General features: G+C 41.8%; 1 protein-coding gene across 1 annotated transcript; it reads right to left on the bottom strand.

Moving 5' to 3' along the window:
- Nucleotides 1–39709: 39709 nt before the first annotated feature.
- On the bottom strand, nt 39710–116913 carry SDHAF3 (succinate dehydrogenase complex assembly factor 3). Its single transcript, XM_005299865.4, has 2 exons — nt 116595–116913; nt 39710–40687 (listed from the first exon to the last, which is right to left on the bottom strand). Exons 1-2 carry the CDS (start codon nt 116775–116777, stop codon nt 40484–40486), a joined length of 387 nt encoding a protein of 128 aa, XP_005299922.1. The 5' UTR covers nt 116778–116913; the 3' UTR covers nt 39710–40483.
- Between the last annotated feature and the right edge of the window lie 27266 nt (nt 116914–144179).

Genomic DNA, 144179 nt, shown 5'->3' with positions numbered 1-144179 from the left:
GTATCCTGTCTTCCAATGCCAGGTGCGCCAGAGGAAATGAACAGAACAGGCAATCATCAAGCGATCCATCCCCTGTTGCCCATTCCCAGCTTCTGGCAAACAGAGGCTAGGTACACCATCCCTGCCCATCTTGTCTAAGAGCCATTGATGGACCAATCCTCCATGAACTTCAGGTATTTTTTTAACACTGTTATAGTCTTGGCCTTCACAAAATTCTCTGGCAAAGTGTTCCGCAGGTTGACTGTGTGTTGTGTGAAGAAATACTTCCTTTTGTTTGTTTTAAATCTGCTGCCTATTAATTTCATTTGGTGGCCCCTCGTTCTTGTGTTATGAGAAGGAGTAAATAACACTTCCTTATTTACATTCTCCACACCTGTCATGATTGTATAGACATCTATCATATCCCCCCTTAGTGGTCTCTTTTCCAAGATGAAAAGTCCCAGTCTTATTAATCTTTCCTCATATGGAAGCTGTTCCATACTCCTAATAATTTTTGTTGCCCTTTTTGTACCTTTTCCAATACAGTATATTTTTTTGAGATGGGGCAACCACATCTGCATGCAATATTCAAGGTGCGGGCGTATCATGGATTTATATAGAGGCAGTATGATATTTTCTGTCTTATTATCTAGTATCAGGGGGTAGCCGTGTTAGTCTGTATCCACAAAAACAACAAGGAGTCCGGTGGCACCTTAAAGACTAGACAGTATTTGGTCCTGCCATGAGGGGACTGGACTGGACTCGATGATCTCTCGAGGTCCCTTGCAGTCCTAGAATCTATGAATCTATGAATTTGGACATAAGTTTTTGTGGGTAAAAAAACCTCACTTCTTCAGATGTCTTATTATCTATACCTTACCTAATGATTCCCAACATTCTGTTTTCTTTTTTGACTGCCGCTGCACATTTTTTTATATCCCCTCACCAAGCACACACCCCTGGACATCATTAATGGCAGCAGACAGCTTTTTGTAATTCTAACTTTAAAACAGTGGTGGGCAAACTTTTTGGCCCAAGGGCCACATCTGGATATGGAAATTGTATGATGGGCCATGAATGCTCACAAAATTGGAGTGAAGGGGGGGGGGGGTGAGGGCTCTGGGGTGGGGCCAGAAATGAGGAGTTCAGGGTGCAGGAGGGGGCTCCAGGCTGGGGATGAAGAGTTTGGAGTGCAGGAGGGTGCTCTGGGCTGGGATCGAGAGGTTCAGAGAGCAATCAGGGCTGGGGTAGGGGGGGTGAGGTGCAGGAAGGGGTCAGGGGTGCAGGCTCCGGGTGGCACTTACCTCAAGCAGCTCCCAGAAGCAGCAGCATGTCCCTGCTCCAGATCCTATTAGGAGGCATGGCCAGGCAGCTCTGTGTGCTGCCCCATCAGCAGGCGCTGCCCCTGCAGCGCCCATTGGCCACAATTCCCGGTCAATGGAATCTGTGGGGGTAGGGGCAGCGTGCGGAGCCCCCTGGCTGCCCCTAACTGTAGGAGCCTGAGGGGGGACATGCCGCTGCTTCCAGAAGCAATGCGGAGCCGCTGCATGCGCGTGCGGAGCAGCCGCCGACCACGCTCTGCTGCTGGAGTGCGGGTGTGGGGCAAGTTCCAGACCTCGCTCCCCAGTAGAAGCTTGAGGGTTGGATTAAATTGGCTGGTGGGCCAGATGTGGCCCGCAGGCTGTAGTTTGCCCAGCTCTACTTTAAAATGTATTTTGTCTCAGTATTGGCTGTTTGCCCCAAGGTCCTCCTCTCCTTACTGCAAGCCTCACTCTCCCTGCCTTCCATGTTCCCCTCTCTCTCCTTCCCTCCCCAGCAATGTCCCCCTTCCCCTCTTTTCCTTTTTCTAACTCCCTGGCTCCTATTCATCCAATCTCTACCTTTCCTCCCTTACCCCACTCTTGCCTCCTGGAAGGCAGAAGATAGGAAGCTAACAATCCATGCATCCATTCTCACTCTCAGCACTTCATTTGCATCCCTTCCCCACACCTCTTGTCTGCTGTTTCTCTTTCCAGTATGTAAGCTCTCCAGCTCCTGTGTGTTTGTACAGTGTCTTGGACAATGGAGCCTGATTCTGATTAGGGCCTTTGGGCATGACCCCAATATAAATAAATAAATAGCAATAATGCCCAGATGAACTAGAATGTCAGATTTTTCTACACAGTACAAGCCACAAGAATATGAATGAACTGAGCTAGTGAGATAAAGTGTTGTGGTAGCTGATTTGGTCCCAAGGTATTAGAGAGACAAGGTGGGTGAGGTAATATTTTTATTGGCCCAACTTCTTCTGGTGAAAGAAGTTTCAAGCTTACACAGAGCTCCTCTTCAGGTGACCTGTAACTCTGTGTAGCTTGAAATCTTGTCTCTTTCATCAGCAGAAGTTGGGCCAATAAAAGATATTACCTCACCTACCTTGTCCCTTCAGTGAGATAAAGGCAATCAGTAATTCAGTAAGAATGAAGTTACCTTCCCATTTCTAAAGCACCTTGTGTAAAGCTCAAGAGCAGGTTTGATTTTGCAAAGCTAGGGTTGTGTTACCCTAGTGCATCCTCCCATTAAACTGTAACAAAGACAGACATGATTATCATGTCCTAACGGAAAGGAATTGCATGCAGCTGTGTTCAGGTCTTTAGCAAAAAGCAAAGCCAGTCGGAAATGCAAGAGGTGAAACTGGGACTATGTAATGGCAGAACCCCACAGCAGTAATGAATACTACAGCTCTGAGAGTTTCTGCCAGAGGGGATGGATTGCTATTTTCAGTGTGCTTCCCAGGATCATTACTACACAAGTTGTTTGATTAAACCGCCAGCTGCAGGTTGAGTGCAAAAGGTCAGATGTATCTGCAGACAACCCAACCAGATGAATAGCTGTAAATCCCCAGTGCAGACGATCAGAGTGGGCAGTGATGAGTACTATTGATGGGAATTTCTGGCTGGCCAAACAGAAGATGCATCCTGCCTGATAATAACTGCCATCAAAGCAGAAGCCCCTTTCCTTTTAAATATCTTCAGAAAGGGCTCTGGGTTGCTTCCTTATTTGTGTTTGTTTTCATCCAGTTGGTGATTGGTCACACTCTAAGATGATGAATTTTATATTACTAATGCAATTACCTCTTCTCATTAATACCAAATGAGTTCATAATGGGAGTAGCTAATGTAAGTACAATGAATAGTAAACGCTAATATTAATGATGAGCCATTCGGTGCCATGTATGCAGAGGGTACTATGCACGTAATATAACGATATTGTAAACTGTTCATGAAGCTTTTTCATTCTGACCTGCATAACTGCTGATTCAATAAAAGAATAAACCGTATCTGACTGCGATGCTATGGATAATGCACCCACCACTGTAGCATTGAGGTGAAGGATACAAAAGTTAGATTCACCAAACTTTATGGCTGACATAGGACCTAGACTCTACAACCTGCCTTTGTTTTAGTCATCAGTGTTCCTATCCAGGAGGATGCTGTCAGGCTCTCAACCGCACCAGCCCTGCTGTGCCGTTGCCCATCACCTATGCCTCACCACCATCAGCCAGAGCTCCATACTAAGTTGTGTGCTCCTGAAAGCTAGCATCTTTCTCCTTATCACTGCCCCCAAAACTCCCACCAAGAGGGATAGCCATAAATGGAATCATCACTCCCCGAAAATTGAGATGTTCTATTTGCATGGGCTAACCTAGATGAATTCAAATACAGGGAAATTCCACCGGGTGTTTCTCCCCCCAATTTCAGAGTCAACTCAGTTTGTATAAAAATGGCTTTAAAAACAAACATTGTAGTTAGTTCTGTTAGTGGAAACAGCAGTTGAAAATGTCCTGCTGATTCCAGTTGGCCAACTAGGTTTTGGAACCAATAAATGGGTGAAAAGATCTGTTGGCTCCAGGGGAGAGGGGTTTAAAAGAAGTTCCAAACTCTAGTGATGAACTGCAGGATACCTAATGGAAGCCACTGGAATTTCTGCTACAGAAAGGCAAGTTTTTGCCTAATTCCTAACAGCTGCCATCTTGCAGATCAGACCACAAAATGGCTATAACTTATCTGTCCCACCCTTGTCAGGTTATGTTCTATACCCTTCACAACACCAGAGAGTTACTGGCAGTCTGCAGGGGAAGAAGCAGGAGCTATGAAACGTTACCTGTTTATAACATGGTCAGAACAGTGAATGGTGACACCTGTGTGGTGATGTGACCAGAACAGTGAGGGGTGGAGAAGATGACGACCCATCCCCACTTTGCTCTCTCCCCCCAGGTGGGAGCTGTCAGCTATTCAGTGAGATGTACCAATAGCCATAGGAAAGCATTACTTACATGGGTTGTTTTCTCTATAAACAGAGAGCAAAACATGTAGTGTCAGTCTGGATGACTTATTTTAGATTAAGGGGGGGAAAAACTAACAAAGAAAGGACAAATATAAATCTCCATGAGAGCGAAAGAAGAGTCTTGAATCCCTGACAGCCCTGGCTTCTAGCTGTCACAGAAAACAGAATCATAGCTATGTCCGCCACAATTTCTTAGCTAAAACTTGCTATTGTTGAGTGTTCATTATTTATTCTTTTACATCCCTATTTATCTGTGTATACAGAAAATGAGACTGTTTCCTTTAAATAAAGTAAACATTGTACATATTCCTACACAAATATTTCAGTCACTTGTGATTTAGGTTTTCCTACAGAAAAGGCAGGGGGAAGCGGAAGAGAAGGTTTGTACTAAACCTTGGCCTGGGTAATTAATACTGCTCCTTAAAAACATAGCAGCAGCAAATGTGCTGCTACATTGATTGGAATTCAGGGTTCATTCCCAGGGCTGTGCTCTGGCCCATTTCCATTTCCATTCTGTCTCCCTGTCAAAAACAATTTGAGCCTGGGCCTGTGTGCGTGCTGGGAATTAAATTAGGTGAACTTTGCCATCTCTCTCTCTCTCTCTTTTTTTTTTTTAATGATTGTGGTTTGTTGGTTGATAGGTGCTTTTCAAATTCTCATATAGTCACTGGCAATGCAGAATTGAAAATCTTATTTCTGGAGCTCTAGATTAGCTCCTTTTCTGCAAATTACTTAGCTCATTTTTATCGTATGACTCACACAAACTAGCAACATAATTAGTGACAACATCTTAATTATATGGATACTCTATAAACAGAGCACAAGTGCTACTATAAAACTCCCTTACATATAATACAAGGTTCTCTAAGCACATTACAAACCAAAGATTATGATATCGTAAACCCTGTGGCCTGAAGCTCTAGAAGGTAAGAAGCTCTCTGCTCCCATCAGGGGAAAGCAGATGATGTGATATAGCTGGACTTTACTAAGGCTTTGGACACAGTCTCACATAACTAGGGCCTTCCCAAATTTACGGTCCATTTTGGTAAATTTCACAATCATAGGATTTTAAATATCATAAATTTTATGATTTCAGCTATTTAAATCTGACATTTTATGGTGCTGTAATTGTAAGGGCCTGACCCAAAAAGGAGTTGTGGGCTGGTCAGAAGGTTATTGTGGGGGAGGGAGGTTGCGGTACCACCACCCTTACTTCTGTACTGCTGCTGTTGGTGGCGCTGCCTTCAGAGCTCAGCCGATGGAAAGCAGTGGCTGCTGGCCGGGAGCCCAGCTCTGAAGGTACAGCTGCTGCCAGCAGCAGCGCAGAAGTAAGGATGGCATGGTATGGTATTGCCACCCTTACTTCTGCACTGCTGCTGCTGGCAGGGCACTGCCTTCAGAGCTGAGCGCCTGGCCAACAGTCGCCACTTTCCGGCCACCCAGCTCTGAAAGCAGCGCAGAAGTAAGGGTGGCAATACCGTGACGCCCCTAAAATAACCTTGTGACCTCCCTGCAACTCCCTTTTGTGTCAGGACTCCCAGTTTAAGAAATGCTGGTTTCTCCCAGATTTCACAGGAAGGGGAGACCAGATTTCATGGTCTGTGGTGCGTTTTTCATGGCCGTGAATTTGGTAAGGCCCTACATATAACATTCTCATAAGCAAACTAGGGATATATGATATTAGCCAATATATATGATAGATATAGTGTGCACTACATTACATCCAGAATGTGGACAGTTATGGTAATTGAATTATACTATGTCTTTCCCACAATGCTGTCCACTCATGTCAAGATATATAACCCACAATACAATTCAGCATTTGGCATGCCATAGGCAGATAGGAAACCTGTCAAAGTCAAAAAGATACATGAATGTTCTGCCCTGGTACAAGTTTGGGAGGTGCCTTCACACCTATTGGTACCTGGAACGTAATGTCCAAAACAAAAGATAAAGAAAGGTACAAACCTGGTACAGACTGATGAGTTAGAACTCAATGATGTATGGAAAGCTCTCTAACTTGTAAACGGGATTGGTAGAAATAGAGGTAGTTTGAGGGAGCGTATTCATAGCATACTTTCTGTGTATGGTTAACTGTATGCTGCGTGAAATAGCTTCCCAAATGGAATAGTATGTATATCTCCTTTTCATTTGTCTTTAGACAATAGCTTGGTCATTTGGTCTCTTGAATATTTTTAATATTGAACCACAAGTGTAGTCAAAGCAATTGGCTATACCTTTTAGCAATAATGATCTAGATAGACTAGGTGGATGCATAACTGATTGAAAGACCATTCTCAAAGAGTAATTATCAATGGCTCCCTGTCAGACTGGGAGGACATATCAAATGGGGTCCCACAAGGCTAAGTGGGGATAAGTGATAAGTCTTCAGATATGTAAAAGGTAAAGAGAACAGTGATCTGCTGTTGAATGTAAAGCAAGAAGTAATCAGCTTAGTTTGCAGCAAAGGAAATTCAGGCTGGATATGAGGAAAATCTTGCTAACTATAAGGATAGTTAAGCACTGGAATAGGTTACTTACAGAAGTTGTAGAATCTGCATCACTTGAAGTTTTTAAGAACAGGTTAGACAAACATCTGTCAGGTATGGGCTAGGTATATTAATCCTGCCTCAGCACAAGCAGATGAAATAAATGACATCTGGAGGTCCCTACATTTCTATTATTATAGATAGGGAACAGGGGGGAGAACAGCCACAGAACTGCTTGATTTGCATTAGCTATTTACCCAGAACTCCAAATGGACAGAAGCTATAGAGGCGGAGGAGCTCTCTGTCCCCACCTATTGGTGAACAGGGAGAAATATGGTTACAGAGCGAGCTTCATTTGCATAAGCTTCCTATCCAGAATTCCTTCAATGATGCTTTGGGAGTCAACTGTAAACAAACTCAGAATCTGTTGGGAAGTGAAACTGATCTGCAAGAGGCTGAAAAAGCTCTTATCTTATGGCAAGGAGTGCATTCCCTGGTTGTAAGAACTCTGCTCAATGGTTCTATATGTTCCTGGCTCCTTTCTACTGAGGACACTGTGCTCTTTGGCTGATTAACAGCAAATGATGCAGAGAGGGCTCTTTGCTGAAGCTGCAGAAAACAACAGAGCTGAGTGAACTCTAGTAAAGCCCTCAAACCCGGCCACTAAATAAAGCTGAAATCACTCCAGCTGGGTTAGGTAGTAGAGCCATAGGACAGGACCAGACAGCACTTCCCTAGGGATTGGAGACAAGCAAGAGCCAGGTGGGAATCCCTTCTCTAGAGCAGCAACATGAAACCCAGTTTTCCCCTATTGCAGATGAGTGCCATTACCACCAGGCAACAAGCTATTGTGGAGTGGGTCTCTCTCAGGCTGGCCTGTTGAAGCTATTGCACTCTGTTGCATCATAAAATAAGAATGACTATAGCTGAGAGATTAAAGCACTCACCTGAGATGTAGGACTTCCAGTCCCTACTCCAATTACTATTTAATTCTATTTACAAGGTGGATAAGATTCAGAAAGATCAAGAGAGGCCATCCCATAATACACTATAGCCTGGTGGTTAGGGCACTCAACAAGGGGGCACAGGTACCAGTATTCAGTATCCCTGCTCAACAGCAAGGATTCAAAACTGGGTCTCTCACATCCCAGCTGAGTGTCCTAACCTCTGGGCTATTGGGTATAAAGGGTGGGGGAGGAGGTACCACCATCACCACTTGCTGTGAACCTAGTGCTTCATTTCCTTTGCTTCTGGTAAAAACATCTAAAACAAAACATTCTGGGTCAAACAAAACATTTTTCACTCGACCTGAAATGAATTTTTTCCAACTTCTTATTCACCAAAACTTCAGAAAATTTTCATTTGGTTTGACCTGAATTTTTTTCTTTTGGAACTGCCAGAGAACTGAAAAGTCAGTTTTTCATACTGCTCTCTTTTATCTCTATTCTTCTTCCATTAGTCCCTTCAAAATCTCTCTGTCTTATAAGAACGGCCATACTGCATCAGAGCAATGGTCCATCTAGTCCAGTATTCTTTCTCTGATAGTGGCCAGTGCCAGGTGCTTCAGAGGGATTGAACAGACCAGGGAAATTTCAAGTGATCCAGCATGTCGTCCAGTCCCAGCTTCCGACAGTTGGAGATTTAGGGACACTGCAGACCAATCAGCCTCACTTCAATCCCCATGCAGCAGGTCCTCGAGGAATCCATTTTGAAGCACTTGGAGGAAAGGAATAGTCAACATGGATTCACCAAGGGCAAGTCATGCCTGACCAACCTGATTGCCTTCTATGATGAGATAACTAGCTCTTTGGATTTGGGAAAGTGGTGGATGTGATATATCTTGACTTTAGCAAAGCTTTTGATACGGTCCCCCACAGTATTCTTGCCAACAAGTTAAAAAAGTATGGATTGGATGAATGGACTATAAGGTGGATAGAAAGCTGGCTAGCTTGTTGGGCTCAATGGATAACAGATCATCGGCTTGATGTCTAGTTGGCAGCCGGTATCAAACGGAGTGCCCCAGGGGTCGGTCCTGGGGCCAGTTTTGTTCAACATCTTTATCAATTATCTGGATGATGGGATTAATTGCACCCTCAGCAAGTTCACAGATGACACTAAGCTGCGGGGAGAGGTAGATATGCTGGAGGGTAGGGATAGGGTCCAGAGTGACCTAGACAAATTGGAGGATTGGGCAAAAAGAAATCTGATGACGTTCAACAAGGACAAGTGCAGAGTTCTGCACTTAGGAAAGAAGAATCCTATGCACCGCTAGGGGCTGGGGACCGACTGGCTAAGCAGCAGTTCTGCAGAAAAGGACCTGGGGATTACAGTGGACAAGAAGCTGGATATGTGTCAGCAGTGTGCCCTCGTTGCCAAGAAGGCCAATGGCATATTGGGCTGTATTAGTAGGAGCATTGCCAGCAGATCGAGGGAAGTGATTATTCCCCTCTATTTGGCACTGGTGAGGCCACACCTGGAGTATTGAGTCCAGTTTTGGTCCCCCCACTACAGAAGGGATGTGTACAAATTGGAAAGAGTCCAGCGAAGGGCAACGAAAATGATTAGGGGGCTGGGTCACATGACTTACGAGGAGACACTGAGGGAACTGGTGTTATTTAGTCTGCAGAAGAGAAGAGTGAGGGGGGATTTAATAGCAGCCTTCAACTACCTGAAGGGGGGTTCCAAAGAGGATGGAGCTCGACTTTTCTCAGTGGTGGCAGATGACAGAACAAGGAGCAATGGTCTCAAGTTGCAGTGGGAGAGGTCTAGGTGGATATTAGAACACTATTTCACTAGGAGGGTGATGAAGCACTGGAATGGGTTACCTAGGGAGGTGGTGGAATCTCCATCCTTAGAGGTTTTTAAGGCTCGCCTTGACAAAGCCTTGGCTGGGATGATTTAGCTGGTGTTGGTCCTGCTTTGAGCAGGGAATTGGACTAGATGACCTCCTGAGGTCTCATCCAAAACTAATATTCTATGATTCTATATTAGTGGGTTGCACCCCTGACCAACTTGTCTAATAGTCATTGATGGACCTATCCTCCATGAACTTATCTAATTCTTTTTATAATCCAGTTATATTTTTCTCAATACCATATATTTCTGATGTGCAGATGTTACACATTTTAGAAAGCAGACATCAGTGCTGACATTATTAACCAATGATTCTTTTGTCACACATGGGGAGGTAGTTATTCAACTTTTTATTTAAGAAAGTTGTTTGGATATTGCCACAGTAGTTCATATAAAAATACATTTTTGTATTGAGAGCCTTCATTTTAAAATACATTCCTGGAATAAATGATAGAGCAGGCATAAAATGGTGCACTGGGACTTTAAAACCACAAGCAGGAAACATTTTGACCCTTATAATATGTAAATGACTATGGAGAGGCAGTAACGTGCATTGTGTCCACCAACAATAGGAATATGAAATAGACATCCACAGGTAATTAAAATCTGAATAGAGCATCTGAGCTGCATAATGTTTCAATAAGTAATTTCATAGCCTCACTCAAATATAGAGGTTAGATGTGAAGAAAACCTTCCTTTCCACGATCCCTTTTGCCATGTATTCCAAGAACCTCAGTATAGACACACAAGTAAGCTCACTCAAAGCTATCAGCTGACTTCCCACTGGGAGCTCAAGGGCAGGTCATTTACTTAGAAACTGCATGCAGAGAGAGCTTACCCTTTGGGATAGCGACCATCTTTGTATCTGTCTAGCACAATGGGGCGCTAAGCAGGCTGAAGTCTCTAGGTACTACTGTAATATGAATAAATATTAATAATAAAAATAAGTGTGTGCGGTTCAGCTCCTCTCCCCGGGGAAATAGGCAGAAGGGATCAGATGGCTCTGGTAGTGCTCCCTCATTCTCTCACTGAGAGCTCTCTGGGTCCGGGGAGGGGGCAAGGTGGCCAAAAGGATTGGGGGAAGATTCAGTTCCTAGCAGAGATCAAAGAGGAAAGCTAATCTAGCCAAAGGGACTTCCCATAAGCAGGCACCAGCTGAAGAGTTCTTGGCAATGCAATTCCAATAGACCTGTACTGTCAGAGAGCACAGTTAGAGTGGCAGGGATTCTAGAGCCAATGCAGAGACACTAGACTTCCATGCAGATGTCCCTTTTCTCCCTGTGGATGCAAGGGAGCCTTGGAGTTTGTGGGTCTGACCTTACTTCTTCCACAGGGGCAAGTTTCATCCCCACATAGACGAATGAAAAGAAAACTGACAATTTCTTGGCCCCAACAAAGGAATTACCATATATGGATACCAGTGGATGTCAGATTATGGTACTGTTATGAAAACAATTATCTGCTGGAAAAGCAGTCTGGGTACTTGTATACAAATAAGCCCACATTCAATCTCGTTGAAGTCAATGGGAAAACTTCCACTGACTTCATTTAGAGCAGAAGCAAGCCCCAAGTGTCACACCTGACTTCATAATTTCTGTATCTATTCATGTCATGTTATAATAACTAGCTTTAACCTAAATCATTGATTTTCCGAGGCCTGACTAGAGTGACTTCCAACTCTCACATGTGCTCAATCATGCAAGAAGCAAGGAAGAGAAGACAAAGCTAGACAAGCTCTAGAGGTTACTCAGCAGATTGTATTGTTTGACTCACATGACCTCTATTGTTTTCTACATAGAGCTTCATTAGTTAAACTGAAAATTGAATACATGCTTTGGTAATTGATTTACCCTCTGGTTAATTTGAACTAACCCTGGGCTGAACTTTATGTGAGGTCACACCTCATAAGAGTAATTTGTTTACTTCTAGAAGATTCCCCCATTCCTTAACCAAGCTCAAGTGCTGCACAACATTAAAACAAAAAATAAAAACACTATTAAAATATTATATAAAAGAAATGGAGTGGATCACGATCAGTGGAACTGGAGTCAGAGACCCAAGTTTCCTGGAGGGACTGCTATTGACAGGGAACCAGGAAAACAGGGAATACAATGACTTAGGCTTGAAGCAACTCAGCCTGATGGCCAAAGAAGTTCACAGGATTTAATAAAGTTCCACTTGTTCAACTTAACCTGCATTCAGCTTTTCTCTTTGTGAATGAAACATGGTGGCAGTTTCTGAACGACGTGTCCATAAAGTACCATGTCTGGCAGTGTGAGCCATGAAACTTGAAGAATTTTGCAGTCACAAACCTAGCCACAGATGGGTCTAGTGGAAGGAGTTTGAGCTTCTGACGTGACCATGCAGGAGGATGACAACAGCTGAAAAATGAAACTGTTATTTTACTTTACTGGGGAATATGGCCAAGATGTCTGCAGCACTCTGAAGCTCACCACTGCCTCAAGCATTACAACATCCTAGGAGCCCTGGAGAGCTATTTTTCCCTGACGCAGAACAAAACTATGCAACGACACAGGTTTTTATCTAGAGACCAATCCAAAGGGGAAGGGATGGAGCCCTATGTTACTGCCTTAAGCATACTAGCTGCTACATGCAATTTTGGGGACTTGACAGATTCTCTGATTCAGGACAGGATAGTCTACAACACTTGGGATCACCACCTGAGGGAGGAGCTGCTCTGGGAAGGCAATCTCACATTAGACAGGCGTGCAGCAGAAGCCTCAAGAGAAATAATGAAAGCTGTAGGAGGCACAACACCCCCAGAGGTACATGCATTGAGATAACAGTAAAGGAGAGCAGCTGGCCAGGGTTCCATACCCATAATGAGGCATTTACTGTGGGAGACATTATGAGTGGGTAAAAGAGGTGTGCCCTGCACCAGGACAGCATTGCAAGGAAGCCAGCTTGTTGGACCATTTTAGCAGTGTATGCAAGAGCAGAGGAAGCTCTCAGAAAGATTCAGTCAGAGTTGTTCAAGATGGGAATGGCACATCAGACAGTGGTGATGATATCATGGCTCTCTCTGAGTATGAGAGCATAACAGGATCAAGCTGTTGGGGCAGAAAAGCAACAAGGGATAATAACAACCACTGTGCATGCAACAAGGTTAGCAGGGAAATGTCATATGTGATTTCAGCTGTATAGTGGGGCCTCCTGCAATGTGACATTGTGATGTTGAACAGCTGCTACTAAAGTCAGACATTTTTAAGTCAGCAGGTCCAGATAACTTGTAAACAAGAGTTTTAAAAGAGCTGACTGAGGAGCTCACTGGACCATTAGTGATGATTTTCAATAAGTCTTGGGACACCACAGAACACTGGAAGGAGGTTAACATTGTGCAAATATTTCAAATGCGATGATCTGGGTAATTATAGGCCTGTCACTCTGACATCAATCCTGGGCAAGATAGAGCAACTGATATGGACTCAATTAATAAAGAATTAAAGTAGGGTAATATAATTAATGCCAATCAACATGAGTTTACAGAAAATAGATCCTGTCAAATTAACTTGATTTTTTAAAACAAGGTTTCAGGTTTGGCTAATAAAGGTAATAGTGTTGATGTAATATGCCTAGACTTCTTTGAGTTGGTATAGCATGACATTGTGACACAAAAAAACAGAAAGATAAGAAATGAACAAGATAACTATTAAATGGATTTAAAAGTTGGCTAACTGATAGGTCTCAAAATGTAATTGTAAATGGGTAAACATGACTAAGTTGGTGTGTTTTTAGTGGGGTCCCAACAATGATGTTCTTGTCCCTATGCTATTTAACATTTTTATCAATGACCTGGAAGAAAACATAAAATCATCAATAATAAAAATTTGTAGATGACACAAAAATTGGAGGAGTGATAAATAATGAAGAGGACAGATCACTAATACAGAGCAATCTCAATCAGTTGGTAAATAGCGTGCAAGCAAACAATATGCATTTTAACATGGCTAAATGGAAATGCATATCTAGGAACAAAGAACGTAGGGAAGCAGTGACTCAGGAAAAGATTTTGGGATCATGGTGGATAAGTTCTGATGCCCACAATTCAACAAGAGTGTTGAAAAATTGAAGAGGGCTCAGAGAAGAGCCACGAGAATGATCAAACGTTTAGAAACATGCCTTATAGCAATAGACTCAAGGAGCTCAATCTATTTAGCTTAACAAAGAGATGGTTAAGGGGTGAGTTGATTGTATTATGAAAAACTGCTGTATCATGAATGCCTAAATGTATGTGGACCCACCATTACTGGCAGTCCTGTGACAGATACACAGCTGACAAATACACTAAGGGGTGCTTAGGACTCAGTAACCCTATTCAGATGCAAACACCAGGTATAATGGGCAACCTGCATCATTAGAAAATTAGTCAGTTGACTCCTCTGAAGGGAGGGGGAAAAAGAAAGAAGCAGTGGAACATTATCCAAAAGACAAAACAAAGGAAGTCAGACAGGAAGAGGACATGTGGGGCTGGAGAGAGCAAGCTCACAGAAGCTGGGTAAGTGGCTCCAGGAGGGGGAGACCACCCATCACATAACAGCCTGCATGAGTCAGGGGACTGCCTGTCTGCCTTCCTGGACACCAATGGTCCCTAACGACTCACAAGGGAAGGGTAAGCTGGTGAGAGACATTACAGTAAGTTTACAACATGGATTGTATTGTATGGTCTGTGCTTTTTATGATTAACTAAAAGAGCATTCATGTGTTAGACTCTGTGCAAAGCTAGACACACTGAATGTGTTAACAGCGTCACAAGCACTGCACCCCTGAGAGAGTTAAATTGTAAACCAGGAGCTTCACACCTTTGGGATGGAGCTTTGGGATAGGGCATTTTTAAATACAAGGGAGTCTGAAGTGTCAGCGTTGCACTCAGAGGGTCTAGGCAGCTGGTCAGCAGGTGCCATCTCTCAGGTCTAGTGCTCCAAGAATGTACCTATGGACCCCAGGATGGGGGCAGTGGTTGATCTCCATTCAGGCATCAGGGGCCCAAAACACCATGGGAATCCAAAGCACCACAGGTTTGGATTCCCCTCATATAGGGTGACCAGACAGCAAATGTGAAAAATCAGGACAGGTGGTGGGGGTAATAGGAGCCTATCTAAGAAAAAGACCCCAAAATCAGGACTGTCCCTATAAAATCAGGACATCTGGTTACCCTACCCTCATAGCAATCCTAGTGGGTGGCCAGCAGAGGGGTGTTCACTAAGATCAGTGACAGGATGGTGTGGGTAGATAATAAATACAAAGCCAACAATTACCATACTAAAAATAGCTTTTAAAAGTGTTTCTTAAAAGACGATCGACAGCTCAGCTGTTGAACTAATATGCCATGGTGAGTCATTATGAATAGCCATTGGGACAGGGCAAGAGAGAGAGAGAATGACTCTTTAGCCTGGTGGTTAGGGCATTTGTCAAGAACGTGTAGGAGCATCTTTAACTCCTTGTTCCAGTCATTAATTATTTATAAAAAAGTTGAACAGCTTCAACAGGAGAGATTGAGAAAGTGCCACGCCACAATATCCCATAGAGCAGCTGTAACTAGGGCACTCTTGTGCAACGTGGAAGACGTAAGTCCAAATCCCTTCTCCACCCCACAGGGGAATAGAACGTGGGACTCCCACCTCCCAGGTGAGTAATCACTGAGCTAAAGGTTATAAGAGAAGGCCGCTCTCCTCCCTTTCCCCCTCCCCATAGTGGTTTGTTAATGTAGTCCTCCTTTGCTTTTGTCAAAATGCCCAAAATCCAAAAGGAAAAACTGCAAGCTGGGTAGAAATGAAACATTTCATTTCAACATCCCTGAAACATTTTGATTTTTTGGTTCCATTGAAACTATTCAGCAAAGTCAACACAAATTCATGAATCGTTTCGGGTTGATCCAAACCGCATTTTTTTTTTTTGGCTGAATAAACTATTTGCTCAAAAAAAAAATTGCTCAGTTCTATTGCTCACCAGAACAGCCGCACTGGCAGAACTTAAGGATAGAACAGAACTAATTTTGCAGTTTATACTCATGCAAAACTTCCTTTGTAGTTTTGCATAAGAGACAAATGGATGATTTGGAGTTTGATTCTATACCCACTGAAATCAATGAGAGTTTTGCCATTGACTTCAGTCGGAGCAGGCCCTTGAGTTTTTTCCAAGTGATAGGGAAAAGTCCCCAGTTTTCAGATGTAGGACAACATTGCTATTAATTAAATCAACATAACTGATATGAAAACATACTCAGACATCACCATTTCCCCCCTTGAAGTCAACGTGTGCAGGCTATGGGATTTCACCCTTCTTTAAAACAGTGCATGGTGCTTGCCATTTCAGCAGAGAAAAGCAACATTTCATAAGGCTGTCATGTTAATTCAGGACATTTAAAACCAAAGAAAGTTCCATGGCACTTGGAGTAGCTGTGACTGAACTGTGAATATGAGACAGAGCCCTGGGTTAGGAAATGCTTGAAATGTTATGTTCGAAATAGTCTGTGCTATTCTGCTGCCTTATCTGGAACTTTTTACTTAAGACAAAAAATAAAAGGCCTGGAGGAGGCTTCCAGAAAATGCTAGAGACGATGTTTATCATGACTGAGGCAGCCTGAGTAAGATTTTCTCAAAAGGGCTTTAATAAAATAAGATTAATTGGATGGCGTATTACAATTTCACCTTAACCACTATCAAGCAATGCTTGTGGAGAATGCCAGCACACTGGTCCAGACAACACCGCAAATGGCGATTTTCATTATGGTCAATTTGTAAATGCAGTAACTGATGTCTTTGGAAAATAAAGGCAGTCATTTTATTAATCGATTTTGTATGTTGGGGAAGCATTCTACAAACTGAATAATCAATGAGATAAGGTAAATGAGACAAACCCCAAGGATGAGAACTTTACAGCTGCAGCTTTGTATTTAAACCCTCTGAAAAGCAGTTGTTGAGAGCCAAAATAAGGGTGCTAACCTGGAGACTTACACAACATATTAATACAAATACACAAACCCTGAGAACAGGAGGGGATTTGCCTGAAGAGCAAGCATCTTGTTTACCTGTCTATAGCAACTTAACTGAAGTCCAAATGAAAAAATTTCAGGATCAAAATTGAGGTCCAATTATGTTAGGTGCTCCAAACACACAAGAAGATATGGTCAGCGCCCCCAAAGAAGTTTACAGTCTATTTTAAGAGTGAGTGAATATTAAACAATAGAAAGGAAGAGCAAGGACAGACAAAGATAACAGTAATAAGATCACACAGTTGCAGTCTAACAATGTGCATAATTTGATTATTCCAGATCATTTGGGGAACTTTTTTTTTATACCAGTGTCAGATTTTGTTTCTTGTTTCTGAAACCTCTGCATACATCAATGTTCCGCCTTCCTTCTTATTAAATCTCTGCCTAGTTATATTTTTCAAACAATCTATTTCTATACCTTTCTTTTTAAATTACTGCTAATCTGTATTTCCCTCCTACCCATCCCTCCCTGTTCCTTTCAAACCTTTATTTCTATTATTGTGTTCTCTCGTACTTGTGAAACTGCCTTCCATATGTATATATGGGTCCAAGAGATAAGGATGTACAGCAAGTAATGCAGTTCAGAAAATAGGGGGGGAAATTTCAGTTGAAAATAGTTTATTTTTTAATTTGGAAATGCTGCTATGAGATCCCATGGGAGTTGTAGTTTGAGTGCTTCATGCTCCATTCTCCTCTATAGGCAGGGTTACCTACTACACCTCTTACCATGGTCTCCTCATGGTGAGGCAGGTGCATCATGGGAGTCCCTGGCTTTGGTGTATTAGGCAAGATGTAGTCTGGCTGGGGAGACCAGCCCATGGGGGATAATGGAGATGTGAGGAAACTGAACTACAACTTCCATGAGGCACCATGACAGGATAATTTAATCAAAACATTTGCGGTTTTGGCTGAAACATTTGAATATTTGTTTTTTCAACAAAAAAATCAAAATTTTCCCTGGAAAGCAGACACTTCATGAAAAAATTCATTTTGTAGATCATTCAATTTTGTGTCCAAAAACAGTTTTAAAAGAAAATTATCAGTCATCCCTAGCAGCAAGTTATCAGTGTGATCACCCAAAGGTCTTTGTTTATATGATTGTTTCTCCCCAGTGGATGAAAAGAGGATAAGAACCAATTACTAGCAGTAGCTAAAGAAGTTCTCTCTCAGCTCAAGTATTAGAAGTCTTTGTTTTGAAAGTTAATAGGGGATAGAACTTGGAATCACCCTGGTGTCTATACATCTGTCAAATTTTTTCTTTTTTTAACATAATGGTTAGGGCCCTACCAAATTCACATCCGTGAAATCTGGTCTCCCCCTGTGAAATCTGGTCTTTTGTGTGCTTTTACCCTATACTATACTGATTTCATGGGGGAGACCAATGTTTCTCAAATTGGGGGTCCAAAAGAACGTTGACGGAGGATCGCAAGGTTGTTTTAGGGGGGTTGCGGTATTGCTACCCTTATTTTTGTGCTGCCTTCAGAACTAGGCGGCAGGAGAGCGGTGGCTATTGGCCAGACGCCAAGCTCTGAAGGCAGAGCCACCGCCAACAGCAGCACAGAAGTAAGGGTGGCAATACCATACTATGTCACCTTTACTTCTGCGCGGCTGCCTTCCGAACTGGGCGGCCAGAGAGTGGCAGCTGCTGACTGAGGGCTCAGCTCTGCAGGCAGCAGCACAGAAGTAAAGGTGGCAAATACCATACCGTGCCATCCTTACTTCTGTGCTGCTGCTGGCAGTGGCTCTGCCTTCAGAGCTGGACTCCCTGCCAGCAGCCACCGCTCTCCAGCTGTCCAGCTCTGAAGGCAGCACCACCACCACCAGCAGTGCAGAAGTAAGGGTAGCAATACTGCAACTCCCCCTACAATAAACTTGCAACCTGGCCAACCCCTCCCCCCCCCAACAACTTTTTGGGTCCGGATCCATACAATTACACCACCATGAAATTTCAGATCTAAATAGCTGAAATTATTACATTTACAATATTTAAAATCCTCTGACCGTGAAATTGACCAAAGTGGACAGTGAATTTGGTAGGGCCCTAATAATGGTACCCCCAGCTGGGATTCGCACTCCTGTGTGGACTTCAGGGACTTGGTAAGCTTATTAAGCAAGATAATTATGTGACACACTGGCCTAATGCTTGTGACCAAAAGTCTACAAAATTCTCACTGTTGAAGGACTAAAAGGCTTCACTTTTGGTGCTGTAGACCTAAATTTTAGTGCCCACTGAACACCACGGTACCTACGCCTGGGCAGTAGGAGACCACAGTTTGTTACATCAGCATCAAGATCATAATCATGGATACACTATTTCTTACAACATGAGACATAAATATTTCCTGACTCTTAGGTGGCTGCAGTCTGTGCTAATAAATGTAGTGTAACATTATTCAATTACTGCCTTCCCGTCAAAAAAGGGGACTCTGGGGACTCAAGGTGTAGATTTGAAGTGAACGTACCACCATTCACATTGTATGCAAGGCCATGTCTCAGGAGATCTTTTTGAGATTAGCCTTAGACTTGGACTGTGTAGAGAAATTACTTAAGAATGAAGATTCCATTTGAGTAAGTGAAATATTGATGACTATATAGTACTGGGAAGGAAAAATTCACATGAGAAGAGGCTGTGAATAAAAGCTGAAACATTTTAAAAACTCAATAAATAAAGAGAAAACTAAAACAGAAGACTGAATGAAAGGGTCATGAGAAACAAGCAGCTAAGAGCTGTTGTATAAAAGAATAAAAAGTGGAAATGTGAATCTAGAGTGGGACTTAATAGTTAGATAGCCCAGCAGAAATAGACAACACTTTCCTTAAAAGCACTTCTGAAATAGACAACACTTTCCCATCTTAGAAGTACTGACAAGAAATGATTGATGTGGGGAAGATCTTTTCATTTCATCATACACAATTCCACAATAACTGAGCAGTTTCCAAGGCCAGGGAAATTCAAGAAGGGTGGATTAAGTACATCTCATTAGAATGTATCACTTATCAATTCAGATTTGAGTCAGACACACACACACACACACACACACACACACGAGACCCACCCATTTTTAAACTTAAAATTGATATAATTTCTTTGAAAATGTTACATGGTTTTTCTATTATGCTTATTGTTTGCCATGGGGTTCTAAAACGTGAATTTTATTTTGTTGGGTGTACTTTCAGTGTTATTTAATACAATATTTTCTACATCAGATATTCACTTAACCTCCATAGAAAACTACTTGTTGCCAGATTGAAGGCCTGATTCTGTGAAGCACTGAACACTTTTAATTCCCAGGAGTTGAGGATGCTCTTCACAAAATAAGATTAAATTATTGATGTTTATGTTCCTTTTAAGAAGTGGTCTTTTTCTCTTGATTCCTTAACACTGAAGATCATTTCTGAGGGCAATTGCCTTGGAAAGGGGTTGGAAAGTAACTTTATAGTTACGGTGTTTATTTTGCTAGAAGAGAAAGAGATTACAATATAGCAGTTGCGCAAACTCAGCTAATCCACCACTTCCATGGCAGCAATAAAGCACAGCTCAATGACTAAGAACCTTTCACAAGGAGGGATGATATTCTCACAGTGTAATGCAACATGGCACAGTGGGTGAGTTGTAGGGGGAAATTCTGCCGATCCCCTTACCCTCTCTGTGGGTATAGGAGGCCCTAAACAGGGAGGTCCTGTGGGTTTGCTATGCAGGAGTGGCAAGAGCAGGATTTGGACGGCCAATGCAGCCTTCATAAGGTAGAGGTACAGCAGTCTCCGGGATTAGTACAGCCCAAGATTACTGTAAACAGTATCAGATCAGCCCTGTGACCTGGGCAAAGGACGTCTTTGTCCCTCAGAACACAGCATGTTTTGAGACCCCAAACTGCCCAACTAAATCTCTGTTTACGGGAGGGAGCTACTATAAAATGAAAGCCAAGAAACAATGTGGTTTTGCTTTTAATCATTGCTAAGGATTACACCTGGTATTCATGAAACATCCACATTGGAGAACAATGGTGAGGAATGTGCTATTAATCATAGTATCTGGTTTAAAACACCAGTTTGAAACAGCTACCACAATAGCACCCATATTCCATCTTACAAGATGTACACAAGTTTCTTAAGGCAGAAAGGGAAGTAAAAACCCTTACAAATTACTACACCTTAACTAACTACCTGGTAATTCATTTGCTTTAATGAAAGTGTATTATGTACAGCATGTTGCAGCAACAATTAAAATCATCACAGTGATTATAGCTCTCAGATGGAGTCTTTTGATGTGTATATAAAACTACAAGTATGTCCTGGACCAGGTATTGCATTTTACATCAAACGATAATCTCATTAATTTTTTTAGCAGCCTAAGTATATCTATCAGGCATTTTTAGATTTCTAATGTCTCAGGTTTTCATACCTATTTGTCTTAAGAACCTGTACCATTGTTGTTCCTAATTATTCTTTGACTTGAAAAAATTAGCCACTATATTTAAACTTCAAGTGGTTCCTATGGTAATAAAAAGATGCAACATGAAGGGCAAAATATCATGAACAGACAAACTGATGGTTTGAGAGTTCTATGTGACAAGTGCAAATTGCAATTGGTGACTCAACTGAATCATAAGATACATTCAGTGTGAAGGGAATAACTAACATGATGACCTGGGATGAGGACAAAGTTGCTTATATCAAAAGTTCAGGCCACAGCACAAAACTTTAGCACAATTCCGGGGAGGGAAAAGCTAGCAAAGTTGTCATCACCTTTTGACCCCACAAGTCACACTTTCAAAGACCCATTTGTCCCATTAAGTGAATGAAAGCTCCGACTCGCGAGTCTTACGTGAACCATTAGCATACCTACCAGGCTTCAGCAAACCACTCGTCTCGTTGAGCTTCTTTGACAGTACACAGACACGTCTGTTATTCCAAGAGCATTAGACAAGCTTAAATAGGGGGAAAGAAAAAAACAACACTACACTTCAGCACATCACTGTATGTGAAAAGGTTGGTGGCATTCAGAGAGGTGAGAACAAATAACTCCTTTAGCGCCCTAAGCTTTTTTTTTCCTCATCCGCAAATAGCCAAAATTATAATTCAGCCAAAAGCATCCTCAGAAACAGCAGTTGCAGCTTCATTTTATTCAAAAGTGTTTTGAGAACTAGGTATGAAAGGGTCAGATTAGATTCAATGAAGTAAACAAGTGCTTTAGAAAAGTTTATATTTCCTTTTTCTCAAATGGAACACTTCATAGAAAATGGTTTGCTTTTGAGATAAACCAGTCTTCCCTCTTCTGTTGTTTACCTACATATTAACTGGGTGTATTTCTATATAAAGACAAGAACCAAAGTTATATTTAATGACTAGATCCAGCTATATAACAGCAAATATAACAAAAGTTAAGGGCTTGGATTGTGCCCAGACTGGTACAGATATAGAGAGGCCAGACAGCACTTAAAAAGGTTCCTTCCCTCACCATCTTCTTTCCTTGGACACTTGCTATCCAAAAGGAAGCAGGAAGGGGGCAGGCCATAACAGCACCTCTGTTTCTGCAGCAGACAGCAGACTTTTGACCCTTTTGAAAGGGCAACATAATTTCCACCATTGCAATGGACACTTCCAAGGAGCTCTGAGGAAGAATTTTGTCTGAGGGCAGCAGACAAACCCATCTGTATCTCCTCCAGCATGGGCTGTGGATTATTTTAGTAAACTCAAGACACCAGAATCCTCTACAAGGCTAAAGCGAACTTTATCATCTCCTCATATTATAAGCCACAAAATCAGATTAAGAATTAGAAACTTAATATCCTCTGAGGTTCATCTCTTATTTTCATTTCCCATCATTTTGTTTTTGATTAACCCTCAGGAAATAAAACATCATTCTACCTTCCAGTTGTAGATCAACCAACAAGCAGGGATTGCTCCAAGAGCAATTGTTGCTGGTTCTGGTTTATCCACATCCCCCCGCTACCCCCATCAAACATGTCATTTCTGACATAGATCAGGTAGGAGGAGCAAGATGTCCAAAACAGTATCCAAAAACTGTGAAGAGTCCTGTTCTATCACATTTGAAATACTGGTGATATTGACAATTCCATAACATATTTTTTTAGGTTGGTGTTGACTGTCCATCCTTAAATTAACACATACTACAGTGGTGGGCAACCTGCGGCCCATCAGGGTAATCCGCTGGCAGGCCGCGAGACTGATTGTTTACATTGACCATCTGCAGGCACAGCTGCCCGCAGCTCCCAGTGGCCATGGTTTGCTGTTCCCAGCTAATGGGAGCTGGGGAAAGCGGTGCGGGCCACAGGGACATGCTAGCCGCCATCGCTTCCTGCAGCTCCCATCGGCCAGGAATGGCAAACCGCGGCCACCGGGAGCTGCGGATGGCCGTGCCTGCGGATGGTCAATGTAAACAAACAGTCTAGCAGCCTGCCAGTGGATTACCCTAACTGGCCGCAGGTTGCCCAACACTGTTAGATAATGTTTTCACCCCTCAGCTCACAGAGAGCCAAGAATGACATAGAACAGTAACTGCCTCTCCCACTTGGGAGAAGCTCCCAGTAAACGTCCACAAACCTCCCTCAAACCCCACCTTAAAACTCTCCTTTGTTGTGATGCCTACAAAAAAAGCTTGACACCAGTTAGGCTGCTGGTGGGTGGAGACCACTGCTATTAATGCTAATCAATATCATCTCATTGTTTTCTTGTTCTCCCTTGTCTGTATCCACCTGTTGTCTCCTCTTATAGTTCGAGTGTAAGCAATTTGGGGCAGGGACCCACTTTTTGTTGTGTTTGTGCAGTGCCTAGCACAACAGGGTCCTGGTCCATGACTAGGGCTCCTCCACGGCACTACAATAACAGGAGCAACAAAACAACTGGTAACCTAATCTTCTAAGTCCATTATAATACAAAGAGCCTGAAAACCCAAAGCATCATGGCAAAACTCATGGAATTCTGCTAGCTACAATAAGTGGTCAGGTCATCCCCTGAAGATCTGGAGTACTTCTGAATTGTAAGCACATTGCAACCGACAGGCAGTCTGTATAGTTTATTCTAAGTACCTCTACTTACCCCCTGAAGCAACATCCTGCACATGTTGCTGAGCTGTCACTCCCAGAAACCAACTTTGTGGAAATGTTTTAGTGCCTAGAATATCTGGGTACCTGTAGATGAAATGGCACATGCAGAAGTGTGGCTCACTCTGGGCATGCACCGTTATACTAAAGCCCAGACACAGTACATGCAGCAAGCAGGTACTTTCTTTGCTTAGCAACCCCAAAGCCTATTCATGGCATGGAGTGCTTGCACAGAGGTGTGCAAAGTCATCAGCTCAGCTCTGTACACTGTCACATGGAGAAATGAGATTTTTTTTTAAATGCTTTTCATGAAAATCTCAAATTGTTTAAGGGTGACGTTTCATGGCTTCCATCTGCAGAGTTATCCGCTGGGGAAATGGCAATATTTTTTTTTCTGGAATTCGTCCAGATAAATCTTTAATGCTTAACTTGAAAAATACCTGTACAACAAGCCCTGACAGTCTCAACCCCAGAAGGTTAGTACCCTATCTATCTAACTATATAACTATATAAGAGACTATATAAGCAGAAAAGGCACTCCAACGCTCTGTGCATGCAACCCTATCCACTTTATTGACCTTGTCTCCTGTATCAATTTCTTCACTCTCACTTAGGCGGGTGAGCTCAGAGGTTCTGCCATCTCCCTCCACATTTCTTGCCACATCTCTAAAAGGTGACTTTGAATCTACATTACACCTCCCTTCACTTGTCCTTGCTTTTCATATAGACTTTAACAAATGGAAATACCTCAACACGCTTCAACATATCTTTTCCCATTCTCAACGCTTTGGATGAGATCCAGCAGCCCTTACGTATGCTAGCAGCTTCACTAACCCTTATTTATGTGAGTAGCTTCAGTGACCCTATTAAATCAGTGAAACTATTCATGTGAGAGTAACCCTTCTGCCAGGTGGCACCAGCCACCAGGGCCGGATTCAATATCTAAGGGGTCCTTTCCATAGATCCAACACAGAACCAGCTCGAGCCCCCATCCAGTAACCTGGGAAACTTACACACCACCCCATGGTGCCTCTGAAAGGCAATACTTCCTCTCTCGCAAGCACAGAGTCTGAGTGTAGAAAAGGAGGAAAGTAACTGGGCGTTAATTTTGGAAAACACTGCAAACAGGGTGCATAAACAAACCATGAGTAAAAGACCCACTCCCAAGTAGGATAGGCAGTGTCCTTTTCTCCTCAGGTTCTTAAGTCCAGCAACCCAAAAGTCCCTTTCACGTGCCCAACCCTTCTCTGCACCCCACTCACAGGTGCTGTCCTTGGTCAGTGCAGACCCAGAGTTCAGAGGTGCATCTGCAGAGTTCACCTCCCCTCTGGGTGGGGTAAAGAGGTACCTTACTCACTTTGCTGCTTGGGCACTCGCTCGCCGCCCCTCTCTGCCAGCCACTCTGCTGGCCACTCACCGCCTGCTCCTGCCAGCTGCCTGCTCGCTGCTTCCACTGGCCACCTGCCTGCTCATCGCTCTTGCTGTGCCTCTACACCAGCCACCCTGCTGGCCGCTCGTCGTGCATCTCCGCTGCCACCCTACTGGCCGCCTGCTCACCATTCTCACCGCGCCTCTACACCAGCTGCCCTGTTGGCCACTCATCGCACCTCTTCGCCGCACCAGCTGACTGTCAGTCACCTGCTGCTGCTACCTGTCTTTCTGCGTAACCTCTGCACATCAGTCTCCCAGTGATTTTTAGGTCTTAGCAGGCAGGGCAGAAACACAGTCCTATCATAACTGATTTCAGCTCTTATTGGGCATTGAACATAACAAAGAGGCTCCTAATGAAGCCTATTTAGCTCTATTCTTTGAACAGTGGAGAGGAACAGGTTAAACCAGTCTAGGGAGGCCCCTTGAGGGTGTGCAGCCTCATGGCTGGGGATACCTGTCCCCACCCCTCTTACTTTTACAGGGCTCTGACATTCGACTTTCTAGCTTAACGAGGTTCTTTCCACTGAGGGTGGCCCCCTCATTTGGGACAGGGTAAGCACAGTCCTGCTTTCTGATATTCCTACAATAATTACAACATTGGTAACCATATTTCATGACCCCTGCATTCAGTACTAAGGTGATTTGTACCCAACACCAGCCAAAGTTGATCACTTTGACATGGCTGTATCTGATGAATATATAAACAGAGCCCAGGAGCAAACTGTATTTACATAAACACACCCAAAGTCTCTTCCTCTCCCAGCTAGCTGTCAGGGAAGCATTTATTCAGACCCTGCTTACATTAGAAAAGACAGGTATGACCCTAACACTGACGAGAACTACTGGTATTTTGTCACAATCAGGTCTGAGCCATTCTTGAACCACCTGGCATCTTGTAACTACAAATGCGGTATTATAACATTTCAATTTTATGCACAAAAGCAAACTCTCAAACAAACTCTCTGTGGGACTTTGAAAAGCGGGATATTGATGTATTCTGGAATACTATACTCAGTGCTCTCTCAAAAACCTTTAGTTTAACTCTTTTCCCTTCTCTAAGCTAGTGTAGTTTAGAGGTGCTAGATAAGTTGGACTTACCGTTTATCATTAAGAAATGGATTCCAATAATTATTCTAGTGGCCAAACAAGTTGTTTGGAGAAAATAGAAATCAACAACTCCTCCCTCATTCACAGACTGGCTGAGTTAGCTCTCTACTGTTGCATTAATTGGGAAAAATGCCTCAGAAATGCTTGGAAAAAATACAAAAATGTCTGGTCACACATGAAGCTATTGCATACCTTTGCAATTTGGTATATATTAGTCCCCAACTATGTTCGCACTTATTATCTATTTTGTTACTTTAATAATCAATGCCCTGCATGACCTTTATGGGTTCAGGTTTTGTTAGTTTTGCTTTCAGGTTTTGCAAAAAATGAACATTGAACTGTGTTATTTATATGCTATTTCCATCTTGTGTATGTATTTATGTATGTTTTGTTCTATTATGTGCTTATATTTCATATAAAAACAATACAAATGTTTAAAACAAAGAAAAGCACAGCAGGATATTTCCCCAAGTTTTTGATAGATTCATTTAAACACATTAGGCTGTATCCAAACAAAGAGCCACTGAAGGTGCTCTTGCTGCAGCTAAGCTGGGTGACTTACCACAATGGATGGCTTCTCCAGTAGGAGAATATGGGATGTGGGAAGCTGAATTAGTTTGCAGCCAGGGCTTAATAGGAGGCCTGTTGGCGAGGTTGCTGGAAGGCTCTACTGAATTATTGCATCACCCAGCCTGGCCACAATCCCTTCCCAGTTAGCAGCACCCTTTTTTTTTGGACAGAACCAGCACAGGGCAGATTGCGGTTACTTTCTGCCACTGCAAACTCTTTCTAGGTGGACTTTCTGCACTGTGGACTTTGCGTCTCAGTTCCACCAGTGTAAACCAAATAAAATCTGGCCTTTGATGTAACTCCAGCGGAGTTACACATGAGTTCAATTTGGTCCATTTCATTTTATATGCTAAAATATTCTTTCAAAGAAACCACTTCGTAACAAGCTAAAATTTTGCTATTTCACCAGTCAAAACAGAGCTGAAAGCCAGTAAATGGAGTAGTTAGCTTTCTTAACAGCATTTGGAGATTTCAGTTCATTTTGTTAAGGTCAACATATCAAAAGACATGAAAGAGAAGGCTCACCTTTGCCAGGAGTTGTATGTTTCAAATGGAATTTTCCAATTGACCATACACCTTAAAGTCATTACAGATAAGAACACAGACTTGTTCCTGTGTTTTACAGTGTTTCCATAACAAACTGACAAATGCTGAACAACGAAGGTCATTTTGTGAAATAAAGGATTCCTTTTTAAGGCCATGAGTGCTAATTTCTGAATTGCAGAAGTGGAAATTCACTGTGGTAAATCATCACTAATATGCAAAAGTAAATACAGTAAAAACTGTTATCCAGCTCTGTGTCAACTGGATAGCTCTATAAACCAGCATCTCTAATCTTCATAGAAAGTCCGATTTATAGTCCAGTTAGTGTGGGGCCGGCAGACTCCCTACCTGGCTCCGCATGGCTTCCCGGAAGTGGCGACATGTCCCCTGCTGCTCCTAGGCAGAGGAACGGCCATAAAGGGTTTGGAGTGCGGGAGGGGGTGCAGGGCTGGGGGCTGGGCCGCAGGAGGGGTGCGAGGCACGGGCTCTAGGGAGAGTTTGGGTGCAGGAGGGGGCTCGGGGTTCCGGAACCGGGGGGCACTCACCTCAGACAGCTCCCTGCAAGCGACAACCTGTCTGTGCTATTCTTAGGTGGAGGCGTGGCTAAGGGGCTCTGCGTGCTGCCTCTGCCTGCAGGCACCACCCCTGCAGCTCCCAATGACCAGAATCCGTGGAGCCATCCTCCATGAACTTATCTAATTCTTCTTTGAACCCAATTATACTTGTGGTCATCACAACATCCTGGGGCAATGAGTTACACAGATTAATTGTGCATTGTGTGAAAAAGTAATTCCTCTTGTTTGTATTAAACCTTCAATCTATTAATTTCATTGGGTGACCCCTGTTTTTTGTATTATGAGTAGGACTGTCAAACAGTTAAAAAAATTAATCGCGTGGTTAAAAAAAATAATTGCACTGTTAAACAGTAATAGAATACCATTTATTTAAATATTTTTGGATATTTTCTACATTTTCAAATATTTTGACTTTACTTACAACACAGAATTCAAAGTGTACAGTGCTCACTTTATTTTATTTTTTATTACAAATATTTGCACTGTAAAAAACAAAATTTTTCAATTCACCTAATACAAGTACTGTAGTTTACTCTTTTTATCGTGAAAGTGCAACTTACAAATGTAGAATTTTTTTTGTTACATAACTGCACTCAAAACCAAAACTATGTAAAACTTTAGAGCCTACAAGTCCACTCAATCCTACTTCTTGTTCAGCCAATCGCTCAGACAAACAAGTTTGTTAACATTTGCAGGAGATAATGCTGCCCGCTTCTTGTTTACAATGTCACCTGAAAGCGAGAATAGGTGTTCGCATGGCACTGTTGTAGCCGGTGTTGCAAGATATTTATGTGCCAGATTTAGTAAAGACTCATATGTCCCTTCATTCTTCAACCACCATTCCAGAGGACATGCATCCATGCTGATAACGGGCTGTGCTTGATAACCATCCAAAGCAGTGTGGACTGACGCATGTGCATTCTCATCATCTGAGTCAGATGCCAGCAGCAGAAGATTGATTTTCTTTTTTGGTAGTTCGGGTTCTGTAGTTTCTGCATCAGAGTGTTGCTCTTTTAAGACTTCTGAAAGCATGCTCCACACCTCGTTAGTAGTTCTGCAATTTCATATTTGAGATCCTTCAGAACTCTTGGGTGAATACCATCTGGTCTGGGTGACTTATTACTGTTTAATTTATCAGTTTGTTCAAAAACCTCTTCTTTTGACACATCGTGGGACAGTATTTCAAATTTGTCACCTGAAAAGAATAGCTCTGATGTGGGTATCTCCTCCACATCCTCTGCATTTCAATGGACTTGTTAAAATGCCTGACATTCACCAGCAACCTGTACTATTGAAGGCTAGAAAATTAAACTATAATTCTCAGTTGCTTAGCAGCTGAATTATAGGTTCTCCAATACCAGTTTCAGTGCACACCTGCATACTGGAACAGTGCACACCTGCATATGGTTTTATAAATGGCTTTTCACATGACACTTGTGGTGGTGACAGAAACACTCAAATAAAATTAAGTTCCGCTGATGATGGGGAAAAAAAACAGTACCATTTTAACTGTATAAAATAGCCATATTCAGTCCCAATGACAAAGACTTGAAACTAAAACAAAGGTATTAGTAGCTTTCTAAGTCCTGATCCAAAGCCCACTGAACTCAATGGGATCTTTTCCATCAACTCCAGTGTTTTTTGGATCGAGCCCATAATGCCTTCTTTTAACTACTGTAGATGGATACATAGGTGATGCATGGGGGCGGGCATGTTGCGTCATGTGCCTCCCCAAGATTTGTTGCTTGACTTGTACTGAGCATGCTCAATAACACTGCTGAAGCCAGCTGCCTCACTCTGCACCCCCACTCTGGATGGATACATTTAATTGTAGAAATATTTTCACTTTCCGACCCAGAAAAACCTTTATACGAAAACACCTAAGCAACACCGCAGTGGAACTTCAATTTGAAAATGTTCAAATAATTGATAATACAGCGGGTTAAAAATGTTTTATATTTTCTGTGGAAAAAATCAAGACACTTCCTAATTTTTGTTTGAAACTTTTTGCAGAACTTTTTGGACTTTAAAGTCAATGAAAAAGAGGTTACTTTCCTTACAGTCTCTGGAGTTGGAAATGCATTTGTCCCCACAGATCTCACCATAGATGAGTGTAACCCATGTGTGCGTGCCTGGGATCTTTTAACCAGCAGCATCCATTGGGGCTCCACAAATGCCCTTAGCCACCCCAACCTGGCACTTAGTTCCTTCATTCACACAGACATCCAGATATAAAGGGGTGGCTCCTCCCCATATCCATGTGGAAGGAGGATGGGTTGTGGAATCTGTGTGGACAAAGGCATCTTGAACTCCAGTTACTGTAAGGTAAAGATCCGGTCTCTCTTCTTGGAGCATTTTTCCACATCGATCCCACTGTAGGTGACTGACTAACAGTTACCTCTCAAGGAGGTGAGGGATAGGAGTCCTATCTAAATAACTGTAAGACATCCCTGCCAAATAGGGCATCTGATCTAGAATGGAGCAGTGATTGGTAAATGTCAGAGCAGAACTCAAAGTGGCTGCCCTACAAACCTCAGAAACAGGGATTCGCCTAAAACAAGGTACAGACGTTGCCTGAGTCCTAGAAGAGTATGCCTTAACTTGAGAGGGGCAGAGTGGTTTGTTCAATACATTAGAGACCTTAATAGAATCTGAAACCTACTTCAAGAGCCTTTCCCTCGGATTTTTCACCAGCTACGATAAACTTGGGAGACTTTTCGGAAATGTTTTGGCCTAGAAAGGTAAAAGGGCAGGACTCGAAGAACTTCAAGTCTATGAAGCTGAGTCTCCATCGGAGAGCCTTGAAGTTTGGGAGCAGAAAAATACCCTGGGAAATATATGAATTAATTTAAATTAAAATCCAAAAAATTCAAAATTTCAGGTGCAGCCCGAGAGTAACTCTGTCCTTATGTAAAAAGCAACAAAGAGTCCTGTGGTACTTTATAGACTAACAGATGTATTGGAGCATAAGCTTTCGTGGGTGAATACCCACTTCGTGACATGCTTCTGACGAAGTGGGTATTCACCCACGAAAGCTTATGCTCCAATACATCTGTTAGTCTATAAGGTGCCACAGGACTCTTTGTTGCTTTTTACAGATCCAGACTAACACGGCTACCCCTCTGATACTTCTGTCCTTATGGAATACAGTTATGGAGGGCCCGCCATCAAAACCTGTATCTCACTCTGCAAGTTGAAATGATAGCCACTAAAAAGGCTGTTTTGATAGAGAGAGGATATAATTAACAGGTTCTAGGGCTGGTGTAACTACTAGGCGAACTAGGCGGCCACATAGGGTGCCAAGATTTGGGGGTGCCAAAAAGCAGTGTCTGGCGTCACGGGAGTCAGCTGAGCGGGTCAGGGCGGGGAGCGAGGCCTCCATAACAAACCCGCCCCCGCAGTGAGAGGCGCCGTGCAGGACGGTCAGTGGGAGCCTTCTGCGAAGCAAGGAGGAGACAGCCGGCTGGGCACGGCGACCAGCGCGGCCGAGAGACAGAGCCGTTGGGGGAGGCAGGACGCGGTCCTCAGCTCAGGTGAGCTTCGCCCTCTAATACGCAGCACCTGGGGAGGGGAAAGGGCTGGCGCAGGTGCCGCTTCCAAACACTGACACCCCCCCGGTGGCACTGTGCCAATGCGGGAGCTGGTCCTGATCCCAGGGAGATCCTCACCTGCTCCCTGGGAGAGCCCAGCTCTGCCCTCCTTGTCCCTGGGTCCCCCCCAGAGGGCGAAGTACTCAGAGCCTGGGAACGTTTAGAGACCCTGTGAGCTAGGGGCATTCTCAGCCTCCTCCTTGCTCATAGGTTTCCCCAGGCCAGAAGGGACCGTTGTGATCATCTCTTCTGACCCCCTTGTATTAATTCTAATGAACAATGCCATATTATGCAGTATTCATTTTTGAAAGCTTATAATAAGCGATGCTCCAGGAGGAGGGGAGGAGGAGGAGGGCGAAAGGTGGAAGTTACACCTAGGGCGCAAAATATCCTTGCACTGGCCCTGACAGGTTCAAAAGGATAACATAAGAACATGAGAATGGCCGTACCGGGTCAGACCAAAGATCCATCTAGCCCAGTATCCTGTCTACCGACAGTGGCCAATGCCAGGTGCCCCAGAGGGAGTGTACCAACAGGCAATGATCAAGTGATCTCTCTCCTGCCATCCATCTCCATCCTCTGACAAACAGAGGCTAGGGACACCATTCCTTACCCATCCTGGCTAATAGCCATTAATGGACTTAACCACCATGAATTTATCCAGTTCTCTTTTAAAAGAGATGGACCATTAAGGACAGGAGCATTGTAGTCAACTCACTGGTAGGAAAGGCTTTAACTGATGGAAATATATGAGTCATCCTTTTGAAATCTGGATACAATAGAGTGGGGAACAAATGACCCTTCACCTACAGATGATGCACAAGAAATAGCAACCAAATGCACTCTAATAGAACTGATTGAGTGTGTCACAGACAATACGTAGTCCAAGAAAACTTGAGATAGAAGGCTCTAAGGGTTGAAGTACTTCCATTTAGTTTTGTGTGTCAGTCCTTTAGAGGCATTTCTGCTTTGAATCCAAACTTCTTGAACTGCTGCCGAACAGCTTCTGTCAACAAAGATTAATCAGCTGATTGCCACATTCTCAGATGTGGAAACATTGGGTTTGGATGAAGCACCAGACCTTGGATCTGTGAAATGTTGTTTGGAAAGTCTGAAGTGGAAGAGGTGGGCAGATTGATAAATGAATCAGAACCAAAACTGATGTGCCCAGGCTGGAGCTATTGTTATTACCCAGATCTTGTCATATAGCAGCTTTCCCCACCCCCCCTACCCCGTGAATCAGAAACATATCCACTAGAGTCTGGATTCACTACTCCCTGGGACCAAAATATGGAACACCTTTTGTTAATAGTGGTAGCAAATAGTCTGCAGAGGGAACCCCAGCCCCACATCTCTGGAATACTTGACCTAGAACCAAGTTATTTACTTCCCATCCCAAGTTATTTACAGCCCTTCCTGCTGAGGTAATCCACCAAATTGTTCCCTGCCCTAGCAAATGAAGGGTTATCAGGTTGATTTGATGAAGAATGCACCATTCTCAGCTGGGGTGACTGGCCAGGGTTATCAGGGCCGGTAGGCTTCATACTCTGCAGCAGGGAGTTTGGAAGTCTTGGGGTCCCTGGCCTGGGACAATCTTCATGGCAGGCTGCCCTGGAACTGTGGATCCCAGAACCCATGATTGCCAGCAGCCTGCTAGGAAACCAGCCATTTTCTGATGAACCAGTATTTTCCAATGTAACTAAGTACCACTGGAAATGTCCAACCACCTCTATTTATAGCTACACAAACAGTAACACTAACAAATTAACTATCCTAAAACTATCTAATTCAGTTCAGTCTACAGGGGTGTGAATAGCAGCACACATCGACGTACTGTGCTGTAACTTCCCTGTGTGGACACAGTGGGTGCAAACTAAAAGATTCCTGTTGGAAGAGGCCTATGCCTGCAGTGTGCACATCATGGCAGTCACAATGCAGCACTTTGGTGCACACTGCTATTTTCATCCCCATAATCCGAACTTTGGGGCAATACAGAAGAGCCCTAAAAACACTACAGGGAAGCAGCTGGACACTGTAGCTCTGTCTCACTGCCACAGGCAGTAAGAAGGAACTGAGTGGCAGTTGGGGCTGCCCTCAGGAAAGGGGGGCATGAAGGCATACAGGGCTCGTGCCCAGCTCAGCAGTGGGCACTGCTGGCTAAAAGATTCCAAGTTCACACATCTGGGCTGCACACACCTACAGTTGGATCCGTGTGGACAAATGCTCAACATTTGTTAGTTTCACACTGAAAAAATATTCATTCCCTGCCCCTTTCCTCTTTTTTTCCACCTGAAAGGAGAGAAAGGAAAAAAGGGAAGGGAAGCGTGAAGAAAAAACTTCACAAAAATTTTAGTCAAAAAGCCATTTTTAATCAAAAAATGTTTAAATGAAAAAAAAATTGACCATTTCTAATTGATGCTGTTTTCGATCTAGTACTGCACCCATTATTTCTTTTGCAATATTGAATAGCTCTTCCATATAATGTACATAAAAACAAAGCTTTTTTAGCAGCTTGTTCTAGAAGCCAACACTATGAATCTAGCACTGTGGCAAGAAAAGACAGTAAATATTTAACAGAGCTCAGACCTTAAAGTATATTACCCCTGGAAGGGTCCACAAAACAGCCCACTGACCACAACAGATATTATAGTTACTTTAAAGTCTAAATGTCTTAAACTCACCTGCCAAATTCGTATTTTGGGCACACTGAGTGGGAGAGTTTGTCACATCTCTGAGGGATCTGTCATTTCAACACTCATTAGATGAGAACCTTGATCTGTTATTCTGCCTCTGACAGCCTCAATAAATGTGCAGCTAAATACCATTTCTTGTAGAACAAGGGAATTACTCAGATTTATACATAATTCTATTGACTATGGTTTAGTAATCAAGAAAGGAGGGTTTAGAAAGCAACTTGTTTGCAAAGGAAAAACAAGAAAGGTTTGAAGTAAATAATTGTTTTCTAAACAGATAAATAGAAGTATATGCAAGTAAAATCATTGTTTTTGATGTAAATTCCCTGAATTATTTTTATCCAAGAAGAACTCACATTCTAATATTTTAGCTTTTCTTAGGTTTGTATTATTGTACTTGGCAATTATACCATAAAAGCAATTGAAAAACCTCCAAATTATTATACCTAACCATTATGCTTTTATCTGTTGCCTAAACTAGGGAAAAGTTATGTTTTGCTATATACATTCTGCTAGAACATTCAATTACAGCATATATTTTGAGGTTTTAAGCAATCTGCAGGCAGCAATTGTTTGTGAAATTGATTATTATAAATGTGAATTAGAGCCAGCTGATTTGTGCTTCCATTCACAAATAGTATAATGACATACCATGGATTATGTAAATTTAAAATAATCAGTAAAAAGAGGATATTGATAGTGTACAGAGGTGACAGCTTTTATAATTATGAAAGAGACAAAAGAGACAAAAGTCAACATAAATTCTGGCTTCCATAGCACAGAACTTGACATCTTCCTAACTCAAGCCCTCCCCCTTCCAACACACAGTTTTCAAGTCTTTCTCAATGCCTGAAGTAGAAGCATAGTTGTCAGTTTTCTCTTAGCAGTTCAGATACTTTTCTGATTGTTCATTCACTGTCTTGTTTGATCGGTCCTCTACCTCCCATATCCCACTTCCTGTCAGGGTCCCACAGAACTCTGTCTTTGATAAACACACCTTTCCATCTACACCCTCTTTCTAGATGATCTATATGCTTGCACACTCTAACAGCACACACCTACATGGTCTGGCTCCAGGCTTGTTGCTGCCTCAGTTTCCCCCTCACACACATTGGTTCTCTCAGTCCAGAGCGTGGTCAGGTCACAGAGGTGATTTGGCCCTCTCTCTAAGACAGAAGTCCAATCCCTTCCAAGGTGCAAACAAGCACAAAACCAAGAGTCTTCAGCCCCACTTTTAGGCTGGGCACAGCCCTCCCTTCCCAAAGGTCTGTCCTATTCACCCACATATTTGGCCCTGCTCCTGGGCTCCATTCTTTCCCTCCTACCCTCTTTTTAGTATCTCACTTATTATAAGGGGTCACTACTTCACCTTGGGAGGTGGCAGTACAGGGGGAACCCACACTCTTCTGTGGATTCCTAGCCCTGGGACCCTAAAGAGTTGTTCTGCTTGCTCCACATAGCCTCAACCTTCCCTGTTTCTCCTTTCTAGGCCCTATTACCAGCCTTCCCCACTCTTTGTAGAGAACTGATGCCTAAAGTCCCTTTCTTCTTGGCTCCCAGGTCTCTCTAGCTAGAGTCAGTTCCCCTCTGCTGTCAGGTTTGCCCTTCTATCTTCCAGCAGGCCCAGCTCTTAGTCACCTGATTCCTCCTCAAATGATTGCTTATTTCCACCTGGGGAGGTGAGCTGCGTCTGTCACAGGTGCAACTGAGCCCCAGTTCTTAAAGAGCCACCTCACCGTGTGACTGCTCCACCCTTGACCTTTCACCCTGCATCCAATCCCACATCTCAGCCAGTCTTTCTGGCACGTTTGAGGATCTCTTGCTGTTAGCTTAAATATGGCAAAAACTGAACCCCTCAGTTTACCCTCAAGTCCTCCCTTTTCCTGCCAATAATAACTCCACCATCATCATCCTCAGTCACTGGCCTATAACCTAGGGGCCATTTTTCTGACAGAACCCTCACTATATCCCCACACAACCAGGCCATATCAAAATCTTGTTTCTTCCTCTCATTGTTTCTAAGATCATGCCTTTTCTCTGTCCACAGTGTTAAAACTCTCATCCAGGTCCTTTCTGCCATCTGGATGCCTATAACCTTATCCTCTACAGCCTTTCTTGTCCCACCTCACCCAAAAGTTCCATTCTAAACACTCCTGCTGTAATACAAATAATAATGATAGAATACATGTTGCTGTCTTTTAACAGATGACATTACAGGCTTTGTTTAAAAATGGTACAAGAGCCCAATGCTATTGATGCAAGAATCCATGGGAACTGAATACTTGTTCACATCCAATGTGTATTTTATTTTGATAAGAGCCAAGCCATTAAGTTCATTAACTTTCCCAAAGTTTGGGGGTGCTTAGAAACAAAGTTTTGGTTCAGGCTAGTACCATAATAACAAATAGATGTTCTTGTACAATGCTTATTAGACTCTAGCTACTTAACGAATAACTATTTGGATTTAAGTACCAGCCCTGTACAAGGCATAAATATATAGTCTTTGCTCTCAAGAGCTCCATGTTTAATAATAATGAACATAAGCATTTAAAGCTATTGTCTTCATGTGGCATTAAAGTCATAAGTTGACTAACTCCCTCTTTATAACTAAGGGAAATATTTAAAGACAAAAGGAGTGTTCTAGATGTGCTTGGTGCTGCTTATAGCCATAAATGAAATGTACTGTTAGTCAGCATGCTTATATTACTAATTACATTAGGGAAGTTTCCTGAAAGCATATTCTTGGAGCCTCCTGAAAAAGCACAGGAATATATTTTCTCAAAAATAAGAAGGGGAAAATGTAACAGAAATTGAAAGTACTTACCAGTTAGAAAAGAGAGACACACCCAAATGCATTCAATTAAAATGGCTGCTTCTAAGGGAGCAGCAGCTTCTTTCTGGCAAATTTAAAAAGCCAATCTCTCCCAGCCCCCCTTCCCGAAATGCATGTTGGGGAAAAATTCTAATAAAAGGGTAACACTCAATCAGGAAAAGTGACTAAGGGTTAAGTAACTTCCAAGGAAGCTGGGTTATGTACTGCTGTACATCAAGATCAGCTAATAAAAAAAAATCTAGTTACAGATGAGTTGTTAATTGTGGGTCTTATTTGCTTTTATTGCATCTTTCCCCCTATTCCCTGGGTACTTATCTATTTAGACTGTAGTTTAAGCTGGAGCCATGGGCCAGACAGGGCTGAAGGAAGGGGGAGCAGCAAAGGGGGTTTTGGATTATATTTGGGGACTTTTGTTATGGACTATGTCTTGTTAATGGACTAAATGCTAAGCTGATATGGAGTTAGTGGGGACCCATGAGGAAAACTGAGGTGAGGAGCCACTGTAGGGCTGCCCCCGGCGGGCCCTGGAAAGAGGCCATATGTTTACAGACGGTATTCTTGTTTACCTCTCCATGTTCCATTTCTAGTGATTAACACCACAAACTTACTCAGACCTTTGATCAGTTCCTCATGAAGCCACATTTTCTGCTGGTTGATGTATCTTTATTTGTCCCTCCTTTGCTCCAGTGAAAGGGTAGTTTGTGCTCTAATTATGCATCTTTTTGGACTCCCCAACCTCCTTCTATACTAGGGGATTTTAATACTTCCTCAGTTGGACCTTACTCACCAGATTTCTTAATCTTCCAAAATCTGCAGTGTGAAATCTAATATCTGGGCACTGTATGCTCTCTGAGTCCAGTCCTTATTGTGCAGAATTCAAGTAGCTGAGGTAGCTGGTTCCCGAGATTCCCATATACTCTGTTCCTCTCAATAATAGTAGATCCAATATAGCTTTTCTTCTAACAGAGACTTAACATTTTAGATCATTACCTGCTTGCTACATAATTTTGAAGACTTTTGGATGCATGTTTGGCCATATTTGTTACCCAACACAAAGTAGTTTAAAATCCTCCATCAGTAGAGTATCCTGTACTTCCAAGGAACCTGATAGATGCATTCCTTAACACCTTTCTCACTCTTCTTCAGTGCTGGTGGGCTGTAGCAGATGCCCACAGTCCTTTAGTTTTCATTCACTGTATTACAAACCAAAGCATTTCACCACCTCACTGTTTGTTGCTGGATGTGTAGCTAGTTGTTGTTTAAGGACTCAGTAGGACTATTCATGTATGGGAAATTAAGCACCTGCAGTGTTAGTAGGATTGGAGCAAAACTTGTTAGTTATGACCAACAGTCTTATCAAGCTTATAATGTGTTGAGATTTTTCCATCAATACTGGATTTTTGTGAAATGTGTAGGTAAAGAATATTGTTTTACTTACAAGCTGATAATAAAAACTCTGCACTGAAAAAATTGAACTTCAGGGACAAAATTAAACTTGAGTTCTTGCATTTATTAAAAAGAGGTGGTGGTTTTTTGGTTTTTTTTTTTTTAAATACAGATTTATCTTATCTCCAATTTACCTTAAGTTTCAGATCCACTGTCCATTTAAATATTTTAATGTAGATATTTACATACCAAATCACTCTATTACCCAATTTGTCTACGAGACATGTGTGACTAACTCCGCCACCAAATATTTTTATATGACTAAAAACATATTCTACTAGCTATTTAAGAGTCAGATTGGTTTCATTTTATGTGCTGACAAAGGAAGCTGCATTTAACTAGTCTTAGAATAACAGTTTTTCACATTCAAATATTAATTTTCTAGCGGCAGAAATATAAAATGTTGGGTGCTGACTTGGCTTGAAACTATAAAAAAAAGTTTTACAAGTGAGGTTATTTAAAGAGGCTTTCCCATGAAAGCGCACATTGTTCCCCATTAAAACTTCAAGTAGACTTATTACAGGAACTTACCACATTTACTGTAAATCCAATTTAAATTTGATAAGTTTAGGAGCTATATTCAAACGTCTGAACTGGAGTTTGATTTAAAAAAATCTAAAGACTTTTGAATGGACCATGTGGTCCTATGTGTTTACATAATAACACGAGGTCCTGATACTAGCTGGGCTTTTGGGTGGTACTACAATGCAAAATAACAAGAGCAGCAGAGGCATGCTGCCAGAACATGCTCCACAGCAATCAAAAGCACCCCTTGTACAGAATCTAGGGATTGATCCTTGAATGGTGATAAACAGCCTGCAGCTCGTATTGAGGGTTTTAGGAGCTGGGAGATAGAGGGTGCTCCCTAAACCTCTCAGAATTAGCTCCCAGAACTGTAACTTAGGCAAACACAGCATTTTGCTACAACTTGACATATCTGTAAATGCAATTCCTTGTCAAAGCTGCTGTCCCTAAAGAGGAAAGAAATTATCTTCTCTTGAACACTCTACAGGTAGTAGTCAGTGGAAGATCCAAAAGTAGAACAACATGAGCAATAATTATAAATATAGGTTTAAAATACTGAAGAGAAAATTGCCTTTGAGCACATAGGTTGTGCATTTTGAAGCGATGGGAGGCTTTTTTTTATCAGATATAACATTTTTTTCCTGTATAAAAGCAGAATAAGGGACGATACTAAGTCTTTAAGCTTCTTTATATTTTAATTGTATAACAATGACTCAGTGTATGCATTTCTACTAAAGAATTATTTTATTGCTGAATTAATAAGACAATTTATCTGTAAAGTAGCAGGATTTCAGGGATAAGGAAGGGAATCCTACTTAGATAGATTCTAGGGATCTAACTGAAAAACATTATTTTGCTCATAAGACTGGTCTTAAGCAGGGTGAATTTTGGAATAAAAAATGTATTTTGTTTAAAGGAAAATTCCACAATAAAACTTATGAAGAAAACCAGCATTCAAATGAAAGAATGACACATCCTTGTAAGCATGGTTTACTTCTTTGCAATGCAATAAACCCAAATCAGTAGCACACATTCCTTCTTTGTACTGTAGTTGCTGAATCCCCATCAGAAAATTACTGTTGATTGCATCCTTTCCATTATTAGAGGAAGAAGTGGATGATATACAAATAATGACTTGGCTTGAAATCAAAACCTACCAGGTGCTTAAATCCAATTCTAGCATAAAACTTCCCATTTTGAAAACATGACAATTACCAAATTCTTAAAATAAAGCACATTTTCTAAGTTCCACAAAGTGCAAATGTTTGTTATAATTTACATAACCTGGGACCATAAAGTAATTCTAACATCACTGCATAAGGAAACAGATACATCAGGTTAAAACACACAAAATTTACTACATCATCAGCTTTCATTATTCTTCATAATAATGTTCTACTCAAATTGAAAAAGGAAGCGCTATAAAATGCTTTTAAGTGCATTTAAAAATCTAGTTCTTGTATTCAGAATCATCAGAAATATTAAATTGCTTATTAGGTTTAGTGGCTTCTTGCATCAATTCCTGCAGTTGTCCAATCTGTTCATTATGGAAGTCATTAAGTTTCTCCTCTGTGAGGGGGGTTCCAAAGCAAGTCTTTTTTCTTGAGTTTTGTCTGTCTTCGTTAGCTTGCTGCCACAGCATTTCTGCATAAATCTAGTATAGAAAGGAAAAAAAAGTCAAAGAAAGATGACAAAAGCAAGATTTATGTTGATTGACTCTGCTAATATATACAAAGCGTACAGTCCTTTTACCATGCATCCCTCTCTGGATCAGTTACAAAACAAAATGATGAAACGGGCATCTTCACTAAGAATGAAAACCTATTAAAATATATATATCAAAATTCCAATGTCTTTTGGTAATTTTACATTTCTGCTTAAAAAAAAATAATCTGCATCAGCTCTCTACCACTTTATTTGCATGTTTTATCAATTCATGCATCTTCATTGTCCAATAGTATATTTAATTGTAGATGCTATGTTTTTATAGATTTTATTGAGCAAAAGTATCAACAGAATTCACTTTGCACATTGGTGTGATTGGACTGATACTACTTCCCTGCCAATACACACTAGAATACTGCAATACACTCATGGGGCTAGTCTTGAAAATTACTGAACAACTCAACATCTAATCTATAACATTGCTCTCTGATTGCTTAGTAGCATGTTGACAATATTCTGTGCTCCAAAGCCTGAGCTAACTATTGGTTAGTCACATGCTTCCTGGTAAAATCAGATTTTGATCCATAAAACCCTATCTAATTTGGAATACTCTGTCTCTAACCCCAATTTGGAAAAGTGCTTAAGATCACGCCTGAGCCCTATTGACCTAAGACATGTGTAAGTGTTTTACTGAACAAGAATGTTTTCCTGAATTGTGGCTGATGTGTCTTCCTCACCTGGGGGTTCTTATCTATATTGCATTTTTTTAAATGCACCTCTCCAGAGCTCAAAGCATATGTACAAATAATTTAAAAAATGCATACAAGATATCCAGTTGGTCTCATGGTGACATTGGTTATCATTCCCCCCAACCATCTGATGGAAGCTTTTCCATTGACTGCAGTGAGTTTTTGATCAGGTCTCATATGCATTACAATAATTCTGTAAGCATCACAAGCTTTGAAAGTGAAAACTTATAAACAAAGCAATTTTTCAAAAAGAGAATCCTGTGGCATTCAGAAAGAGGTCAGACAACGAACAAAAGGAAATACCATATTATGAATTGGCAATGACTGTGTGAAAGGCACTGATAGGGTGGAATGGTTCTCAGAGTTAAAGGTCACCAGGGACCATCAGGATCATCTAGCTTGACCTCCTGCACATTGCAGGCCACAGAACCTCACTCACCCTCTCCTATAATAGACCCCTAATCTCTGGCTGAGTAACTGAAGTCCTCAAATCATAGTTTAAAGACTTCAAATTACAGAGAATTCTGCATTTACACCAGTTTTAACTCTCTTCGCAAGGTCCAAGGTTCTACTTGCTTGAAATGATGAAGATATTCTCATGGGTAAAGATTTATTTGGTGAATAGACATTCTAAATGCTTATCAGTTACTTAGATGACTGCTTAGGGCACCGATGTCTGATTCCAACTTTTCCTTTACACAGAGCTTTTGCCTTGTTTTACCTTTTAGCATTAAATAATTGCCATGGACAGCAATAGTCTTCTAGGAAAATAAATGGGAGTGGTAATGAACATTACTACTATTCTTTATGCAAATTGCATTATGATGTAGTTATCTAAACTTAAAATATGATCCTACTTAATTATTTTTACAATACTAATATCTCCAAATTCAAGATGATCACAATAGGGAATCTCACCACCCAAGGTCCTAGCTTTGTCAATTACAGTGACTGAAAGATTTATTAAGAATATTATATTACTTCTCTCATTTTTTAAAATTTAAATCCTACAGCTTAGCCCTCAATTACACATCTATCCAGGGGAGCTGGATCCAGGGATAGCATTTTCTTTATTGGGCAGGAGAGAGGAAATTAAATGTACCCAAAAACTTTACTAAAAGAAACCCCAAAAAGTATGCACACTAGAAAAATAAGATCTCACTATGCAAAGATTCAAATTTTAAGGCGAAAGAGAATCATTAAGTTGTTTAGTTTGATATTTGATATAACACAGGCCACAGAATTTTACCCAGCTACCCTTGCATTGAGCGTAATAACTTGTGTTTGACTAAACCAGGGGTCGGCAACCTTCGGCACATGGCCCATCAGGTTAATTCACTGGCAGGCCATGAGACATTTTGTTTACATTAACTGTTCTCAGGCACAGCCTCCCGCAGCTCCCAGGGGCTGCAGTTCACCATTCCCAGCCAACGGGAGCTGTGGGAAGTGGTGTGGGCCACAGGGATGTGCTGGTCGCTGCTTCCTGCAGCTCCCATTGGCCGGCAAACTGCAGCCACTGGGAGCTACGGGGGGCCGTGCCTGCGGATGGTCAACGTAAACAAAATGTCTCACGAAGGTTGCCGACACCTGGACTAAGCCATATCTTTCAGAAAGGCATCCAAGTTTTGATTTGAAGACTACAAGAGATGGAGAACCCACCACTTCCCTAGGTGGCATGTTCCAGTGATTAATCACCTTCACTGCTAAAATTTGTGCTTGATTGCTCATTTAAATTTTGTCTGGCTTTAACTTTGAGCCATGAGTTCTTGGTACACAATTGCCTGGCGACTGGCCTCAATGAACCAGGAGGTCCCTTCCAGTCTTATGTTATGCTGTTCTCTGCTAGACTGAGCAGGAGCCTTTAGTATCCAGTATTTTCTCCCCCTGAAAGTATTTATACACTGTCATCAAGTCACCTCTCCAATCTTCTTTCTGATAAGCTCAAAAGATTGATCTCTTAAATCGCTCATTATATGGCATCTTCTCCAGCCCTTGGATCATTTTGTGGCTCTCCTCTATACCCTCTCCAAATTTTCAACACCATTTTAACTATTACAAAATGTATTAAATTCATAAGCTTACACTGCATCTTTCTAAGTCGCAATAGCCTTATACTAGTAGGTGCAATGAAGAATGTTGACCTATCATTTCCTTTGCCGAAGTAGAATGCTTCTGACTTTTTCTACCCTAATCATTCATAACATGTTTAACTTTAAAAGCATGCTAATGGCTAAATGTTGCATGCCAACACTAACAGTCTAGGCTACAATAACTGCTCTTTTTCAGCATATGCTTAGGACAATTCTTAGCTGCTGCTGCTTTTTAAAACTGCATTGCTAAAAGTACGGTATATTTAGGTATAGAACTATATTTCTCAGAATTTTTACCAATTTCTCATTATTAATGTTTGTATTACTCACATTCAATTGTTAATCTTTGAAGCAAGTATTTATTTTTAGAGGGCTGCCGTGCCAGCTGTCTGCACAGGGCTGGGGCGGCACACAGAGGAAACACACACACACACACACACACACACACACAGCCAAACATCTAACCACACTGATAAAAGTGTGCAAAAAAAGATTAAAAATACCTTGGTGGGCAATCCCAAAGGATGGTGCTCTCCACTCAATAGTGCAAACACTCAGTGTAATACAGATTAATGAAAATACAAGCCATAACAGTAACTGCCCTAATGGAAATGTGTTACTACATGCAACGTCAAACCAAAAAAGCCAAATTACAACACTGGGTTAAAAAAAAAAAAAAACTAGCTAGCAACACTGCCATCATAATAAATAATAATTATAAGGAATATTCAAATGCTTATTAATGTTTTAAAAGCAAACGTTTGTACTTATGCAGTTTGTAAGGACTGTTCAACATCTGTATACTTGAATACTCTGTAAGGTGTGTTGAACCAAATGTGTCCTATAAAAAATGTTTAAGGTACAAACATATACAAATATGCGTGTTATTATAATCCTGACCAAAGCCCATCTCATCAGCTAAGTATAAAGACCTCCTCATGTCACTCATAGGTTATCAAAGCACAACTCTACAGCCTGCACCTCAGTCATGGTCCTGGGCCTAACATTCCCAGGTCCACTATAAGGAACTAAAAACAATTAAAAAATAAAATCTGTCCATCAGTGGTACAAGGGAATGTGCAAACGAAGAGACAGATGGGGCATAAATATGTGAATGGAAAAATAAGGTGGCTACATAACAGTGTTTAGCCCACTAGGCCAGCTTCAGTCCATGCATTATGCATTTACAAAACAATGGGTAAACATTCTCTCCATAAAAAGACAAAAAGCGGGGGAATGTAGTAAGAAGAGAGCTTGAGACATAAGCCCTTGTAGCAGAGGCCTGGTATGAGGCAGAATCTGCTCACAGAATCTGGCAAAACCAGGGCTGATACTGCAAAAATACACATTCCTAAGAAGTGCTAGTCACAGAGTAGTCACGTAAATACATCCCAATATCAAGTGGTCCCAAAACATCCCCATATCAAGGATGGTACAAAAACATTCCCCAAGGATAATAGGAACACACTGACCCCTCCTAAAAGATACAGTCAAGATAACAGTACGTAATAAAAATGTTTTGATCAAACCAACATGTACAAGGTGATTGGTAATAACTAAGGCTCTCAAGTGATTAATTGCACTATTAAACAATAATAGAATACCATTTATTTAAATATTTTTGGATGTTTTCTACATTTTCAAATGTATTGATTTCAGTTACAACACAGAATACAAAGTGTGCAGTGCTCACTTAATATTTATTTTTGATTACAAGTATTTGCACTGTAAAAAAACAAAATAGCATTTTTAGGGTTGTTAATTAATCACAGTTAACTCACACGATTAACTCAAATTAATTGTGATTAAAAAATAATTAATTGCACTGTTAATAGAATACCAATTGAAATATATTAAATATTTTGGATGTTCCTCTACATTTTCAAATATATTGATTTTTATTACAACACAGAATACAAAGTATACAGTGCTCATTTTATACAATTTTTATTAAAAATATTTGCACTGTAAAAATGATAAAGAAAAGAAATAGTATTTTTCAATTCACCTCATACAAGTACTGTAGTGCAATCTCTTTGTGAAAGCGTAACTTATAAATATAGATTTTTTGTTACATAACTGCATTCAAAACCAAAACAATGTAAAACTTTAGAGCCTACAAGTTCACTTAGTCCTACTTCTTGTTCAACTAATTGCTAAGACAAACAAGTTTGTTTACATTTACGGGAGATAATGCTGCCTGCTTCTTATTTACAATGTCACCTGAAAGTGAGAACAGGCATCCGCATGCCACTATTGAAGCCAGCATTGCAAGGTATTTACATGCTAGATATGCTAAACATTCATATGCTCATTCATGCTTTGGCCACCATTCCAGAGGACGTGCTTCCATGCTGATGATGCTCATTAAAAAAAATAACTACCGGTAAATTTGTGACTGAACTCCTTGGAGGAGAATTCTATGTCTCCTGTTCGGTTTTACCCGCATTCTGCTATACATTTTATGTTCTAGCAGTCTCGGATGATTACTCAGCACATGTTCCTTTTAAGAACACTTTCACAGCAAATTTGACAAAATGCAAAGAAGGTACCAATATGAGATTTCTAAAAATAGCTACAACACTTGACCCAAGGTTTAAGAATCTGAAGTGCCGTCCAAAATCTGAGAGAGACAGGGTGTGGAGCATGCTTTCAGACGTCTTAAAAGAGCAACACTCCGATGCAGAAACTACAGAACCTGAACTACCAAAAAAGAAAATCAACCTTCTGCTGGTGGCATCTGACTCAGATGGTAAAAATGAACATGCGTCGGTCCACTCTGCTTTTGCATAGTTATCAAGCAGAACCTGTCATCAGCATGGATGCATGTTCTCTGGAATGGTGGTTGAAGCATGAAGGGCATACGAATGTTTAGCGCATCTGGCATGTAAGTATTTGTGATGCCAGCTATAACAGTGCCATGCGAACACCTGTTCTCACTTTCAGTGACATTGTAAACAAGAAGCGGGCAGCATTATCTCCTGCAAATTGTAACCAAACTTGTTTGTCTGAGCAATTGGCTGAAGTAGGACTGAGTGGACTTGTAGGCACTTAAGTTTTACATTGTTTTGTTTTTGAATAGTTATTTTTTGTACATAATTCTACATCTGTAAGTTCAACTTTCATGGTAAAGAGATTGCACTACAGTACTTGTATTAGGTGAATTGAAAAATACTAGGTTTTTTTTACTGTGCAAATATTTGTAATAAAAATAAATATAAAGTGAACACTGTACACTTTGTATTCTGTGTTGTAATTGAAATCAATATATTTGAAAATGTAGAAAACATCCAAAAATATTTAAATCATATCCTAACAGCACGATTAATTGCACAATTAATCAAGATTAATTTTTTTAATTGTGTGATTAATCAACATTACTTTTTGTAATCGTTTGACAGCCCTAGTAATAACTAGCCACGTCAGGGGGCAGTACTGACTTGTTTGTATCAGGGCATAAAGATGTGTCTCAGAGGAAGTATCTTTGTCTGGCCTACAGAGGAATGGAAAGTCCCACCGTTCACTGAGCTGGTCCATTGTTACGGGCATACATGTATTAGTGGTCTGGTAGAGTCTGTGGGATACTAGTACCAAGCTTCGTCAATAATATACCTGGCTGGGTGCCTACATCCCTTAATGGATCTTGTGGTCATTGGGTGGTTTGCTCAAGGTCTGCCGTGCCAGCTGTCTGCACAGGGCTGGGGCAGTACACAGAGGAAACACACACACGCAGCCAAACATCTATCAACAGCTAACCACAATACGTAGTAAGGTACTAACCAACATGAGTAACAGTGGTGAAAATAGTCCCAAAATAATTTTGTTTAAACTAGCCTTTACAGGTTAAGGGCCCACATTCTTCCACACTTGCCCTTGGTGTGTAGTACCTTACTCTTTGGACAGCCCTACTGGTTTCAATGGGACTATTCAAAGTATAAGGTACTGTGTACCGTAAGTAATCATGTTGGGGGGCATGGATCCGTGTTCATGTTGCACTACCCATCAGTACACGGTCTGGGCCAGGGAAGCTAATGATCCAACCAGTGGACCATAGTCAGTGATGAATCCTGCTCACATGCCACCTCAGGCATGTTGTACATATGCTAAGAAGAAACAAGGGTGGCAGAATCCTTAATGGGGATTCATACACTCTGTGCACTAATATGGTAACCATCTTTTCTAATAATTGCTAGTAGGAAGATAAGGGGAAACGGCAAGGAAAGGGATAAACATTTCCATATTGTTTTGAATATTTACTTGTTTGTTCAAGACCCCTTTGCTTTTCTCCTATTACAAACCACTTCCTCAATCCCATTCCAGCTTTTCAACAGTAAAGCACAGGCCAATGAATATGTACAATTCTCACTGTGTAATCCTCAATATTAAAAGGAGAGCTATTTAAAATGCCTCCAATTTAGCTTTTATAAGAGATAGTGAGAAATTAAAGTAGCATGGGATTAAAGTGGAAGGGGGACAAGAATTAAAACTTACTTTTCCCCCTCTTTTGAAAAGCCTCTGGCAACTATAATTTGCTGACTGTCAAGACTCCTGGTTTGGCCAGACAGCCTAAGGTTCTGTAAATTTGTTCCAGGTAATTAGGCAATGCAATTGCAGCAGCAGAATACAGCTGTAACACTGCTGGGCTTAGAACATCTCAACAAGCCTTCCACCTACTCAGTGGCCCCTTCTTGCTGATTCTGACAGCTGCAGTTTTGAGCCAGATTCCCAGCTGTTACCTCCTATATATACACACTTCTCGGCACAAGGGCTTTTGCTGAAGCTGAGAAGAAAATGATATTGTGAGCAGGCTGGGAAATCTATTTCATGCAACAGGACTGGATGTCAGTTCTGAAGTGCGGGAGGAAGTGGGTGAAAAGGGAAGCAAAATGTTTTCAAGGGTAGATTTATTTTTTAAGACAATCCGGATCTAGGGTGGGATTAGAGGGAGATCACTACAGGATTTGAGCATTTTGAGTTGCCTAGGATGCTCACTGATGGAAATCAATGGAACTATTTAAATACTTAAAGTTAAACACAGGCTTAAGTGTTTTGCTGGATTGGAGCCTAATTATTTACTTTTCTTAAGAAGACCTGGGAACAATAAAACTCTAAAAGTTAGAAATGAAGCATAAAATGCATTTGAGCATAATGTATTTATGGTCCATTCCACAAGCAACACTAACATCTTCTAAAAATCCTGAAGTGTAACTCTGAATACAACAACAGTTTGAATTACTAAAGAAATTACATTTTGCATACATTAAAATATTGCTTTAATTGAATTTTATTGAATAACTGTTTTATTTTATTGCCTATTCAGAACAGTTATTCAACACTTTTTGTAAAGGATTAATCATGGAGAGACCTAGATGAGGGAGAATAGAGATATATTCCCATTTAGAATTGTTCAGTGGTTTACGTGAACTGAGTTGGTGATATCAGTCCAGTTACTAGCGCTTAAGTCTTCTCATTACAAAAGCCACCATTACAATTGTAATTTAGAATATATACTGGGGAAATGAATTAGTGGCCAAATGATGTATTCATAGGCATATGATAAATGTATTTCTATATGTTTAATTCATCACAAATATAGCACGTCCACATATATGGTGTATGGTCTAATCCAAAACCTATTAAAGTCAATAGTCTTTGGATCAGATTCTATATAAATTTATCCAATGGCTCTGAAGTTTAATACATGGATAATTAAGTCTTTGAACAAAACTATTAAACAAGCAAATCTAAGTTAAGGCAGATGCTCCACATTTTTAGTCCAGGGACTTCGGTCCACGATTTCTATTAACATAACAGGAGCTATAACTCAGTGTTTAAAAACTTTCTTTCACAACATTGTGTTCTCTTCCTCACTACACTTTTCCCCTTCTTAAATTAGGGGTGTGTTCAGGACAGTGTCCGTTTTAACTATGATTTATATTTATATTCAAGAGATCAAATTAATTCCTACTGTAATTCCACTGATTTCAGTGGAGTTACATTAGGCAGGAACTGACCCTAGGTTTGTGGATGGGATTGTATACAGACAAGTGAAAATCCAATGTTATAAACAACATAGATGATAGATTAGCTAGTCTTCAGTTCTACAGTCTGTACAAATTCTTGTAAAGTTAGATGGCCAAATTTGAATTCCGAAGCCTTTAGTAGTCTAATAAATCACTGACATGTTACACAGGCAAATTATTTACTTTCACTCTAGTTGCAAAATTCTACACAAAGAACAATCCAACTAGTATTGATTTTTAAGTGGTAGATTTAGACGAAAAAAAATCAACTTCTTGTTGTGCAGTTCTTCTTAGAATACCAAACACCAACAGCTGTACAATCTTGCTCAGGAACAATACTGAAAACAAGCAATGTAAAGCTCTTGGCATTTATGCAACATATCTCTAGGACAGAAATTGGAAAAAAAAAAAAGAAGAATCCAAAATATAGTAAATGAATCTAAAGTCATTTTACAGACTGTGTAAAATAGACTGTGTCTATTAAAGCAGAACACCATATACGCTATAAATTGTGCAAATGAAATGTTGGCTGTGACAATGAATTATGGTATATCCATTTTCTTTACATTCTAACATTCAGACGTCACAATTTGCAAGGCACTGATGTTAACGAGAACATAGTCAGAAGCTATGCCATTCCTAATGAGGCTAGGTTCCAAAGGGGCAGGAATACCTTCCCCCACATGGTGAGCAGCTGAGAGCTACTCTGTGATTGCTACTGCAGCTCTGAGGGTATAGCAGTTTCCCTAGCTCCCGCATCCCCACTCGAGAAGGGACGAGAGCTAGGGATTTGAATACATGTCCCTTGGGCATACCCAATCCCTTGCCTTCCACCTCTTCTGTGTGACAGTTCTCTGCTCCATGACATTTCAAGGGTGGCACCCAATAGTTGCCATCTAGATGCATATCACCACTGATTCCCCTTTGCCTGGAGACATCCGCCTCTGTGAGGGTATGTGTGTTCATCAGAATTTGTCTCTAGGTGAAAATGCTTTGGATGTCTCAGAAAACTTTAATAGTTCCTGCATACATCACAAACTGATATGAATCAGAGACTTGAAAATACGAGCTTAAAGACATGTCATCCTTTTCTTTTGCATTACCAGAAAGTGAAAAAGTCTGACCTTATCATACCTAAAGGCAATGATGCATCAACACAAAAGCATATTTACAAAAGTAGCATCTAAAAGAATAAATATACTGGATCTGACTTTGTCTGTGGTGCCATTTCAGGAACCACTCAAACTTGATGTGAATACTTACTGAATTCAATGTTGTTGCTGTTTGAAATTCATATTTATTCTTTACTTAATTTGCAAACATCTACAAAATGTTTTATATAATTTGCTGACTTGGAAAACTGTAAATTTAAGGTTCTGCTTACAATATCAAGTGACATTTTGTTCATTGCATACATATTTTGACATGCACAGTTTAGACAAACTCCAACAGTAAGTTAAAGCCATAATGGGAAAACAACCTAATCTTCAAATAAATATGCATCTCCTCTATGTCCCCATGAGATGAATTCAATCCTTTAGATGTAGGTAACAAGAGCATCAAGAATGAAGTGCCTGCAGCATGTCTTAGTTTTCATGTAGTAAAATACTCTAGATATAGATCACCTTTCTGTGAATACCTACCAATATGTCATAGTCCTTCAAATGAGAATTGCAAGCAATTTAATTAATGAATTGTTTTGTTTTTCACTACCATATCAGCAATTTACCTCTCTTCTGCCACAATGTTTTTTGGGGTTGGTTTTTTTTTTTTTTTTGGTAACTTCCAACTATAGAAAAACTCCTCAGTACATCACAATACATTACATTGCAATACATACTGGAGGGATTATTCTGCCCAGTATATTATTAATAGTTTGTAGCAGGCACTCTGCAAAATGGACAAAACTGAAGACAAGTGGCTAGGTCTGCAGGTGCTTCACAGCCAGGCTGAGTGCACTTGAGGAGGAAAGGGAGGCACATAGGTGTCTTTCTGTCTCCCTGTCCAAGGTAAGGTGGGGCCAGGGTCAGTCAGCGCTAGTTTGGTCCCTGGTGCATATTAGAACAGCTTTAGGACTGCTCTAACTAGCACTGGCTTTAATGACTCCTTATTGGCTCAAACTGCAGCAATTCTACACCACCTGGGTATTTCGCTAAGCAAGGAGAACTGCTAAAGCAGCTTTCTGTCCCTTGTGTATCACTCTATCCACACAAAGAGCACAAGAAGGGGCAGGGATCAAGCCCAAAGTCTCTTCCCCAAAGAGTTTACACGCTAAATGTACAGCCGTCGAAAAACACCAATCTCAAAAACTGTGCTAAATCAGGGCCCTAGTTAATTCTGTATGTTACCACTCTGTGAAGCAAAATACTAAGAGCAATTAAGAATTGCTTCCCCAATAAAACTACATTTAAGCCACCGGCAAGTGAAATACGAGATATTAAAGAATACTTTTTAGGCTTATTGGGTGGATTTTTCAAAAGAGCCTAAATAAAGTGGCTTAAGCACAAGTCCCATTTTAAAAAAATCTCAGTGACACTTGTGTCTTACATCACTAAGGCTCCTTAGAAAATTATGTTAATTTAAAAAAGCAAACCTTCTTTAAGCCTTTTCTACAAAAAAGGGCAAGACCATATTTACAGTAAGTGATAACTACAGAGATAAAACGAATGGGTTAGTCAAATAATAATGAGGTTCATACAGTTTTCTTCCTATCTTTGAATCATTAACATCCATGGAATTCATAAATTATAAAAAGGCAATTGAATGCATGATCTTCAAAGTTCTAAAATATCATGACAAAGGAAGAAAGTATCAGTCTTGCTGGCTCCAAAGTGCAGAAGAAAAAAACATCTCCTTTGAACTGCAATGTACAGACTGCCACCTAGTTCAGTGAATGCTGTTACGTTATGCTGATGACAGAAATAAATTCGAAAGCACACATAAGAGACCATTTTTGCTTGGGAGAATGGGGTTCACTGTCTCTTCTACTTGGAGAAAGTTCAGTATCCTTATTTTTGTTCTTCTTCAGAAACGAAGGGTTAAAAGAAAATGTGAGTGAGAGAGGCTTTTATTCCAGGTTCAGCACTACATGTGATAACAAGATGGCCAGCGATGGAACAGTGGTGGTGACCTGCAATGGATGTGCCATGTTCTCTTTCCTGTCTGAAAACAGAGGGGATTTCATTTTCATGAAGTGCAAGTTGGTGGCTGTCCTGGAGGGAATGATTCTTGGATTGGAAGGGTAACTTGAGACATTACTGAGAATCAGAGAAACTGAGGAGTTCCTAGACAGCAAGGTTTGTGAAAATACCAGTACCCAAAGTTCAAGGAAAAATGCATCTGGCTACCAAGGAATTGGACATAGAGGAAGTCAGAGAAGAGGTCTGGTGGCTCATAACCAGGCAAGAGGACATGGGGGCACTCTACACTGTTGGAGACAGATGAAACTGGGCAGTCTGTGTCCCCCAGAGAGAAGACAATCAGGAGGAATTACATACAGCTAGAAGTTTCAAATAGATAACAGGTCCTCAATGTAGAAACTATGGAAGATACCTCTCATGATACATCATAACCAAGGGAACAGAGAAATGTACAGGACACACATGTGGATGGTAGCTGTAGGAAAATCAAACTTGCCCAAGAAGAGATTTCCAATCATTCAAGATAGACGATCCTTGCTGGAGACTCGATACTCAGAAGACTCAAAAGAACATTCTTCAAGAGACAAGGAGACAACAGGCTCCCTTCCCAGAGCCAAAACATGAGATGCCATTCTAAGATATGGGAAGACTTCTGAAGTCATATCAGCACTAATGACACTGTGTCACAGGATATCTCACAGATACACCTCTACCCCGATATAACGTGACCCGATATAACACGAATTCGGATATAACGCGGTAAAGCAGTGTCCGGGGGGGTGGGGCTGCACACTCCCAGTGGATCAAAGCAAGTTCGATATAACGCGGTTTCACCTGTAACGCGGTAAGATTTTTTGGCTCCCAAGGACAGCGTTATATCGAGGTAGAGGTGTAGTAGATGACTTCAGGCAACTCAAAAGCATGCTGAAGAAGTATATACAAGAAATCTTTTCTGAGATCCTTCCTGTCCCATGAGCAAAAGAAGACAGAAGGCAGAAGATTCTGCACATGAATAAATGACTACATATGTGGTGTAGGGTTTTGGTTTTGTGGAACATTAGTCTACCTTCTATGGGGACAGGAGGCAGTATAGTTTGTAGGGTCTCCATCTCTGTAGAAGGGGGACCAATCTTTTCAGGGACAGGCTGGCTAGAATAGTCAGGAGGGGATTAAACTGATAGCAAAAGGGGAGGGTAAAAAAAGGAGCACCCAGCACAAAATGGAGATATTCAGAACAAAATTAATCAAGGAACTAAAGGACATGAAGAGAAGAAATTCTTAAATTGCCTGTATACCAATGCAACAAGCCTGGGTAACAAAGAAGAGGAATTTGAATTGCTCATTTATGAGCATTAATTTGATCTAGTTGGTATTTCTGAAACCTGGTGGGATGATTTGAATGACTGGAATGTTAAAATTAATGGTTACATCCTACTTAAGAAGGACTGAGTGCACAAAAGGAGAGGCACACACTGTCCAAAATCAGAGGGGTAGCCGTGTTAATCTGGATCTGTAAAAAGCAACAGCGAGTCCTGTGGCACCTTTAAGACTAACAGATGTATTGGAGCATAAGCTTTCGTGGGCGAATACCCCTTCATCAGATGAATGACCCTTCCAGCAGCTCCCATTGGCCTGGAGCAGCGAACCGCGGCCAGTGAGAGCCGCGATCGGCTGGACCTGCGGACGTGGCAGGTAAACAAACTGGACCAGCCTGCCAGGGGCTTTTCCTACACAAGCGGCGACCCAAGTTTGGGAAACACTGTCCTAACAGATAAAGTACAAGATGGGGTATTAGTTGGTATTTGCTACAGACCACCAAATCAAACTAAGGATGATCTCTTCCTTATGCACCTATCTACAATATACAGGGGGGATTTCAATTTTAGTGACGTATAGAATCATAGGACTGGAAGGGACGTCGAAGCACTCAAGGCAGAACTAACTACTATCTAGACCATTCCTGACAGGTGTTTGTCTAACCTGCTCTTAAAAATCTCCAGTGATGGAGATTCCACAACCTACCCAAGCAATTTATTCCAGTGCTTAACTACCCTGACAGTTAGGATGTTTTTCCTGATATGCTGGAAGTCTCATAAATGCAAATCAACATGGGTTTATGAAACGTAAATCCTGTCAAAGTAACAATCTTTTTTTAATGAGATTACAAATTTGGTTGATGAAGATAGTAGTGTTGATATATATTTAGACATTTGTAAGGTGTTTGACTTAGTCCTGCACAATGTTTTGATTAAAAAACTAAAATGATATAAAATTAACATGGCACACACTACATGGATTAAAAATGGCTAACTGATTGGTCTCAAAATGTAACTGTAAGTAGGGAATCTTTATCAAGCAAGTCTGTTTCCAATTGGGTCTTTCAGGGATTATTCTTGGTCCTATTCTATTTAACATTTTTATCAATGACCTGGAAAAAACCCCATCATAAAATCATTACTGATAAACTTTGTAGATGACACAAAAACTGGGGGAGTGGTAAATAATGCAGAGAACAGGACACTAATACACAGCAATCTGGATAAGCTGGTAAACTGGACACAAGCAAATAGTATGCATTTTAACATGACTAAATGGAAATGCATACATCTAGGAATAAAGGATGTAGGACATACTTGCAACTGGGAAGCAGTGACTCTGAAAAAGATTTTGGCGTCATGCTGGATAATCAGCTGAACATGAGCTCTGCCTGTGATGCTGTGACCAAAAGAGCTAATACAATCCTGGAATATATAAACAGGGGACTCTTGAGTAGGAGTGGAAAGGTTATTTCTTCTGTATATAATTTTTCTGTAAAATACTTCTGTATCTGGTACTGGTGCAACCACTGCTGGAATACTACATCCAGTGCTAGTGTCCGCAACTCAAGGAGGATTTGACAAATTGGAGAGGGTTCAGAGAAGAGCCACAAGAATGATTAAAGGATTAGAAAACCTGCCGTATAGTGACAGACACCAGGTGCTCAATCTATTTAGCTGATCAAAGAGAAGATTAAGGAGTGACTTGATTACATTCTATAAAGTATTTTAAATCAAGATCGGATTTTTTTTCTAGAAGATCTGTTCTAGGATTTATTTCGGGGAATTTCTATAGCCTGTGTTATACAGGAGGTCAGATTAGATGATCACAATGGTTCCTTCTGGCCCTGGAATTTATGGCGATGAAAAGGTTTGACCCATCACTGAGTAAAGCCCCAGAGGACTTGGGTTCACTGTATAGGAGAAAAAATAAAAACAAACAAACACAAAAAAACCCCAACGACCAAACATCCATGAACTTAGATGTAGAAGATAAAAGAGACTGAGAACAGGGATAATTCACAGTTATATATACCTGTATGATTTGTCAGCAAATAGTTGCATGATTCTTTTAAAAGCAAAATTCTTAAGATTAGTTTTGCTAATCCAGAAAAGGAAAATCATAATGTATTTATCTATTCAAAATAGATTAGATTACAAATGAAGAAAATGACTAAACTGATGAAACAACATCTTCATTCTTTGGGCCAGGTCAGGTGTTTCTTTTCCTGGACACACTAAACATGACTAAAGTAAAACACGGAAAGTGGTATCATATGGCTGCAGAAGAAAAACGCCACTCTCATTTGTGCTGAGGGAGCAAACCAGCCCCACAGCTGCCCTTAGGACTGGTGGGTAGAAAGACGGTGTAAAGCCACCTGTGTTGGGGTGTTCACCCCACACTTGTCCTGAAAGGATTAAACAACACAAAAGGGGCTAATTAAACCAACAAGCCACAGCTGAGAGGAATCAGGTGGCTAAGTAAACCCCTGACAGAGAGGGAGCCCAGCTGAGGAGGAAGGAGCTGGGCCGGATTTATAAAGGCAGGAATTGACAGCAAAGAGGGACTGCTTGGAAAGTCTGCAGTCACTCCCTGGGAGAAGAGAGGTGCAGTTCGGCTGGCAAACCCAAAGAGGGGGGAGGCCAGGAATATAGGAGAAGGCTCAGGGAAAGGCAGGAAGGTCTAGAATGGAACAGACCTTGACTGCTGCTTAGGGGGTCCCTGAGCTGGAACCCAGAGTAGAAGGCGGGCCTGGGTTCCCCTGCCGGCCATTGAGGGAGTGGCACTAAAAGGTAGTGAATTGGAAGACTGCCTAAGACTGCTGATGGAAGACTTTGTTTGAGAGTCAGGAAAAGTTATTTTGTAATGAAAAAGGAGAGGGGTCAAGACCTTGTGGTGATTCATGTGAATTACAACTACATATACATAAGTCATGTTTTATTTATTTATTTATTTACTGTTTTGTTTTGTTTTTTATTTGGTAGAAGAGAATGAAAGATGGCTCAGTTACAATGGAGCTGATGAATATAATCATGCAGTATTTAGTAATGAGCATGGAGAAGTATTATTAGATCAGGAAGATAGTAAGTGGGCTGCTTTATTTGAACATAATTTACTAACGATGTTAAGAGGAAGGAATGACATTTATTTAGAGGAATGTGAAACGGCTCAATGACAGATTCAACCATTTTGGTTTGTTTGTTTAAGGATGTAGCAGGATCGCTGCAGGGCCCTCTTGGCTCCTGCCCCTGCTGTGCTGACAAAGTCCCTCGGAGACCCTGGGGTCCAGTTACCATGGGTGTCGTTTATTTACAGGTTTTGCTCCCACCACCTTTTCACCAGACACAGCTTGGGTTCTAGGTCTGCACCCAGGAGGGGGAAGCTATCGCTCTGCTTCCACTCCTTCACTCCCCCTTTTTCTGGCTTCCTCCCTCCCAGCCTTTTATATAGACCCAGGCTAATTGGGCGGGCAGCTGTCTGCCATTCACCAATTAGGCCAGCTCCAATTTACTTTCCTTAATGGGAGCTGGCGTGACAGAGGGCTGAGTCAGCAGTTCTCGCCCAGCACCCTGCCATAAAGGACGTTCGAATTGGACATGATTTTTTACATGAGACATCTTAGATTGGGACAAAGCTGGAAAGTTTGTGTGTCCTCACTGTCAAGCAAGGTGCAGAGCAATGCTGTTAAGTCAGTAATGTGGTATAACAGTAATAAAACATAACAGAGGTAAGAATATTATAAATTATGGATAATTAATCTGTACTTAAGTGTGTTACTTTGATGTAGAATATATATGTCTTGAATGCTTTTGCTCTCAATTTTTTAGTAGTAACATAACTTTGTTAATATTCACTATTTATGACTAGGCATGGTGATTTTAATAATTAAGAACTAAATTCCAGGTCACTAAAAACCTTATACATGGTCTCATAATAACCCATAATCTTTAAAGGGTCTCTTTGCTAATGATAATGGGGTTTGGATCAGGCCTTACATTTAGAACTTGTTCCCCAATAGTGAAAAAGTAGGGAAACAAAGTCTATTTAAAAACCAGTATGAGAAAGAAGAAAGCAATTGACATGCTATGAAACTATGGGAGAAGATAATTGAAAAATGTCTGCATAGAACAGTTTACATTTGGAAGGGTCAGTATGGATTTATGCCAGGAAGTAGTACAATTGATGCTACATCTGTCCTACGAATCCTCTTGGAGAAGTTCAGAAAAAAGACTGAAACTGGGCATGATCTTTATGGATTTGAGAACACCTATGATCATGTACCAAGAATTAGTTTGGTGGAGCTTGCGACTGAGTGGTGCACTGTAAGGATACATTAGTCTTATCCAGGATATGTATGATGGAGTGACTATTATAGTCAAAACCAAATGAGGCTACAGCAAAGAATTTCCAGTAAACACTGGCCTGTACCAGGGGTCAGCGTTGAACCCTTTTCGTTTGCGATTGTCTTGGATGTGATGAGTAAAAATATACAAAGGGATTCGGCCTTCAAATATGCTGTTCATTGATGACTTAGTGATATGTGCAGAAGATTGTGAGACTCTGCACACCAACTTTGAAAAATGGAACAGTTTTGAGCAGGCGAGACTTAGAGTGAATGTTGGTAAGACTGAGGCTATAATAATTGAGGGAGGAGGACCCACCATAAAGGATATTACAGGCAGAGAGCTTAGAACAGCAAAAGAAATTAAATACCTAGGGTCAACAGTTGCTATCTATGGTGCCCTCCTGAGTGATGCCTGACTTTGAACTGAAGCTGCCTGGTGCAAATGGTGGGAGCTGGGCCCACTTCTCTGTGATAAAAAGATGCCAATTAAGTTAAAAAGCAGAGTGTATAAAACTGTAACTTGACCTCTCCTAGTGTATGGAACAGACTTAGCCAGCTACAAGAAAAAATATCAGCTTACTCTCCAAAACAGAAACAAAGATGTTGAGATGGTCAAATGTTTGGGCATTCCAGGACGGGGGAAAAAATGAGGATGGGAGGGGCCTAATGTGGGTTGCCCCAACTGAAGACAAGTTGAGGGAAGTTAAGTTACATACATTGGTATGGACAAGTCCAATGGAGACCTGTAAGTTATACTGGTAGGATAGCCCTTGCAATGATCGTGGACGGAAGATGACCGAGAGAGGCCAAAAACTAGATACACAAACCAGATATTAGCAGACCTTAGAGCAGGATTGGGCAAACTATGGCCCATCGGGGGCCGCACCACGCAGCTCCCAGAAGCAGCCGCATATCCCCACTCCAAGCGTCAGGGGCGGCACCACGTGTAGGAGCCGGAGAAGGGACATGCCACTGCTTCCGGGAGCCGCTTGAGGTAAGCGCCACTTGGAGCCTGCAACCCTGAGCCTCTCCCCATGCCCCAACCCCCTGCCCCAGCCCTGATTCCCCTCCCACTCTCCAAACCCCTTGATCCCAGCATAGAGCACCCTCCTGAACCCCAAACCCCTCATCCCCAACCCCACCCCAGAGCCTGCACCCCCAAACAGAGGCCTCACCCACCCCCCGCACCCCAACTCCAATTTTGTGAGCATTCATGGCCCACCATGCAATTTCTATTTCCCCAATGTGGCCCTCAGGTCAAAAAGTTTGCCCACCCCTGTCTTAGAGAGATCAATATGCACAATAGACAGACATACTATCATGAGTTTTGGAAGAAAGCTATAAAAGTCACCAACCCTGCACAGGAAGTGGTGAGGAGGAGGAGAAGGAAAGCAGTTGCTTTAGTACTGTAGAAAGAGATTACCATCTGAAATTTAAATGTTCCACAATAAGTGAGGGAATTAACAGAAGGAAGGGAATGGGGTGAGGAAAGAACATGTGTCTGAGTAGTCCATGTAGCGGCTCAAGAGTGGTTCTGACTTTCCCCTTCTTGGACATAACAAGGTTTCAATCTAGCCTTAAAGGACACTATCTTCTTTTAAGAAAAAAAATACTTCTCCAACTATCTGTCAGTGTGCTCTGGGAGGCTTTTAAAGTGGTACCGAGAGAAAAATATTTACTTTTAGAGGGATAATATAAAAAACCTTAATGAATCTAATTAAAAAATTCAAAACAAGCAAAGAAAATTGTTCATTTTGGAACTCTAATATATAAACAGGATGATAAACCTATTTTATAATCTTCTATATGATGATAAAGTATACCTAGCTCTAAAAGAATAGACAGTAACCAAAGAAGTTATAGAAAGGAAATAAATGCTTTGTTGAGAAATATTCATACACATTCTAATAAATCCTCAGAAGAAAAGTCAATTCCAAAGATGACTCTGTTTTTGTTTTGTTTTAATTTTCTATGCTTTATTTGGCAGCTTTCTCGCCAACTAAACAATCTGTCCAATGCATTTTGCCTACACTTGCTATTTTGTCTGGCAAATGTAATGCCACACACACAGGCAGAATACAAAGTTTTACCACTTGCCTACAAGTAGAATAGAATGAGGAACAACATTTTTAACCACACCATCAATTAAGCACAAGAAAAAAGGTTTAACAGATTGTATTGTATTTTTTCACTTTTATACTAAAAAATATAACTAAAGCAAATTATAGCCTGGGAGTTTTCTAACATTGATTGCTTCCAGTTAATTGCAATTGTGATCTCATTCAGACATTTGATGTAATAAATTATAGGGCTTTTGCCAATCTAAATCAGCAGCACATAATTAAAGCACAAAATGGAAACATCTCTTACACTGCTCTATACAAAGTTCTCTAGCTGAAGGACGATCACCTTAAATTCATCAATTTTTTTCTTGGGAAGTTCAAGCCTACTACTTCCAGGCTTTCCTGGAAGCCAATGTAAAAACATCAGAAACAGTATATTCTAGAACATGTAGATATTTGCAGGGAAAAACCCTGTTTCCAAGACAACCACATTAGCTTCCAGATCTGCAGACACTAAACAAGAATGCATGAAAGATTACACATCCCAGCTGATGGCACTTTAAAGAGCGTGCACCATGTTTCAGTGCACATTCATATACTTAATTTATACCCAATGAAGCTCGTCAAGCATAAATATTTCCAAAAAGGACTCAATACTGGTGTTCTTTTACTGGTCATGTAGGATGATTGTAGCCAAAAACTCATATATACTAGAAATTAACATAGCAATGAAAATCTAAACCCTGAAATTCCTGTGGGAGAATACAGAATTCTTTCTACACACAGACACCGTCTGCTGCTGTTACTGGCCTAATATAAATACAAGATGTTTGAGAATAATCCGTTAAAAGGATAATTTTATATCAAATTTAGGTCATATTTCATAAATCATCCAGAAAGTTACTAGTCTGAAAAACTGACATGTACAGCACAAAACACCGACTGAAAAACAAACAACCCCATTTATCTGAATAAATTCCATATTCTTTACTTTAATAGAATAAAATTGGGTTCTTCAGTGGTCAATTTGGAAAACAAACTGGTAACAGAAAATACTGTACACAATTCTGTCCTGCAGTTCTTTGCACTACTTTGGCCAGTTCTATCCTGGTCCCCGCCCCAGTATAGACCAACTGTGGCAGTCCAGCTATCCCTAGGGAATTACAGCCCCTTGGGGTTCGTTATTTCAGCATGTGCATCTTTAGACATTCCTCCCATGGAGCTAATCCCGGGAATTTCATTAGGACTTCATTAAAAAGAAAACTTATATATGGAACCATGTGCTTTTTAAGTATGAAGAGTCATTGGCATTGGGCAACATGGCTGGGATTTTCAAAAGTTCCAGAAAGAATTTGGCACTCAATATAGTCCCTTTGAAAATCTCACCCTCCAAAAACAGCCATGCGTGTGCAGTCAATGGTTCCAAAGACTGAAAAAAAAAAATTATGTCATTAAAATTCCCTCATTGCGTGCTTCTATGTGATATCGCTGTGAAAAGAAATATATAGATTAATTCTCTTAAGAATAACCTCAATAAAATTGGTTAATATACCAAACTACAGACTGGTTTATGTCCATGGTGTGTCCAATAACTCTTTGGAAGGACCATGTAACAGGAGAGCCAAGTGAAGTAGCAATTTAAATGATTATTTGTAAAGGAGGCTCATTTGTGTTAAATCCTATAAATTCATTATGGGAAAACCAAAAAAAATGTTGGAATGCTACTTACCTTCAAGATGTCTGGTCACTATGGATATTCACTGGGGGTACACATGCACTCTGTGCACCCAGGATCAGAAATTCTTCAATAGCACTGTGTATTGGTCCACATCTGTGCACTATGCTTCCACATGCTATGAACCGAGGGTATAAGTGATGATGCAGACAGACTGCCCCTTCATTTCCAACAATACCACAAATCAAAGAATGTCTATCCTGGGTCAGACCAAAGGTCCATCTAGCCCAGTATCCTGTCTTCCGACAGTGGCCAATGCCAGGTGCCCCAGAGGTAATGAACTGAACAGCTAATCATCAAGTGATCCATCCCGTCACCCATTTCCAGCTTCTGGCAAACAGAGGCTAGGGACACCATCCCTGCCCATCCTGGCTAATAGTCACTGATGGACCTATCCTCCATGAAGTTATCTAGTTATTTTTTGAACCCTGGTATAGTCTTGGCTCTCACAAATCACCTGAAGATCTGAAGCAAAAGGGAAGGAGGGCAGGTCGTGAATGCCTAGAAGAACCACACATCTCAAAGCACTCCAGTTACTATAAGGTAAGTAACCTTCTTTTCTTCTTCGAGTGCTGGTCCCTATGGGTATTCACTGTGGGTGATTCCCAAGCAGTTGCTAATTTAGGAGGATGGTACAATGAACTAAATGGCACCCGAATCTGCCAAGACTTGAGTCAGGGCATAGTGTCCGGTGACTGTGTGGACTGAGCTCCAAGTAACTACCCTGCAAATTTGAGAAAGAGGTGATGCTACTGGGGCAGCCTGTGCCCTATTTAAGTGAGCCCTGATACCATGCAGAGGAAGAGTTTCTAAAAGCTGGTTGCAGAGAAGGATGCAGCCAGAGATCCACTTTGAGAGTCTTGGGGAAGAGATGGCCTTGCCCTTCAATCTTCCGGCAAATGAAATGAACAGGCAAGGAGATTTCTGAAATAGCTTTGTTCGATCCAAGTGGAAAACCAGGACCCTTTGTATATCTAGAAAGTATATTTTCCTGTGACTCTAGTGTTGTGGGGCTTTGCATAAAATACAGGTAGATGAATTGTTTGATTCAGATGGAAGTCTGATGGGATCTTAGGAACAAACTTAGGATGTAGTCAGAATGACATCTTGTCTCTGTGAAAGATGATATAAGGCAGGTCTGCCCTGAGGCTCCTAGCTGAAGTAAATGCTGACAAAAAGGCCACCTTCATTGATACATATGAAGCCAAAGGGTCAAAGGATGCTGCATCAGCACTGTCAGCTCTAAATTCAGATCCCAGAGAGCTGTCGGTCGATTTACCAGAGGGAAAGTGCTAACAATGCTTTTAAGGAATTGGACTGTCAAGGGATGAGTAAAAACTGAGTAGCTCTCTACAGGGCAGTGAAATGTGGTGATAGCCTCTGGATGCACTCTCATTGAATTGACTGAAAGTCTTGATGTGTTTAGGGAGGGGTAGTCAGGGATATAGGGATGTTTTGATGGTTCCGCAGAAAGGTGAGTTTTCTGGAAACAAAGGGGAAAATGCTTCCACATAGTAGCATAACAAGTATGGAAGGTTTTCTACTATTAAGCAAGATGGATTGCATCCTATTTGAGCAGGTTCACTCTAAGTCTGTTGCCCAACAGAAAAACTACGCTGTGAGCTGGAAGAAAGACAGGTTGGGATGGTCAGTTCTGTCTTCATTCCGAGAGAGTCATGGGCAAAATGATTGTAGGTGAATGCACATGCCAGTGGTCATGATGGAGCCACCAATATGCTATTAGAATTACTTTCACCAGAGAACACGAGGTATGAGAGGGAAGAAATACATTAAATGACTCTGACCCCCAAGGACTAGGAAGGCATCCCCTCTTGAGTTCAGACCCCTGCTGTTGTGAGAGCAATAAGCTCGGCATTTCTTGTTTTCTTTGGGTGCAAAGAGGTCCCAAGACAGGTATCCCCATTGTTGGAAAATTTGTTGGACCACTAAGGAGTGGAGATCACACTCGTGGTCATTTCTGAAATGTCTGCCAGGGAATTCATGAGTTCCTGAAGATGTACTGCGGAGAGGGTAATGTGCTGGATGCACCAGTTCCACAGTTGTACCACTTCCCTGCATAGTGGTGCAGACCTCGTTCCTCTCTGCTTGTTTATATAATAAACAGTAGTCATGTTGTCTGACTTGATCTGAACTGGATAGGAAGCATCTGCAGACAGCCTGTAGTTCTAGCAGATTAATAAGAGGCGTGGACTCCTGCAGAGTCCACGAGGCTTGGGCTATGTGGTTGTTCAGGTGTGCTCCCATATCCAGGAGAGGCGCATCAGTAATGAGTATCTTTGAGGTAGGAAAGGGAGTGAAGGGGATCTCTATACATACATTGTTCCTCTCCTTCCACCAGGTGAGAAGCATTCAAACTGGAAGCAAAAGCAAGGCCTTCTTCTTTAAGGAGTCCTTGTTCAGGGTGGAGACTGATTTTAAACCAGGTTTGAGGACTTCACAGGTGTAATCTGGTGAATGAGGTCACATAGATGCATGCTGCCATGCGCATCACCAGCATCAAACAGAAACAAACTCATGTGAGGCATGAGAAGGATGAGAGCACTGAGGTCCCTGAGGGCTAGGAACCTGTCTTGTGGTAAGTATGCTTTGGCTATAATTGAGTACAGGGTTGCTCCGATAAACTATAGTTCATGTAGGTATTAAAGTGGACCTTCCTGGATTTACATGAAGGCCCAAGGACTGGCACAGGTCAAGTAGGGTAGTCGATATTATGTGTACTTCTTGGTTGTGGTTGATCCTTTGGAAGCCAATCACTGAGGACAGGAAATACGGTATTTTGTGGAAATGGGCTGCTACACCTGCCATAACTTTCATGAATACCCTTGGGGCAGCTGATAGCCCCCCAGGGGAGTATTTTGTACTGGAAGTGGTTCATGCCCACCATAAAATGCAGAAATGCCCTGTGGGTTGGATATATATCATATGGAAATATGCATCTTTCAGATCAAGATCTCCAAACCAGTCATGTTTCTTCAGCTAAGGGATTATGGCAGACCATGCAACCATCCTGAATCTTGTATGACGGATAAAAACATTCAACTGTCTGAGGTCCAGGATTGGCCTCCAACCCATCTTCTTTGGAACTAGGAAATACCTGGAGAAAAAACTCCTCCTTCTGTGTTCAAGAGCTATAGGCTCTATGGCTTCTAGATGGATCAAGCAGTCCACTTCCTATTTGAGAATCCTCACATGAAAGGGGTCCCTGAAGAGGAACAGGGAAAGGGGTTTGGAAGGTGGGGTGGACTGCAACTTGAAGGTAGCCAGTGGAAATAATGTCCAGTATCCATCTGTCCAAGGTTAAGATCAGTGGGATGAAACAGGCTAGGCGATCGTCGAATGGGGAAGAAGTGAACAACAAGTGGTGACAGCTCTCATTAAAATACCATTTTAGAAGGCTTCTGAGTCTGGAGAGAAAATGGTGACGAAGCCCGATTTCTGACTTGTTGCAGTCTTTGCCACTTTCTTGGTAGCTTACAGGACTCTGGGTGGTAAAACAGCTGTGGCGGTGGTCAGTATCGGTTGTGATCAAGAATTTTCTCTATAAAGGTGAGGTAAATCCCATGTGCAAAGGTCAGCGCAAGAATCTTTCAATGAGTAGAGTGCCTTGTACATCATCTGCTGAAGAGCGTGCTCCCTTCGAAGAGGAGATCCTCTATTGTTGCTTGAACCTCCTTAGGCAACCCAGATGTCTGTAACCAGGAGGTTTGTCTCACGACCACAGAGGTTGCTAGTGAGCATGATGCCATGTCTGCTGCATCAAGTGGTTCCTGTAACAACAACCTGGCCACTACCTTCCCTCCTCAAATAGGCCTGAAATTAAAGCTTACTCCCTGAAGTTAGTCTGTCAGCCGGCTCTATCAGCCTATAGTAATGGAGAAAGTCATACTTCAACATAAAGGCTTGGTAGTTCACAATCCTGAGGAGTAGGCTGGCTGAAAAGAAGTTCTTTTGTCCCAGTAGGCTCAGCTGCTAAGCTTCTTTATCTGAGGGATGGCTTTTGTATCATGGGGTCTTCTACATTCAGTAGCCTTCTGAACTATCAATGAATTGGGCTGGGGTGGGAAAATAAGTATTCTGTCTGTCCCCTTAGGGAGAACAAAATAACTTTTTTTTTTTTAGCTCTCTTTGGAGTAGGAATGTAGTTGCCTGGGGTCTGCCAAATGTCTTTAGCCGGGTCTAAGATGGCTTAATTCATGGGTAAGGCTACTTTGGTGGGAACCGTTGCGTGGAGCAGCTTGTGTGCTGGATCCTACACTTCCTCTAATGGACTCTGGAGAGTGTCAGCTATCCTCCTGAGCAGCTCTTAGTATTGCCTGTAATTGTCAGGTGGAGAGGCAGTACCATCTCATCTGGGGATGAGGATGAAGCTGTAGGTGGTTCTGACCATACTGGATGTTCTGGTTGCTTCGACTGTGCCTCCTGATATTCTGCCAGTGCTTCTTTTCTAAATGTTGGAGGGTGAGGTCAGTATCTGTAATATTTCAACTCCAGAGCCCGGTGAAAACAGTTCCATGTGCTCCAATGTGGCCACCTTAGGTTGTAGGTGTACGGAGGTGGACCATACAATGAGTACCAGTGCTCCCTCAGTGGTAAATATGTGTCCTCGATATGGGAGGGTCTTCCATGAAGCCCTGAAAGACCTAACTCCGGAGCCCAGTAGATCACCAGATCCTCTAGAAGGACATATCTTGGTTTATCCAAAGGAGAGCTGGCTGGTGTTTTCAGTGTTAGGATTGATGTTGCAGGCTTAGGCACATGGTCTGACACCGCTGGTGCAGATGGCGTGCGCTTCTATCTTTGTGCCACTCAGAGGATGGTTTTGGAGCAGCAGAAGCTTCCAGTACCAATGGTGTGTGCCTGATCTCACCATGAGCTCCAGGTGAACAATATCTAGGGTGTGGAGTCTTGTGTGAACCTGAGTGAAGGAAAGGAGTGCTGCCACTCTCCTCTTCAAGGAATTATGAGATGACTTCTCAGACCTCTTGTGTTTCTCCTTACCTCATCATGCTTCCACTTATTGGAGTCTTTTAGCTTGACAGTATGTTCCGCTGGTGCAGGTGGAGGACTACGTGGTGGTTTTGGGTGATGAGATGGAGAACGGGAGGGCCCTGTATCCAATCTAGGTCTCATGACTAGCTCTGAGTAGCTGGCAGACCCGAATCTCCTGAACCTGCCTTATGTTAGGGGGCAACATCCTGTGAACTCTACTAACTAATTAAACTACAGTTAGTTTTGCTCAGTATCTAAAAATGAAATAACTATTACAATTATTTACAGAGAAATGTCAAGAGAAGAAGAAAATATGGACACAGGAGGATTCCATCCCAGACCGCAAGCAGTAGAAAAGAAATTAAAGAGGCAGTCGGTGCCATTTATGCCCTGATTTTGCAGCACAAGGAAATGTAGCATGGAGGTACAGAGCAACAGACATTGCTATTAAAGAATTTCTAGTCCCAGGCACATGGAGCACATGTGCATCCACAGTGAATATCCATTAGGACCAGCACATGAAGAAAAAAGGTTTTTTCTATCCAAACTTTCCCATTTCCTTGCTGTTATTTCAGCCAACCTGGAGGGTTAACCTTTCTTCTTTTAAGGTAGAATTGTGGGGTTAAAGTCTCCAGTCTCTGTATTAGAGACTATTTAACTTCTGATTTCAAATCTCAAGTTCCAGAGCAATACAAAATTGCAAGTGAAATTCTGGTTTGAGGCCAGAAGTGATACTGGGGTTATTTTGTATCCTGTGATTGTTCATTACAACGAGAGACTATCAGAGATAGGCGAAGGAGGGAAAAGAAAAAGGGAGAGTTAAAGTAATCGAACTCTAAATTTTAATGATTCAGTTTGGGAAAAGGACTTATACTGTTTTTCAGAGAAGACCAGGGTTTGTTTGTTTTTTAAATTAACCTTACAATCTGTACTGCCTGCCCCAAATTGCAAGGGTAAGAAGGGCATTCAGACCATTTATGGTAAATTTCTCTCTCTCTTTTAATTTTAGGTCCCTCAAGTAACAACAGCTCCTTCTCTGCTTTTATGATTTTATGATTAGGCTTGGAAAGATTAGCTTTTTAAAATCGATAAAAGTCGTGAAAAGTTGATTTCATAATACTCACACATACTGATGAAAAAGTATTTCCATTGATAACTGAAATTTCCAGGTATGCAAAGTAAGAAAAAATGCTGCTTGAGGATTACAGTTTGATTTAAGATATGTATTTCATATATTTTGGCATGTGATGTTGACAATTTGAGTTTTAACCATTAAAGCTTTAACTTTTTGAATCAGTGTCCACTCTCATTAAATACATATTGTCTGACTCCTGCATAATTTCTGCAACCATGAATATTTAATATGGATACAAATAAAAAATGCTTAAAACCCATAATTTTGCACAACTGCAAAAATTAAAATTGTTTAAATTGTTTAAAAAAAACACAAAAAAGTTTAAAAATAAACATTTATATTATCTGTTCCTTCTTGCCGGTAACTCTGACAGAGGGGTAGGAAGGTGGGTCATGGAATGGACATGAGCAACACATCTCAAAGAACAGCAGTTACAAAAGGGTAGTAACCATTTTTTCTTCTTCGCGTGCTTGCTCATGTCCATTCCATGTGAGGTGACTCACCAGCAGTACCTCAGGATGTGAGCTCAGAGTTTATGGACATGCTGACTGTAATACTGCTCTCCCAAAACCAGTATCATCTTAGGCCTGTTGGGGGATGGCATAGTGGGACACGAGGGTCTGAATCGACAACCAGGTTGCGGCTCTATGGATTCCTGGATTGGTACCTGTGTGAGGACCACTGCTGACAAAACCTGGTCTCTTGTGGAATGAGTGCTCATGATGGCTGGAGGTGGGACATTCACCTGCTCATAGCAAGCCTGAATACAGACAGTTAGCCAGGACAAGATTCTTTGGCTTCACACTGGCAGCCCTCTCATCCTTTTGCTATTGTTACAAAGAGTTATGTAGATTTACAGAAGGGCTTAGTCCTCTCAGTGTAAAAGGCGAGGGCCCACCTAATGTCCAACATATGAAACCCTCATTCCCCAGAGCTTTTGTGGGGTTTTGGGAAGAAGACAGGTAGAAAAATGACCTGGCTGTTGTGGGATTATGACACCACCTTTGGCAGAAAGGCCAGATGGGGGCGCAGTTGGACCTTGTCCTTGAAGAAAACTGTGTAAGGTGGTTCTGACATAAGGGCCTTGATCTCAGAGACCCTTCTGGCTGAGGTGATCACCACCAGAAAGGCGACCTTCCAGGAGAGAAATAGTAGGGAGCACGATGCTAACAGGTCAAAGCGGGAGCCCATAAGCCTTGCTAGGACCGGGTTTAAGTCCCATGGGGGAATTGGCTCATGAACCTGAGGATAGTCTTTCCAACCCCTTGAGAAATTCGACTGTCATTTCATGAGAGAACACTGATCTGCCATTCACTGGGGTGTGGAAGGCTGATGGCTGCCAAATGAACCTTAACAGACCAGAGTGCCAGATCCAATAGTCCAAGATAGACTGAAGAGAAAATTGAGATGGAGAGAGATCCTGTTCAGAGGCCCAACAAGTGAAACATTTCCACTTAGCCAAGTAGGTAGCACTGGTGAAAGGCTTTCTACTACCTAGCAAGACCTGTCGAACCTGTTCCAAGCAAGCCTGTTCTTCAGGGTTCAGCCATGCAGTTAGGTACAGGGAGGCAAGGTTCAGGTGAAGCAACCAACCATGATCTTGTGAAATGAAGTCCCGGCGGAGTGGGAGTGAGAATGGAGCTGCTACGAGAGGTCCAGAAGCTTGCCAAACCAACGTTGGTATGGCCCACTGGTGCTATCAGGATAATTCTTGCCTTGTCCCATTTGATTTTCAGATAACCTTGTGAGCCAAGGAGATCAGGGGAAAGACATACAGTATGCAGTCTGCCCACAAGAGCAGAAAAACGTCAGAGAGGGAGCCTGTGCCCATGCAGCGAACAGAACTGATGGAACTTTCTGTTCTGCCTGGTGGCGAACAGTTCCACCTGGGGAGGCCCCCACTTTTGGAAGATGACACTGACGACCTCCGAGTGAAGAGACCACTCATGGTTACAGAAGGTGATCTGCCAAGGCATTCCCAGTTCCCGGGAGGTGAGACGCTTGAGATTAACGGAGTCTCTCGCACAGAAGTCCCACAGACTGACAGCCTCATGACACAGGGCAGAGGATTGAGCCCTTGCTTACTTGTTGATATAGAACATGGCCATGGTATGTCAGAACTTGCACCACCTTGCCTGAGACATGGGGAAGGAACACTTGGCATGCCAGATGTACCGCTCTGAGCTCCCTGACATTTATGTGCAAGGAGAATTCTTTCCAGGACGAGAGGCCCTGAGTCCTGGGGTTGCTGAGGTGGGCTCCCCACCCTAGGTCTGATGCATCCGAGACTAAAGACACCAATGGTTGTGGGTTAACAAAGAGCACTCCCATCATTACCAATCTTGGTTCTTTCCATCAGCCCAGGGAGGTGAGGACCAGGGGAGGGACCGTAAGTACAAAGTCCCAGTGCTGGATGCTCAGGGACTATACTGACGCTAGCCACATCTGGAGGGATCTGAGGCACAGCCTTGCATATTGAACCATGTAAGTACAAGCTGACGTGGCCCAATAGCTTGAGGTGAACCTGAGCTGTCATGATTGGGTGGGCCATGACCTTGGATATCAGGTCTGCCATGGTTTGGAAGTGGGCCTCCAGCAGGTAGGCCCTAGCTTGAGTCGAGTTGAGCACTGTTCCAATAAATTCTATTCTCTGAACCAGGACAAGAGTTGACTTCTCATTTATCAGCAGGCCCAGCACCCTAAAGGTGATACGGACCGTGCTAATGCTTTTCTGCACTTGAGCCTGCGACCAACCTTTGATCAGCAAGTCGTTGACGGACAGGTAGACCTGTATGCCTCCACTACCTGAGGAAGGCTGCTAAAACCGCCATATACTTTGTGAAAGCCCATGAGACTGCTGATAGGCCAAAGGGAAGGGCAGTGAATTGGTAGTAGTGATGACTCACTACAAACCTGAGATATCTTCCGTGGCCACGGAAGATAGAAAAGTGAAAGTATGCATCATTTAAGTCAAGGGCAGCATATCGGTCTCCTGGGTCCCAGGAGGGAATGATGGAGGCCAGGGAGACCATGCAGAACCTCAGTTTCTTGGGATATCTGTTGAGGCAATGCAGGTCCAGGATGGGCTGGATCCCCCCTTTGGCCTTTGCGATTAGGAAATACTGGGAGTAAAACCCTTTTCCTCTTAAGTCTAGAGGAAGTTCCTCCACAGCCCCTTTACATAGGAGGAATTGCACCCCCTAGATTAGGAGTTGCTCGTGAGAAGGGTTCCTGAAGTGGGAAAGGGATGGGAATGGGGGGATGGGAGGAAGGGATGGATAAAAACCTGAAAGGTATATCCAACTGTCACTGTACTCAGGGCCCAACGGTCCAATGTTATGGATGCCTATGCCATACTGAAGAGCGACAGACAGTCCAAAAATGGAAGGGGGAGGGGCATATCTGAAATGGTGACTGGTACAACACCCACTTTCAAAAGTCCTGCTTAGGCCCACCGAAATATCTCTGAGATCCTGACTGGGAGGTTGAGGTAGACAGGAGTGGTTGGCACTCTGCCTCTTCTTTTGTAAGGCTTCTTTCTTGGTGGCACTGAGAAGGGAGGAGGCTGCTGGGGCCTGAATTGCTTTCTGGAGGCAGACAGAGCATAGAGGCTTAAGGATCATAGAGTGGCCCTCCAGTCTTCAATTCATGAAGTTTCATGTCCGTTTGCTCCAAGAAAAAGGGAGGAGCCTTCAAATGGAAGATGCTGGATGGACTATTGGATCTCGTGGGGAAGGCCAGAGGACTCGAGCCAGGAACAGCCCCTCATGGTGACCGTGGAGGCCATTGTCCAGGCCACTGAGTCAGCAGCATTCACTGCCACCTGGAGAGAGATCCTGGCCATGTTCTTACCCTCTTCTAAGAGGGCCACAAACTCCTGTCTCAACTCTTGGGCAGGGAGTTTTTGAATTTATTCAGAGAGTCCCATAGATTAAAATTGTATCTCCGCAGCAAAGGTTTCTGTTTGGTGATACGCAATTGGAGGCTACCCATGGAATAAACCTTTCTTCTGCAAAGGTCCAGTTTCTTAGTGTCTCTCTGTTTCGGGGTAGCCTGAGACTCGCCCTAACTGTCCCTTTCACTCGCTGCAGACACCACCAGGGATCCCAGAAGCTGGTGGGGTGCGAGTACAGGTAATCGAATCTGCTTGCTGGCACAATACTTGTTCTTGTCCCTCTTTGAAGGGAATGTGAGGGGGGGGTTACAGAAGAAGTTTGCTATAGGGCCTTGACTGGTCCCATCATTGCCGCATTGATGGGCAGGGCCACCTTGTATGGAGCTGCTGTAGCCAGGATATCAATAAGGCTGTGCAATGTCTCTTTGAGCGCCTCTATCTTGAAGCCCAGGTTTGAAGCAACCCACTTCAGAAGGTCCTGATGGGCCTTCAGATCATCCCAAGGAAGCAGGCTGCCTCCCAGAATTCAATAAGGTTAATGACCTGCTGGCCAGGTGCCAGCTGGGTGACCAGCACTGAAGCTCAGTGGTGGGTAGGCTGGGTACCAATGGTGGGCTTTCGGCAGTATATAGGGTTCCCTTCAGACTCAGAAGAGGATTCCTCTCTCAGTGACAATGGTGGAGTGGTACCCGCTTCTGCCTCCATATGGTTCCGGGGACCAATGGCATGCTGGGGATCGGGACACTAGGATCAGGTGGGGCTTGCCCCTGGATGGTGCCGGGAGATGCACCCTGTTCCCTTCTGCTTCCGGATGTTGGAGCTGGTAGGTGCCCCATGGGGGAGGTGGGTTTGGAGGGACTGGAAAAGAGAGAAGATCCCTAGCCACCTGAAAAGCCTCTAGGGTTGATGGAACCATCAGTACGCTCGTACTGTGGTGCATCCTGGTGTGAGGGGGTCCCACACCGGACTCAAACGCTTTTGGCGGAATCGATGGTGCTGACATGGGTCCAGGGGTAGAAGAGTGGCCTGGCGCAAGTCTCACTCTTCTCCCTACTTGTCTCTCTTCTGCACCAGTGAGCGCCCTCTCTCAGTGTATTTTGTATTTCTTCCTCAGCACTGGGGATGGAGAACAGTGCTGAAAAGAGCTCAGTGCCGGGGAGCACTTCACACGGACGCCAAAGTACTCAGCACCAAATCATAGAGGCTCGGCTCTGAGACAGATCTGAGGGTGGCTTCCCTGAAGATAGCCTTTAGCCAGATGTTCTGGTCCTTCTTAGTTCAGGTTCTGAAGTTCCAACAGATTTGTCCTTTGTGTGACTTTTCCCCAAACATATTAAGCAATTGGAGTGCGGGTTACTCACAGGCATAGTTTTGCCACGGGAGGTACAAAGCTTGAAGCCCAGGGACTGGAGCATGCGTGGCCCCTGGGGTGAAAAGTCCGTTGATGATAGGAACTATATACACTAAACTATTAACACTTCGAATGAAGAAAGAGTTCAAAACTACTGGGAAGAATCCTTGCCAGAGCAAGAAAGTGTCACTCCAGCAATTGTCATGTGCGGTAAGAAGGAACTGAGAGGGTGCAGGGCTGGTGGCGCCCCTTATACCAGCATATATGGGCATGGCTCCAGGGAGTGCTAGAGCTGGTCCAATGGATGCCACTAAGGGAAAAATCTCTGGCAACAGTGCACACAGTGCACACAGCATGCATACACCTAGTATAGAATGGACATGCGCGAGCACTCGAAGAAGAAAGTATGTTAAGGGGTAAAAAACAAACATTGGAAAAGCTAGGAAATGTTAAGTTAAGGGAAAGCTTTAAGAAGAAAATAATTTACAGGTACATGTCATTAAGGTTTCTCAAGCAATCTTAATTAGGCTCTGTTTTGCTGCCAGCCTCCCCTTTTCTCTTTGATGACTTGTGTCAACTGTTACATTCTTAAGTTTAGTTTTGGATTGATTATTTTTTTTCTAAATACTTTAGGAAATCCTTAGCCAACAGTATCAATGTTTGGAGAAGTCACTGGGCTTGTATAGTGAAGTATCAAGAATAGAAAACAGCATTGGTTATTATACATAAATGCCTCCGATAACCACCTCTGCTCTTTGTATGTTCAGTGGCATAATTTTATGGTCTTGGCATAGGAGGTTTACATACATAGCTATAAGAACGAGGAGTACTTGTGGCACCTTAGAGACTAACAAATGTATTTGAGCATAAGCTTTCGTGGGCTAAAACCCACTTCATCAGATGCATGCAGTGGAAAATACAGTAGGAAGATCTATATACACCGGGAACATGAAAAAATGGGTGTTGCCACACTAACTATAACGAGAGTAATCAATTAAGGTGGGCTATTATCAGCAGGAGAAAAAAAACTTTTGTAGTGATAATCAGGATGGCCCATTTCCAACAGTTGACAAGAAGTTGTGAGTAACAGTAGGAGGAAAAATTAGCATGGGAAAATAGTTTTTACTTTGTGTAATGACCCATCCACTCCCAGTCTTTATTCAAGCCTAATTTAATGGTGTCACATTTGCAAATGAATTCCAATTCTGCAGTTTCTTGTTGGAGTCTGTTTTTGAATGTTTTTTGTTGGAGTACTGCAACTTTGATTCCCCTTGACAAAAAAAAAAAAAAAAAAAACAGTCGGAGAACACTTCAACCTCCCTGGTCATTCAATTGCAGACCTCAAAGCCACAATACTCCCTATTTCCCCATGCTAATTTTTTCCCCACCTTAATTGATTACTCTCGTTATAGTTAGTGTGGCAACACCCATTTTTTCATGTTCTCTGTGTGTATATATATATATATCTTCCTACTGTATTTTCCACTGCATGCATCCGATGAAGTCAGTTTTAGCCCACAAAAGCTTATGCTCAAATAAATTTGTTAATTTCTAAGGTGCCACAAGGACTCCTCGTTCTTTTTGCTGATACAGACTAACACGGCTACCCCTCTGAAACCGGATACATAGCTATGTTAGCCCTTGAGTCTAATGACAAGTTTATAATTAGCAGCAAGACTAATGGAATATGATTGCCTTCTTTATGCTGCTCTTCAATTTGTGAATTGGCAAAGTATACCTTTTTCTAGGGAACATCTATGGCTTTCAAGAAAGGAAGAGTTTTCACTGTCACTGTACAACTAAGCATAAAGTAATTTCTGTAATCTCTTCTTGGGGATCACTGATTACATGAACATTTTAAGTGTTTAGTATGTAAATTAAGTTCATCTACACTGACCTACTGTCTAACTTCACTCACTAGCACAGCTTTATAGGCTGTATACTTTAAGGAGATCTGTCACTTATTTTCTAATGTATCAGAGAATTCACAGCAGTCTTAAACCAGGACTGCCAAATCAGCTGCATCAGGACAGTGTCAGAATAAAGTGGAATAACATTTATACTACAAAGGGACTGGATCCTGCGTTGAAACTCCACTCTTGATAATTATAAAGTTTCCAGTGAACGGTATTTTATTTAATATTCACCCCCACTAAATAATGAAAATATTATTGCACAGTAGAAACTTTACTGTTCCTCTAAAAAACACACTTGCAAGTAGCATTGATTTCACTGAACATTCTAAGCTACCAATGCAGGTTAGACAATGAGACCAAAAAGTACCTTTTAACAGAAGCTCTTTAGCAAATTGATGATCCTATAGAAAGTTACACAGATCTTAAAAAATAACTTCTAATTCTCTAAAAAAAATCTCTAACTCTGTCACTCATCCACATTGTTGCATAACTATATAAGCAAAAGGCAAGCTAGAATCCACTGGAAGTTTTTGTAAGCTATCGAGTAAAGCATTTTAGTTGTACCAAAACATAAATGTATACAACAGCTACAATTTTAAATCTTACAGGGAGATATGACTGACCAAATATTTCAAACATGAGTGCATAAAGTTATAAGGATAGATTTGGAAGTCTAATTCTACGATCCTGATCCTGCAATGAGCTCTATGACTGTGAGGAGCTCATTGTAATTTTGCAGCCTAAATATGCATTTAGGAGCTTATTTTAGGTACCCAGATTTGGAAATGTTAGCCCCTGTAAATAGCATTATGGGATTCCAAGTGTATTGTCTGTCAATAACTTTATATCAAATTTGGTCATCTTATAAGTAGAAATACAATTTTTAGAGAGTACCAGCCCTGTAAAATTAACCTGATATCTGAAAGGTAAGATGAGCTATTTTTGGCTCAAACCCAGTAAAAAAATATTCTGTAATTAGAACTGTTAAATTGTTCTATGAAAGAAGCATGACACAAAATAATCCAGATGATTATCTCACAGCTGTGCAGATTCTGAAGAGCAAAAAGAAGTAAAAATTAGTTTAAAACAAAGTTTGTCAGTCAGCAGATATGACTTTAGACACTCAAGGAATACATCTGTTGAGTAATAAAGGGTTATTTTTACATGACTGCTTTTCTGTCCACAACTGCACATCAATATTTTCTCTATCAAAAATAAAATCCACATAATCAAAAGCAACACATTCATCTGAATACAGTACCAAGTTTTCCACAATACCATATGTTCCTCGCCCTATCACAAAAAAAGTATTCAGCCTTTCCTATTATTTTTTTTTGAACAACTGGTTGTGGGTAGTGGAAGCCAAAGGACCTTCACTAGCCAAAAGAAAAAAATATTTTACTGAGAAATATTGTAACTGACAAGTGTTTGCCCAAACATTTTTTTTGACATTGAAATTAATTTTATGCTGTACAAATGCAAAATACAGTTGCACAATGAAAAGACTTCTGATACATGTGTTTGTATTTCTTGTCTGTCTTCTATTTTTTACTGGCTGAGAAAGCACAATGTGATAATGTATAGCCTACACTTTCTTATTTTTTAAAAACAGACCAATCCCATGCATATCTTTATATCCTCCTTTACAGAACTTCTCCTCATTTCTATTTTAAAAATAGTAAAGTATAAAAATATGACAAAGTGGTAACTGACCTTTTTGAGCAATAATTGTGTAAAATATTCTCCTCTGAACAGCAAAATGCCATCACTAGTTATTTCACCAGCTGGGTGTAGAATTTCCCTAGGGAAATTCTACCACTATTACTGTCAAAGTTATCATGCTTATTTGAAAAATCTTTGGGATCATGTTTCAGAGTGTTAGCCGTGTTAGTCTGTATCAGCAAAAAGAAAGAGGAGTACTTGTGGCATCTTAGAGACTAACAAATTTATTTGGGTATAAGCGGGTTTTAGCCCAAGAAAGCTTATGCCCAAATAAATTTGTTAGTCTCTAAGGTGCCACAAGTACTCCTCATTCTTTTTGGGATCATGTGTTCCCTCAGAAATGTGGTGTATAAGCAATTTCTAACCAAAAACATAAACAAAAAAGTTATAATACTCATGAAAGAGGAGACCCTGTAGTTTTATGTACCTTGGCAAGCATAGGAATACATGCTATTGATATATTACTCTCTGGAAGGTTTTAATCAACAAATGGAATATGATAATTAGGACCGGATCATTAGAACTCCAATAAATGCAACACAATGAGCACATTTGAAGGTGAAGAACAAAAGACACAAAACAGAAAATAAACCCGAATTTGAAGTGCTCATTCACAGATAAATTCATTATCCCCTGTTGCTTGCTTTCTGCCAGATTACTAAATAAACTCACGTGAGGTACCATTACTTACTGATTTGGCTAATGCATGCCTAACGTTTTAACTCTTGTGAAAGAAATCATCTGGAACTAAATCCTTTTGATACTCTGGGACTGATTTTCAGAATTAAAATCTTCAAAGATTCACATGCCTAATTTGCATTCGCATATACTGTACTATACAGTAGCAGTCAAAAAAGGCTAACAGTATGTTAGGAACTATTAGGAAAGAGATAGAAAATAAGACAGAAAATATCATAACGCCATTATATAAATCCAGGGTGTGCTGACACCTTGAATACTTGGTCCAGTTCTGGTTGCTCCCCACTTCTGAACCCCAGTTCGTGACCCCCACAGCAGCCCCGTATGTCCCATGCTGTCCATCCCAAGCCTCCTTGCTTGGCCTCGCTGTGAGGAATGCAGTCTCTCCCATCCCTCTCCTGCCCGCTGGCTGCCCTCTCACTTGGTGGGCAAAAGGTGTAACTGCAGCACCACTACAGCAGAATCTATAGTCTGCAGAGAAAAAAATCTGAGGGGGGACATAAATTATGCGCATGCGCAGTGGCGCAGAATTCCCCCAGGTATAGAATATGAAGGCATTAAGAGCCAATTTTTCATATAACTCTCAACCCAGCTTCCATTCGCTAATCATTCATGCATGAAATTTTGATGCATCATTACTTGTGCAAAGTGACAGAATGAACATGTGCCAAACCTCTACCCCGATATAACGCGACCCAATATAACACGAATTTGGATATAATGCGGTAAAGCTGCGCTCTGGGAGGGCGGGGCTGCGCGCTCCGGTGGATCAAAGCAAGTTCGATATAACGCGGTTTCACCTATAACGCGGTAAGATTTTTTGGCTCCCGAGGACAGCATTATATCGGGGTAGAGGTGTACCAATTTCTTTGAGGCTAGTTATGGACTACCAGAATCACCGGTGATCTGTCTTTTGGAATATTTAATGGTATGTTTTAGAAGACTGAGTGAAAAAGCAGGACGTACATGAGAATAAAAGTTTAGTTCACATTCTTCAATCTTCTCAGTTTTCTCCAATTATGAGGTACTGGAAAACTGAATTTGGCTCTATTCTCTTAGCTGAATAGTTTTCTATTTGAGTTGGTCCATCTTCATAGTTTATGGTCTCTTTTATATTATAAGGTATATTTCAGTAAAGTAACTGAAGAGGCACATCATATCTTCTTTTAAAGAGAACTTATTTTTGTCTCTCTACATATCCTAATGCAGGACACAATACTAAACACGGTTTGTCACATGATCACTTAGCGCTTATAATGCTAGTTGATAGAAAATATAAATCTGAGTGATACTGCCTGCCATCATTTGCCTTGAACTGTGTTCTGAGCTAAATGAAGAAATCTTACTGGGAGAATTTATAACTGCTGCTTGCATATATTGACATGATTCTATCACCTTCAGAATTATGCCCCTATTCAACAATCTCTCTATGATATGAATAAGAATTTAACTGGACATGGCTTTAGTTTCCCTATATTTTATCTCCTTCCCCAGAGTTTCTCCTTCTAAAATCCAATGTATTTCAAATTAGATGTGTCCTTCCTCAAACTTGTGTGATCGTTACTTTGATCTTCACTTATTTCAGAATATATATATATAATGTATATATATTCATTCCTTAAATTCAACTTTCCTAACTGTTTTGTCTCTTTATATTTTAGTTAGTCTTTGCTAAAAGTCTGGAATAGACTGGTATGTCTTTTCATTATTGTTCTACTCTGCACACTTACAAAAATGTAATAATTTTGTTTACTTGTTACTTATTTTCTTTTTCTGGTTTCCCTACCTATGTTTTAAGTGACACTTACAAATTGTTTGTACAAAAGCCACTAAATAAAACTGTTGTGTATGGAATAAAGCAAACAAATACTAGGACAACGCGGTTTTGTTTTCAGCATGTAAGATTTCAATTCTGCCCGGCAAAGGAAAATAAACAAGGAAGAGGAGCATAAGAAGAACAGATTATTTTGAACAACTGTTAAGTATTTGTTTTTTATATTTGGTTGCAATTTTGTTTTACTATAAGAAAAAAAGAATTCAAACTACTGATACCAAAAAGGCTATAATAAAAGTTTTGCTGTTTGTGAATCCATAGGGCAATTGCAAAAAGTATCACAAAAAGTGGTTTCAATTAAAAAACAAAAACAAACACCAAGAAACCGGATTGTATTTATTTCATCATTCCATGATTCTGATTGAAAGGGTGATGTCAGCCAGCACTGGAGCTGGGTGCATATTGCCCAATAAATGGAATATTTTGTCCAACACATTGACTAAACCTCAACTTTCACAGTTTAGCCTTCTTCATATTAAGCCCAGAATTGCTCAGATGAAGTGCAGTGCCCCCTTCTGTTCCATAACAGAGCCAGCCACCTGGCTTGTTACATGCTATTTTACTCCTCTAACCCCACTTTCCTTAGCACTGACACAGTACCTTACCGGGACATCTTTCAATATAAAAGTTGTACAGCGTTATGAATCATGAGTAATTCCACCGAAGTAAACAGAGCAAAATCAGGCCACGGTTTTGATTGTGGCTACGTGACCTTGCCAATTACTGCAGTAAGTGTCCATGGCTTTGAGACAAGGTCTGGAATTTACCATATGTTCAGACTGCACCTAGCACAATGTGGACCTCACTGACCTCTAAACAAAGCATTATTGCATTATGGGACTGAGCCAAAGCCCACTGAAGTCACTGGCAGACTTTCTATTTCAATGGGCTTTGGATCAGGTCTTATTATTTCACATGCATAACAAGACAAAGGAATAGACATCAAACGAATCTTGGGGGACAATTACCACATTGCACATCAGTATCAGGAAAACTGCACTCAATGAATTAATAGCTCATAGCAGGAAAGATTACACAGAATATTTTAAAAAGGAAGGATTCAGCATGTTACAGTAGAAATCGAAGTCAGAAGACTTGTTTCTGAAACTTAGTGGGAATAAAACAAGGTGTCCTTGGAAGAAAAGAAAAAAATCTCACTACAAAAGCTGACTAATGTGAATAAATGCATATTATAAAACTGTTTCTGGTCCTCATGTTCTCCTTTACATAAATAGACTATGGGACATCATTTGTAAAGTATCAATTTAAAAAACAGGTTTCTCAGATTTGTTTTTCTGCTATTTATCCAAAACCCATTTTACCATACGTAACAGCCAGAAAAGGATTCTACAAAGTATCTTTGTACCAGTTCATTCTTTTAACTTTCATACTAACGAAAAAAGCACATGGTTTTAGCATTTCAACGTTGAAATCACATTTTCAAGTGCAGGACTTTTAATATACAGCTGACCTCTACTGCTCAATGCATTGATCATGCAATATATCAGAAATATGAATGTGTATTCCAAATTTCCCCATTAAAAAAAAGCAGATTAGTTTAAATGTAATAGCTATCCATCTGAAGACAGGAGACATACAATAAAATCCAAAACATACGATAGAAGTACTTACACTACTGAATCTTTCATTTTAACTGCTTGTTTCCACTTTCTCCTCAAGCCCAAAAGAGATTTTTTTTTTTTTTAAGAAAACATCTTTTCAGTCACTTTGATTTAGATAAAGAGGGAAATGCACTTAACCATTTAAAAAAAAAAAAGACGTGCACATATGATAACTCAAACACCGTATCTTTAAAACTACTCTAATCTGGGGCATTACAGAGGAGCAAGGCATCTTGCAATCACTGCTCTTCCAAAAGGCCCACAGGGCACACAGTAGTGTTGCTACAAACAACAGGAGTATTGGCTGGGCCAAGGTATGGCACTGATTCAGTACATCCTCAGGTAGCCTTAAGCTGACAAAGCTCCCATGGAATCCCAGCCACAATTTAAAGCTGCCCTTCTCTGGTGGAAACCCTGGGGGAGTGCAGTGATAAAGACACTGCCTGCTCTCCTCCACAGTGAATCCCCCAGGGTTGGAGTGGCACCCCATTGTCCTTATCTGCTTCCCTGCACCAACACAAGTGAATCTAGCACATTCTTGAAGTACAATAGAAAATAAAAAGATCCTTACAATGGACCCTCATCCACTATCCAATACAGCACTGGAGAATACTACCTTAAATACATATACCTTAAATCAATTTTTAACTAAACTGGAAAGCCTTTTACATTTAGCAGAACAGGCTCTATACTGGTGGAGCATGGAGGGGTTAGCGAGATGAAATCCATCCCCATAACCTGGGGCTGAGCAAGGGAAGGCTGATATTCCAGCCTATAGGCTGCAACAAGAACCACAGTTTGTCCTCACCAATTGCAGTTTTTTAGAGCCATTAGTCCTCCAATGCAGGCTTCTATGCTGGCCAACACAAGGCTTATCCATCCCATGAGTGTATGAAACCCTCAACCATTAAAAAATAGGAGTCTGCTTCCGATATACATGCATGCTACTTACAGTTCAGATATGAGGACATGCCATCATTCATAACCAAAGACAGTTAGCCACATTAAGTTCTTTCCAAAATAAACAGTAAATACATAAATAATAGAAAGTTCTTACTAGGGACTAAAATATCATGGCCCATTTTCATTGTTTGGCAATTCCATTCTTTTTCTTGACATATGTAATTACACATATATTAGAGACTGGGTATTATTTTCCGAAGAGCCTAAGTGATTTCAAAGAAAAAGTCCCATTGAAAGTTACGGGGACCTGCATTCCAAAATCAGTTAGGCACTTTGAAAAACTATGATAATGAGTGGGCTTTTCCAGTTCCCAATAAAGACCCCTAATCCCTTCAGTGAACCCTCATGTATAATATAGATCAATCTCATAACAAAGCTTCTTGAGCTCTGAGATATTTCTACTTTCGTTTCCAGTCAACTAAAACAGCTACTCAATTCAACTAATTCCTAAATTTAATGACTTTGCAGCATCAGAAAGCTAATTTTATTTACTGGCTTTTTAATCCATCTGTTTTCACTGTAACAGTAGAAAATATTCTTCAGAACAGTTTTTACAATATTTTGTACTGAGAGGTAGTGCTAAAAAAGTCACCAATAAGTATCTAATTGCTTGTAGTATAATTTACATACTCTAAAGAGACAAATGAAGATACCAAGATTATTGTCACAAAGGCTACTAAGGAACAAGACACATCACAAACATTGTCCTCCATTCAGTCATTCCTACATATGCTGGTCTCCCTGCTCGGGACTGCCATCTGCTGTCAGTTGGTAAGCAAAGCTGACATTCATGATAACAAAGTACATTGTTCACAAAGCACTTTCCACCCCCCTCATCAGTTCCTGGAACAGCACTATTTTTCTTAAGGAGAACTATACAATTCATATATTTTCCTCATGGTGATAATAAAGGCACTGTATTTCCAGATAGGAACCAGGATGCTCAGTACCAACACTAGAGTAATGAAAAGAATAAAAAAAAGCACACATAATTGTGTTTCAATAACAGAACTGCAGAAAATATACCTATCTGTAGGGTTACCATATTTCCACAATCAAAAAAGAGGACACTGGGGGGGGGGAAGCCCCGCCTCCACCCCACCCCCATCCACTCCTTCCCACTTCCCACCCCCTGACTGCCCCCCTCAGAACCCCAACCCCCCCCCCGCTTCTTGTCCCCTGACTGCCCCCTGCTGAGAATCCCCCACCCTAACTGCCCCCCTAGGATCCTACATGTCCCCTGATTGCCCCAACCCTTATCCACTCGCATGGGTGGCAGGATTGTAGAAATTTTGGTGGTGCCAGGAACCCAACTCCCCCTACCTGCCTAAGGCTCTGGGAGGGGGGTTGGGTGGGGAGAGGAGGTCTGGGGTGGAGGTCCTGGGCTGGGGATTAGGGAGCAGGAGGGGTGCAGGGTGCAGGCTCTGGGATAGAGTTTGGGTGCTGGGTGCAGGCTCCAGGCTGGGGCAGAGGGTGGGTGTGCAGGAGGGGGTGAGGGGTGCTCTGGGATGGAGTTTGGGGGTGGGAGGCGGTGCAAAGGGAGGCGGTGCAAAGGGAGGGGGTGCAGGGAGGGAGTTTGAAGGCAGGAGGGGGTGTGTGGGAAGGGGGGAGGGGGTTTGGGAGGGAGTTTGGGGATAGGAGGGGATACAGGGTGAGGGCTGTGGGTCTGAGGATGAGGGGTTCATGATGCAGGAGGGGGCTCAGGGATGGAGCAGAGGATTAGGGTGTGGGGGGGATGAGGGCTCTGGCTGGGGCTGGGGAAGAGGATTAGGGTGCGGGGGGATGAGGGCTGGGGCTGAGGAGTTTGGGGCTTTGGAGAGGCTCAGGGCTAGGGTGGAAGGGCAGGGTAAGGGTAGCCTGTCTTCCCATTAGTGGATGGGGGACACTAGGACCCGGGGGCAGCAGACAGCAGTTGCTGCTGGCTCTGGCAGTACAAGCAGGCAAGGGAGAGGCAGGCAGGGAGGGAGGGTCCCACGGGGAAGGGGACACGCAGAGGGGGGGTGGCAGGTGGAGGCCGGGGACCCATCCAACACTCCCCCTGCTCCCTGACTGCCCCCCCCCCCCCAGAACTCCCCTTACCATTCTGGCTCCACGTGTAGGCAAAACACGCTGCCCGGTGGGTCGGTTTGTGTGTTACACAGGGCTGCAGGCAGCGGGAGGGGGGAGCAGGGGAGGGCTCTGGCTGCAGGGGGCCAATGGGAGCGGCTCAATCGGCCCAGCCGCCCAATCAGCAGCCGCACTCTGCATGGAAGGGAGGGAGGGAGGTGAGGGAGAAAAAGAACCCGGACATTTTAACCTTGTTACCAATTCTTCCCGGACGGCTATTTAGAGATGCAAAAGCCAGACATGTCCGGGGAAATACGGACTGATGGTAACCTTCCCTATCTGAGATACCATTTTTGCCAGGTACTAAAGACATGATATTTTATGCTTTGTTTAATCTAATACCTCAAAGGAATGGCTATCTTACAGAAACTCTTTTGTTTTACTGTAATCATATTAAGAAGCTTGTCAACTGGTGCCAAAGTGTATTTCTACAAATCTATCAATCTAGGAGGAACAGAGAACAGCTATGGTATTTTGCTGTAATCTTGAAACAGGTGTAAATTAAAATAAGAACTGTGAAACAAATTAAGAGTTTAAATTACACAGTTTAACTATTCTAAATGAAGTAAAAAGGTTTTGTATAGATGTGTTCACACACACACAGAACTAATAATTCCTAGAGAAACTGGAACATAATTATGAGGGGAGATGGCATTGACACCTATGGTTAAGGTTGCCATACATTTCCCATTATAAGACCCTGTTTCAGTGTTGCTTATAACTTTGTCGAACTTTAAGCATTTGGGCTGAAATTTTTCATGCTGGGTGTTGCCATTTCTGAAACTGAAATTAGAAAAAAATTGTTGTTTTGCCCATATATATATATATAAAACTTATAACTGTTTCATTAAGAAGTTTTGGAGCACCTCCATGTTTTGGGGCAGGAACTTGATATTTGGCAAGGGGGTGAGGCGAGGGTTGCTGTGGTGTCACAGAGGGACCTTTTACTGTCCTGGTGAAAAACCACCCAAAATAGGCCAAGTTACATGCCTCCAAAGATCTCAGTTCACTCATGCTCAGTAGAGGCTTGCTAAAGTTTAGCAGATAAATTCTCTGAAGATTCCGTGTGCACTGAGCATGCTGTACTTTTTCTGTGATTGCTCATCCCAGCTACCAGAGACCAATGTCAAGCAACAGAACTGAGAACTGCCTCCCGTGTTCTCAATGTCCCTTCTGCGTACCCAAACAGCAAGGAGGAAAAGATGGAAGGAACCTGACTGGGATGCAGAGAGGTTAGAGAGGGAGGAACAGAAGTTGAAGGTGATTGGAAGGTGGTGGTGGGCAAACGGGCAGGGAGCCTGGAGCCAGGAGATGGATAATAGCCAAGGAGGAGAAGGACAGGAGCCCGGTTGTGAGTGGATAGGAGTAGAGGGAAGGGAGGAGCCAACATGTGTGGGCAGGAGCAGAGGCAGAGGGGGGCAGGCTAAGACCAGGAAGCAGCAAGTTATATAATCACTGTGGCCCATCCCCCTACAGAACCTGGAATTGAACCCAGAAGTCCTCAGTCTCTACATTCCTCTGCTGGCAAAGAGTGTGTCTCATCCCATTATAGTTACTTGTCCACATGAAGGATAGCAGTCTACTACTGCTACCAATTACTCCATTAGCTCAAATGGCAGAGGTTTCTGTTGTGGTTCTGAAGTCTTAGACCCAGCTGATGACCCAAGTTAGGGGTCAATATCTTGATAGAATTTCTGTTTTTTTCTATTTGGGTTTTTTATATAAAAGCTAAGAAATTGCATTAAAAATAAGCTATGTTAAAAAGTCAGACAAAAATTAGGAAATGCCAGAATTAAGGCTGTGTAGGTAATTATGTTATCGTAATTACATGATCACATACTATTTTTTCCACCAGAGGCCTGCCTCATTCAGTGCGCAGGTCAGGATGAACCTGTGCTGAGAATGCATCACAATTGTGTAGTGACTGAGGCTGTTCTCCATAGGGTCCTGCCTCATTTGTTGCAGAAGCTGGAAAATACGGAGAGAATAGGCAGGGAACTGCAGGAAGAAAAAGGATGGGCTTGTGGTTCATGCAGCTAAATGCCACCCAAAATAATTTGATTCTATCCTTGCCTCTGCCAGAGTTTCTATATGATGCCAGGCAAGTCTTTTGAACCAATGTTTTCACAGCTGGTCACTAATTGTGTGTTCCCCATCTTCTGGATCAAATTTGGTGAAGTCCAGAGTATTCACAAATGCAAATTAATTTGATTGGAGCTGTGCTTTGAACGTAAGAATGCTATAAAAATGCAAAGTACTCAGAAAACCCTAAGTGTCACAAAATTAGTGAGCGCTTTTGAAAATTCTGACCTTAATCTCTCTGTGGCTCAATCCTCCAGCTGTGAAATAAGATAATACCACCCTACAGGGGTGATGTGAAGATAAATTTATTAATGTTTGTGAAGTGCTCACATCCTCTGATGAGAGCACCCTAGGGACATGCAGGAGGAGACTGACAATTTTATATTCAGGGCAAGTTTTGGAGTTGAGCAAAAATTTTCACCAAAAAATGAAGTTTTAGTTGACCCCAAACTATTCACAAATTTGACATGAATTTGTCAAATAGTTTCAACCCAAAAATAATCTTTCTGGGATTTATATTCCATTCACAAAACAGAAAGAGGAGATAGCAGCAATGGCAGTCTCCCCTTTATAACTTTTAACCCAGCACTTAGGGCTCTCCCCTGGGCTGTGGGAGACCCAGATCAATTCCGCGCTCTGCCTGATATGGAGACAGGATACGAATGTAGCTCTCCCTCACTACAGGAGAGTAGGATATTCCAGGATGGGCCTATCACAATCTCTCCTGTGTATAAATAATGAAATAGTTACTGTAGCAGGGACTTGAATTTGCATCTCCCACATTATAGGTGACTGCCCTAACCACCAATCTAGAGTCACTCTCATGCTTTCTCTGGCCCAATGACTATTCATTGTCATTCATACCCAAATAGATTTTTTTTCAATTTTTCAGAACTTCCAACAATCAGTTATTTACCCAGCTCTAGTTTGGATGAATGAGGAAGATAAAAAGAAATACTGAATAACTACCTTATTCACTGAACAAGGCAGATGCCCTGTGGAAAAAGTAGTAAGTGATCATGTATTGAAAGACCATAATGCATGTGCCTGGGGGCGAGGGGTGTGTGACTTAAGATTGCACTGGCAACCTTAATTCTAGCAGTTCTAGACTTTTGAGTGCTGAAGTTTGCAGCCTTGACATTTTTAAAACATAGATTATTTGGATGTAATATAGAAGTAAGATACAGAGACACGTAAAGTCTTCAAACATATTAGAGAACAAACACAATGGAGAATAACAAAATTAATATATACGTTCAACTTAAAATATTTTTTAAATCAATTTTGCACGTTCCAGAATCTCTTGTAAAAAAATTAAAAGAAAATGTCATCCAAAGACAAGAAAATCAGAATAATTAAAAAAGCAAGAGGTATGTATCCAAGCAAAAGGGCAGGATAAAATAAATGGGCCACAACTGAAGGACTGAAGGATGGACCCATATGATATATTTACAATTCTAAGAATAAGATTAGCATTTGATTTTTGGAAAGAATTTACAGTGTAAGTGATCTGATTACATTAAATTTAAAACATGAAAATTCCTGAGTTCTTCCAGTCTATGAAGAAGCTTTTGAAATGTAAGTATTTGCTGCCATCATGTGGAAACTTCAGAAATGGCACTTATGTAAACAAAAACTGAAGATAATGCATAAAAACAGACAACTGCCAGAATACCTATTAAAGCTTTAAACTTTTAAATTTCTTTATCTAAAGGGAGAATTAATCATTTGAAGATTGGCGATAGGATATGGAGTTTTTTTTTAACAGTATGGCAGATTACATATGACTATATCCAACTCTGTAAAGCACTATGTGAATTCACAGTCCATATGTTTTATAACAAGAAGTTCTGGAGTGACAGTAGAAATCAGATTAAGACTGTTCACTGATCTCCATAACACACATTGATGAATTCAGTTCATTGTGGGCTGGTACTCATTTCACAAAACCATCATCACAACTCAGCATTTTGCAAATAGCTTCTCTGCTGAGATTAAGGACTGAATGGCTTGGAGAATTAAACTGCACATTCATCCTCAGAGATGGTCTGTTCAGGTCCAGATTCAGACAAACTGAATTGGTAACGTGCTATAGCCTACACTGACCTGTACAAGATATAGTGGGTTGGCCAAAAGAAGGCTCAGGGGAGATACGATTGCTCTCTATAAATATATCAGAATACAGGATAAATACAGGGAGGGAGAAGAATTATTTAAGATCAGTACTAATGTGGACACAAGAACAAATGGATATAAACTGGCCATCAGGAAGTTTAGACTTGAAATTAGACAAAGGTTTCTAAACATCAGAGGAGTGAAGTTCTGGAACAGCATTCCAAGGGGAGCAGTGGGGGCAAAAACATATCAAGCTTAGTCTTGAAGCCAGATACATTTATGGAGGGGATGATATGATGGGATAGCCTAATTCTTTGCAATTCATTGATCTTTTATTATTAGCAGTAAATATGCCCAATGGCCTGTGATGGGATGTTAGATGGGGTGGGATCTGAGTTACTACAGAGAATTCTTTCCTGGGTGTCTGGCTGGTGAGTCTTGCCCACGTGCTCAGGGTTTAGCTGATCGCCATATTTGGGGTCGGGAAAGAATTTTCCTCCAGGGCAGATTGGCAGAGGCCCTGGGGCTTTTTCACCTTCCTCTGCAGCATGGCGCATGGGTCACTTGCTGGAGGATTCTCTACACCTTGAAGTCTTTAAACCAGGATTTGAGGACTTCAATGGCTCAGACATAGGTTAGGGGGTTTCTGTGGCCTGTGTTGTGCAGGAGGTCAGACTAGACCAGGGGTCGGCAACCTTTCAGAAGTGGTGTGCCAAGTCTTCATTTATTCACTCTGATTTAAGGTTTCGCGTGCCAGTAATACATTTAAACGTTTTTAGGTCTCTTTCTAGAAGTCTATAATATATAACTAAACTATTGTTGTATGTGAAGTAAATAAGGTTTTTAAAATATTTAAGAAGCTTCATTTAAAATTAAATGAAAATGCACAGCCCCCCAGACTGGTGGCCAGGACCCGGGCAGTGTGAGTGCTACTGAAAATCAGCTTGTGTGCCGCCTTCGGCACGTGTGCCAGAGATTGCCTACCCCTGGACTGGACGATCACAATGGTCCCTTCTGATCTTAAAGTCTATGATTCTATGGCCTATAGGAATTACAATGTCAGGAATGGAGTAACTAGGAGGAGGATGAAGGGAAAGAGGTAATAGAGGGTTGGCTGCACTAGCTTTATGCCACCCAGGGATTCCCCTATATCAAGGAAATCTGCAACTGCCCCAAAAGGGCCACTTTCCAGTGCTTTGTGCTGGCTAGATAAGGCAGGTGGATAGATGACCTATGATCTAGCTTTTTGAATGTGAAATGCCTTCATTTCTTAATGTAAAGAAAACAACAGGATACATTCCTGTTACCCTAAACGATCAACATGCCGCAGCTTCAGCTTTCACCTGTACTATAGATCGCTGCAACTAAAGAAAATGTACAAATCATTTTAATGAGTCATCTAAACGCACTGCACCCCAACAAATCTAATATAAAAGAAATTAAAGGATATGACCTTAAAAAAATCAGAAAGATAAACAATGTACTTTGTAGTGCACTATAATTATCAAGAGCTTGATTTTCCAAGTAATTGCCAATTAAAATACCATTTGAAATTAGTAGCTCCCAGGCACAGGAAAAAGATGTTAGTACAAATAACAAGCCGCCGCTCAGTGTACTCCAAGTATTAGGTTACAGTGTAAACAGCAAAAAATCAATTATTGGAGCTATTACTATATGTACATTCATATGGCCCAGCTTCAAGTGGTGAAAACCTTCAGCAATACAAAACTCTTTTCAAGCAAAATGAAGATCCTCTATAATCCAAACACAAGGTTACAAAGACAAAAAACTTTAAATTCCTCATCTCACATACATGCATACTTGATTTGACAGAATCCAGTACCACAGTAAACTCTACCTTAGGCCCTGATCCTGCAATTGACTTCATGCAAGCAAGCCAATGGGACAAAAGTGCAGAGGTGCACCCTCACACATGCAATTACGAAGTATAGCCTTAAAAAAGACAAACAGTTTTGAAACCTGCATATTGACATTTGTGCCGGCAATTCATCATGATGCTCCAGCAAGAAAAAACATCTTGGATTGGAGGGCCAAAGACAGACATTACTGAGAATTGGAGAAGCTGAGGAGTTCTGAGACAGCCAGGCTTGGGAAATACCAATATCTTAGGCTCAAGGAATACTTGAGCTGGCCATCAAGGAATTAGACAGGGAGGAAGTCAGAAAAGAGGCTTGGCCATTTGTAACCACCAGAGACAAAAGGTCATGGCAGCACTTGACATGGCTGCAGACATATAAGGATAGGCAGGCTGTAACAACCAAAGAGAAGAGGATCGGGAGGAATTCCACACAGCTAGAAGTTTCAAATCAATACCAGGTCATCAATGTGGAAACTTTGGAAGATATACCTCTCCTGATCCTGCAGGTCCAAGGGAATGGAGAGATGTACTAGACACACATGGATGGCAGATCAGTCCAACATGTAAGAAAATCAAGCTTGCCTGTAGAAAGTTCTCCAATCGTCCAAGGAGGACAGACAATTCTTGTTGGAGAATCAAATACTCAGATGAATCAAAAGAACATTTTGCATGGGAGAGGCAGACAACAGGACAGTCTGCTGCCTTCCCAGGGCCACGACATGAGATGTCAGATTGGATGGGCTTCTGAAGTTGACGCACAAGGATCCATTGGTGATGGTTCATACTGGCATTAATAACACTAAGTCGTGGGATATTTCGTAGATAGTAGATGACTTCAGGGAATTCAGAAGCATGCTGAAAAAAAAAATTCAAGCAATTTTTTTTGAGATCCTTCCAATCCCACGAGCAAAGAAAGACAGAAGGCAGAGGATCCTGGAAAGAAAGCATTGGCTAGTTAAATGGTGTAGAGGGTTTAGGTTTGTGGAACATTGCCCCTCCCCCTTCTATGTGGGGAGTGGAATCTACAGTTTGGATGGCCTCCATCTCAGTAGAACCTCCTTGGGAAGAGGCTGGCTAGAGTAGTCAGGAGAGGGTAAAACTAACAGCAAAAAGGGAGGGTAAAAAGAGAGAAGATATAGGCATTCAGCACAAAATTCAGATGTTGAGAATAAAATTAATCAAGAAACCAAAGAACATGAAAAGAAGAAATTCCTGAATTGCCTATACACCAATTCTAGAGTCTGGGTAATTCAGAGGAGGAATTGGAATTGCTCATTTATCAGCATAAATTCCCTCCAGTTGGTGTTACTGAAACGGGTGGGATGATTTGCATGAATGGAATGTTAAAATCAGTGGTTATAACCTATTTAAGAAGGATCGAGTGCACAAAAGGAGAGGGTGATTACCACTCTATATCAAAAATGTCATTACCTGTTTCCAAGTCACTGATAGCTAAGAAGAAATTATCTTGAATGCTTACAGATCAATGTACTAACAGACAAAGCATAACATTAGTTGGTGTCTGCAACAGACCACCAAATTACACTGGGGAACAGGATGACCACCTCCTTTCACATTTATATATGATGTATAGGAACAAAAGTTGCATGATCATGAAGACTTCGATTTGAATGGTACACGCTGGAGGTCTCATGCTGCCAGTACTTAAACATCCTTGGAATTTCTAAACATTATAGATGACAATTTCCTAACACAAAAGATGTTGCAGCCAACACTGGGGAATTCTTTATTAGACCTTGTCCTAACAGATAAAGAGGAACTGATCAAAGAACTAAAAATTAATAGTAGCTTAGGTACCAGTGATCATGTCTTGATCACATTTCCAGACCAGTGTACACTCACACTTGCTGCTTTAATAGGGCCAATTTCACAAAGTTAAACAAAATTATTAGCCAAATCCACTGGGAGGAAGACCTTAATTTGAAAAATGTGAATGATACTTGGGAATCATTTAAGAAAACCTTACTAGATGCCCCAAAAGCCACAATCTCATAATTGAGGAAGAAGGGGGTACCGGTTTAAAAAAACCAACCTGGTTTAAAGAGGGGAAGTGAAGGCAACTATACAAAATAAGTAGGTAATATATAACAAATGGAAGAAAGGGGAAGCTGATATGAATACAAATCAGAAGTTAGGAATTGTAGAAAATTGATGAAGGAAGCAAAGGGATACAAGAAGAAATCTATGGCCAGCATTGTTAAGGACAAAAAGGAGTTTTTAAAATATGTTGGAAACAAAAAAAATCCCAACAATGATATTGGTCTATTACTTGACGGAAAAGGTAAAATTATCAATAATAATTCAGAAAAGAAAAAAGTTCTCAATAAATATTTCTGTTCTGAATTTGGGAGGAAAACAGATGATATCTTATCATTTATGGTGATAACACTCTTTCCATTCCACTAGTAACTCTGGAGGATGTTAAATGGAAGCTACTAAAGTCAGGCATTTTTAAATGGCAGGTCCAGAAAACTTGCATCCAAGAGTTTTAAAGGAGCCGGCTGAGGAGCTCTCAGGACCGTAAATGTTGATTTTTAATAAGTCTTGGAGCACTGGGGAAGTGCCAAAAGACTGGAAGAAAGCTAATGTGACAGTTTTTACAAAGGATAAGTGGGAAGACCAAGGTAGTCCAGGCCTGTCAGCCTGACATTGATACTGGGTAAGATAACGGAAAAGCTGATATGGGACTTGATTAATAAAAAAATTAAAGGAGGGTAATGTGATTAATGCAAATCAACATGGGTTTATGGAAAACAGATCCTGTCAAACTAACGATATCTTTTTTTGTTGAGATTACAAGTTTGGTTGATAAAAGGTAATAGTGTTGACATAATACACTTTAGAGTTCAGGAAGGCATTTGCCTTGGTACTGCTTGACATTTTGATTAAAAACCTAACATGGCACACATTAAGTGGATTAGTCACTGGCTAAATGATAGGTTTCAAAATGTAACTGTAAATGCAGAATTGTCATCAAGCAGGTGTGTTTCTATTAAGGTCCCATAGGGATCGTTTCTTGGCACTATGCTATTTCTACATTTATATCAGTGACCTGGAAGAAAACATAAAATCATCACTGATAAGTCTGCAGATGGCAAAAAATTGGGGGTGTGGTAAATAATGAAGAAGACAGGTCACTGATTCAGAGCAATATGGATTGCTTGGTAAACTGGGTGCAAGCAAACAATATCCATTTTAATACAGATAAATGTAAGTGTATGCATCTAGGAACAAAGAATGCAGGCCATACTTACAAGATGGGGGACTCTATCCTGAGAAGCAGTGACTAGGAAAATATTTAGGGGCATGAGGGATAATCAACTGAGCATGAGCTCCTTTTGTGACGCTGTGGCCAAAAGAGCTAATACAGTCCTGGGAGGTATAAACAGGGGAATCTTGAGTACACATATAGAGGTTATTTTACCTCAATATATAGCAACCGCTCCTGGAATACTGTTTCCAATTCTGGTGCCCACAACTGAAGAAGGATGTTGATAAATGGAAGAGGGTTCAGAGAAGAGCCACAAGAATGATTAAAGGATTAGAAAGCATGCCTTATACTGATAGACTCAAAAAGCTCAATCGATTTACCTTCTCTTTGTTAAGTTTAAGACTACAATCTATAAGTATCTACCTGGGGAACAAATATTTACTAATGGGTTCTTCAGTCTAGCACAGAAAGTTATAACATGATCCAATGGCTGGAAGTTGAAGCAAGAAATAGACTGGAAATAAGGCATACATTTTTAAACAGGGTAATTAACAATTGGAACAATTTACCAAAGGTCATGGTGGATTCTTCATCTCTGACATTTTTAAATCAAGATTGGATGTTTTTCTAAAAGAGATGCTCTAGGGATTATTTTGGGGACATTCTATGGCCTGTATTACACAGGAGGCCAGACTAGATGATCACAATAGTCCCTCTGGCTTTGGAATCTATGCATCTATGGTAAGAGTTACTATTTAAGAAGAGTTCCAGATTCAATATGAAATGCATCCACTACATTAGCTCATCAAAAATAACTTTTTTATGGTATCCTCAGTCTTATACAGACTTTCACAGTACTGAGGTGGACATGCTTAATGTATACACAAATACAGCACTAGATACTTGACTGCAATTATTCCAGAACACGCTACTTTATCTATACCTGTTATGGAAAGCTAGTGATTTTAAGAGGGTACGTTAGTTTGTTCTACTTTTTTATTTTTTAATTAACTTTTACTGCAATGCTTATAGATTATTTCTAGCTGATAATAGCTAGGCAGGTGGCAAGCAGAGATTACTGGCACATATCTCCTTATTTATCCCTATCTGCAATTCATGCATACAACAGCTCTATGATGTGGAAGCAGAGAAAAAACTGACAGGAAGGGGATGCAATGCATGATAGTTCGTTAGCAAGAGTCAGGCTAACTGTAACCCTAATAATGCGAGATTTGTAGAAGCGAGGAATGTGTGAGGTGAGTGGGAAAGAACTGTGTGAGAAGTTGTTGCGACCTTGTGTAGATAATATGGAATGTAGACTAAGAGTCTACATTAGTGAGCAAAACAAGATATCAGAATGACCTATGTAAAACAAAATGCAGCTGTTGCTCATTACTGTCTGTAACAAAAGGTATAAATGCTTTCTGAAATTGTTTTACCTGTTGAGAGACCTGCTTAGCTCTCTCCCTCTATGCAATTGATAGAGAGAAAGAAAATAAAGTATCTGATTTGCTGTACCCAAACAAAAAGTGAGAACTCTGTTATTCTCCGACAATGAAAAAATAATTTTGTTTTTCTGTTACTCCATCTTACTTCTCCCCAGCCTGTTTCACTCACTTGTTACATTTTGTTGTAAGCTAAGACTGCAAGTTCTTTTGAGCAGTTATTGTCTTTGACTATGTGTCTGTATAGAGCTTCAACCCAACAGCGCCCTAATCTGGTTTGAGTTTCTAGGCACTACTGTGAAACAAATAATAAAACTGGATAGTGGAAGAATAACAAAATGGAAAAGACAACATCTGGCAACTTTTCCTCTTTAACTTCTTTAAAGCCATATTCAGCAGTTCTTACTCAAGGGATCTCCTAATAAAGTCAGTTTTGCCCAAATAAGTAAGGAGTGCTAAAGTTGGAAACTTAACAAAACATGTTTACTTGTACACAGAAAAACAAAGATGGGCTTTACAGATTTTGATCTTCACTCTATTTTTTTATATCCAGTTAGACTTTTTGTTTAAAGCATAATCCAAGAGCCCTGAAAAAACAGAAATATTAGCAAACTTGCAACAGATCAGGAGATAAGGTTCTGATAGATTCAGAAGTTCTTCAGGAACCTGAATGTTCTCCCGTGATAACAGCAGGTTCTAATCATTATGGCCCTAAGTTACAAAAACCTCAAAGCCCAAGGTCATGCACAGTTGTGCACATAATTTGTGTTCACAATCTTCTGATTTGTTAAGTTTTAAATCTACAAGCCCCATAACAAGATAAATAGGTTATATGTACCTGAGATAATGTTTTTCCTGTTTGTCTCATTTCTGTTGGACAGAATACCCTACCACCACTAGGTGGAAGCCTAAATTATCTTTTAAAAGATAACTTCATATTCTTTCTAATGCTGATTATAACAAATGTGTTCACTATAATTTTTTTTTGAGAGACCTAATAATGTGTTGGCTGTTACTAAACTGTATTTATGAGAGAAGTAGGGATCATCCACCGATGAATAAATGGGTTCCAGGACATAATTCTGTACTTAAACTACAAATTTTTAAATAATGTGTTAGTAATAGTATGACTACTTTCCCTGGTATAAAAATCCAAGCTGTTGTTACTGAAAGCATTAAATATTTAGACATAAGATCACCCAGGTACAACTACAGGGTAAGCTTTAAAATTCACACATTAACAACAAAAAGAATAATTCGTATAGCAATATGGCAGCAGTGTTAAAAATACTGATGGTATTGCCCATGCCATTTTGAACTTGGAAAATGCAGTAAAGGCCTGTACCAAATGCACATCTCACATCCTCCTTTAAGTCTCGTTTTCCATTAACTCAAGACCACACCATTATTGGAATGGGGGGGGGGGGGAAATGGTGCTGTATTTACATGTAACAGAATTAACAAAAGAAGCTAATCAAACATTATATCATATCCACGTGAACAAAGAAAAACACAAAATTACCAACCTCAGTAGTGGGCAGACTAATCTAAAAGAGAATGATGTCACTCTCCAAATGAGAGGTACCAAATGCTTCTTCCCATGACAGATGTGTACCACACACACACACACACACACACATATACACACTCATCTACTGGGTATACTCACAGGTCATTCCAACTCTCTCTGCAAGAAAAGACTCCACTATATGGCAAGGATTCTTGACTAAGGACCCTAACCCTGCTTGTGATTTTCTAGATTTGAAGGCACCACCAGTAGAAATTTTAAGGCTATAGTACAGTGGAATCCTGTTTTATGAATCTGTCTGGGGAAACTTCATTTTGATTGTTCTATTCCAGGGGTGATCAAACTACGGCCCGGGGGCCACATCTGGCCCTTCAGACATTTTAATCCGGCCCTCAAATTCCTGCCGGGGAGCGGGGTCGGGGAGATTGCTCTGCGTGGCTCCTGGAAGCAGTGGCACGTCCCCCCTCCGGCTCCTCGCCTAAGGGCTGCCAGCAAGCTCTGCACGCTGCCCCCACCCAAACACCGCCCCTGCAGCTCCCTTTGGCCAGCAAACAGGGCCAATGGGAGCTGCAGGGATGGCGCCTGCGGACAGGGCAGCACGCAGAGCCACCTGGCCGCGCCTCCGCATAGAAGCCAGAGGGGGGACATTCTGCTGCTTCCGGGAGCTGCTTGAGTTAAGTGCTGCCTGGAGCCTGCACCCCTGACCCCCTCCTGAGCCCCAACCCCTTGCTCCAGCTGTGATCCCCCTCCCACCCTCCAAACCCCTCAGTCCCACCCACCTGCACCCCAACCCCCCACCCCAGCCTGGAGCCCCCTCCTGCACCCTGAACTCCTCATTTCTGGCCCAACCCCAGAGCCCGCACCCCCAACCAGAGCCCTCACCCCCTCCTGCACCCCAACTCCCAATTTCATGAACATTGATGGCTCACAATTTCCATACCCAGATGTGGCCCTCGTGCCAAAAAGTTTGCCCACCCCTATTCTATCCAAATGATCACTACCCCTCAATGCTGTTTTATGGAAACTTCCCAAATCAAAGATGCAGAAAAAAATAAAATCTCCGCCTTGCATAGAGAGTGAATAAGACTCAGCATTTAATGCCAAAGCAGATTAAGGGAAGTCACTGCAGCCATGCCACACCACACACATCTAGCCTGACAGTCAGAACAGCATCCTGATTTCCTATCTGCGGTCCTGTCTGACTATCACAAGCTCTCATTCATCAGGCACAACTAAAGACACTCAAAAGATTGAGGAAGTCTTTCCTGACTTTGGGAAATATCAAAGAAAACAAAAGAAACAGTTTCCAATGTGATCCTTACAACCAAATGCCCACTGAACACTCTAAGTTAGGGTTAAGGTTATCAGCAGCAATAGGAATTTACTTTTAATAAATAGTTTTTGATCCACATAATCAAAAGGTCACTAAAAACCAATTCTACTGTATCTGGCAATGTTGCACTATGTCAATGAAATAACACTCCTGAATCTTATGTCACAATTTTTATTAAAATCTGAAATGACAAATGCCTCAAAATCATATTTAACTTTCAAAAATCTATTACACTGTTAGACAAAGAGCAGATCATCCATGCAATGTACTTCATTGCCACTTACAGCAGAATACAGAAAGGTAGCAGCAGTCTTAGGCCTGGTCTAAGGGGGAGGAAACGATCTAAGTTACACAACTTCAGCTACGTGAATAACGTAGCTAAAGTCAACGTACTTAGATCAACTTACCGCGGTGTCTTCACTACGGTGAGTCAACTGCTGCCGCTCCCCCGTTGACTCTGCCTGTGCCTCTCGCCGAGCTGGAGTACAGGAGTCCACGGGAGAGCGCTCGGGGATCGATTTATCGCATCTAGACTAGACATGATAAATCGATCCCCGCTGGATCGATTGCTGCCCGCCGAGCTGGCTGGTAGTGAAGACATACCCTTAGGCTTATATATCCACTACAGCTGCTGAGGGACAATCAAACAGACACCCCAGATTTTCCATTCATGGCCCAGGTTGATTCCAGCATTCTCAGATGATAGCAGAAGCTCAGTCCCCTAAATGCTCTTCCTCAACCATCCTGAAAAATTGTTTTTCAGTTTCACCTTTCAACATCTCAGTCCATTTGTGGGTGGGCAAAGATCTTAAGAACAAGTAAAAGTGGTGTAGGGAGAATCACACGAGCCCAAGGAGTTCAGAAGCAGGAAATGATGTTGTGGTTATGTGAAAGTAGGAGACCCACTCATTGACAGGGAGGAAGCTGGATGGGGCCTTTCACATGTTACTTCAAATAGTGCCCACCTCAACACCCACTGAAGTTAATGGGGGTCACATCAGGATCATATAAGGCAATTATTAAAGGCAGACTCTGCAGAACGTCAGTGTGTGTGAATAGCAGCATTTATGTTCTGTAAAATATTATAAGATCCCTGAAACCACATCCTGCAATCATCCAGTATGTAAAAACAAATAAATAAACCCAACACCTTGAGTCATATCAACAGTTTGGAAATGAATCTGATTAAATAACATTGATTTATCAGAGCTTTTATCTATCCATGACTACATTAGAGAAAAACTAAACAGAATAATTAATAATCCTAGAGGTCTTTGGTCTAAATGACCAGCCCCTCCAGAACATAAGAACAGCCATACTGAGTCAGACCAATGGTCTATCTAACCCAGTATCCTGTCTTCTGACAGTGGCCAATGCCAGGTGCTTCAGAGGAAATGAACTGAACACATAAACATCAAGTGATCCATCCCCTGTCGCCCATTCCCAGCTTCTGGCAAACAGAGGTTAGGGATACTTCAGAGCATGGTTTTGCTTCCCTGCCCATCCTTGCTAATAGCCATTGATGGACCTATCCTCCATAAACTTATCTAGTTCTTTTTTGAACCCTGTTATAGTCTTGGCCTTTACAACATCTTCTGGCAAAGAGTTCCACACCTTGACTGCTATGTGAAGAAATACTTCCTTTTGTTTGTTTTAAACCTGCTGCCTATTTAGGGTTGCCAACTTTCTACTTGGGGGTGAGGGCTCCGGGATGGGGCCAGAAATGAGAGGTTCAGGATGCAGGAGGAGGTTCCAGGCTGGGGCAGAGGGTTGGGATGTGGGGGAGGAGGAGGGGTGCTTCAGCTGGGGCGGGCTCTGGGGTGGGCCTGGGCATGTTGGGTTTGGGGTGTAGGAGCAGACTCTGGAATGGGGCCAAGGGGTTCGGAGTGTGGGAGCGAGCTCAGGGCTGGGGCAGAGGGTTGGGGTACGGGAGGAAGTGAGGGATGCAGGCTCTGGGTGGCGCTTACCTCAGGTGGCTCCCGGAAGCTGCCGGCATCTCCGTCCGGCTCCTAGGTGGCGGCATGGCCAGGCAGCTCTACGCACTGCCCCTACTTGCAGGCACCACCCCTGCAGTTCGCATTGGCTGCAGTTCCCAGCCAATGTGAGCTGCGGAAGCGATGTTCGGGAATGGGGCAGCATGTGGAGCCCCTGTGGCCATCACTACACCTAGAAGCCGGAGGGAGATGCCAGAAGCTTTCCGGGAACCGTGCGGAGCTAGGCAGGCACCCTGCCTGCCCTGCTGCGAGTGGCCAATTGGACTTTTAACAGCCCGGTCAGCAGTGCTGACCGGAGCTGCCAGGGTCCCTTTTCAACCGGGCGTTCCAGTTGAAAATTGGATGCCTGGCAACCCTATGCCTATTAATTTCATTTGGTGAACTCTAGTTCTTGTTATTTACTCCTTCTCATAACACACTTCCTCATTTACTTTCTTCACACCAGTCATGATTGTATAGACCTCCATCATATCCCCCCTTTGTTGTCTCTTTTCCAAGCTGAAAAGTCCCAGTCTTATTAATCTCTCCTCATACAAAAGCTGTTCTATACTCCTAATAATTTTTGTTGCCCTTTTCTGTACCTTTTCCAATTCCAATATATATTTTTTGAGATGGGGCAACCACATCTGCACACAGTATTCAAGATGTGGGCACACCATGGATTTATATAGAGGCAATGATATTTTCTGTCTTATTATCTATCCCTTTCCTAATGATTCCCAACAATCTGTTAGCTTTTTTGACTGCCGCTGCACACTGAGTGGATGTTTTCAGAGAACTTTCTACAATGACTCCAAGATCTCTTTCTTGACAGCTAATTTAGACCCCATCATTTTATATGTATAGTTGGAATTATGTTATCCACAGCTCCTGAAATGCCTTGATGTGTTACTAGAGAGTAATACAAGCATCTCCCTTTTTCAATGAGCCAAGCACACTATTATAAAGCACAACTCTGAATCAATTTCAGTCCACGTAGCAGCTCATAGAAAGGCTGTCAGAATCCCATGCTCCAGGGCCAATAATGGCTAGAAACTGGTACAGAGGCAATTTATTTAGCCTGTTAGGAAGATGGACTCTCTTGTCACTCTTCAGTGATTCTCTGTAGCCCCAAAACAGCCTAAGCCTTCTTAGCTAGAAGACTGGGCCTCGTAACATGGCAGCCTTAAGGGTTGGAGGAGGACAATTCAAATGTCTTAGAAGTGAATAAAAAAAGATTCAGCTGAATTTTCCGCTGTAACAACACTAACCCATAATTTGTAACCCAACCAGTTCGGTAACTAATATTAGTTTATTATTATTTGTTTTAAGCAATACATACTCATCAATTATTTAACAATTTAGAGGTTGAGCTAAATTACTTATCAGCTCTGTCAACATTAATAACACTGCTCTACAGCCAAAATGCTTCTGAAATAAATGTAGTCAAACTTTACTAATTCTGGGTCACTGAGAATGAAAATGATGCTTAAAATTGTTGATTGGCTCTAGTTTTCAAGATATGCTACTGGGTCAGTATATACGACCCTTGACTTGGGAATAGCGGAAGATAAGTGAGTTATAAAGGGAAGGGATCTCAATTTAAACCAGAAATGACTAAAATACATCTTTGACTTGATCTATGAATAAATCTATGACTGGGTTTGGACAGGCAAAACAATGAATGATGCAATCTGAAGCTGGTATTGCATCATACATTGTATGAATTGCATCACGTTATTCCTAGAAGTCATGGATGATGCAATCATAACGAAGCTTACATCACTCTGCTGAACAAATTGCCCTATATGAGCTCTAGAAATCATACAGTGTCGTGCTCTCTTATTTGTTAGTGTTTGATTTTGCAAAGGGACACATTTCTGTTTAGCCAAAATGAGCAGAGATGCCTCGTACTTGTGTGAACAGTGCAGATAACTTCTGCTATGTTTGTGGTGAAGTGACTTTTGCATCACAAAAGCGCAGTATAACCACTATGGTTAAGAAAGCCTATCACTTTTATTTTGGCTGCAAAATTGGAGATCAGGACAAGAGGTGGGCCCCACACATATGCTGCAACACTTGTGCAACAAATCTTCGCCAGTGGTTGAACAGGAAAAGGAAATCTATGCCTTTTGCAGTGCCAATGATTTGGAGAGAGCCAACAGATCATACCAGCAATTGTTACTTCTGCATGGTGCCTCCAGTTGGGAAAGGTGTGTCAAAGAAGAAAAAGTGGACTGTGCATTATCCAAACATTCCATCAGCTACACGCCCAGTACCCCATGGAGAAGGACTGCCAGTTTCTGATGCACCAGAATCATTCTCACTTGAGTCAGACGAGGAAGAGGAAGAGGATGAAACTTCTGGTCCTGAACCATAAATGTCACAGGACCCACATTTTCTCCCATCCTCCTCCTCTGAACCACACCTCATAACACAAGGTGAACTGAATGACCTTGTCAGGGATTTGGAACTACCCAAGAGTAAGGCAGAGCTGTTGGGCTCCAGACTACAGCAGTGGAATCTCCTGGCAGGTGATGTTAGGGTTTCCATGTTCCGTGACCGTCAAAAGGATCTTGTCCCATTCTTCTTCATGGAAGGTGATCTTGTAGCCTGCAACAACATCGATGGTGGGATGGCAGCCCTCAACATCGTTCACGATCCAGATGAGTGGAGACTGTTCATTGATTCATCGAAGACGAGTCTTAAAGCTGTTTTACTGCATAATAGCAATGTTTTGCCATCCATTCCAGTTGGTCATGCAGTCCATATGAAGGAAACCTATGACAACATGAAACAAATTTTGAGATGCATAAACTATGACCAACATCAGTGGCAGCTTAGTGGCGATTTGAAGGTTGTTGCTCTCTTGTTTGATCTGCAGACTGGATACACAAAGTACTGCTGTTTTCTCTGCGAATGGGATAGTCGTGCAAGAGATTCCCACTACATCAAGAAAGATTGGCCACTCCGACAGTCATTGGAGCCTGGGAGGAAAAGTGTTTAGCATCCACCACTTGTTGAATCAAGGAAGATTTTGTTACCACCCTTACACATCAAGCTGGGTCTGATGAAGAACTTTGTCAAGGCCATTGACAAAACACAAGCAGCTTTCAAGTACCTCCATGGAAAATTTCCAAGGTTAAGTGAAGCTAAGATAAAGGAAGGTGTCTTTGTTGGTCCTCAGATTCGTGAACTTCTTCGAGATGATGCATTTGACCATGCACTGCGTGGCAAGGAAAAGACGGCATGGAAAGCCTTCCAGTTAGTGGCAATAAATTTTCTCAGAAACAACAAGGCAGACAACTACAGGTTGTTGGTGGAAAACCTCCTCAAGGCATACAAAAGCCTTGGTTGCAACATGTCACTAAAGATACATTTTTTGCACTCTCATCTAGATTTTTTTCCACCAAACTGCGAAGCAGTGAGCGACGAGCACGGCAAGCGATTTCATCAGGACATTGCAACAATGGAGAAATGCTATCAGGGCAAATGGAGCCCATCACTGCTTGCAGACTATTGCTGGACAGTGACAAGAGATGCTCCATTTAATGAATACAAGAGACAAGCCAAGAAGCGCCGAGTAGACACTGAATAGGACTAAACTATGTACAGAATAGTTTTTTGCCTTTTGTTTCATAATAAATTTTATTTATATAACCCTTTTGCTGATTTTTAAAGTGTTACATAAACAGGACAGGTGAAATATTATCACCTAAAGCAACCATAAACACATGAAAAGACCTAGGTTTACAATTTATGATTAAAACTCTACTATCTACACAATATACATAGACATAAAATGTAAAAACTTAAGTATTTTAGAAACAGTAGCCAATCAGTTGTTTTAATTGTCATATTTGAATTCAGCACATCAAAATACATAATAAATAGCACATTTTATCTCTGAAGCAGACGACTGCTCAAAAATTGTAGACCAGTGTAACATTCCCAGTCAATAATCATTCTCAATCTAATTATACCAGCTGCCTCTTGTTAATGAGCACCAATTATTTTAATTAAAATATTAAATATTTAGAAAATAGAAAGCAATGTATATTAATAATTGATATGCGTCATTTGAATCCACCTGAAGAGCTATAGTTCCTGACTAACAAAGCTTGTTTTCTTTAGAAGTATCTCCTTCTAGTATTAATACTTCCCCATGGATTTCGAGATACAAATTATTCCCACTGCTATAAAAAATAAACAGGCATAACATGACATTATACTACTAATTATTTTTATAAATTTAACATTTATGTACAGACTGTTTCTATTAATCTCATTCTTAGAGGCCTTGTTTCATCCAACAGCATTCCAAAAGCAGTTCATTTTTCTATTTTGTAAGTTCAAACAAGTCAAATTAGATTTCCTGTAAAAATATTTCATTATCCACTTACATCTTTTTAAGAGTTTAGGGATTTATTTTTTAAAAAGCTTCCTACATTCCTGTACTAAGCAAATTAAAGTGACCCTTCTTTGTCTCTTTTTAGTAAAAATTATAGTATAGCTAAGACCCTACCTGAATCATGGGATGTTCTTCAAATAATTGCTGCTGAGTTGCGGACAGGACGTGGAAAATCATAGAAAAGTAATAATGGACCTTTATTAATAGCTGTAATTTGGAAAAGCCACAGTACACCTATTTGTTTAAGAAAAATTTGCTGGAACTATATAAAGACTCATTTATTATGTTATTGAGACAAAGTGGGAATTTTCTAATATTTTGTATGAATACTGTGTGTGCCTCAGTTTCCCCTATGTACTGCATGTTTAACTAGGTGGTGGGAAAAGGTGATTTAATCTTTGCAGAGACCCAGAGGACCAGGTGTGACTTCCACCTAGCTGCATGGGCCCATACAATGTCCCAGACATTTTGTAACCTAGCAATTGATGACCTTGGGACCCACCCTCTGAAAGAAGCCAGCCAGCTGCAACCAGTCGAGAACAAAGAATTGAGGTGAGTAGCCAGGTGACCTGTTTTTCCCAGGAATCAGAACAAAGGACAGAGGGTGGCTTTGGGGTGTGGTATAGTGCGGGCTGCTAGAAGCGGGACTCTCGCTTCTGGATTGGGACTCAAGCAAGGTGAGAGAGAGAGAGAGAGAGAGAGAGAGAGATCAGGGTTCTGGACAGACCCAGATTGACTTTGCTGTAACTTCTCCATTCTTTATGCTAACATAATGACTTTATCTAATAAACCCATCTGCCTTTACAATGCTGTCTAAGAGTCACTCCGGTATAATAAAGTCTTGCTGCATTTCTCTCTGAGTGTGCAAGCCTTCCCCAGATGTCCAATTCGAGCGGACTCACTGAGGGGAGCTCATGAGGGGATGCAGAGGTGCTGAAGGCTGCGAGGTTTGGTCCCAAGAGGCGGTGAAGCCAAGGGGCTTACCCCATAGAGCTAGCTTGTGCAACCCTCAAGGAAGGCTGACACAATGAAGGGAGTTCTCCCAGGGGCTGTTCCAGAGCACGGGACCAGTGAATCCATGACAGTTATGCCAGCTAATTTTTTTTTAAGATAACCAGACAACATATTATATTACAAGGTTCAAAAAAGAACTAGATATATTCATGAAGGATAGGTCCATCAATGGCTATTAGCCAGGATGGGCAGGGATGGTGTCTCTAGCCTCTGTTTGCCAGAAGCTGGGAATGGGCGACAGGGAATGGATCACTTGATGATTACCTGTTCTGTTCATTCCCTCTGGGGCACCTGGCATTGGCCACTGTCAGAAGACAGGATACTGAGCTAGATGGATCTCTGGTCCAACCCAGTATGGCAGTTCTTATGTTCTTATTCATTTTTTAAAAAGTGACTGGTACAATATAAAATTCAGAAGAAAAATTCTTAACAGAACTGCTACAGAAATTCAGTCACTTTAGCCATTTATATTTTACAGGGATTGAATGTTAGTGCAGCACACCCTGCTACAGTGGTCTCCTTCATGTCCGGTCTTTGCTTTGTGAACACTTGTCTGTATCGAGATGTTGCACACTCAGCATCCACAGAACTAGGTAAGATCAATAGGGATCGCTTTACTGTCCCTGCTAACTCTGGAAAATGCTGTAGAACTGCAGATGAATCCCAAAACTCCCCAAACTCATTTAATGTACTAATGAGCAAAAAAGTGTGTGTTGCAAAACTCAAAACGTATGCAAATTGTGGACTGTGCAAATTAAGCTGATTTAAAACAAAACTGTGGTGGAAGCCTAATATTGCAGAATCTGCAATTTCTGCAATATCGCAAATGAAGTAGGACCTAAATACAGCAATATTACAGTAACTCAAAGGTTATTCTGTGTTCATTTGTCTATTAAGACATTATATCTCAAACTTGATCCCATTTCTCTCATTTTTCTTTAAAATTAGTCTTGAAATCTGCCTTTAATCTTTTGTTTATCTTTTTATATTCTGCAAATATATTTAAGATGGCAGCATCCTTGCCTGTGAACTAGATCATAGGTTCAAGTTCCACATTGAGATTTGGGTTCATATCTAAGGATATCTGTCCAGAAACTAAAATCCTAAAGTACTAAGATACAAAAGAAGGTCACAAAATACAGAAATATAGAGAACTTAAATGACGTGGATTGATTTCCTTGACATAAACACCTGATGCGCTCACTTTCCTGAATGTGCTGTTTTATGTATATAATAAAGTGAGAACAATAAAATTGTTTGGAACAGTGGTAAGTTTTGGTCAAAAAATGCCAGGGCTATTTTAATGATTAGTAATTATCTAGGAGGAAGGTTGGATAACAAGAAGTCACAACACAACGACAGACCCAATTATCAGCAGCCCAGTATACATACTCAATAAGGCATGATACACACAGTGGGCATGATCCTCCTATGAATGAAATCAGTGTTGAAACTCCCATTGACTTCAGTGGTGCAAGCCCAAGCCTTCTCTTGGAGCTAACAAGAGTTTCAACCACAAAGTCAAATAGTTCCAGATTAAGGATTTTTTTTAAACCCAGGAAAATTCATTAAAAAACAAAGAAAAACAAAAAAATGCTGAGAACATTAAGGTTGTATAATTAGATACTCAAAGTCAGGAAATGACAAAGCTAACATCACATTTGCAACAGCTCAGCTCTCATGTGTTTACATTAAGATACAATATTTAATTATAAGATCATACATTCTCTCTCTCCACTAACACAATATATCGAACCACATTGCAATATGCATCTTGTATGGTGTGCAGTGAGCAAGGAAAAAGCCTGTCCAGGAATTAAAATTGTATTTGTACAACAGTAAGCTGTACATCTAACAAGAAAATCAGGAATAAAAATACTTCACATGTGCAACATGCCAAGTTAATGTTGCTATAAGAAACTTAACTGTTACATTATTTTAATAACTGTTACATTATTTTAATTGTGAAACCTCAAAGTTGCTTTGACACACTATTTAGCATTTTATAGAATCACAGGCCTGGAAAGGACCTCAAGAGGTCATCTAGTCCACTCCCCTGCATTCACGGAAGGACTAAGTATTATCTAGACCATCCCTGACAGGTGTTTGTCTAACTTGCTCTTAAAAAACTGCAATGATGGAGATTCCACAACCTACCTGGACAATTTATTCCAGCGTTTAACCACCCTGATAGTAAGAAGTTTTTCCCCAATGTCCAACCTAAACCGCCGTTGCTGCAATTTAAGCCTATTGCTTCTTGTCCTATACTCAGAGGTTAAAGAGAACATTTTCCCCCTCCTTCTTCTAACAACGTTTTATGTACTTGAAAACTGATGATATGTCCCCCCTCAGTCTTCTCTTTTCCAAACTAAACAAATCCAATATTTTTAAATCTTCCCTCAAAGGTCATGTTTTCTAAACCTTTAATCATTTTTGTTGCTCTTCTCTGGACTTTCTCTAATTTGTACACATCCTTCCTGTAATGTGGCGCCCAGAACTGGACACAAGACTCCAGCTGAGGTCTAATCAGTGTGGAGTAGAGCAGAAGAATTACTTCTCGTGTCTTGCTTATAACACTCCTTCTAATACATCCCAGAATGATGTTAGCTTTTTTTGCAACAACATTACACTGTTGACTCACATTTATCTTGTGATGCACTATGACCTCCAGATCCCTTTCTGCAGTACTCCACCCTAAGCAGTCCTTCCCATTCTGTATGTGTGCAACTATTTGTTCCTTTCTAAGTAGAGTACTTTGCATTTTGTCCTTATTGACTTTTGTCCTGTTTTCTTCTAACCGTTTCTCCAGTTTTCCAGATAATTTTGATTTTTAATCCTATCCTCCAAAGCACTTGCAACCCCTCCCAGCTGGGTATCACCCACAAACTTTATAAGTGTACTCTCTCTGCCATTATCTAAATCATTGATGAAGATATTGACTAGAATTGGGCCCAGAACTGATCCCTGTGGGACCACACTCGATATGCCTTTCCAGCTTGACTGTAAGCCACTGATAACTACTCTGGGAATGGCTTTCCAACCAGTTATGCACCCACCTTATAGTAGCTCCATCTAGGTTGTATTTCCCAAGTTTGCTTATGAGAAGGTCATGCAAGACAGTATCAAAAGCCTTACTAGAGCCAAGATAATTTTTTCGCATCTTAGAGTCAAGATATACTACATCTCCCTCTCTTCCCCCATCCACAAGGTGTGTCACCCTGTCAAAGAAAGCTATCAGTTTAGTTTGACATAATTTGTTCTTGACAAATCCATGCTGACTGTTACTTATTCACATTATATTTTAGGTGTTTGCAAATTGATTGTTTAATTATTTGCTCCATTATCTTTCTGGATACTACTGAAGCTAAGCTGACTGGTCTAATTTCCCAGGTTGTCCTTGTTTCTCTTTTTACAGATTGGCACTATATTTGCCCTTTTTCAGTCCTATGGAATCTCTCCTGTCTTCCGTGACTTTTTGAAGATACTCGCTAATGGCCCAGATACCTCTTCAGTCAACTCCTTGAGCATTCTAGGATGTATTTCATCAGGCCCTGGTGACCTGAAGACATCTAACTTGTTTAAGTAATTTTTTACTTATTCTTTCCTTATTTTAGCCTCTGATCCTAACTCATTTTCACTGGCATTCACTATATTAGATGTTCACTTGCTACTAACCTTTCTGGTGAAAAATGAACCAAAAAAGTAATTTAATACATCTGCCATTTACACATTTTCTGTTATTGTCCCCCTCCCTCCCCCCTCATGGGTAATTGGCCTATCCTATCCTTGGTCTTCCTCTGGCTTCTAATGTATTTGTAGAATGTTTTCTTGTTACCCTTATGTCTCTAGCTAGTTTAAACTCATTTTGTGCCTTGGCTTTTCTAATTTTGTCCCTATATATTTATTTGTTTATATTAATCCTTTGTAATTTGACCTAGTTTCCACTTTTTGTAGGACTCTTTATTGAGTTTCTGATCACTGAAAGTGGGTGGTCTCTTGCCATACTTCCGATCTTTCCTTCGCAATGGGCTACTTTGCTCTTTTGCTCTTAATAATGTCTCTTTAAAAAACTGCCAACTTTCTTGAACTGTTTTTCTCCTTAGATTTGCTTCTCATGGGATCTTACCTACCAACTCCCTGAGTTTGATAAAGTCTGCCTTCTTGAACTCCATTATCTTTATTGTGCTGTTTTCCTTCCGATCTTTCCTTAGAATCATGAACTCCATCATTTCATGATCACTGTCATTGAAGCTGCCTTCCACTTTCAAATTCTCTAACCAGTTCCTCCCTATTTGTTAAAAATCAGATCTAGAACAGCCTCTCCCCTAGTAGCTTTCTCCAGTTTCTGAAATAAAAAACTTGTCTCAAATACATTTCAAGAACTTGTTAGATAATCCGTGCCCTGCTGTACTATTTTCCCCAGATCTCTGGGTCGTTGAAGTCCACCATGACCACCAAGTCCTGTGCTTTGGATGATTTTGTTAGTTGTTTTAAAAATGGCTCTAGGTGTTTTTTTGAAGAAAGAAAAAAATCTGGGTGTACACAGAATTTCTGGAAGCACAGCTGTGTTTCTTGTAATAAGCAATATGCTAGTACCGCTCATGCATACTTCTTTAAGTGTGCCATATACATGCACTTCATAGATGCACTATTGCAGGATGTTCAAGAACTAATCTAGCGCCTCCATGAAGTTAGTATTGAATGGGCTATTCCCTCCAGCCAAGGGACAGACTGACGACCTATAACCCACTGGAATAAAAGGAGCTAAACACTAGCCTGAGAACCTGTTTCCCAGCAAGGGAAGAGAATGTTGAAGAAATGCTTTGGGACTTGTTCCCCAATTATCTATTTCATGTTTCCAAGGCTCTGGGAGTCTTAACACATTCTGAGGTGCAACAAGTCCCTTAGCCCTGTGAAATGAATGTGAGATTTTTAGTAATCACACCTTCAGACTGACATAATTTTGGGGGGAAATAAGAAGACTGAGATATAGGTAAAAGGATCCACATGAACAGCTTGGCAAAGCCTGAATCTACCTTGGCATCTTTTCAAACTGCCCTCTTGAAGTGTGCACTATGCCATTTTCAAACAGACACTATTAAATCTAAACCAATTTCCCACTCCCAACCCCATGGCTTGCAAAACCATTAGTGCTCATTAAAGATCATCCTAAGTTTCAGGTTTTGAAATTCAGGTTTTTTGCTGGAAAAAACATGTATTTTTACCACTTTCTCACAACTCCAATGGGACTAAAAGGGATTTTGTTTTAAAAAAAAAAAAAATCCAAGTCACTTTTGGAGAAGAACCAAGCATGGAAAATTTAAACCCCAAGATTGTAAGCTACAGGCAGCTATGAGAGGAAACTGTTTTACAGCTTTAATTATAGAATTCACTACCAAATAAAACCCATAGTAGCGTGGGCTGTTTGAGAGGTATGACCAAGATTTTCAGTTTTCAAGCTCTATCAGTTGGTGAGGGGAAATGAAAATTGGAAAATTATTTACTTTTTATTCTGAAAAGGATACCTTGCAGGATTCTCACACCCGAGCTGTGACTCCTTAGTGAAAAGCTGATAGAACTGTTCTTACTCTCAAGGTTTTTTGACCCTTAAGGTTAGCGGTAGTGAGATAAAGAATGCAAGTCAGGCCCCCTGCTAGCCATTCCACGCCTCTACTGCTGACTCTAAAACTGTTGCCTACTAATTATTCAGTTCTTATACTGAGCAGGACATGAAGGTAAGAGAAAGAAAAAAACATTCAAGATGATCAATGTGAGATTACAAATAAAAAAAAGTGCACCTCAGACAAAAAATGAGAAACAAGGTATAAGAGAAAGCTGTCTTTAAAAAAAAAGTTAAAAGTTAACCTCCAGACTTTTAGAGGAACCAGGGCAGGTGAACGAGAATCCTGAAAGAGGATCTTTTCAGAGAAGGAGAATTATAAATTAAATATTTTTCCCTGTCTAATGAGAGCATCTGTGCAGGACTCTCACTTCAGGAAAGAAAGATTGAAAAATGTCCAAAGAGAGAGAAATTAAAACAAGTGGCAATAACAAAGTTAGTGACAAAAGCATTAACTGAGATATTCTTTTATTATGTACAGCATTAAACAGTATAAAGAGGAGCAAGTGACCACTTACAAATCAAATAGTTGGACATAATTATTTCTTTCAGCAGACTTGAATGTTATCAGAAAGAAAAACCAACACAAATGAGACAAATGAAAATTTGGGATATCTTGACATAAAACAAAAACTTCTGCAGGTGGAAGAGTTTGGCCTTCTCCACCTTGGAACTGCGTTCTAGAACACAGAATCCAAAACAGGATTTCCTCCTGGAAGATGAGCCTATGCAATAATGCTTTGTGAATGTATGGAGAGAAAAACATGTAACTGCTTTACGCATGTCTGATGGAAACATCCATGAAGGTAGGTTATGGTCAGTGTTCACCTGAATTGTGCAAACATTGACATAACTTTCCAGTTTAGGTCAGCCAGGTCCTAGCAATGTGAAATGCAATCAGATATTCATTCAGGTATAGTCCTGTAGTAACAGCCATGCCCAGTGAACTAGTGACAAAAGAAACAAGAAGTTAAGTGGACTTTCTAAATGTTTCAGTCTATTCCAAGACCCTTTTACACCAAACTCATGAGGAAGGGCCTCTGGCATGAAAAGAGCGTTGGCAAGAGGACAGACTCACTACTGTGGAAACTCCAACACCACCTTGGAGAGGACTCAATTAGCCATTTGGAGTTGTAGCTCCTTTTTGTAGATGGCTTCTGAAATGTCAGGACCACCAAATCACCTGTTCAGAAATACCATACCTGAAGATCTCTAACCTAGAAGGAACAAGATGTCAGAGAGATGGCTCCCAGGTTGATAGAGAAGTACTTGTTCTGAATGACTACTGAGGCCAGATTCTGAACCTGATCGGACCTGATATGGGACTATTGGGATCATTAAACCTTTGTGTCTCATAAGCTTTAACAGGTCCTTTGCTACCAGAGGTAGGCTGTTGAAAAGAAGTACAGCAGCATCTTTCCCCAGCTGGTGAAGAAAATATCCTTAGCTAACATGGTCTTTTCTTGATGCCATGAGCAGAAGACCAGCAGCTTTTTTTCTAGTGAAAGGCAAAGAGATAGGTGTCTCCCTCCAGATGAAGGCCTAATCCACCACTCCTTCCTCTCCTACCACTAGTGAGAATCTATCACTGATTGACTCAGACTGAGATAGTGTTCTGATTTTGTAAACCCTTCCTCCAAATATACTCAGGAGCAATACAAATGGTCTTCCCTCTAGCCATGGCTGATTCCACAAAACTCTCATAAGGAGGGCGAGAGCAGTAGCCGATGTGATGCTGAGAGACCAGGTACCAGCTCATGCCAAGGTCGCCATCTCTCAATTGAACACTGACAAATCCATAACTGGAATCAGTCGGGCTCACCTGTGTATTAGTATTGTTATAACAGATATCAGAATTATAAGAATGTATTAGGTTTTATTGAATGCTTGTGAGTTGCTGCATGCATTCTCACTTATAACATGTATATATGATAATATTTGAGCGTTTGTATTGTAATCCTTGGTAACTGTGTAAATCACTAGACAGGAGAGGGACATTGCTTATGTGGGCAATAGTTTGGGGATATTGCTTATGTGGGCTAGTGTGAAATGCTGGTCTCCAACAGAAGGTGTTATTTCCTGCCCAACAGGGAAGACCCATCAACTCCAAACAAACTATTATGGAACATTAAAGAGGACAAAAGACTTTGCTGATTGCTCTCCGCCATCCCTATAAAGATGAGTCATGCAAGTGAATTCCTCCCACCAGATGAGTTCGCAGCTCAGAGCACAAGTGGGGAATAAAACCTGTAACAAGAAGGAACTGTTTCTCACTGCTGCTTGGACTCTGGAGGCAACGTTTCTAGGCATAAACCAGGGATCCCCTGCAGTTTGGCCTAGATTAGCCCTAAAGGACATACAGAGCTTGCTTATTAGAGAATTTGTTAGTCTCTAAGGTGCCACAAGTACTCCTGTTCTTTTTACGGATACAGACTAACATGGCTGCTACTCTGAAACCTACTATTACCTTTTGAAATTTAAGATTGTAGCTTATTTCTGTATGTATGTTTACCTGCTTTAACCTTGTAAATAACTCTGTTTCCTTTTCCTATTTAATAAACCTTTAGATAGTTTAGGATTGGCTATAAGCGTTGTCTTTGGTGGGAGCTTTAAGGTGCAATTGACCTGAGGTAAGTGACTGGTCCTTTTGGACTACAAGTAACCTGAATATTGCTGTGACTCTTGATGTAAGGTACCATGTAGCACAAAGGTAGGCTTATCTGGGTGGCAAGACTGATGGAGTACCCAAGGGGACTGTCTGTGACTCTGTGTTAAGGCTCTTATAGTACCTGGGAGTTTATACTTGATAATTGGTTGGTGAAATCTAAGTATAGAACTCATGACCAATTTGGGGGGTTGGTGCTGGTTCTTAACACTCTGCCCTGAGGTTGGTACTCTTGCTCTTGAGTCACTCCAGACAGTTTGATAGCGGGGATCATCCTCACAAAGAAAATATTTTTTTCCTTGGTTATCTTCCAGGCTTGGACAGTTGCATGAGGGGTCTGCTACACCTTCTTCAGTTGCTGGTCCAAAATAGGATGCAAAAGCATCCTGGCCTATGTACCTCAACTGGGGACTTTGCAAATTTTTGGACCAGTTTCAATTAAAATGCATTTGTTTAGTCAGCTAGAAGAACTGGAGAAAGTTGGGCTCCTCTCCTGTACAGACGTTGGTGTGTTCCTCTACTGCTGAGTTTATCTGGCATAGAATTAGTCCTCTTGCTCATCTGAGTCCAAAGAGCAGCTTTTATCACCCTGATACTCAGCCTTCCCTCATTTACAAAGCTGGAACTGTCTAAGTGACGGAGGGGCTCTAGAGCATGTTATCTGCTTTGTGAAATCCTCAGCGTAAGAGGTGCTGCATCATCATTGTCAAGACTTCCTATCCTGGGAAAAGCAGACTCCTGGGTGCACGAGCATCAGCCTTAGCACAAAAAGCACTCCAACGCATCAAGAGATCCTACCTCTGCCAATGCAGGGTCAGAGGAATGCCTCAAAGGTACAATGGGTTTTGTGGCAGACCTGCACAAGACTAAGAATAATTGTGACAGACCACTACACATACCATAATCAGGAAACTCTGCCCCTTTGAGCTTATGAATGCATAAGGATACCCGGAGACCTACATACTCAAGCTGCCAGGAGTCAGGGGCTTTGAAAAACTGTTAGACCTCACTCAGTGCTTTGTGCCTTGGCCTTTTCTACAGAGGCTCAGCTTCACACAATGAACCAGAGCTCCATACCACCAACTTCAAGCACTAAAGCCCCCAGTGTGTCCAGATGCCAATACTGGCCAAAGCCCTCAGCTAAAGATGGCATGTGGCACTTTGGTGGAGAAGTTACCCCACTGGGCTTGCTGGGAGATCCATGTCTTCACCAATATGCATAGCACTGGCACAGAAAGGTTATGGGTAGCTCAGGTTTTAGTTTTCAGGGTTTACCCTTCAAAGAGCTCCAGGCTTGTGCAGGGTTTACAAGGCCTGCAAATATGCCACACATTTCTTCAGTGCTCAGGGTAACATCTGCAGACACAGGTGGTACTGCTGCATGTTGCATTTAGCTCAGAGATAGCCACACAATGAGTGCGGCCATTACTCTGAAACATTTAAAGGGATGCTGCTGAGCACTCTTCTTTCCTCTTTAGATGTCAGACCTACAAAGGGAAACGAAAAATGGCACCAGTATGTTGAGCGAAGCACTGGACCAACGAGCACCACCCTAAAAAAACAAATTTGGCAGAGGAACAGCACAGTAAATGACTATACTGAACAGCCTTAAGACCACCTAATAAAGCTTGCAGTGCCAGTGCTTCATAACTTCAGGCACTGGTGCACTGAATCATAGAATAGAATCATAGAATATCAGGGTTGGAAGGGACCTCAAGAGGTCATCTAGTCCAACCCCCTGCTCAAAGCAGGACCAATCCCCAACTAAATCATCCCAGCCAGAGCTTTGTCAAGCCTGACCTTAAAAACCTCTAAGGAAGGGGATTCCACCACCTCCCTAGGTAACCCACTGAGAACAAAGATGATGTCAGAATTGGTGCCATGGCACTGGCTAACAGAAGCATAGAGAAGATAGTGCCACTAGTTTTTGGTGCACTAACAGGCCAAGGCCGAAACTGAACTGTCAAGAAAAACCAGGTGCCAAAGCACTAAGAAACACTGACTATGTATTGCCACCCTAGAGTTCCAAAATGCCCAAGGCACAGACCTCAAATATTTATAGCAGTCTCAGATCTAGCTAATTGGAAGGGTTACGGATACAAGAGAACACCCGACAAGGCATTGTTAGGATCTGGGAGACAGCTGGAGAAGTGGCCAGTGAGAAAGTCTCGTATGAGATCAACCATGGTAAAGGGGAAACTGAATGGAACATTGGAGGGGTGGGGGGGAGAGGGACATGACAGTTAGTAGAGGTTCTGCTACTACTGCCTCCCAACCCAGCCAAAAACCTTAAGAGCTATAAGAGTTCTACCAGACAGGTGCCATGCAATGAGAATCCTGCACAGAGGGAAGCCTATTATTATGGATATCCCTTAATCTTGTGCTGAGGTTGTTGGAGGTTAGTATACAAGAATAAATAGGGTACGTTTATCTAGCTTTATTTAAAAATCTGCAGCTCTCAGGGTATTTTGCAGAGGTGTGTCAACATCACAGCTTCCATACTATACAAGCAAGGCCTGAGGCAGAGAGAAACTAAGCCCTACATTTTCTACAATGAAGTCATTGGGAGCTGCATAGAATCACAGAATATTAGGGCTGGAAGAGACTGCAGGAAACCCCTGCTCAAAGCACCCTGCAGGTGCTCAGCAGCTACCTTTGAAACTATTGGGCCTAGAGACTGGCCCAGGCCAGGTCACACCACACAGTAAGTCGGAGCAGAGCCCAGATCTCCTGACTCCCAGTCCTCTGCGCTAGCCCCAGGCTGTGAGCTGATAGATGCAGCTGAGGTAGGGCCCTAAGGCAACACCAAGATGAGGGAGGAACTAGATGGCCCGCAGCCGCCCCCCGCCCAGCAGACGGGGGAGGCTGGTCCTATGGCACTTGCCTCCCATTCCCGCAGGAAGCGCTGGGCATCAGCAGGCCCAACCGACCGGTGCCTCCGGAACTCCTCCTTCACGTACGCATCGCCCAGCGCCTTCAGCTCCACGGGGAGCGCCCGGTGCAGCAGCAGGATCCGCCGGTACAGAGCCCGCACACGGGACACGTGCAGGGCTACAGGGCCCGGCATGGCTGGGGCTACAGCGGGCTGCGCTGCCTGCCGCCTGGGGGTGCCGGCCGGGCTGCGCTCTGCAGCAGGGCGGGCCGGTCAGTGCGGCGGGCGGGCTGGGGAGACGGGGCGGTGCTAGGGCAGTCGCAGGCCCCGGAGAACCTCCCCGGGTGGGCAGCGGAGCGCGGAGAGAATCGCTCCTATGCCGGAGGTTTGAGGCGGTGGCACCGGGGGCGGGACACGGCGCATCGGGCTCCTCCCCAGCGGGGCCGCCCCGCCTGCCCCCCAGCGAGCAGGAGCCGCCAGGCCGGGGGCGGATCAGCGAGCAACTCCCCGCAAGCCGGCCTGACCTAGCTCAGGGGCTCTCTCGCCCCCACCCGCCACCCCGGCGGCAGCCGAGTAGCAGCCGGGACGCCCCTGGGGGAGGAGGGGCAGCGGAGCCCCGGGAGTCCCCGATCCAACGCACTCAGGCGCCCCCATGCCCAAGCATGGAGGCTCCCTGGCTGGGGCTGCAACCACTTCCTCTCCCTGGGGTGACCTGGTCCTCTGGAGCCACATAAGTATGAATCCACCAGCCATGGGTTGCGGGTATAATAGGCCAAGGGAGGCTCTTCCTCCCTTGCCCCTGTACCCCTGGTTGGGGGAGTTTTTGTTTTATTATTCCCCATGCAGGGAGATTACTGATGGACCCAGGAAGAACATAACATAAGAATGACCGTACTGGGTCAGACCAAAGGTCCATCTAGCCCAGTCTCCTGTCTTCCGACAGTGGCCAGTGCCAGGTGCCACAGAGGGAATGAACAGAACAGGGAATCATTAAGTGATCCGTCCACTGTCGCTCATTCCCAGCTTCTGGCAAACAGAGGCTAGGGACACCATCCCTGGCCATCCTGGATAATAGCCATTGATGCACCTATCCTCCATGAATTTATCTAGTTCTTTTTTTAACCCTGTTATAGTTTTGGCCTTCACAACATCCTCTGGCACAGTTCCACAGACTGACTGTGCATTGTGTAAAAAAAATACTTTTATTTGTTTTAAACCTGCTGCCTATTAATTTCATTTGGTGACCCCTAGTTCTTGTGTTATGAGAAGGAGTAAATAACACTTCCTTATTTACTTTCTCCACATCACTCATGATTTTATAGAACTGCATCATATACCCCCCTTGGGGATTGGTCCTGCTTTGAGCAGGGGGTTGGACTAAATGACCTCCTGAGGTCCCTTCCAACCCTGATATTCTATAACTGTATGATTAGTCATCTCTTTTCCAAGCTGAAAAGTCCCAATCTTATTAATCTCTCCTCATACAGACGCCATTCCACACCCCTAATCATTTTTGTTGTCCTTTTCTGAACCTTTTCCAATTCCAATATATCTTTTTTGAGATGAGGTGACCACATCTGCATGCAGTATTCACGATGTGGGCGTATCATGGATTTATATAAAGGCAATGTGATATTTTCTGTCTCATCATCTGTCCCTTTCTTAATGATTTCCAACATTCTGTTTGCCTTTTTGACTGCCACTGCACATTGAGTGGATGTTTTCAGAGAACTGTTCCACAATGACTCCAAGATCTCTTTCTTGAGTGGTAACAGCTAATTTAGACCCCATCATTTTATATGTATCATTGGGATTATGCTTTCCAATATGCATTACTTTGCATTTATCAACATTGAATTTCATCTGCCATTTTATTGCCCAGTGACCCAGTTTTGTGAGAGCCTTTTGTAGCTCTTCTTAGTCTGGTTGGGACTTAACTATCTTTAGTAATTTTGTATCATCTGCAAATTTTGCCACCTCACTCTTTTCCCCTTTTTCCAGATCATTTATGAATATGTTGAATAGGACTGGTCCCAGTACGGACTCCTGGGGGACGCAATTATTTACCTCTCTCCATTCTGAGAACTGACTATTTATTCCTACCCTTTGTTTTCTATCTTTTAACCAGTTGCCAATCCATGAGAGGACCGTCCCTCTTAACCTTTGTTTAAGAGCCTTTGGTGAGGGACCTTGTCAAAGGCTTTCTGAAAATCTAAGTACACTATATCCACTGGATCCTCCTTGTCCACATGCTTGTTGACTCCCTCAGAGAACTCTAGTAGATTAGTGAAGGCATGATTTCCCTTTACAAAAACCATGTTGACCCCTCCCCAACAAATTATGTTCATCTATGTGTCTGACAGTTTTGTTCTTACTATAGTTTCAATCAGTTTGCCTGGTACTGAAGTGAGGTTTACTGGCCTATAATTGCTGGGATCACCTCTGTAGCCCGTTTTAAAAATGGGCGTCACATTAGCTATCCTCCAGTCATTTGGTACAGAACCTGGGTCAAATGATAGGTTACAGACTACAGTTAGTAGTTCTGCAATTTCACATTTGAGTTCCTTTAGAACTCTTGGGTGAGTACCATCTGGTCCTGGTGACTTATTATTTTATCAGTTGGTTCCAAAACCTCCTCTAATGACACCTCAATCTGGGACAGTTCCTCAAATTTGTCACCTAAAAAGAACGGCTCAGGTTTAGGAATCTTCCTCACATCCTCAGCCCTGAAGACCAATGCAAATAATTCATTTAGTTTCTCCGCAATGGCCTTATCATCTTTGAGTGCTCCTTTAGCATCTCGATCCAGTGGCCCCAGTGGTTGTTTAGCAGGCTGTACTTTAAAAAAAAATTGTGATTACTTTGAGTCTTTGGCTAGCTGTTCTTCAAATTCTTTTTTGGCCTTCCTAATTATTTTTACACTTCATTTGCCAGAGTTTATGCTTCTTTCTATTTTCCTCACTAAGATTTAACTTCCACTTTTAAAGGATACCTTTTTGTCTCTCACTGCTTCTTTTATTTTGTTGTTTAGCCACATGGCACTTTTTTGGTTCTCTTACTATGTTTTTTAATTTTGGGTGTACATTTAAGTTGACCCTCTATTATGGTGTCCTTAAAAAGTTTCCATACAGCTAGCAAGGATTCACTTTTTGCACTGTACCTTTTAATTTCTGTTTAACTTCCTCATTTTTGTGTAGTTCCCCTTTCTGAAATTAAATGCTACAGTGTTGGGCTGCTGTGGTGTTTTCCCTGCCACAGGGATGTTACATTTAATTATATTATGGTTACTATTTCCAAGTGGTTCAGCTATATTCACCTCCTGGACCAGATCCTGTGCTCCACTTAGGACTAAATCAAGAATTGCCTTTCCTCTTGTGGGTTCCAGGACTAGCTGCTCCAAAAATCAGTCACTTAAGGTGTCAAGAAACTTTATCTCTGCAGCCTGTCCTGAGGTAAGGTACCCAGTCAATATGGGTATAGTTGAAATCCCCCATTATTATTATTGAGTTTTTTATTTTAATAGCCTCTCTAATCTCCCTGAGCATTTCACAGTCAATATCACCATCCTGGTCAGGTGGTGGGTAATATATCCCTACTGCTATATTCTTATTATTAGAGCATGGAATTACTATCCATAGAAATTCTGTGGTACAGTTTGGTTCATTTAAGTTTTTTACTTCAGTTGATTCTATGCTTTCTTTCACATATAGTTCCATTCCCCCACCAGCATGACCTGTTCTGTTCTTCCAATATATTTTGTACCCTGGTATTTCTGTCTCATTGATTATCCTCATTCCACCAAGTTTCTGTGATGCCTATTATATCAATATCCTCATTTAGTATGAGGCACTCTAAATCACCCATCTGATTATTTAGACTTCTAGCATTTGTATATAAGCACTTTAAAAACTTGTCACTTTTTAGCTGTCTACTATTACATGATGTAATTGAATGGGACTTTTTTCATTTGACTGTTTCTCATCAGATCCAACCTGTATTTTATCATCTTCCATCCTCTCCTCCTTGCTAGGACATAGAGAATCTTAGTTTAAAAACTGCTCTACAATCTTTTTAAATTTAAGTACCAGCAATCTGGTTACATTTTGGTTTAGATGGAACCCATCCTTCCTGTATAGGCTTCCCATTTCCCAAAAGTTTCCCCCAGTTACTAATAAATCTAAACCTCTCCTCCCTACACCATAGTCTCATCCACGCATTGAGATCCTGCAGTTCTGTCTGTCTTACTGTCCCTGCACGTGGAAATGGAAGCATCATGCTATCATGGAGGTCCTGGACTTCAATCTCTTACCTAGCAGGCTAAATTTGGCCTCCGGAACCTCTCTCCTATCCTTCCCAATGTCATTGCTACCTACCTGTACCGTGACCACTGGCTCCTCCTTAGCACTACACGTAAGTCTATCTAGATGTCTCGAGAGATCAGCAACCTTCACACCAGGCAGACAAGCTACCATGTGGTTCTCCTGGTCATCACAAACCGAGCTATCTATGTTTCTAATGATTGAATCACCCATTACTAATACCTGTCTCTTCCTAATAACTGGAGTTTCCTCTCCCGGAGAGGTATCCTCAGTGCAACAGGATACCACATCATCATCTGGAAGGAGGGTCCCAAATATGGGATCATTTCCCTCGGTTCTAGCTGGATATTCTAATTCCCTGAGACTTTCATCCTCCTCAACAGAATAGAGGCTGTCAGACCAGGGGTGTGACTGTTCTACCGTGTCCAAGAAAGTCTCATCTATGTACCCCTCTGTCTCTCTCAGCTCCTCCAGTTCAGCCACTCTGGTCTCCAAAGCCCATACACGGTATCTGAGGGCCTGGAGCTCCTTGCACCAAATGCACACATACGCCACCTGCCAATAGGGCAGGTGATCATACATGCTGCATTGGGTGCAATAAAATAGATAGCCCCAATTCTGTTGCTGGATTTCTCCCTGCATTATCTTTTTATTCCTGCAGCTCGTTCCTTTGTTGTTGTTGTTTTGTTTTTATCAGGGGTTGTTTCTGGCTTTAAGTTTAAAGAAGTTTAAGGAATGTGAAGTGTATGTAGACCCCCCCTCCCGCTAAACTCCCTCGCAAAAACGCCTGTTAGCCGCTCCTGTTCACTAGCTCCTCTGGTCGCTTAGGAGCGGGCTTTTTAAAGCCCTGGTCTTCTTGAGTCGGCTGACCCCCGGGTTAAGGGTTCATGGGTGCTAAAGGGCTTAGGGATCAAAGCCTCGTTAAGAAGCTCTCAGCCTTGCCTAGCAGGCTGCTAGGCTCAGCCCACGGTCCCCCAAAGAAACAGACTACATGTTCTATTTCAGTCAAGCAGCAAGCACACCACAAACACACACATTACACAAAACAAACCTACTCCAAGGGTAACATAACCTCTCCTCCTTCACCGGGACAACTCCCTGACAAAACTCTCCTCTTAGCCGCTCCTGTTCACTAGCTCGAGAAAAGTGGACAGGTAGCAGACTGGCCTCCGGTCTTTTTTCCTTTTGTTACGATTTTAACTGTGACAGTGGGAGGGACTGGAGCTGTCAGTTGCCCCCAGCGGCCAGCCCACCGCACTCCCCCACTTCGTTATTTTTAGTAAAAGTCACGGACTGTGGCAATAATCAGAAATTCATGGAAACCCACAACCTGTCTGTGATTTTTTCTAAATCTAACTGTGACAAAATCTTAACCTTAATAACTATATGTAAAAACCACATTTTTATTCACTGAAGACAACCTAGGATTTGAACACTGTTTTGCTTAACATGAGTTAAAAACTATACTTTTTTTTTTCCTGAGTGAAGACATGTTTCCCTGGCATGTGTGATATCCTCACTCCTCTGATAAATTTATCATACAGATCCTCAGCTCTTCAAAGCTTGAACCTGGCTTTTTAATGTATATTCTGTAAAGTGCCTAGCAGACATGTGGGCATTATGAAATAAAAATAATAACCGTCTCCCCAGATCACTGCCAGACAGTGCCCTGCTGTGTCTACAGTGCTGTGGTTATTTGTTTCTCCACCCTTACCCGGGTAATGAAAAAATAATATTTTATTTGCCTGTCCAAAGAGCGCTTTCCCCAGGCAAGCAAAGAAGTAAATTTTTGCAAGGCTGAGATGAAAATGCTCCATATAAAATGTCTCTGTGGGGAGGTAGAGATGTGTGTGGCCCAACAAGGAAGGAAGAGGTAGGTGTGTTTGTATGTGGTTGGGAGGGGTGAGGGGTTTCAAATAGCAACACTCATTTGTTTCAGCTGTACCCACCAAATTAATTAGTAACAATGAAAATAGCCAAATAATTTCAAAACATGAAGTTGAATTTAACTAACATAATAAAATATAGCGTTACATGGTGTAATGTCACCACCATGCATTAAATCCCCCCACCCTTAGGTCTTTGTATATGTATAGCCGCTTGGTCTCAGTTACCTTGCCATAGTAACCAACATTGTTTTCTACATGGGAAGTCTGTATAACTCAGACAGCAGAATTATCTAAATTATGAACTGTGGGAGAAGTTATGTAGAACAGAAATTAGAAAATATTCATTAATGTCTAAATACATAAAAGTGACTGTTAGCAAAAAAGATACCACCCTGTGGAAATTTGGAATTCTGCATGTGGGCACATTGGGCTTGATTCCACAAAGCTACTTAGGCTCCTGACTTCCAGATTTAGGTACCACTGGTATTCACAAAACCTCCACATGGCTGCTCCTTAACCCTGTAGCTACCTAAACACACTCGGCACCTAAATTTTTGCAGTAAAAGTTCCCTAGATGCTTATGTTTCTGCCTCCATGCATGTGTGCTGCAGCCTACCTCAAGATCTAAGCTCCAGTACAGTTCATGAACCGGGGGTGGGGAGGGAAGGTATTTGTCTGCTTAACCCATATGCAGGGCCAAATTCTGAGTGTGCTCAGAGGCCACCCAATGTTACACAAAACAGCCTGAGGGGAGAGAAGGAGGGAGCTCCTAACTTTAGCGCAGTGGTTAGTGTGCTCACCCACAATGTGAGACCACCCATTTTTAAGTTCCCTCTCCACTTGATGGGGAGAAGGGATTGGAACAGGGATCTGGCATCCCTTGGTGAGTGCCTTCATCATTGCGCTGTGTGATTTTCTGCTGTAGGGCTCCCTCAGTCTCTGCTGTTGAAGCTGTTCTCCTTTGGATAAATAATTAAAGAGTCTTTAGAGTAGGCAGACTGGATCCTGGGTCTCCCCCTTCCACAGTGAGTGCCCTACTCTATCCACCAGGCTATAGCATCATTCTCACTGTCTCTGTGGGCCAGTAATATTTATTTAGTTATCCAAAGTGGAACAACTTTAACAGGAGAGCTTGAGGGAGACATACATCAGAATATCCCATAGCCCAATGGTGAGGGTACTCCCTGTGATGTTACACCCCCATATTTTTCATAGAAATATGGTTATGATGTGAATATAGAATAACTAAGATATGCTTTATGCAAGATGGGTCATGTGAGGTATCATTGGAAAGGTTATGATTTACTGAATGTGTTTATCCAATTTGTATGCATGTATCATTTCTGTATCTGAAGTTAGGAATATTGTCTATATAACAATTACAACTATGTAATATACAGTATGTATATGTACTTGGGAAATGCCCACCAGACAGTAAGCAATCAGCCTTAAATGGACCATTAGGAAAAGACAATGAGACTTTGAAGATATGGATCCCCTATCTTCCAAGTTCCTTCCTGTGGACATTGCAAATAAACCTTGTTTCATGGTTGCTTTGACACTGCAGGGTCAGGTAGTAAGGTCACCTGGTACAAAATACCACTTTGGACACTGCTGGTACTTTTCCACTGGAAACAAAGGCTTCCCGCCTTATGTAAATTCCATTTAAGGCTGGGAAGCAAGGCAATCTAGGCTCTTGTTCATGCCTGCCTGCCCGCCCAAGAAGAAAGACTGTTGAGAGTACCTGAAGAGACAAAGGAACTAAGCTGAGGGTAATGCCAGGGCTGAGACAGGAGTCTAGTCTGTAAAGAGAAATAACTGGAACTCTAAGCTACAGAAACTCTGCAACCTGCCTAAAACAACATTTAGGGTGAGAAATTACATTTTGTAACCTGCTTCTTAAAGTGTATTAAGCTTAGTTTGCATGTTTTATTTTATTTGCTCAGTAATCTGCTTTGTTCTGTTTGCTATCCCTTATAATCACTTAAACTTTACCTTTTGTAGTTAATAAACTTATTTCTTGTTTATAACATAACCCAGTTTGTGCAATTCATACCTGGGGGGGGGGCACAAGCTGTGCATATCTCTCTCCACATTGAGGGAGAGGGTGATTTTTATGAGCTTGCGCAGTGCAGATCTTTCTATACAGCACAAGACAATATTATTTTGGGTGCACACCCCCAAAGGTGGTGTGCATGTGAGTTCTGGGCAATCCCCAAGCTGATTCCTCCCACACAGAGGTAATCTGAGTGTCTCTGTCCATCTGCAGCTGGGTGTGGCCTTACCTGTGTGTGTGCTAGAGAAGGCTTGAGGGTCTGTCACAGCTAGGACAGGGTGAGGAAACCCAGGCTGGTGGAATGGGCGGAACGAGTGGGACCCCAGCACATCAGGTCCTCCTCACCACAAGAAAGACTTTAGGTGCCTACTCCAGGACAGGGTTCACAAATGAGAATCCCAAGTAGAGATAGGTGCCTCCCTGCAGCCTGGATTTAGGTGCTTGGCATCTCCGATTGGCTAGCTTAGGTGGCTCCCTGCTTAACATGCTGACTTTTGTGAATTCCATGTTTAGGTGTATATCTTCCTTCTATTCATTGTATAGGAAGCCTGAGAACTTAACACAGGCTTTGTGACTCCCAGTGATTTTCTCGGCACCCGATTCTGCTCACTGAACAGTCAAATAATTTATCTGCTTACTTTCTCTTAAATAAAAGCAGTCACATCTAACCCACCCACATGGAAAAATCTTCAACAGTCACCAGTCATGGATATTTTGAAAAAAGAAACTGAAAATCAAGCAATAGCAGCTGTGACACAAGGCCTGCCTAATGATGAAATATTATTAACCTTCTTGTAACCAACCAACTGACTCGTAAAATCCAAGGAAACTTTTCTACAGGCCTGATGGGCCCACCAATAAATCTTGGATCAAGCCCAGGTTGGTAAGAAATGTAGTAAAAGCATACAGTCAAGTTACAAATAATATATAATAATACTTTACATTATTCTAGAAAGGATTATATGAATATAAGTCACTTATAGCCATTTATGATGCTCATTTAATTTCTCACCATTTCACTTGGACAATGAAAAAGGGCTAGGCCCAGATCCTCAAAGGTATTTATATTCCTAACTTCCATTTAAATCAGTGGAAATTAGGAGCCCAAATACCTTTGAGGATCTGGGCCCCAGTCACTTTCACTTTTCCGTATAGTCAGTTTCTAGTCTATCGTTTTCTGATTCTTATGCATAATGCAGCATTATTAGGGTTGTGAACACTGGAGCGGGTTGTTTAAATTATAGAAGCAACTGTTTTTGCTGAATTTTTAAAATATTTTTTGACATTTCTGTTAGTAATGAGGTTTGTATTTATGAAATTATTATTAATGTATATTATTGTAGTGCCTAAAGTAAATAAATAAATTGAGCCTGAGTTCCTTGTCAGTGTTACATTAACAACCTCCAAATTAGAAAAAAGAATGAACTCAAGAAGCCAATTTCTGCCCCATCCTATACTCATGCAACCCCACTGAAGTTAGTTTAGCTGCATTGGTTTGAGAAGCTCATTTAAGTCTTCCACGACTTTTTTGCGATAATTACCAGGCAACTTGCTTTGTGGACCTACAGTATTTACCAATACAGCATGTATGGTTCTTAATATCTTATTTTTTTCAGTAGTGGCCTATGTGAGCCCTCTGCTGGACATATACTTTGTTATTCAACTACTGATTAACTTAAAGTTATATCAGCCTATCAGTGAGAACTTTCTTAAACTTAATCTACAACTTTTTGCTTCAGTTTGTGTCCCCTTGTCCTAGGAATTCTGTCTGGGAGAAGAAGGTTGTCTCTTCTGACCTTACAGAATAAGTACAGTACTAGCACACATCACAGCCACCTGCACAGATGTCAGGTGCTTCCATGTTGGACCTCGAGCCCCCTATTTCTTACCTTTCTGGTTCCCTAGAATGAACGCCTCATGCCTGGATTCTCCCATCTCCCTGTGGCATTTCACATCACAGAGAGCACTCCATTAGGATCTATCAACTTTTCAGTAGATTTTCCATGAGGTCAGTGGAAGGATGACACATGACCACCCAACAGCCTTATCTCACCCTCTGCCAGTTTACAGATCCCAAAGCCAATGGAGGGCTCTCCACAGTCTAGAAGGACAGGGATATAATGTTGCAGAGGCAGGTAAATCCTTCCGCATGGACACAGAGGGATTCATGCACAGAACTCACCAAAGCGTAACCTGGCCCAGTGGCTGCATTATATTTCCCCATCTGTTTTAATACACAAACTCACAGGAGGTGTTAAAGAAATATTGGTCATTCTTTATGTTTTGCATATTTTGTTTTTCAAAACACCAAATGGGACTCATTCCATATTTAGGACTAATTTGAACAATTAGAATGCGTTTTGCCATTTGAAGCTGAAACCAAAATAATTGCCCTGCAGAATCAGAGTATTTTGGAGAGGATCTGCCTTCATGGAGATCACTGCAGAATTAGGACCTAAATTCTTGCCACTTTTTAAAGGTAAGCTCTAGGCAATACTTTTATCCTCTTTAATAGGAGTCATTCATATCCTGCACAAGGAGAGTATCTAAGATAACGTCTCCTATTTCCATAGCGTCCAAATGCCTCACTATCTTTAATGTATTTATTCTCAGAACACTCCTTTGAGGTAGGAAGTGCTATTGTCCCTATTTTATAGATAGGGATCTGAGACACAGAGAGACTAATGGCTAGATTCTTAAAGGTATTTAGGTGCCTAATTCCCATTGATTTAATTGATAATTAACTCCCAATAGAAGTTAGGTGCCTAAATACGTTTTGAGGATCTGGGTCTAAGAGATTTGTCTGAGATCACACTGGAAGTGTGTGGCCACCAGAAGAACCGTGGGGAACATGACATTTTCTTGGAGGACAGATTGCTGTGAGACATAACACCAACCAATTCACGATTGTTGGTGGCATTCACGGAGCAGCTGCAGACAGTGGAGTGCCACTTCTGGGCCCAAGAAATGAGCACTGGAATCGTATCATAATGTAGGTTTAGGGTGATGAGCAGTAGCTGCAGAACTTTTGGATGTACAAGACCACATTCCTGAATCTGTGTGCCGAGATCATCCCAACCTTCCAACCCAGGGACACCAAACTCGGAGCTGCATTGACAGTGAAGAAGTGAGTGGCATGGGCAGCACGTACTGGAGGCTAGGGGAGTCTACGTCTCCCCAAACCTTGCACCGTCCGGGAGGGGAAGTGGCAGATTTGGGGGCCCCTGAAAAATTTTCCCCCACCATGGCCCCACGGCTGAAGGAGCTCTCGCTCCCCACCATAGCCTTTGGGCTGCAGGGGGGACCCAGAGCTTTTCAGGTCTCAGGGCTGTAGGAGGGAGGGTGGAAGGAGTGAGGTGGGGGCAAGGCCTCAGGGCGGAAGAGGCAGAGTGGAGGAGGAATGGGGGCAGGGCTGAGGGGGGAGAGGCAGAGTGGACAGGGCCATAGGCAGAACGGGGGCAGGGCCATGGGGGAAGGGGAGGAATGGGGTGGAGCCAGGGGCAGGGATGCAAGGAAAAATGGGGTTGAACAAGGGGGGGGCCTGGGGTCACGGGGGGGGGGCTGAGAGCAGCAAGTGGGGGCGGGGGCCTCAGCCAGAAGAGGTGGTGGAGGGGGTAGCCTCCCCAAGAGGAAGTTTCACTTGCCGCCCATGGCGAGTGGCAATCATACTAGAAATTTGCAACATTGGATTGCTATCAATCAGTGTGGAGTTGGAAAATCCATTGTGGAGGCCACTGTCACGCAAGTGTTCAGGGTCATTAATCATCTCCTGCTATGCAGGACTATGACTTTCAGCAATGTGCAGGACATAGTGAATGGCTTTGCAGCTATGGAGTTCAGGAACTGCGGTGGTGAAATAGATGGCACATACATCACTATGTTGGCCCCAGAGCACCTTGCCACAGAGTACATCAACAGAAAGGGCTACTTTTCTGTGGTTATGCAAGAGCTGGTGGATCACTGGGGACACTTTACTGACATCTCTGTTGGCTGGTCAGGGAAGGTGCATGATGCTCACACAGGACTGTTCAGAAAGCTACAAGCAGGGACCTTCTTTCCCAACTGGCAGATTCAGAATGACAGTTGTATGTGCTTTTGGTAGATTGAAAAGGCACTGAAGTTGTTTATTCACCAGATTTGATCTCAGTGTGAAAAATATCCCAATGGTTATAGCTGCCAGTTGTGTCCTGCATAATATTTGTGAAGCAAAGGGTGAAAGCTCGCTGCGGCGATGGAGCGGCTGTCTGCTGAGTTTGAACAGCCAGCCCCAAGAGCTCAGCACAGAGCTATATGACTCGTAGAGATTTTAAAAGAGCACTTTAACAGTGAGCCACAGTTGTGGTGTACTGGGCTCTACCTGACCCTGCTGTTTTGGGGCCTGTTACGAATTGTGTGGTGTAAATATCATTTTGTAAATGTAAATTGTAAATGTCAGTTGGAAATATCAGAATGACTTTGACATCCTTAAACCCAAATGGCATGAAAATTGAAAAAGCGTAGGAATAAAATAATTAGAGCCATAGAACACAGGGCACATAAAGATGGTATTAATTCAGGAAACTATGTAAACAAGGAGCAAACTATAATAAACTATGTATTTTATACTCATGTAGATGGATAGATGTACAAATGTAGACATTTATGTGGATAAAAGAATATTCAGAGTTACAGTAAATATTGGGGGAGAAAAGGTTTTTGGAACAGATACAAAGCTTTGTGCTTCTGAACTTAAGCCAACTTCAGCATCTGTCTGTTGATGGCTTTTGGGGGATGATGAGGAAACTTTCCCTGAGTTCAGGTTATCCCATAACTGCCTACTGCAGAATTTTTTGTATCATTCCTCTGAAACATATATTGATCTCCTGATAAATATACTGGAGATATATCTCCCCCCAACTGCTAGAACCAGGAAGATCAACTGCAGGGTAAGTCCTGCTCAGCCCGTGTAGCCCTGGGTTCAAGCATGCCCAAAGAATTTAGCTGTGAAACTCTAATGAACATGTGCAAACTGGGGTTTCTCAAACACTTATAATTCAGCTGAATTTAAGCTTAGTTTCACTGAAACAATGCAAGGCACATCCCTGGACCCAGGGCAGCCCTCCATCCCCCACCAAATTTCAAGTTCCTACTCCAAAGAATTTGTTAACATGTGCAAAAATTGTATTTTTCTTCTCAGAAACGGCTGATCTATCTTAGATTAAATTTTTCAAAAGAATTCTGCCTAGGGCTGACACCCAGAATAGAAATTTTCAATCTGAACATTTGAAGTTTGGCAAGTTATAAGCAACTAAAAACAGAGTCTTACAATGGGAAGGATCAGGCAACCTTAACTACCAGCTCTGCCTATATGGTATACAAATTTATTTGCTTCTAAATCAGGGGTGAGCAAACTTTTTGGCCTGAGGGCCATATCGGGGTTCCGAAACTGTATGGAGGGCAGGGTAGGGAAGGCTGTGTCTCCCCAAACAGCCTGGCCCCAGCCCCCATCCAACCCCCCCCACTTCCTGCCCCCTGAGTGCCCCACTCAGAACCTCCAACCCATCCAACCCTTCCTGCTCCTTGTCCCCTGACCTCCGCCTCCCGGGACCCCTGCCCCTAACTGCTCCTCTGGGATCCTACCCCCTATCCAACCCCGCCCTGCTCCCTGTCCCCCGACTGCCCCAACCCCTATCCACACCCCCGCCCCCTGACAGGCCCCCCAGGACTCCCATGCCTATCCAACCGCCCCCTGCTCCCTGTCCCCTGACTGCCCCCGGGGACCCCCTGCCCCTCATCCAACTTCCTTTTACACGCCACCTTACCATGCCGCTCAGAGCACCAGCACTGGCAGCTGCGCCGCCTGGCCGGAGCCAGCCACACCGCCGCGCTGCCCAGCAGGAGCTCTCAGCCCCACCGCCCAGAGCGCTGGCAGCACGGTGAGCTGCGGCTGCAGGGAAGGGGGGACAGCAGGGTAGGGACCAGGGGCTAACCTCCTCATCCTGGAGCTCAAGGGCCAGGCAGGACGGTCCCATAGGCCGGATGTGGCCCGCGGGCCGTACTTTGCCCACCTCTGTTCTAAATCATATTTTTTCAGTATTTGGTGTAAATATGTAACTAAATGGAGCTCAAGGCAGCATTGACTATATGAAACTATTTTTGAAAGTTTAAATATAGCCTAAAAATTAAATATTTAGAATTACTCTATTTTCCTTTCCTTAATGATCCTTTTTGTAAAGATATTAATGCACCTTTTTACTCTGCAATACATACTATCCTTCTAGGAAGTTCATATATATATTAATGTAATGGGAAAATGTACAATATGCTGGAAAATAATCCTAAACATAATTCATGTTCTGTTAATGTATATACCTTTATGTACAATATGAAGAGATACATTTTAAATTATTAAAATATATTTGAAATGTGTGCAATATTCATTTGAAGAGTTTTGTTTTATTGCTGTAGTTAGCAAGCCATTTAGAAAATAAAAAATAAGCCAAGATGCTTCTATAAGTGATTTAAAGTACCACATAACGGGTCACAACAGTATCTCAAAAATTATTACATGGATGATTCCAAGGGAGAGGGAAAGCGATACAAAGGGGAAGATCACTACATCAAATTAATTAAGATTATAAAAAGTTGCCAGGTAAGTAGAACAAATTTATACGACTGTAAAACAATAGCATTGTTTATGGCCCAAGCCTGTGAAGAACGGAGCACTTCCTGGAGCTGCTGAGAATCTGTAGCTTCCACTGACTAGTGGGAATTAAGGGCACTCCAGATCTCACAGGATAGGGCCCCCAAAGCCATAGGGAAAAAACGGATCAGTTTACATTGCTTTAAAGCTTTCAGATCAACTTTACATTAACACAAAGGGAATCTGAACATAACAAACATGTATTGAAATGAATTTAGAAGTAAGCTTGTAGTCCCATCTCCTGTTTTAGTTAAATATGTTTTATATGAGAAGCATATAAATTCAAGCTATGTGGTTTCCCTGGCAATCTTGAAGCTCTAAGTAAATACACTACAGCACTATTTTGTTTGCCTGTCTCCCCTAATTAAGTTTTTAAAGTTTCCTCAGCACTCTATGTGGCTGCTTCAGTTTTGGCAGCAGTACTTGTGGCAAAGGCATTGAGAAGAACATACCTTTTTTCCAAGTTGTCTAATCACAAATCAGTTATAATCCCTCTACCTTTGCAACATGGCAAGACATAGGGATGAGAAAAAACACACGAAAGTAACGAAGCATGAGCCTTGTTAAATGTTGTGACAGTTTACACCTGGTATACGTTCTACTATGCCCAACCACGGTAGGAACAAATAAGTGCTCAATGTAATGGCAGTGGGAGAGATAATTGTGAAAGACAAGCCAAAACATGCTGCAGACTTTAAAACACAGCTTGAACCTGAACTGCAAAAGTTTAATTGAAATCTGAACTTTTCCATACTTTCAGGGTGTTCAGATTCATCATTTTGATTCAGCACAAAGCCACAAAGTTCAGATGTGGAACCACTTCATCAGAGTTTGGGGGGTTTCAGACACAGGGCTTTGTTTTTAAAATGAGTTGGCATTTAAAGAATCCAAATAATTTTCTATTGGTAAAACAAAATCTGCTGGCACTCATCATTTGTCATAAACAATATTCTACCAGTAAATAACATTGCTATCCCCCTAGATGCTCTCTAATTGCACCCTACCTTGTCCAGGGAAGTTTAACCTATTGGCTGTCTATTAAAATACTTTGCTTTTCCCTAGACTGTTGGATATGAGTCTCCTCTCTCAAACCAATTTCAGAGGTTGCAATCATAGGACAACTATAAACCCAACATGAAACAATATGCAGTACTGTAACCGCTCTATTCTGTTTATGGCATTCCTTAGTTGGAAAAATCAGTACTGGATTACAGACTGAGGGCATCAGAGTGGCTGTTTATTCACCCTCATTTTTTTTTCCGTTCATTTGATCTGCAAATTTGTTTTTTGGTGCCTTGGCAAGGGATTTTCTTCTAAATATGTTTCCTTTGTGGTTTCTCTGTATGATACCAGGTATCAGTGATCCAGATTAAAATCTGGCACCACATGGAAAAGTATAGTTCTGCATATAAATACTGAAAGTTCCTTGGCCTAGTTGGAGATTACAATGCCATGGTTGCATTTCAAAAAACATCTGGAGGCAGGGCTAATAATAATCAAAAAGAAGTGCTGTGTCTCTCATCACTGAGACGATGACATGTATGAAATATGGATTTTAATATTAATTATAATTATATAGTTAATTAGCTGTGTGGATCATAGGCTTGAACCCCTGACATGACAAATAGAAGATATTTTCTATGTGCCACATAAAACTAGTTTTCAGATTTGGAAAAGATGAGATTACTAACTACAAACTCTCAGTTAATTTGTGAAAGACATTTGCTTTTTACCTTTCAGTGACCTGGTTTACACTGAAATATTAAGTGATGGGTTACTGTTATCATATTTGACAGCAGTATATTGAGACTTTATGGAAATAACATGCCACTTTTATGGGAAATCAAATTAATATATAGAAAATTATTACATTTCACTATAACACTGTAGAAAATATTCTGGACACTGACCTCTTGAGTTAGAATGCTCACTTTGAGGAAATTCTGCTGTTAAGAGGCTATGAATGAAGTGTTCTGGTAACATATATTCTCCTATTTTAAATAAAAATGTTGATCATTGAACAAAGGTGGAAAATATCTATTTTATATTAATGACTGGGTGAAACGCCTAATTCACATGTTGGAAAATCAATGAAAATGGAGCCTTCAGGGCATATCTAAGCAAAGTGTATCATACCGGGGTAATGGCACCATTATAGTTAAACACTACACTAATCTCAACCTTAACAGCTGTAAAATCCACAGCTGTACCCTGGTTGTTTTCAAAATTTCTATACCTTAGCAGAAACAGGAGTAGGGTTGGTTGTGAAAATGTAGAGTCATTTGATCCAAAAGTTCCTCAGATAGAGCCCTTTCCCTTCTCCCCTGAGTAAGAAGCTGCTTTTAATATGCAAATTGCTGGAAAAATGCACATTCATAAGGCAATTGTCTTGAAACTAGTATTCCACAACAGGGATTGTGGTGCAGATCATGGTGCAAATTGGGAATGTTTGGTTAAGGGATTCCTGAGATACAGCAACCCTAAAATGAATATTTATAACAATTTCAGATTCTTATAACTATTTTGTTGTAGATCTAGGGGGAAATCTAAGGTTCTGAGACTCTTGAAACATATAGCATGCATCACCCCTGAGCTCAGCTACTGAACAATACTAAGGACCAGTTTTGAAATATTTCAGATCTATTGCTTTACTAGAAACACATCAAGACCCAGCTCAGAAATACAGCAAAATGATCACAGTACACAAGTCACATCGGGTTTAAGAAAGAATGACGATTGTACTGATAAGGAGAAAAAAAACAGATGTGTACAGCTGTTCCATCCTCCTGGTGTTGGACCAAACTAAGACTTAGAAAACTGGTAACAAGTGAGTTTTCCATTGCTAATGGACTGATTAAATACATTTATGAAAATATCAAAGACTGTGAAATCTTCTGCAAAGAAACAGTGCAGACAGAAGAACTTCAATCTGAGGATAAACATAGACATGTTCAAAGTTAGTCAAGACAGAGGGACCCTACAGAAGAATTAAAAAGATGGCATGCTCAGCTGTAGTGTAGATGTACCCTGGGTGACAAACAGCAGACCCCAGCAAAGGATGTTCTCAGTAGGTGACCATCAGCTGCAATTGATATATATCACCAATTTTAATTTTATATATATATTCATTAGATGGATGATATCACACATATGGATAAAATACTTCGTATTTACATAAATTGAAATTCTGTTTTCTTGCTGTCATTGATATTGTTCCAGATTCCCACCTGGCTATTGTGTGTTTGTGTGTCTTATGATGTAAATATAGTTACATATACTTGCCACTTACATATTGCTTTACATTTCAAAACACTGGACAAATTTAATCCAACTAGACTTCAAAACACCTTAGAAAGTGCTAGCATTCCCATTTTACAGATGGAGAATCTGGGAGGTTGTGATATGCCCCAAACCCACCCACACATTGAGTCAGTGGCAGAGTTGGGATTATATTGCCAGCATTCCTGGCTCTCAAATCCATGCTTTGTCCACTAGACCCTGTTTCCTCTATGGTTTGCACAGATTTGTATTGGTCTGCAATATATCTATATGATGGATTTTATGAAAGTAGTTTGGGAGATGTTTTCTCATCATGAGATAAGTTATCCACAAAACCAGTGAAAAGTACAGGTTGTGCTAAGGAAATCTATATATAGATTATTTAGACTGTCTCAGAGTGAACATACATTTATTGAGGTTTGAAGTCTTAACCCTAAAATGAACTAAATTATGTTCCAGCAGCACAGAGAGTTGCAAATGTCCTTAGCAGCAGTAGTGCTGAAAGACATTGATTGTTTCTTGACACTGGCTAGCAGAAAGATGCCTTCAGGCAAGATTAAAAATGTTCATAAAAATATAAATAACATCATTGCAAAATTTGAGCTTTGCTACTTGCATTTGAGTAGTTACAAAAAAAAATACTTCTGGCCCTTAAATTGCAGCTTGCAAAGGCTCTATACTGAGTCATTTAGTTTCTGTAAGGAACAACCCTGTCGTAGCCTCCTTATTGGCATTTACTCACATGCCACCCACATTGAACTCCAAATCTGGATCCAAGGATTGCTGAGCTGTGAACACTGTATTTGTATAGTTCTGCCAGTAACCACTCATATAACCTCAGAAGAATCAAAGAAAAGTAAAGATATGCTGAAACATTCAGAAATAGTTTGAACACCATCTAATAAGAGGATGCTTGTAGATCTAAGACTTTAAACACATCTTAATCTTTTCTTTGTTTAGTCTCTAAAATGAGAGAGGGGAGAGAAGGAAGGATACCTGTGTCAGCACTGGCTGTCTGTAGTGTTTGTGTTTAAAAAAAATAAAAACTTAACAATATGACTGTTTTGTCCCATAGTGATGGAAAGGTACGTCTCAGCCAGTGTGCTACATTCCATGATCAGAGGAAGGAGGCTGACCATGCCCACAAAGGGAAAACATGTAAGGAGGAGGAAGACTCTGAGCTCGTTATAATAATTAGCATATGTAGAATGTTGTATGTTCCAAAGGTTGTACAGCCACTAAAACTATTAATACTTACAACACCCTTGTGCGGTAGGTAAGTACTTTACGACCATTTTACCAATGGGAAAATTGAGACAGTGATGAAGTGACTTGCCCAAGACCCTGTAGCAAGTAAGGGACAGAGCCAGATTTAGAACTCAGACCATCCTCACTTCCAGCTTTGCTCATCTCTCCAACCCAGATAGCCTACATGTCCATCTTTTGTATGTCCCTCAGGATGAAGAGAAGAGTTTCTCGTTTGACAGATTAACGTGAACGACCTCTTGCAATCCTAAGGTTAGACAAGAAATTTGCAGTTTGATGGGTTTGGTTGATAATGTTTGTGACAGTTATATGTTATAAGGCCTCAATTATCCAAAGTGACCAGTGTTTTGAGTGCCCAAGTTAAGACATCTTAATGGAGCCTGATTTTCAGATGGCAAGACACAGCTCAGAATTATACCAAAGTGTCTCTGAAAATCAGTCCCTTTTCAGATGTCTCAAGTTGAGGCACCCAAAATCATTGGTGAAAATTTAGGCCATTTTGGTCTATCTAGCCATGTATGTGCAGAAGTCCCTAATTCACGGATACATACCCAGCAGTGGGTAATCGAAGTATGTACATCATTGTACACATACACTGGAAGCAGACCCGATTACTGAAAATCAAGCCACTAACACACAAGAACTTAAAATTACTCTTCTGATACATCAAACATCGTTTACTTTGCTATGGGTGAAGTTGGTCTAGGACAAAACATGCCAATAAAAGGACATGCATACACATAAGAAAGTACCTCACTTGAGAGGTATGAAGTCTGATTTCTTTGGATTAGATGGTCACCATGGATGTGTATCTGAATTTAAATGATTGTTCCAGATAGAAGCAGAACTGACCCAGGCCCCAGCTGCTTAAAAGATCGGGGCAGCACAAACTGGCTTAACAGCCTCCTTAGGAGCAGATCTATGGCACAGCTGAGGATCTTGTCCCATATATTTTTTCAAAAACCAATAAAAATAAAATAATGGAGATATCCCATCTCCTAGAACTGGAAGGGACCTTGAAAGGTCATTGAGTCCAGCCCCCTGCCTTCACTAGCAGGACCAAGTACTGATTTTGCCCCAGATCCCCAAGTGGCCCCCCTCAAGGATTGAACTCACAACCCTGGGTTTAGCAGGCCAATGCTTGAGCTATCCCTCCCCCGCAATGTTCTGAACTCTTTCACTAATAACACCTTATATCACTGCAAAGACCTGGTCTATTTTACACCATTTAGCTGCTTGTATGTGTTTTCACATGGACAAATTAATTTCAGTTGTATGTAATTCATTTCTAGTCAGTTTCACTCTGGCTCTTATGCACAAGTGCAAGGCTGTAATGCAGGGGCAGGCAAATTTTTTGCCTGAGGGCCGCATCGGGTTTCGTAAATTGGATGGAGGGCCGGTTAGGGGAGGGAGTCGTGGCCCAGCCCCTAGCTCCTATCTGCCCTCCCCCGGGACGCCTGTCCCATCCAACCCCTCACCCCCGTTCCCTGACGGCCCCTCTGGGACCCCTGCCCCATCCACAAACCCCCGCTCCCTGTCCCCTGACTGCCCCCGGACCCTCGCCACCCCATCCAACCCTTCCTCTCATTCATGATGGTCCCCCCGCAACCTCTCCCCCTGACTGTCCCCTGCCACCCCATCCAATCCCCCCTCCTTCCTGACTGCCCCCCCGGGATCCTTGCCCCCATTCAACCCCCTGTTTCCCCCCCCCGACCACCATCCACACCCCCGCCCCCTGACCACCACCCCAAACTCCCCTGCCCTCTATCTAACCCCCCCGCTCCCTGCCCCCTTACCACGCTGCCTGGAGCACTGGTGGCTGGCGGCGCTACAGCCGCGCTGCCCGGCTGGAGCTGGGCCACACTGCCGCTGCCGCCGCCGCCACCACACAGCACAGAGCACTGGGTCAGGCCGGGCTCTGCAGCTGCGCTGCCCCAGGAGCTCACAGTCCTGCCGCCCAGAGCATTGTGCCAGCGGCGGAGCGAGCAAGCTGAGGCTGCGGGCGAGGGTGAATAGCGGGGGAGGGGCCGGGGGCTAGCTTCCCGGGCCAGGAGCTCAGGGGCTGGGCAGGACAGTCCCGTGGGCCAGTTGTGGCCCACGGGCTGTAGTTTGCCCACCCCTCCTGTAATGTTTGAGCTGCAAACCTTATATGGAGAGGTTTATTTGTAGTAAACAAAATCCCCTGTTTCCATGGGAAATTATCAGTATAGAAATGTTAAAACTTGCATTTACATATCCTAAAAGTAGGTTCCAGTCTGACATCACAATGTACCTTTAGACAAATAGCCTAAGCAAGCGTATGTTTTTCAGTGGGAGACTGGTGGTTACAATCAACTGTCTTCTTACTGTTCAAGAGATTTTTCTGGTTTGGTTAAAAGAAAACCCCATTATTATCTTTCTTCACAAACGTTTTTATATATACAAAAATTGCATGTAACTGACTCTGCAGGGAATTTAAATAAAAGTAGAACAAAGAATTCTAAAAGAGAGTCTAAATAGTTTCTGATTCTCACAGTATAGATTAATAGATTCCAAGGACAGAAGGCACCATTGTTATCATCTAGTCTGACTGCCTGTATAACACAGGCCTTAGAACTTCCCCAAAATAATTCCTAGAGCAGATCTTTTAGAAAAAAATCCAATCTTGATTTAAAAGTGGTCAGAGAGGGAGACTCAACTATAACCCTTGATAAATTGCTCAAATGGTTAATTATCCTCACTCTTGTCAATTTACAACTTATTTTCTAGTCTGAATTTGTCTAGCTTCAACTTCTAGCCATTGGACCATGTTAAAACTTTCTCTGCTAGACCGAAGAGCCCATTATTAAAGATATGTTCCTCCTGTAGCTACTTATACACTGTAGTCAAGTCATCCCTTAACCTCTTTCTTCAGCTAAATAGACTCAGCTCCTGAGTCTATCACTATAAGGAAGCAAGTATCAGAGGGGTAGCCATGTTAGTCTGAATCTGTAAAAAGCAACAGAGGGTCCTGTGGCACCTTTGAGACTAACAGAAGTATTGGGAGCATAAGCTTTCATGGGTAAGAACCTCACTTCTTCAAGACTTGCATCTGAAGAAGTGAGGTTCTTACCCACGAAAGCTTATGCTCCCAATACTTCTGTTAGTCTCAAAGGTGCCACAGGACCCTCTGTTGCTTTTCACTATAAGGAAGAGTTTCTAATCTTATCATCAGTATTGTCGCTCTTCTCAGAATCCTCTCCAGTTGTTCAACATCATTTGGAATTGTGGACGCCGGAACGACTATACACAGTATTCCAGCAGCAGTCACACGAGTGCCAAATACAGAGGTGAAGTAATCTCTCTACTCCTAGTCGAGATACTCCTGCTTAGACATCCAGGGATTGCATTAGCACTTTGGCCAGTGTCTCACTGGGAGCTCATGTTCAGCTGATTATCCACCCCACTCACAAATCTTTTTTCAAAGTCACTGCTTCCTACTGATTCCACCATCCTGTAAGTATGGCCTACATTCTTTGTTCCTAGATGTATACATTTTAATTTAGCTATGATAAAACACATATTCTTTGCTTGTGCCCAGTTTATCAGCTGATCTAGATTGCTCTCTATTAGTGACTTGGGAGTGACTTAGTAACTTGGGAGAGCAGCCTGGAAATCTACATCTGATGTATTCTTTTTTTGTTATTAGAGGTCACTGTGTTTAAAATGAAAGTTCACATCTCATGATATTTCTTTTAAAAGAACTTACATGTGTCTGAAAACATGTTTTCCTGGTCTTGATCTTTTTCAATATACAATCTACCCATTCAAAACTGAAAGCCAGGATGTCATATTCAAACAAGCAGCTTAACACATACGCACATGCCTGTTTTGTCCTGCATTCTGAATGCTGCAAGTCAGGACTCAACTGCTACATTCTGATGGCATTTGAAGGGGGAATTCAGTTCACAATTCTCCAGTTGCTAGGATTACTGCAGCAAAGACCTAAAGACAAATTCTAAGACTGGAGTGCACACCAGGAGACTGAAGTCCAATATACTGCATAAGGTTTCCTAGAGTTTTCTGTGGTATTTCAAACATCTGACCATTGTCATCATAGATTTATGTTTTATTACTACTATAAATAAATATCACTACTAGCATAACAGGTGCTGCTCTGCCTCTCTTTGATTTTTCTGTTCCTTTCCCACTTTGTGCCTTTTCTCCTCCCTTCTCTCCCGTTCGCTCTTCCTCCTCTTCTTTTTGCTACTGCCTTGTGAAAATCTCATTGCTGGGTAGTAAGGCTGTGACATGAGAGGTAGTTCCCTCATTCCCTTTAATTATGTTCTCCAGCCTCCTCCTGCTGCTGTCCAGTAAGCAGATCATTGTAGCAAAGTAAAAAAAAATACATTCAAAATTGTACTGGGGATTTCAGCTGCTCTGTTGCATTGTAAGCCCCCAATTTAGTAAAACACTTAAGCACATGCTTAACATTAAGCACCTTATTAAGTCCCACTGAAGTGAATGGGACTAGCATCTGCTTGAAGTTAAGTACATGCTCAAGTGGTTTGCTGAATCAGGGCCTTAACTCTTAATCCATGCATTTGAATCATTCCCCAGGCTATACTCTCATTCATGCATTCCCCAGGCTATGCTCTCCCTGCCCAATACTGGCCATTCTTTGAGCAGTACTCGCTGCCTGCAGGCTATTTTCTGCTGCCTCAACAGACGTTCTGCTGCTGGGGACCTTTAACCTGGGAACCCCAGATAATCCTGATCTGGGTCTAGTCCAGTGAGATGAGTCAAGGCCTTTGTTGCACTTAACTCTGGATTGATTTGCTTTCATGGGCCTTGAGTCAGAACCTTCTTTCCAAGCACAGTATTCCTCCTCTAGATGGTATGCTGACACTAGCTGTGTTACATTTCCAAGCCAGTGCCACTCACCCAGTAAATTGGTACAACCTAGCATTTTTAGAAGGAGAATATGATGATTTTCTATGGTGCTGGTTCTGCTGCACTGCATCATCTTGGTGAAGCAACAGAACTAAAAATTATAGGAGTAGAGTTGATGGAAGACAGGGCACTTCAAAATGATACATTTTGAACTTAGCTGGTGTGAAATTTACTTACCTTCCACATATGCAGAAAAATACTTGTTTTGATTGCCTATGTTATTGATTTGTAAAGACCGTGGTATATGAATTACATTGTAAAGTGTTTGTTGGAATACTATGTATCTCTTTGGGATTGTGTGCAATATTTTGCATGAAGTTTACAGAGTTTGTATTATTCTAATAGAAAACTGTCAAATAGCATTAGCAATGTGGCACACAAGTGAAGCCTTTATCTGTGTGTATCTCTTTTTAAAGAGAAGAGTCGATGTTTCATTTATTTTGCACTTCCTGCCTCTGCTTTTAGTTTTTCTTCGGCCAGATCCACAGATGTCATAAATCAGCATAATTCCACTCTCTCTATAGTTTCAAAGTATAACTAAAAATGCCATTGAATTCAATGGTGATACACCAGTTTACACCTACTGAGGAGCTAGCCCATTATTTTTATATTCAAATAGTAATAACAGTACAATTGTAAAATACTTGTTTTGTTTTATAATTTCTATCAGATTGCCAGCTAATTTCTCCATATAATGCAAGTCTGATTAAAACAACATTTTATGTTCTTTGTGTTTAGCTTATCCTGCCATCGGTGCCCCAGCACAGGAACAGAAAATCTGGTGACTAGATGTCACATATATTAGTAGTGAAAACACTCCTAAGAGCACTCTAACTGAACACTAGGTGTCATTGTTGTTCCACAGGAACAGCATATTAATCATATTCATCTGGCTGCAAATGAAGAACCCAGTCCTGTAAACAATACTGTTAATTGTTCTGCGATTTTTTTCCCCTCCAGCAAAGTATATGTTAAAAATTAAGATCTTTACCATAAAAAACGATGAAAATTAAGTTTAAGGAACATGTTAGCTGTGACTAACTGGCCAGAATACCCTTGGATTAATCTAATATGGTACCTATGATATAAAGTAAACATAGCTCTTGGTGGTACAGAAAGCACTATTAAAGAACTATTACTGAAAGTGACAAGGGAAGAAGACAAAGATCTGTATCATGGCTCAGCAAACTTCTGTGAGACACTCCTCTGCAGAGTAATTTAGTCTTCAACATTTTAAGTGAAAGGATTGAGTACTTAAAATACTTTACAGCTTCCCCACTTCATAAAATAACTGGAAGTAGCAGTAGCAACTATTTTATCTCAGGCTTTATGTTAAACATTTCCTAATTTACATGATATAATAATATTTGTAATGTAGTTAGAGAGTTCCATTTGAGGTCAAAATATGGTAGCAATAGAGAAGCAAACACTTGGCAGTAATCCCAGATTTAAGCTTTGCAAGAAACTGAAGGTTTTTGATCAACAGAAACTCAAGAAACTTCATTTTAAGCTTTTTTGGAAAACAGCTTTTTAAAAACTTAACTAGTTATTTTAATAAGGTTTGATATTTAAAAAAAAATCTTTACTCTGAACTATAGTTCATTTTCTGAAATGGAAATTCTGAAAATGGAGCTTGAGTTTGAAAACAAAAGCAAAACAAATTGAGGGTGAAATCTTCTCATGTGATGAGTGTCAGAAATGACATGTTGGCCCAAATGCTTTACTGATGTAAACTGGTGCAAAACCATTGATTTCAGCTGGGCTGCATTAATTGTGCCAGTAGAGAATGTGGCCCCTTGTCTGAGTTTCAGTGTAGAAGTAGCCCTTTACAAGATGATTTATGCTCCAAGGGCCTGCTGCAAAGCCTACTAAAGTGTATGGGAATCTTTCTGTTGACTTCAGTTGGCTCTGAAATAGGCCACACATAGGTTTTCCATTGGATGTGCCCCACACACCTCTGTTGGGGCCAAAGTGTCTGAAAAAGGCAGTGGGCTTTGACTTAAAAGGAGCATTTTTATCTCAACAAATTCTATTTCAAGGTCCTACTAGTTCGAATCTGGCTGAAATGAGGTCATGTCCAGTATAAAAAATATTCTACCCTTTAGGTGGGATAACCGATGCACAACGGCTACCCTAGATGTACGGGCACCATGAGGACCACAGATAGGCACATTGGGTCAGGCCTTCACCCTCTCTCTCTCTCTGTGTCCCCTTTGCGCTGGGTAAAAGGGCCGAAGCAGATTAAAAGGCTCTAAAATATCCATTTCTGGCCAGTGGAGAATTCCTTGTGTTCAGGCACCCTGGAGACACTATATGGCTGCTTTCCGGATCCCCTTAAAAACCCTAGTGTATGGGACATGGCAGGGAGGTGTAGGTGGCTCTATGGTTGGGCGGAGTTATTGGGGAGGGGGCCAAAGCACACAGCACTGCAGAGATATTCCAGGCATCTGTGACCCACACGGCAGCACAGAGTCTGCCATAGCTTCCCTTAGGCTGTCTTAATTATGGTGGGGGATGGTCTTAACCCCCTGGAAGAGCCTAGGATCAGAAAAGTGCAAAGATGGCTTAAAGCCATCCCTTTTCCTGGGCCTGCAAGAGTTGCAGCCCAGAATCTCACCCACTGTTTTATTACCACACTTCCCTGCCAATAGAAAGCTCACACAGCAATCATCAGCAGTACAGTATATGTTGTGGATAATAACTCAACATGTATCCCTCCCCCCCTCACCAGCAACAGGAGAGCATCTGAAGCCAACTCCAATCTCCAAGCCAAACCACAGGAATCAGACCCAAGTCCCTCGTTCCATGACATATCTGTGTCATAAATACTCACCTGCCATTATCTGCTATCCTAGACATATAAAGTACACTGTTGTGTTACTTAGACAAAAACAGTCTCAGCCCCCTGCACTCCCAACTTCACTGGGACTATTCATAGGAATAAGGCAAGCAGGATTCAGTCTCAAGTCATTTTTCAGGTTGAAAGTGCCTGATCAATAGATATTAAATAAGCAACATATATTATATATTTTTCACTGGAGAACCATGCTCCCCAAGATCTTAATTATCCTACTGTCTTCCTTCCCTGCCTCAGTCCCATGTCCCTGTCCATCATGGCCTGTTGTCATGTTGTATTGTCCTGGATTTAATTGATTGTAAACTCCTCATGGAACAGACTTTTATTTTGCTTTCAAT

This window comes from Chrysemys picta, chromosome 2, assembly GCF_011386835.1.
Source record: "Chrysemys picta bellii isolate R12L10 chromosome 2, ASM1138683v2, whole genome shotgun sequence".
NCBI lineage: Eukaryota > Metazoa > Chordata > Testudines > Emydidae > Chrysemys > Chrysemys picta.
This window is presented reverse-complemented; position numbering and strand designations above follow the sequence as displayed.

Excerpts from the sequence above, each read along its gene's own strand:
- SDHAF3 (XM_005299865.4), bottom strand. The coding sequence starts at position 116,777 with ATGCCGGGCCCTGTAGCCCTGCACGTGTCCCGTGTGCGGGCTCTGTAC. Across the intron at positions 40,688-116,594 it reads GCTTCCTGCGGGAATGGGAG|ATTTATGCAGAAATGCTGTG; the intron begins GCAAGTGCCATA and ends TTTCTATACTAG.